Raw genomic sequence first — 144179 nt, forward strand, 5'->3', positions numbered from 1 at the left:
AAAAGACAAGACAACCAATAAAGTGCTGGGAAAAAGTATTTGCCCCTTTCAAACTATTTTTTTTGTTTTAGGATATTTTTCCAAACTTAAATGTGTCCAAATTGTCAAACCAATTTTCATATCTTACAAATAAAACCTGAATGAAAACAAAAATTCAGTTTTCAAATGGTTTAATTTACTAAAGCAAAAAAGCTATCCAAACCAAACTGAACTGATGTGAAAAAGTAACTTCCCCTTTAACCTAATAACTGGCTGTGCCACTCTTGGCAGCAACAGCTGTCATCAAGTGTCATAATTAGTAACAAGTCTTTCTATCACTTTGGAGGAACTTTGGCTCACTCTTCTTTGCAGAATTGTTTTAATCATGAAGGGCCTGTTTAAGTCCATACCACAGCATCCCAACCAGGTTTAGGGTCAGACTTTGACTAGGCCACTCAAAAACATTTGATGTACTTCTAACCATTGTGATGCTGCTAAACCCAAGTGTTTAACTTGAAAGATCAGAACTCATGGGTCCATCCTTTCCTGTAGGTCCTCCAGGTTATGAAGCAACAAATTAGCTCCAGACCATCACACTTACCACCATGTTTGATTTATGGTATGATGGTCTTTTCTGAAACGTGTAAGTTTTACACCACATGTAATCAGATTCTCATCTTCCAAAAAGTTCCACTTTGGACTCATCAGCCCACAGAATATTTTCCTTAAAGTTTTGAGGATTATCAAGGTGAATTTCGTTAATTTGACACTGTTATCCTGGTTCTCTAGAGTCCCAAACCCGCAGAAAAAAAAACCTTTGTATGCCTTTCTAGCTTGATAGATGTCAGTGACATTGTTCTTGACTTTCTGTAGATTGGGGTGTGATTTGTTGCTTTGTGAAATCTTTAGGCTTGCTCCGTGTTGTCGGATAGATTTGGCATTCATTTCTGTTTTTTCTGCTGTTCTACCAAAATATCAAGTGACAGAGGAGTTCAAAGCAAGCTTTATTTACTTTCTCCTTAGATGTAAACCAGGGGTCTTCAAAGTGTGGCCATTTGTGGCCGCCTTTTGTTTAGACGATTGATGCAGATGTATACATTTTTTTCACTGACATTGAAATCTTAAAACAGAATATGTTAAGAATACCACAAAGTATTCATTTTTGTTTAAATAATTATACTCTTTGTAATTTCATAGTAAACAGGACCACAAATATTTAGCGACTGGGTGCACCCAAATCTCCATTTAAATTATTTATTAAACTTGGCGGAATATAGCACATTTAGAAAAAAATATGAGGTTGAAATATGCTCTTATTGCTCAGAATAGACAAGAAAATAATAATAGGTCGACCCCTTCCAAAAATTTGCATTTACTCTAATAAGGTAACCCTACAAAACCCATTTTATGCTTTGGATCTGGAAGGAATCACAGATCTCTTGTCCCCAAAAAAAGAATATTTTTAAACTACAACATTGCATGTGTAATTTATTGTTGAGGAGTTTTGGGGCCCATGAGCACTTTTGACTTGATGATTTTGGCCCATGTGGAAAAAAGTCTGTTCACCACTGACACTAACGCTGTAACAGACCATGCAAAATACCTCAAAATCCAGCCAGACACATAGAGCATTTGATAAAATTTATTTCAAATCTGCAATTTGTGAGCGTTAAGAAACCTCTCCAGGAGCACACCGGAAACTGTAGCGAGGGAGTACTGGCTAGTGGCTGTAAAGCAGTCAACCTTTACAGAGACTGACCTTTTCAGTTCGGAACACAAAGTCCGAAAATCCAACAAATCCAGAATCCAGAGGCTTAGTGGGGAGACAGGCAGAGGTCATGCATAAAGAGTTAGAGATCAGGTAACTTATTTCGGGGCTCAGCAAGGCTCAGTGGTTGGGCCACAGAAACAGGGTTGATGTCGACAGATTAGAAGTTGTGTGGATGTCAGAGAAGGACAAAGATCATGGCACAGAAACATGGTTGTAAGAAGGACCATGAATTATATTTTGTCTTCACCAAAAGACAAAATCCCGAACGAATTCCCAACCTCAACATTTCTTACACAGTGCAGGTGTTGAAAATGAAGCTTCTTTCTAAATCTCCGTGGTCAGTACCTCACTGTACTGGTTATCCATCACCACTGTGTTCATCTTCATTACTCCACCTCTGAGTAAGTTCCTGCAGGTGGTCCATCCAGCCACCGATATTATGCCCAGGTGTGTAAATACGAAGATGCTGAGAGAAATGTCAGATTTATCGGGGGATAAAGGTTGCTACGGACAGATAGACACTTTGACAGATGTCACGGAGGCCATGTGCAGGTGTCAGGGTCAGGTGCGTATGCCTCATTATTACATCACTGTATACCTGTAATCTGAGCATCACTCATTCGCCCTTTTTCTGTGCCTTCTCTGTCCACACCTCTTTGCAGAAGGGCAGGAACTGTTCTGCAGACTGAAATGGGCACAGTGGGGCTGTCTGTTGTGCAGAGCGCGAAGATTTGAGGGGAACATAATCGCTAAGACATGTACGTGACAGGAACAACATGACGGCTGTAAATTTCTTCCAGCTTCTTGTTCATTAACGCAAAGCTTGTTGCGCCTCTCCTCTTTTCATCTCCTCTCAGATTTATTCATCATCTTCCCTTTTGGTGCCAGTCACGGTTTCATCACGGTCTCATCCACGTCTCCGTGCCGGATTTCAACACCGACTGACAGAAAAGTAATTTTCTCTCTCTTTTCTCAGGTTGTAATCCCGCTGCTCTATTGTCTGACACAGAGGCTGTCTGGCTTGTCAGAGCAGTTGAACCTTTGCAGGAATGCCGAAGCACCTTCAACTTTTACCTGCTGTTTGATTCCAGTGTCAAACTGTTTTTTTTTTGTTTGTACTGGTTTCAACATTCAAAGAAAGCAAAGCACGTCACACTGCAGTTTTCCACTGACCAAAACAGCATTGTTGGGTCTGGTGTCTCTCATCTTCCTCTTGTGTCATGTTTTTGGTTGAGGAAGGACCCAAATGCAGACAAACCAGAAAGTGATGATATTAATTAATAACATCAATGAATACAAAACATATAGAAACAAGGGACAAGGCAAGGAAACAAACCATGAGGAGGAGCAATGGAGCCAAATCTGGCAGAGCAACAAGACAATAGGAAGCATAAAGACAATCAGAATCAGACATACTTTAATAATCCCAGAGGGAAATTACATAGACAACGGAGCAAACCAATAATGAAAAATGAAAACCAAGAAGTTTATGCTGCATTCCAGTTGCCGTCAGAACTCAGAAATTCTGACTTTCAAGTTAGAAGAATCAGCTAAATGGGCCCCTAAAGTCGGACTTCCCACTTGGAAGTCAGATCAATCTTTTAAGGCTGTTGGATCTAATTAGGCAGCTCCTTGCATCAACAACAATAAGCTGTGATTTATTGTTGCTAGCGCATACTCTGGGCACGGGCTGCACACATACTCGGGTGGACTGTGTTCATGCTGTTAGCGGCGCACACTCTGCGCATTTTACCCTTTGGTAAAGTGCATGATTAACTAGCTGAGTACCTAGAGCTGTTTCTTTTCCATCAGGCTCCCACTTGTCAGTGAGAACAGAGAGGGACTGTGATGCCGTGCATCCTTGCGACCGCCTGCTGGGAGCAGCTCAGTGTATTAAGTTATATCAGTTCGATGTAAAGACTTCTAGCCTCTGAGAAGTTGTAAAAATGGAGCTCTGCACATTTCTGTATGTGTGGACGGTCCCTACACGGAGTGAACTACACCCGAGTATGTGGGGACCTTTACATGAATGCATTTCTAATTTAGACATTACAGTCAGGCAGTCTTGTAGACAGCTCAGGACTCCAATCAGGTAGTGACACATTGTACCGTAATGCTATTCATTGAGCTGTTGGTTGCAAACCAAAGTCATACTTACACATTTTAACATAAAATTCACCCGTAAGCACAACAGTAATCATATATAAGGCGCACCATCAATATTTGAGAAGATTTAAGGGTTTTAAGTGTGCCATATAGTCTGAAAAATCTGGTACAAATGAACTAAAATGGCAGCCACTAGAGAATATAAACACAAAGAGACCCAAAAACTCAAATACTCAAGAGAGTTTGGGTTCTTTTTTATCTGTAAATCCTAATCATCCCATTGACCAGAAATACAGAAATGTTTTAGTTTCTGAATTCAATTACAGAAAAAAAATTAACTTTTTTAATTAATGTGGTCGAGACGAACAAGAAAAGACTGCTAGCTTTAATTGCAGCAGAAGGCGTTTCTACAAAGAATTGACTCAGCGTACAGATAGTTTTGCAAGGCACTGCTGATGAGTAGAAACATGTTCTGCTTGTCGATATGATCACAGCGGCGGTGTGATCAAAACGAGGACAGACATTAGTCATCGTATTTTCACATTGGGCGCATTAAATGGTAAAGAAAACCTGTAAGATTTTTTTTAATAAACAGACCAAATTTTATGGTTTTACAAAGCTTAGTAATGTAACAGTTTATCCCAATTAGCCACTAAAGGAAGGTTGTGTAGACCGAGAGGCCAATGTTTCCAGCCTTTTCTCCTCCTTTTCATTCCATGTTGTGTCCTTCCTATCCTAAAGGGTCAAATCCTGGTTTTGTTTTTGTCATTTTTCAGCCCCTCGCTGCCTCTCCAGCCCTCTGCTGCACTCCATTCTTTCTCTCTCACTCCCCAAGCAGCAGGCTTTATTGTGGCTTCTGGTGTTTTGGTGGAATTATTCCTCTGTACCCCCTGGGATTTGGCAAATGACGGAATAAACCCATGGTAATTCCTCAGCGCTAACCACAAACATGCCGCTTTGGTCCCTGTTCGGAGCATGTGTGTGTGTGTGTGTGTGTGTGTGTGTGTGTGTGAGTGTCTTTAAACGTATACAGTTGTGTTTGCTCTTTGGAAAATAGTTCCCTGCTTCTCTCCATTACTCCCTCTAAAATCTAAATGGGTTTTATATGTGTAAAAGGTTACTATAGTTCAAGAAAACAGCAGAAACTGCTCACATTCTGCAGTATGACCTGCCAGAAGATGGTTTAGGTTTTTTTTTCTTTATCGCTAATCTGCTTAGTTGGACATTTTGAAAGAAAAAGTGTTGCTATTTGAGTTTTTATCAGCTACTGTTTCTGCCACCATTTACTGTGTTGCTTCCAATCCACATCTACACAGCTTATGGGTGCAGCTACAGGTACAAGTCATTGCTATGTTTCACCACAAGGTGTTGCATTTGGAGTTAAAATGCCAATTTAGGCATACTAAGATTGCTTCTGTTTTATGATTATGGAACTTTAGCTTGTGCATTTTGAGACTGAAGACTTTGTTGGGTTACGTTCTTAAAGGAACTCATAATCCAGTGTCTTCTGTGGAGGATGTAGGGCTGGGATAGTAAATTCGAGTCCTTGAGGTCCAGTGTCCTGCAACCTTTCTATGTGTCCCTGGTCCAACAAGCCTGTGTCAAATAATCAGGGCATTGGCAGGACTTTCGCTAACTCAGCAGTTTGATCCAGGGACACATCCAAGGCAGGACACAAGTCCTTGAGGACAGTAATATAAGACCCCTGATGTAGGGTCTGATAATGTGGGAAGGCGAGTCCATCAGGATGGCAGACGTTGCTTGGGTAGGTAAAAAACCTCCTGGCAGAAGAGCCAAGAGTGGACAAGGTTTGTCTCGAGTAGCTGAGGAATTTGGCTGTATTGGTTGACAAGTGATGTTTAGTGTCCCATGGAGTGTTGGTTTCAACCTTTAATACAGAGGGCAGGTGAGTGAGTCCAGAGAGAACCCAATCCAGGGATCACACTTTTCAGGTCTCTCTAGACGCTGGTAAAGCCCTTTTGTCTTAAGATCCAACCCTAGTTCCAGGAAGAGAAGTGTGACTTTCACCCTGGTTGTGGACCAGAACTGCTCAGAGTTGTCATGGCTGGTTCTCCAGTCCAGTCCAGTTGTATTGTGTAGTTGGAGAAGGTTTACGATTGTGTCTCTTGGGGTATATTGTGGGGTAGTACAGGTTACCAGGGTTGCTTTAAGAGCAGACTGGTCCTTGTGTACCTAAAGGATCAGCAGCACTGACATACACTCTCCATTACTCCCTCGGACGCTCTTTTCTCTGCTCCCTGCTTGCTTGCATTTTCCTCCCCTTTTTATCTCCTTTTTATCTCTTAACCAAAATTACAGAAAGTTGGATTTAGTTATTTTATTTTATTTAATTTCTGTGATTTATTTTTGATTTTGATTTTTTCCCCGTGTGGACTCTTTTAGTTTTCAGCTAATCCACACAAGATGCCTCTTTACAACAGCCCAGAGGAGGCAGTTCTCAGGAAAAATGCTCTTATGGAAAGACTTCAACATGAAGCGGATATGAAGGAGAACCACCCGATTCAAAGGATGCCTACCTTCACCACAATGGACTTTGACAAGCTTTTACAGAAGATAGCTGTTATGGAACTGAAAATCGACTCGAAGTGAATTATGATGTAAACGCCATGCATGGAAATGAAACAACCCTGCCTGTGATTCTGAATGGTGACCACCAGCCCAGCGACTCGGCGAACAAACAGTCCACGGAGGAAAATGAGAATCCCTGGATCACTCTGGGTGCAAGACCAAAGGATAAACGAACCCCGCACCCAGACAAAGAAAACTGGCCGAGACTACAGAGAGATGTCCCAAGACAAATGAAACAACAACGGGCTGTTCTCAAAACAAATGATAGGAGTAAACCTGCTGGAAATGCAGGAATTCCATTACGAAACAGATTCGCTCCGCTCCAAAATGTGACCAGGGAGGATCACGACAACACTCAGAGGTACGCCAACGATTTTCGTTCTAAGACATCACAGAAAAGACATGCCACAGGGCCAAGGACCCTGATATTATGCAATGGATCTGTAAGGGGGATTAAACATTTCTGTAACAAGAAAAACACAGAGGTGTTGATTTATAACCCTTCGAACTTTGGCCTGGTGTCTGAAATATCAGACAACCTTCAGAGGATCTTGAAAGAACGCCCGACCTTGGAAAAACTCATAATACAAGCTGAAGCCCTGGGCGACATCACCCGGATAAGAAAATCAGAAGTATTGAAAGAGGATTACATTCGTTTGTTGAACCTAGTTCATGGCCTTAATGTCAAGGTGTTTCTTAGCGGCCCTCACTCGCCCGTTTACTGTGGAGATGAGATTTTTTCCAGAATTCTGATGTTAAACAAATGGCTGGAAAAAACATGCAAACAAACAACTGTAACCTTCATAGACAACTTTATCATCTTCTGGGAAAGAAGACATCTGTTCAACAGAGATGGCTTCTCTCTAAATAGGTCAGGTGCAAAACGGCTGATTTCAAACATCTTCTATTCTGTGAACCATACGCCATCAGCTTTGTCCCAAAACAATGTACATCCAGTGCCTAAACAAAAGATAAGCCCAGTGCAGCCCGAACAAGCCAAGATAAACATGGCCAGAAAGATGACACAGAAAGAGGCTTTCTCAGAGCTACAGGAGGATTCATCCCAGATCTCAGCAGGACAACGAGAGGACCAAGAAAATCCATTGTCACGAACACCGGTCCGGACTACACCCGCCTCGCCTTCCTCTCCACAAAGCCCAGAGGTTCCTTTTCTGGAATTTTCTCCCAACATGAACAAAGTATTTAAGATTGGCCTACAGATGACATCCTCTCCATATAGCCACAGCTCTGTGACTAAACCAGCATCTTCCAAAGGCCGCAGAGCCCCAGATCCTCCTCTACGTATCACGGAACATGCCTGTCCTCAAGACCTTCAGATTACTTCGCTGTGATACACAGCGGGCCCTCGCTGCACGTTTATCAGACAAGACAGTTTTGAGAATCAGCTTGGGTCTTTTCCCGGGAATTACGGAATATCTGTGATGATTCGTGGCAGAAAAAAGAAAAACAAAAGGATAAACAGGAACAAATACTTCAAAGTCATTAACTGTCAGATGCAACCTGCCACAGAGACATCATCAACCACCAAATCATATAAACTAGGTTTATTAAACATTAGATCTCTGTCAGGAAAATCCCTTTTAATTAATGACTTTATTATTGACAACAATCTTGATGTTATGTTTTTAACAGAAACATGGTTACATGAATCTAATGAAGAAGTAATACTGCTGGAGTCAACACCTCCAAACTACAATTTCCTTTGTGAGAGCAGACAGCAAAGGAAAGGTGGAGGAGTGGCAACATTGTTTAATTATTCACTAAAGTGTGAATGAAGGTGTTTTTGGGAAAATTTGACTCTTTTGAACATTTGGCTCTCAAGGTAAAGAGCCCGGTACGAACTATGTTTCTGAATGTTTACAGGCCTCCTAAGTCCACATCAAACTTTTTTTAAGGATTTTAGTGACCTCTTGTCTGTGATATGTGTTGATTATGACTGTTTAATTATTGTTGGAGACTTCAACTTTCACGTTGACAACCCTGAAGACAGAAGTGCAAAAGAACTGTGTGACATACTTAGAAACTTTGGTTTAACTCAGAATGTTAAACAGCCAACACACAAGCAGGGGCATATTTTAGACTTAATCATCACTAAAGGTCTAAACATTTCACAGGTCAATGTAACTGATGTTGCCTTATCCGATCACTTCTCCGTTACCTTTGAATGTATCATTACCAGTGACTCATTTAGCCAAAGGGACATCGTAAGAAAACGCACCTTTAAGGACAATGCCACTGAAACTTTTATTCAAGCTTACTCTGCTACTTCAACCTTGGGCTGCAAATCAGTAGATGAGCTAGTAGATAACTTTCAGTCTAAAGTCTCAGACATCATTGACTGCATTGCTCCAGTTAAAGTGAAAGTTGTTTCCGGGAAGAAAAAATCTCCTTGGAGAAATGCTCCATCAGTTAGAAGTGAAAAGAGGGAATGTCGAAAAGCTGAACGCAGGTGGAGAAAGAATAGACTCCTGGTTCACTATGACATCTATAAAGAGAGACTTAACAGATATAACTTACAATTGAAAAATGCAAGAGAATCTTTCTTCTCTGAGATCATTAAGAAAAACATTAATAATGCTCGTGTCTTATTTTCCACAGTCGACAGGTTAACAAATCCTCCTGTGTCCGTGGCTTCAGAACTCCACTCCACCAGGGCCTGCAATGAATTTGCTAACTTCTTTACTGAAAAAATCCAAAAGATTAGAGGATCTGTTTGTACATCCATACTAAGTTCAGTACCAACGTTGTCTCCTACCAGAATTGATTTTGACCAAATGTCCCAATTCAGCCAAATAAACTCCAAAAGCTTAGAGCAGATAATTCAGCAGTTAAGTTCCTCCTCAAGCTGCCTTGATGTTCTCCCCGCAGCTTTCTTTAAAAAGTTTTACCTGTCATAGCGTCTGATTTGACTCAGATAATAAACGCGTCCCTTCTGTCAGGTGTTTTCCCCCAGTCCCTAAAAACAGCAATTATCAAACCACTGCTGAAAAAGAACAATTTAGACAAACTTCTACTCCAGAACTACAGGCCCATCTCAAACCTCCCCTTTATCAGTAAGATCATTGAAAAAGTTGTATTTCAACAATTAAACACCTTCTTAACTACGACCAGCCGCTTTGATGTTTTCCAGTCAGGTTTCCGTGCTCACCACAGTACAGAGACCGCCCTTATCAAGGTGTTTAATGACATCCATATAAATACAGACTGTGGAAGAACCACCGTGCTGGTTCTATTGGACCTCAGTGCAGCATTTGATACTGTCGATCACTCCATCCTGTTAGAACGCCTGGAGAACTGGGTCGGCCTTTCTGGTACAGCTCTCCACTGGTTTAAATCCTACTTAAAGGACAGGGACTTTTTTGTATCAGTAGGTAACTTTACATCAGAGATGACAAAAATCACATGTGGGGTTCCCCAAGGGTCCATCCTGGGTCCCCTCCTCTTCAATATCTACATGCTCCCTCTAGCCCAGATAATAAACAACAACATCAGCTAACATAACTATGCAGACGACACACAGCTCTACATCACTATGTCACCAGGTGACTATGAACCAGTTCAGGCACTGAATAAATACCTAGAAGAAATCAATGCATGGATGTTCCAAAATTTTCTCCAATTGAATAAAAACAAAACTGAAGTAATAATATTTGGACCAATAGAGGAAAGATCAAAAGTTAGCACACAGCTTCAGTCGCTTCAGCTAAAAACCACCAATCAGGCCCGAAATCTGGGAGTAGTAATGGACTCAGACCTGAACCTTCAAAAGCATCTAAAGACAATTACAAGGTCAGCTTTCTACCACCTGAAGAACATTTCTAGGATTAAAGGACTAATGTCTCAGCAGGATCTGGAAAAACTAATCCATGCGTTTATATTTAGTAGAATTGATCACTGCAACGGTGTTTTCACAGGTCTGCTTAAAAAGTGGATCAGACAGCTGCAGCTGATCCAGAACGCTGCTGCCTGCGTCCTCACTAAGACTAAGAAAGTAAAGCACATAACCCCAGTTCTAAAGTCCTTACACTGGCTCCCTGTATCTCAGAGAATAGACTTTAAAATACTTCTGTTAGTCTATAAATCCTTAAATGGCTTAGCACCTAAATACATCACAGACTTGTTATCAGTGTATCAACCATCCAGACCACTAAGGTCTTCTGGCTCCAGCCTACTCCACATACCTAGAACCAGAACTAAACATGGAGAAGCAGCATTTAGTTCCTATGCCCCGTTTATCTGGAACAAACTTCCAGAAAACTGTAAAAGTGCGGAAAGCCTGAGTTCTTTTAAATCAAGATTAAAAATAACCTGACAACAGCCAGATGTATGTATCGCTCCGCCTAGCTCCACTCACATACATCTGGGACACCGCCATAGGCATTGCCTTTACTGAAGGCTGGGCCTTATCAAAACTCCTTGCATATGATTGGATAAGCCACTTGTCTGTCATCTTTATCAACGTGCTATTTCAACCACTCACACCGAAGCTAACCCGTGACGCTGATGAGACCGACGCCGGAAAAAAAAACTTTTTTTTTTTTTTTTATGTGTTTGCGGCTCTAGTGCAGGGTTTCCCGCAGCGCTATCTTGGCGAGGCGGCCGCGGAAAACGTGTCGTCCACCCCCCCCCCCCCCCCCCCGCTCCGCGGAGAAAAAGTCATCCACCCCCACCCCCGCCCCCCCCCCGAGTCGGTCCGCCTCGCAAAAGCAAATCCATGCGGGAAACACTGTAGTGGCACACCTTTTATTGACAGTGAGCTGACAGGAAGAGGGGGAAGACAGGCGGCAAAGCGCCGCGGGTCGGAGTCGATCCCGGGCTGACCGCGTTGAGGACTAATAGGCCTCCCAATATGGTTAGCGCTAACCGCTAACCGCTCCGGGGCGCGTCCGCGTACGCGCCCCGGAAAACAAAACTTGCCAAATCCGGTCGGGAGAAGGGCGAAAACATGGTTTCCACCAACAAAAGCCTTCAGAGGCGTTCTCTGATGTTCTTTTAATGAAACAATATCAAATAGATTGGACAACACGGAAGAAATAGCAGCATCAATGCTAACGCTTGCTTCCTCGATGCGAGCCGCCATTGTTGTTGGAATCTCACGGTGGCGTCTCCACTACGTCACATCCATGAAACACCCGCCCTGCGTCCTGATTGGCCAGACCAAAAATTTGGTTGGGGAAATCATTTTCAATGAGCCGTGTCCCAGATGTATGTGAGTGGAGCTAGGCGGAGCGATACATGCAGATGGCTGTTGTCAGGTTAGATTAAAAACACATCTGTTTAAAATTGCCTCTGACTGTTCTAGTTAAACAGTTTTACTGTTTTTAATGTTTTTTTTTTTTGTTTGTTTTTTTTTTTTTTTTTGTTACTACATTCTATCCCTACTTGCTTTTATTCTATTTTCTATCTACATTTTATTATTTTGGTATATCTTAATCATGTAAAGCACTTTGTATTGTCTTGTACTGAATTGTGCTATATAAATAAATTTGCCTTGCCTTGCCTACACAGTTGGTCTCCACCAAGGCTGCCCCTCAGTATCGATCCGGTTCAATGTGTAGCTGTGAAGAGTAGGATGTCCAGTTGGGAAACCTTATGCTCTCATCTCTTCTTTTTGTATTTGATGTGGTTCACCTGGCATCTCCAGGCCATGACTTTTGGTGTTGCACTGGAACGTCTTTGTGATGAGAGTCAGCTCTTCCAAGTTTGAGGCCATGGTTCTCAACTTGCTTCTTCCAGGCAATGCGTCAGTCTCTTTGGTAACAGAGAGAAAGCATCTTGGTTTCACAATGATGAGTTATGGTTGTATGGTTGGGTTAGGGTTTTGTGTGCAATAATGGTGGAGTTGCTCTGAACTGTTCAAGAGAAATCAGAGATGGGCCAAAAAGCAAAGTTCCTGAATTATCAGTTTGTTTTTGTTCTGACCAGCAGCCATGGTCTTGAGAAAATGGATCACGGTTTTAGGAACGAGAACTTGGATACAAAAAGCTGCCTTAGAAACGGGATTAGGAGCCTTGTTATCCAGGAAAGAGCATAGAGTTAACACTGCTCCTCTACATCTAAAGGCGTTAAACAAGGTGGTTCAAGCATCTGATCAGGATATATATTCAGTCATGATCAGATTGAAATTTATTTGGATTATAGACCAAAAAATAATCAGATTGTACCGTTTGTATGAGCAAACAATCAATTAATGTGACTATAATGTGTGTGTATGCACCTGGCTTTTTTCAGAATAGAACCACTCTGACATGCGCAGTTATCAAATTCCCTTAAAAAACAGAAGAAGAACTTCTGTCTTTGCTGAACAACAACGAAATAGTAAACAAAGCAGTATTATATGAGTTTGTTTGTCTTCTGAACTTGCAAGATGTTCTACTTAATGTTGAGTCGTTACTGAATAAATAATTATTTTGAGCTCTTTTAATGTTAAGAACAGCAAGGTTGTATTGGGAGCCCAGACAGTTCCACTTCCCGACATATTTCCACCACTTTACTACGCGGAAATATGTCATTTTTATGTTGGGCGCACATGCACACTCGGGTCAGTTTGCCAGATTAAGAATAGCTTGATCCTGACAAGCGTTTACATGCACATTGATCAGCTATCAATCGGCATAACCCACCCCTCTCATTTGTAATACAATTTAATTCTGATTTAGCTAAATCCAATCACAATATTCCAATTGCCTTGTTGACATGATGCATTTTTATTCCAAATCGGCCCTTCCTTCTGATTATTTTTTTCTATGTAAATGTAGCTACTGCTATATGTGGCTTAAGATACATGCTGACATCGTATGGCTTTACATATCAAGGCAATAGAGAAGCTGTCGATTACTCATATAGTGCACACGGCCAGCTACTTGTTTAGACTACGGTAACCCAGATGAGACTACAGGCATCTCTACGTAATTATTTAACTCATTGTACTGACTTCTGACCTAAATCTAATGGGCCTTTAATGTAAAAAGTTATGTAGCTGGCAGTTATTTTATTCTTTAGTGTACAGTGTGCAGTAAGGGTTAGAGAAATCATCTTAGCCTGACTCCTCTGTCTTAACTTATTTACTATGCCATCCACAATAGTCTCTTTATGACACCCTGGGTCATCTGAGGTCTTGGTCTTCTCATCAGACCTTGAGCAGAACTCTTGTAATTGAGTATGATGAATACATTTGCTAGATTTGACCTGTATAAATACAGCACGGCCATTCAGTAAAACAATCTAGGTCATTTAGATGTAAACAGTAATGGAAGTCGGGGGAATTCAGCTGAGGGCACAAAACCATAAACACAAAAACCAAGCAGCTTCTTTTTCATGTGTGTTTATCTTGAGGCCAAATTCCCCATCGCTCCTGCAAAAGTGGGTTTGTAAAGTTTCTCTTCTATATCTTTCAATCAACATATCTGTAATAAAGAGAAAGTATGGGGTAAGATTACTGTCAATAAAAACGTATGTGTAGGTGTCTGAATTTGTAAAAGCCGATAAAAGTAAAAAAATTAAGATTTGTATTTGTTCCTTGTCAAATCATACGTACGAGTGACATCAGATGTTTCATCTGTGAGAATACAAGTTTAGAAGTTACAAATACAAGTTACAAAGATACAGCTTTGTATCAATACAAGTACAAATCACAAATTTGCGAGTATGAATCTACAACCCTTGATGAAACTGGCGCTAATGAGATGTGACATCAGATATTCATGTGAGAATAAAATTTTTGTTTTCTTCGTCTTCCTCTTGCTTAATGCTGGTTGGTAAAAAAAAAAAAAACTTTCAGGGGCATTACTGCCACTAACTGAAAGGTGTGTAACAGCTTCTTTAGAGGTTCTAGATTCGTACTCAATATTTTTGATTTGTAGCCGTAAATTTGTGATCCGTACTCATAAATTTGTGATTTGTACTTGTAATTTAATTCATACTCTTAAATGTGTTATTTGTGTAAGTTGTAACTTTGTAACGTATTCGTAACTTTTAAACTTATACTTTCACAGATCAAACATCTGATGAAACATTATGTCACATGTATGAGTTGACAAGGAACCAATACAAATGTTACATTTATTCACTTTTATTGATTTACATTTACAAATTCAGACACCTACACATATGTTTATATTGACAGTTATCTTACCCTAAAAGATAGCTTCTATTTATTACATTTCGACAAATCTCCCATTAGGACGAACTCAGCTGGTACAAAGCATCCTGTCTTACACAGCCGTGTGTGACCCCTCAACATAACCATCTTGCATAAATGCCCCCAAGCAAAACTGTGGGAACTTATTTATGACTTTACATGGAAGTTGTTAAGGTGTTGAAAGATCAGACATAGGGACAGACAGCATCTTCTCATGCTAAATAATACCAGATGTGCAAACTGTTACATGTGTGTGTCGGCAGTTAGATACAATAAACCTAGCTGTCGTCATGAGGCTTCTGGAAACACTAAATACGTGCTACAAAACATGTACGCAGTTAATAGTATGAGGACCTGTAATAAAACTATTAAATGCAAACTTTAAAAAAGAACAAAAAAATCAGAAATAAGTATAACCTGTCAATGGCTGATGACTAAAGTTGTGCACGTTTATGCATGAAGGTGACTGCAACAGTTATATTTTCCTCAAATAGAAATATTTGTTTTTTAGTTCAACCATACTGAATAAAGGCTATACCAAAACATTTAGAAAATATTTATTATGATCTAATTTTTTACCTAGTATTTTAATAGGGGCTTGAAGACTTGGAAGACCACTATTTCTGAAGGTGCGTCCACAACCAATCAGGAACTGGATTTGGCTGTGACATGGGGTGAAAGATTGCGGCGAAGATAAAGCAGTTTTCATTGAACAGGTAAGTAAGTGTAAGCGTCACTTTATAGCTCCATTGTTCTACTGTATTTCTGGCTTGTCGCACACTGTGCAAACAGCCAGCGATTATGTCAGGTGAGCGACAGGAAGTAAAAGTGGCTACATCGTGGCGCCATTCGTGTTCCACATGAACGCACATTAACAGGTTGCTGTTTGCTCCTGTAAATCTTGCTCATGCTCCAGAGTCTGTTATAGAGTACCTCAGGGCTTGGTGCTTGGGTCAATTCTCTTTGCCATATTGCAAAATTATGCGACATCTTTTTGTACATTGTTATGCTGATGACAGTCATTCATAAATCCTGATGAATCCAAACACTTAAATTACAACCATATTTTGGAGTTGGATGAACAGGGATGACCTTTATTTTCTGCCTTTAAATTATGGTCTCAGAACCAGAACATTCTAAAGAACAAGCTGCTTTTGCAGTCCCTTATCCTGACAGGAAATTATGTGGGCTACAGTAATAATGTAAAATAAAGCCTAGGTGCCCTCTATAACCCATCCATCCATCCATTTTCTTATTCTCTTAATCCCTCATGGGGTCGCGAGGGGTGCTGGTGCCTGTCTCCAGCATTTCAATGGGCGAGAGGCGGGATACACCCTGGATTGGTCGCCAGTCTATCGCAGGGCAACACAGAGACAGACAGGACAAACAACCATTCACAAACACACTCACACCTAAGGAGAATTTAGAGAGGCCAATTAACCTAACAATCATGCTTTTGGACTGTAGGAGGAAGCCAGAGTACCCCACACATGCACTGGGAGAACATGCAAACTCTATGCAGAAAGACCCAGGGTTGGATTTGAACTCTAAACCTTCTTGCTGCAAGGCACCAGTGCTACCCACTGTGTCACTGTGCAGCCCCCATCTGGAACCAGTCCTTTAAATTCCACATTAAACAGGTTTATAGTACATCCTTTTTTTTCTGTTCCAGAGAGAAAAATAAAATAAAAATAATTGTCCTTGCATTTGTCACTCCTTGACTGAAATATTGCAAGTGTCCATTGGCTTAGTTTCATTACACACTTTTGGCACATCACCAATTGGCATCATAATTTGATTTAGACTTTCTTGGTTATCTATGGTATTTTTTGGTATGAGTTATTTTGCCTATTTCTGTATAACTGAAAATGAAGGGGACCTGTCTTTTTTGATGAGCCTTAAATAACATTTGTCATGAAATTGGCTGTATATAAACAAACTAAAATTAATCAATTAAAATGTCTTTATAGATGTTATCATTTCTGATTTAGGACCAAAGTGCAGACCAATGCTCAGGAGCAGCAGGATGAGTCGAAGGCTTTGATAAAATTACAGGTTAAGAAAAACTCAGAGCACAAAAACCACAGGACCAGGAAGCAAACAAAAACACCCAATGACAAACAGAGACAACTGAGGGCTTAAATAGAGGCTGAAAACAGGTGCAGGTTAATGGCTAAACGAGGAGATGCAGGTGAAACGGATCTTCTTAATTGGCTCAGACTGGGAGAATAATTAACACGGGCAGACAGGGACAAACACAGGTCAGGGAACCACAGAAGATATCTAAATTTACAGAATAAATGAGTAATTAATTAAATAAACTAAAATGGCAACATTATGACACAAACAGCACATAAAAGAGCACCACAGTATTAAAAGCTAATTTGAATAAACAAGTCTTCAGATTTAAAATTGAATGGATCTGCAATAAAGCATTAATGGAGGGAAGCATAGTCTACATCCTGGAAGCAGCAAAATAATTATCATTCCACTGTTTGTACCTTGACCATGGTACTGCTAAAATGTGTATATTATTGCTTAATTGTCAGAGAAAAGTTTTTACTTTTGACCTCTTACCTTCTTCTCACTGGTTCCTTGGAATGAAGCAACAGGAGCTGAAGGTTTTTCCTGCACCTCACTGTGAAATGTAAAAATGCAAGAACAAACCAGTGAGCGAGTAACACAATCCTCAAAGTGTCCGTCTCTTGGGCTCCATTTGGATTGCTTGCAACTGAGACAAGCACGTTTTATCTTACAGTTTTACCATCTCTTTTGCTCTATGTTTTATATATATATATATATATATATATATATATATATATATATATATATATATATATAGATATATATATATATATATATATATATATAGAGAGAGAGAGAGAGAGAGAGAGAGAGAGAGAGATGGATATAAGTTTGGTTTAAATACCTATTTCTTACTGGAGCTATTGTTGACTGGGCAATGTTTCATTTAACAACATTTTGTGCATATTACTAAATTCATTTGCAGGAGTTAGAAGTTGGACTGTGTATAGCAACTAATTCAAGGAGGTCCCGACTGTCACCTCCTCAAATAAAGATTGAACATGCATGTTTGCTTTCCAAGTGTCCAAGCATGTGCACTGCATTGGTCGGCAGAATGGCTGCTGGTAACGTGAGCTCAGCAGGTGGGTATTGGAAATTTCATTAGTCTCTCCACTGTCTTTGACTGTGTACACCGCAGACTGAAAGATGCATCAGAGCTCTCACTTTAACATGAAAACGATCTTGGATATTGTCTAACCTGTGTTGTGAACTAAGGGACTGCCTTGCTAGCTCGGATAGACTAGGAGTGTGACCAAATGTCCTTTTTCCCTGCACACGTCCCCTTTTCTTCGGCATGTGGGTGACTGGTGGTCTACTAGTTAGGGAACCCAGTGTTTACATCCTGGAGAGGACGCAAAGGTCACTCAGGAAGTTCTTGCTGCAAGGGGACTGTTACCACAGCGGACACTACGTATTAAATCTGCAGCAGCCATCAGTTAGATTTGTGACTTTAAGGTGTTTTCCATGTTATTTCCTACTTTGAAGTCAGAATTGCCACCTTCAAAGAGAAACAGGAGCACACAGTAAGTCTATTTCTGTCTACCCACCACAACATGCCTTTTAACCACTTTTGGCACGTCAATCCTAAACCATGCTGTCTTGGTGACCTGCTGGAGGGTGCTGCACCCAGCGTCTGTCAGGGTTAAAGGTAGGGTGTGGCTCATTTCATCCTTTGATTATAAACCTAAAATACATTGTACAGTTCTTCCAAATGTAGAGTTGCAGATTATGTCCTAACCAAGTAATCTGTCCAAATTGTTACCAGGATGTGGTATTTTGGCTGGAATCTTAAAAAAAAAAAAAAAAGTATTTTCCTGATAAGTTCAAACAAGTCGCACCTGCTTGTCCTAATTGTTCTGTCCATTAACCTAATTTGCAGCCATTAAGTACAGATAAAAGGAATAATGCTTTAAACTAGGTCAGACAGTGAACTCAGATTTGATGATGCACAGATTACCTCAGTTGGATAATTTATTAAAGAAGTGCTGTCCAAATTGTGGTACACAGGCCAATGGCAGTGCTTGTAATATGTTTGGTGGCTCCTGCCTGCGGTTCAGAAATTGTACAAATGTGGCTCTCCACCAATGAGAGCTAATGCAGATAGACACTTTTTAGAATGAGATTTTCAATGACAATATCAGCTATCACACAGTTTTTATTTTATTTGCTGTGAATCTGTGCTTTCATATTAATATCATAGTGAGTAGGGCCAAGAATATCCTGTAACGTTTTATTCAAACACTGACTTGGGGCACACATATTAATACGTTTGACCCAGATGGCTTAGGAAACTGAACTCCTGTGTTTTATCCAGGAGAAGGTCCGAGACACTTTTCCTGACCCCCAATAAATAGTTCTGCTACTTTGTTTGATTAAATTATTGCATGTTCAGTTTTATTACTGAGCATGTTATAAGAAAACAATTCATTATACAATTACAATTTATCCTTACTTTATGATTTTGGCCCACAATGCAAACGGTTTGACACTCCTGTATTAAAGCCACAAAATGTCTTACTTTGTTCTCTACAGATGCTGAGCTGCTGCTGCTGGTGACAGTATCACTTCACCTAATTGCTAATTTAATCTGCTAATTTGGCCCTAAATCAATAAATATTTATATTCAGGTCTCTTAAGTGAGCATAATGAGTTATCTTAGGATTGCTGAAGAAAATGAGAAGCACTGTCTTTTTAAACTCTCTCTTTACTCTCAGTATGTATAGGAACTCTTTTACTTTAGGGCTGTAGTTATTTTTAATAGCTGATAAATGCAGGAGGGTCGAGTCCAATATTCTGTGTTTTAACCCCAAACTTTCCCTCCCATCACCATCACTATATCCTCCTGTAAGCTACAGGGCACATTTCCTTTCATGACTTAAATACATGTTGAAAACTGGTTCCTGAAGCACAATGGCAGCAATGCCATAATGCTAAATTCCAATTGTATCCCACTTATTTCTTTCTACTGAGGCCTTCCTCTTCTTCTCATAAACATGACCACAGTTTGCTTGTTGCGGATCTCACGCATGTTTAAAGTATACGCTGAGAGCAGCGGAGCTACAGTGAATGGCTAACCGCTAAGCTAACCGCTAAGCTAACCGCTAAGCTAACTGCTAAGCTAACCGAATACATACACGCTAGAAGCCTGGCTTAAACCAGAGGTAACCGGACTTTTGCTCAGTTCTTTCTGAAAATGTTTAGACACTTATCCAGTAGTCTTTGTCTGCGAGTCACCACAACTGACAAAGACTCCTGGATAAGTGTCTAAAAGTTTTCATAAAGAGCTGAGCAAAAGTGAAAAATGACAGGATTGGTTGGAATTTTTACAGCTCTCACAGAAATCTTATTTTTTAAGCTCCTATTTCTGAATACATATTGTATTAACTACTGCCAGGACATAAGGACCATTTCATCTAGTAGAACAAAAAGTGTTTCTGAACAGGATTTCCAAATATAGCTTTAATTAATCTGTGTTTTTTCCCTTCTTTGCCCATGATAGCTGAAGGACAGCTCAGAATAACCAAAGGGGGTAGGGTCCCCTGTATAAAAATGAATGTGAATAGTTTCTGCTCTGTCTATGATACACCATTTAAAAAAATTATCAAACTGCTTGAAAAATTAAAGAAAAATACTTGAAATGATCAATTTAATAACTGACTTAGACTTAGACAACTTTATTTGTCATTTTGTATGCACAGAGTGCGTACAGAACGGAATTTCGTTTCATACAGCTTGTAAATTGCAGTAAAATTAAATGACAGTATAAGGTGCAGCAGTGATTTAAAAATAAACAATTTAAATGTAGACAATGCAGGAGATGTCACAGTGTACAAGTGAGTATTTTTTTAAAAAAAACATTTGTATGTGCAGAATTGATTTGCAAGGGCATTTGTGCAAGAATGCATCTTATAATTTACAGTAGATTTAAAATACAGTATAAGGTGCAGCACGGAATTTAAAAGTAAAGCAACTGAAATGTAAACAATGCAGGAGAAAGTCACAGTGTACAGGTGAGTATTTATTTAAAAAAACATTTGTATGTACAGAATTTGAAGTTGAACTGGCCAATCAGTTTTGCTAGCAAATTGTTTTTATTGTTACGTGGTAAAACTCTAAGCCATAGCAATCTGTATTGTCCTGTAGTGAGAAGATTTCCAAACATGTTTGTGACTCCAGACCTTAATCCTTCGGTATGAACATGTTTTTAGTGACATTTGGCTAAAAGCTAAGTGCTGAGTTGTCTCTGGTGCCGTTTCTCCTCGTTGTCCCAGGTGAGCATCCACTGGTAATGACCATAAGCCCCTAGCAAAAGCACCAAATAAATTACGAAGCTGACCGTGATGGTGCCAAAGTATGTAGAAGGAAATGAGAAAAAGTGCTAGACAAAAAGAACCTCAGTACTGTTTTCCTGTGCACTCTTCACCTCTATGTGAAGGAGGGACAGAAAGTGAGATGGAGAAAGAGGAAAAACATGAATTGATAGAGGGAATGATTAGAGGTAAAGTGGAGGATGAATGGCAGAGTTTAACAAGCCTGCTGGGCTCTCGGCAGAACCAAAAGTGCCTCTGAGAGGGCAAAAATATGAATATTTGTGGGATGTTAAACACATTGACTTTATAGTTCCCATCCAGAGAGGAGAAAATAAAATATAGCTATTAGAAATTGAATGAAATGAGAAAGCTGAGCTAAATGAAGTTTGCGGTCGTGGATTGGCAATCTTTAGCCACTGGAAAAGGCAGATGTTGCTGTAAACACTGAGAATCCAAGACAGATCAAATAAAGCGAATTGTTTCTTTTTTTTTTTAAACCCTCCTTCTGCGAGGTCACAGAGAGGCTACAGAGTCTGAACCCGGCCACTGGATTCTAGCAGAGTTCCTGACCTTTCCGTGCCTGTAACACCAGCTACATGAACCCTCGTCACTACATTACAAACGCCCTCCACCAGACCATGAACTCCCCACGAGCCCATCAAGGACGCCCTTACGAGCCCCCGAGCGCTATTTAACCTAAGATTTCCCAGGCAGGCCCTCGACGCAGCACAATGGCTCCCCTGTCACCCAAACTGACACCAAAACCTCTCCGATCATTTGGCTGCACTCAGAGGAGCGGCCTTGAGGTTTTGGAGGCTCTGCTGTAACGGCGGGGTCGTGGGTTCAAACCCTGCAGTGGTCAGCCAATGAGACACGACCCTCCGTTTGACCTAGTGGATGCCTTTAACTCAATCTCTTCCCAAAGCAAACGCGAGTAATGTAATAAAACCAAATGCAATGAAGCTTGTAATGTAATAAGAGGCGAAAAATGCCAGAAAAGTCAAAATAAGACCACTTCTGTCAATATTGTGCGATTAATTTGTTGCTGATCAGCCCTTTTTTCCCCGCCACTATTTAATTTCATAAAATATTTACCCAGAATGTTAGTCTTTAAAGCCACTCGTTGAGTTTAACTCAAAATATGAATCAAAATTCTACAACAGAGAGACTTCTGAGGCAAAACTGTAAAGATCCTGATTCCGAACCCGAAGCCTGACCTTTGACGGCGGCTTCTGAAATGTGAAAAATGCAGCGGCGTCGGCAGCCAAATTGGCACGGCTCTCTCATTTCCTCAAAAATTGACTCTTTGGAGTCTTATACGGTTTGTGCAGGATGCTAATGATTTGTTTTAGCAGCGGGAGGTGCCCCGTGGAAGCAGGTTATGAATACCTCGCGGGCCCCTTACGCGGCATCTTACGAGGGTCTTCTGAACTGCTTGTGAACCCTGGGTCTCTTCCTACGCAGCCTAAAGTAAACAACACAGAGACTGCTGAATGACCCTCTTATTTAATAACCAGCATTAGTTTTGCTTGTTGCCTCCTGAGAAACGTACCTGTCTTATTTAAAAGGGAAGCAGACTTTTCATTAGCAGCACATTTGAAAAACGTGAACAGAAGTTGACCAAAGCACTGCACATGTCATATATCTGTAGAACTATATAATAATAATAAAAAATGCATTTAAAATCTAAAAAAAAAAACAACCTCATTAGACAAAGCAGTGGTATGTGTGTAGTGCTATTCATTCAGAGTGGAAGTAAAAGAAAAGGAAGTGACTAAATAAAGTACACCCTATTTAATTTCTAGGCTTTTAGATATTGTGCCATGATAAAAAGTGATCTTTATTTAAAATTTTTCATCATATTCAAACTTCAATCCAACTGTAAAAAAACACAAAGCGGATACAACAATGTTGCTTTAAACTGAACATGCTTACATAAAGCAGGAGAAATGGTACAGTGAAGACCTTGGTTATGGGATAGTTTATCTATTGATTATTGATGCTGTCCAATGATCTGAGAAGGGTTGTGAGGCAGTTTTAAAACAGTCTGAAGCCCTTCATTGTGCAGTGGAGAAACTGGAAAACTGGCATCACCAATAATCCCAGGAGTCTACATGCCAGCGAATTCGACCAAAGGTAAAAAAAAATCAAAAACCCAATAGCGCCATCACTGCCTCTTCATGCTTCGGTTAGGATGTTAAAAGCTAAAATCCGTGTCAAGATCCTAAGAAAAAGTGTGAAAAAGTGTGGCTTGATTGAAAGGGGCCAAAGGAAAAAGCCTCAGATATAAATGACAATATGACTTGGACCTGTAAGATGGATTTGAATGAACCAGACGACTTCTGGATGGTAAGCCAAGCCGAAGATGTTCTGCGACGATGCGCAGCAGGAACTTTTGGGGAAACATAACAAAGCAGTCAGTGCAAAAAGCTCAAACCAACTTTAATACTCAAGGTATTTTGGGATCAAATGTGAGAGCATCGGTCCAACAGCTAAACGGCGTCTCAAACTGGGTCACCGACAGGACAGTGGTCCTAAATAAAGCAGAATATCTGCCACAAAATGGCTTAAAAACAGCAGAGCTTCAGGCAAAGTCCAGATCTCTTCTTGATCGAAATGCTGTGGTGGGAAATTAAAAGAGCTGCACCGAAACAAATATCAAATAACAAATATTTTGTTATTCTGTTATTTACAAGACTGTAATGTTCACCTGCACTCCTGACTGTTACTATTGTAACAACTGTTTACATGCATCCTGCACTACTCACCTTGATTGAATATTGATTTGCACTGCTGACTGTTTATTCACAGTACCAATTGTTTACGTACTTTAACTGTAATATGCAATTACCTTCCACTGCACTTTAATTTAAATAGCTTCTGTCGAAAACTTTATTTATTCGTCTTATAGTAATAGCCACCTGTATATCATGCTCACAATTCTGCCTATAGTAATAGCCATCTGTACATATATTCATAGTACATGTAAACTCTGTTATAATAACAATCATCTGTATATTATGCTATTGTACATATCTCTAAAAACTCTATTCATAGTAATATCCACCTGTATATTATATTCGGTACATATCCAGCTGTAAATTAAGTTCACAATACTAGTTATCTATATATACATATCTGTACATATCTGTAAAACTCTATTTATAGTATTATCCACCAGTAAAGAGCTGTAAATTTAGTTCACAATACTAGTTATCTATATATTATACTCATAGGACAAATCTATCAGTAAAATTCTGTTTATAATAGTATCCATCTCTATATTTATTCAGTAATAACCCATGTCTTGTACTTATGGAACCATTGTTTATCCTGAACTTGCTGCCATTGCACTTCTGGTTAGACCTAAAGTGCATTTCGTTGCCTTGTACCTGTGTAATGACAATAAAGTTCTAAAATCTAATCTAATATCTACAAACGTCAATGAATTGAGATGTTCAATATTTTTCACAATGACGTCCAAGCTCTACTTAGCTCTACTTAGTTCTATTGGTTTGGTTGTTTATTTTGCACAAGTGAATCAGGACTTAAATCATTTTAGTATCTGGTAAAGCCAAGTATCAAACAAACACGTCCAACATTTATGGGTCCTAATTTTCTCTAGTTTATTATTGATGATCCTTGAACCAATGGTTGTTGACCAAACACACCAAACTATTATGGAACATGTATGAATTTTCTGTGACAGGCTGAACAAATAACAGCAACATTCCTAGATAGGTAAAAAATAACTGGTCCAGATCTTCAGACTGAGCCTCCATCCTGGTTCCAGATGTAATTTTCTTTTTACCTTGGGGGTTTAATTAATGTCCCATCCTCCCAGGCAGCAGCTCTGATTTTTCCCGTGTTAGTGACAGAAGCTGCCGCCATCTCCTCCAGCTCCTGTTTAATGCTCCCAGAGAGCCTTTTAAAGATGCTTTTAGCAACTCGTGAAGAGGGTGTAGTAGAGGATGTGAAGTCCATGTTAACAGTGGGAGACATGTTTTTTTCCCCCCCTTCCAGACCCAGACAGCCTGAAGATCAGGGGTCAGCGGCGTACTGTAACACGTGTTTCCCTGTGTTAGCCCCGCAGCCGCAGCCCGGTTTTGCTTTGTGCCAGTATTAGAGAGCTGCTTACAGTGAACACATCATTAAACCTCAATAAAAAGCTTTTATTCAGCCCAAACGCCTTTACAGCGCCTTTCACACCAGCCGCTGAAATAATTTAGTGTTTTTACATATGTGGTTCAGTTCAAACTCTCCACTGTGAGCATTCATTAAATTCATTCATCTAGACCAGAAAATCTTTTGAAGAGGGTTTTTTTTTTTTTTTTTTTTTTTTTTTACCTAAAAATGAGGAGACAGGTTAATTTTCATGCATGTGCCTGAAAATTTCCTGGGTGTTGAACTGAATTTTCACTGAAATGAACTGAATTGAATTATGACTGATTCATTTAAAGTTAGCTAAGTTGAACCGAACTGGTTCAGTCGGAAGTTCAGTTCAGTTCAGTTCAGTCACAACACCTCATCTCTCGGCACTTTAAAAAAGTCAATTTAATCGAGTTGTCTGTCTTGAGGACTTTGACGTAAAATGAGGAAAATTTTTGGTACTCGCTTTTTTTGGGGGTGGGGGGGTTAGGTTTAGGACCAAGGTGTCATTTAGGGTTAGGTCAGGGTTAGGCACAAATGGTGATGCTAAAATTAATAGAAGTCAATCTAAAGCGTCTATAGGGGCAGAAATAAAAACCTGTCCCTTCCCTCACTTAAACTTGACAATATAACTATCGTTTTATTTTAAACTTAATAAAAAAAATGAAATTTATCAATTACTTTTGTTTTTTTACCCTGAATTTGTTGTTGGTGGGCAGGATACACACCAGACATCAACAAGGCAAGCTGTAGCTAAATAGTCCTACGATTTCTCACAGACAGGTTAGTTAGTTAGTTAGTTTATTCCAAGCCATACAGCAGTTTGCCAGCTCCACTAATCTGGAGCTGGCAAATCTGCCCCCTTAGTTCCTTTAAATCCACATTAAAAATCCATTTCTTTAGAAGCACCTTTTGACTGTTTTATTTAAACTATTATCTCAAACATTAATTTCAGTCTGTAGTCCAACTTTTCTTTATTTGCACTTTCTTATCTGCTTTCTTTTTTTATGTTTTCATCATGTAAACCCCTCGCCTTGCCCATTAAAGATAACCACTAACCTCATAGGGATTTACAAATGATTGCCACTACACAGGTGCTTCAAATGCACTGTTTTATTTCAGACCCGTTTTGCTTTCTGACAAAAATAAAAACATCAAGCAGCTAGCTTCAGACGTTTGCGTTTCTGGCACTTTAAAATTCAATTTATGTGAGCAATGACAACAAGAAAGGATAACAGATGTAGACAAGCTGGTCAAGCGTCAGGTCACCAGTGCCGGCTGCTATTAAATAAACTACCTGGGTAATGGCGTCATGACCTACACATACATTCTTAAACTTTATTTAAAACAAAAAGAACTAGTTCATGACTGAGGTGTAGGCGGGGAACCACGAACATGAATTAATTCATTTTCATTAATTTAACCTGACAGATCTGAATTTAGAGCCAGTTCTTGTCAAGGCGGAACTGGCACAACACTGGACATGAAAAATGTTTAAAGTTTACCTCAGACACAGCTCTTAACCCTGGATCAAATATTGGATCTCCGTGTTTCCTGACGGTCCTTCACCTCCGACTGGAAAACTGCTCCCCCTTCATCTTGTGTGTTTAATTTGCTTATTTAAAAAAAAAATTTGCACGCTTTTGCTCTCTCTGTTGACCTGTTTCTCCATCACCCCTTCGTCGCACTTCGTTCCAGCTCCCTCTGTAATTATGGCAGAAAATAAACACCGCCTGGATGGGCCACATCAGTCAGGATCCACGCACAGGAAGGGGCGCACACATGCAAATTTACACATGTAATCACACTTTCTCACCCAAACACACAAGGTCATGAGGACTTTGGAGAGATCTGTGTGTTTTCAGCCGGTAACTTCAGCTCGGAGTATTTCTGAAGGAGAAATCCTTTCTGCTAAACAAAAAAAAGTGTTTATTTTTCCCCCTCACAGGCCTTTGATGGCCAACTGAATCCATATGCTTCTCAGTCCTGTAAACTCTTCTCCGCATTGTCAGATGAGTCCGCCGGTCCGGATCTTAATTTGAACTTGCTTACAAGCAAAGGGTTTACATGTTTAATCCTGAGTCCTTTAGATCCGGAGCGCCCAGAGCTTCAGAACCGGGCTTTCTATTTACTTTATCGGTGTGTGTTTCTGTGTTTTCATGGCTCTCTTTGTTTTAACGTTTGCTTTAATTTGCCTTTCCATATTTTTTGCTAATAGATCAAAAGCCTCCAGTGGGTCACGAGCTAAAATGTCTTATTCAACGGGACAGGAAAAGACGACTCCGGTTCGTCGTTGATCTTACGGTGTATGTCTTCGCCGACGGTCTGTTTGTGATTTTCTGTCTCGCTCTCATTTATTATGAAATCTGTGGAAAGTGCACAAACACCCACAAAAGTTGGGTCTCCGCTCCATCTTTACAGCCTGAGCAAGAGATCGCAAATGTTGTTTTGAAAACTGGAAAGAAAAATCATTTGGGTTGGTTTGTGGTGTTTCATCCGGTCCTCTTCATGTGTCTGGGTGTTGCGCCCACGCAGACACATGAAAAAGGATGCTGGGACTCCGGCGGACACGCTCAGCCGGCCTATTGAAGCTGTCCAACTAACGGACAATAAAAACAATGAGAACACAACAGAAGACTAGCTCGCTAATTTATTGTTTTAATCAGCATTAGAGTCCATTTTTTGTTTCCTTTTGCAATAAAAAGTCTCAATTTGTCATACATCTGTCTGGGGACGAGATGTCTGACTGCCGCAACTTTAAAAAACTTGTTTTTATTGCAACAAGAAGCTGCAAGACTTCGATATCGAAGCATGCCTGCTAATGAATGAGAGCTGAAGTTGCAGGAACCGAGGACACCCGCCTCTCTGTCCGTTGGCAAATGGAAACTTTGTTCTCATCAATCTGGAGTATTTTCCTCTCAGACATGATGGCTCTATGTAATTGTCAATAAAAGTGCCATTGTTTTTACCTATTAAATCATTCCACAAGTCACACAATCATCATTATTCTCACTCTGTGAATAATTTTTTTGCAGTATGTTCAGTTCAGGGTTGCTTCATTTGCTTTTCTTTTACCAGCAGAAGCCCTCTCAGAGCGATAATCATGTAAATGATGTATTAAAAAGGATTGAGGAGGGATTTTGGTGGAATCATCTGAGCAGTGTTGCTGTTCCCAAATCTAAGTAACCTTCATTCATCCCATTGTGATGGGTATTTAAAGTGCTTTGCAAACGTTTTTATGTCCAATGAATAGGGCCACACAATATTAGACAATCTCTCGTTAATAGTAAATATCGCAATAATAGTTGCCACATATGACTATTTTTCTTTCTCCTCTCTTTCTCATCCGTGTGTCCATAACTCTGTGACCTTGAGCATTTTGGGCGATGTCGTTTGTGTCCAGTGTAAACGTCTGCTGCAATGAAACTCTGTCCAACTCCTAAATATTACATCAGTTTGTAAAATGCAACTGTATGCGTTTCATATTCCCATATAAAAAAGGGATCTTTTTCTCCTGAGATAATATTTGATGTGAATAAACGCTACATGAGCAAACATTTATGAGACATAAATGCACTGAACCAAACACGCTTGTTTTTAGACCCGATTCACTTAATTTTATTCCAGTTCAGTCAATTTTACGACATATATATCAATTTTAAACGGTAAATCATACTGACTAACATGAACCAAGTAGAAAACATTACCGTCTAATAGACGCAAGATGGCGCTCTAGGCCTGTGAAGACAATATGCTGCTCTTGCACCTCTTAAAAATTAATTAAAACATTAACTTACAATCAACAAAGACTAAACACATGCACGTATGTTATTTTGCTGTTTCAGTCTGCATTCACGCAACGCTTCGCTGCGTGAATGCAGTTCAAAGGACCCAGACTGCGACAGAACGCTGTTATCGGGCTGTCCGTGAAGCTAACAACAGCTAGCGCTAGCTTACAGCTCTGTTGTGTGGGCAGTTTACAATTTCGCTGATGCACGTCAGCTTTATGTCGCTCTCAAATATCCGCATCGTACTGTTAGCTTAGTACGTAGCGCCGTTACGCTCACGGTCTAGTTTCAGCGTAAACACCTTTCAGCGTAACGGGCCGTTATGTAGAAATGCGCTGACGAGAACTTTCCGGGTTGGCATTGCTAGCTTGTTGTGCTAATTTACCCCATTCCTCCTCCCAGGGTATGTTCCATGTTATTCAGACGATTGTGGATGCAGATGTGTAATTGAATAAATTGACTTACCAGATTAAATGTCAGATTTTACTCTTGCAGTGTGAGAAACTGTCGCTTCATGCTTGCTCAGTATGAGGGATTGCTGCAAATCCATGTACATTGCAGACGACTCTCCCTGTGGCTCTACGCTTCTCCAGGAGTGAATGCTGCTTGTCGGGACTTTGATGCGATCAACTGGTTCCCTTATATAGGACATTTTTGACCAATCTGTATAATCTGACCCAATCTGTATAATATGATTGAATTCAACTTTGTAAAGTGCCTCGAGATGACATGTTTCATGAATTGGCGCTATATAAATAAAATTGAATTAAATTGAAATAAATGTCCAAATAAATGCAATTTTTAATCCGGTACGATTTATAGTCCAAAAAAATATGGGACTCTGATACCCCAAAATAAAGTTGGTCCACTAGTCCCCTAGTTTGTAAGCCAAACCCACCTGTGTGTCGTTTAACCAAGGGCGAATCCAGCGGTTCTGTGAAGGCCTCTGGGGTTTATTATAAAACATAAATGCGCAACCAGCATCATGAAGACCAAGGAACATACACGACAGGTCAGGGATATCAGCTACGTAGAGATTTTTTAAATTTAATTACATTGTTTTGCTACATAATCCATCTGACAGGAACACTAAAGACAAAAGGATCCAAACCAGTTAATCATGAAGAATCCAAACTAGTCAAAATGATCTGCACTAAAAGCATTTTCACTCAGTCCAAAACAATTCAGTGCAGCCAGACTAAGATTCAATTACATATAGTCCAAATATGAATCAGATTCAGGAGATCATAAAATGCAAGGAGTCAAAAAAAAAAATGGAGATATCCAACCACACCCACAGAAGAAGCAGCAAGAAAAACGGCTGGCTTTATACTACAAGAACTGATCGTTGATAAATGGGCAGGAGGTGTAATTAGACAATAAGGTCCCAGAGCAAGAGTGGGAAGTAAGGAGGGGATCTATTAAACACGCCAAGGATACGAAAACCAACATAGCCTTACACAAAAACTTAAAATCAAGGATATAAGACGTTTCTAAAACTGCCGCTATGGCCTTAATATCCCAAGATGGCAAATAAAACAAAAACAAACCAAGCTGAGCAGAGAAGGATTGTTTAAGTCAGAGACTTTATGAAAACCGCCCAGTATATGCCCCCAGGTCCACTCCTCCGATCCAAACAAGCATCCCAAACACTAAATGCAGGAAATTTAAAAAAGACGAGGGCAAGAGGACAGCGGGGACAGCGCACGGTCAGATGCAGGAAATGCCGTCTCTCCCTCTAACAAGTGCTGCTCATGCATTAAAGATGACACGGCCCCTAACTCTGCACAACAACTACGGGACAAAACCAAATGACGGCTGAGCAGCTTGAACTGAAAAAGGTTTTTTATTGATGCTCCCTGCGGTCTGTTTGTGGATGGTTTCTTTGGTTAGCAGAGCCTTCAGACTCTCTTCGGTCCTCACGGCTCCTACACCAGCGTTGCAGCACATCCTCAGCCTCCTCGCTCCTAATGACAAACGAAAAAAAAAACCCCAACAAAATCTACATAAAAGGCAGCGACATCAAAATGAGCTTAAACAAGCACCGCTGTGTCCTGCCTTGGCATTGGGATTCTGTCCACATGTTTCCATTTGATCCCCGTTATTGCAGTCACTGAAACACAAATCCCAGCGACATTCCCACAACCACATGACGGAGGCAGCCTCGGGGGTCAGGGAGCGGCTTGCCAGCTTGGATGCATGCATCGGCGTGCTTCTCTGTGCGTTTGCTCCGCAGCTCTGCCTGTGATTCGGTAGGTAGGCTGCAGCTCACTCCTCGGCCCGTGTGAACGCTCCGGGCCCCCTGGATGAGATGGGCCTCCTGGATAAGGTGTTTGAGGCTTCGGCTCTGAAGAGGATGAATAGAACCGGAACTCAGACCCGGCTGAGGATCGGGTTCTGAGTGTTTCTGTGTGAACCTAGCGTGGGCTAAAGGTCTTGGTCAGGGCGGTTTACGGTGTGTCTGTGACGCAGAGTCTTACCCAGTGACTCTGACACTGAATGGTAATGTGGTGGGGACAAAAATGGGCACAAGTCCATGTTTCTAAACACATGTCAAGCGTGTGAGAGCACAGACTCACTTAGCGTCTATACAGCGGTGCAGGGCACATCTGGGTCAATGACTGGGCCAAAGTCGCAAGACTAAAGCTGGATGGAAAGACAGTTCTCTCTCATGAATACAGTTTTATCAGCACTAAAGGAGGATTTTCTCTCTCCTGTTCCTCCCCTTGAGGAACAGGAATCTCACCCCAATGACATAGTTTTGTTAAAATTGCCATTTGCCATTAGGATTGCCTTTCACTGTTCTTGTTAAACTGTTTTACTGGAATATCATTAGTTTAAGTTTGTAGTCCAACTGTTTAGAATATTTGCTTTTAGTTTTTGTTTAAATTTATTCCAACTTGCTTTTATTCTGTTTTTATTTTCCCATATTTTAAGCACTTTGCATTGTCTTTGTACTGAAATGTGCTATACAAATAAATTTGCCTTGCCTTCCCTCTTAATCTCTAAATATGCTTAAAAGTTATATATATACATAACGCTTTCTGAGACATAGAAGCTGTAGAAAAGCAGATTTTCCTATTGTGAGGAAATAGCATCTTATTCACTCTTAAGCACTTATTAGACTGACCATTTTTCAGGACCATGAATATCTAAGACTGTAACATGGACATTTCTACAAGTTAGGAAGGACTTTTAGAGTTCAAACTGTGCATCTGTATAAGTTAACAGCAAACAGGCTTAAATCGGAGGCAACCAAACTTTCGCTCAGTTTTTCTGAAAACGTTAAACACCTATTCTGGCGTCTCGCATTGGCATGGACCCGGGTAACTGAGAAATCGTACAGGCATCTGTATAAGTTGTTCTTCGACCATCTGGAAGAAACCTGAAACAATCCCATTAAGTTTGCTATAAGGAAAACTGTGTACAATATTCAGGAACAACCCAGGAACCAGTTTTAACACAGTTTCCAACCAGCTTCACAGCTTCTAACCTAAGTGGAAACTGCTAAAAAACAAGAGCTACTAAATACAATTTACCTTTTGAATAAAAAAGGTTAAAGGGATGATGAACTTATTGAGTCGCTTAACCCACCTGAGTATATTGAACCAACTTTCAAGCACAGTGGTGACCGTATTATACAGAGGTCAAAGCTGCTGTGACACCTGGTATATCTCAGTGGAGTTTTAGGTGTAGTTAACTCTGCCGTCTGAACCTGATTTAATAATATTGTCCTCTGGCAAAACGTTTTAAAGTGAACTCTTAGATAGAGAGTTAGGGGTTAGGGTTTTCAGCTGTGTTTATAGTGAAAACACTCAAATGCACCCAGGACCAAAGGCAATCTAAGGGATTCTGGCAAATTACTCGAAATTACCAAAGAGCAAACTAAACACAATAGTTAATGAGTATTTAGTCAGCTGTTTAGGTAAAAATATCTGTCAATTATATTAGACCCTAAAAGGGGATATGGGTAATTGAAAATGCTTTCTACACACGGCCCACCTGAATAAATTGTGCACCCGAGGTTTGCTTTTGGATAACCTACTGTAATGGAAAACACTTGGTCAATAAAAGACAAAAATGCTTTAGCCCATATCCAGCTGTTGGAGAGGAGTTTTAATTCTGGTTGTGGCCTGCAAACCATCGTTCTGAGGGCCACAAATGGCCCACGACCCTTACTTTGGTCACCCCTGCTTCAGACCCTGGGTTGTTTTTGGAAAAGATTATGAAACTGCCCGACTTTGGCTTGTCTTCAACCACAAGGGGGGCACTGATCACAGACTGGATGGGGAGATTCATCTCTATATTTTAGTCAGTGCAGAAGAAGGTAGACGACAAAGTGATGCCAAAGAGTCAAATATGAAAATTTAGAGGCTGACAGAACCACCTTCATAAATCAGAACAAGCTTTAACTGGTAAATATGCATGTTTGTGGCAATTAAGAGGTTAAAACAAAAGTTAAAGAAAAACATAAGCCCATCATGACTCATCTGACAAAGTTTCTTGATTTGCTGATGGTACCCGCACTGCAAAAACGGATCTAAAAATAAGTAAAATGTTCTTAAAATTTGTGTTTTTGTCCTAGATTTGAGCAGATAAATAAGATTACCTGCCAATGGAATGAGTTTTCTGACCCCTAAAATAGGATAATTAGACATCCTGCACTTGAAATAAGACGATGGAGACGAGTTGTTCCTGTTTTAAGAGCAAAAGTCTTATTCCATTGGCAGATCATCTTATTTACCCGTTCAAATCAAGGACAAATACCCTCATTTTAAGAAAATATGACTTATTTTTACTTCCGTTTTTGCAGTGCGTCGCAAGTTATGATAAGAAGTGAACAAGTGGTCAAAACCGTATACCTTTGTCCTACTTTTATTGAAAACGTGTGAAGCTTTATTTAAACGATTATTCACTTGTTGTCATACGTCACAGTTATGGGGGATTAGGTCCGGGTCCATCTGAACGAACCGTCTCTGATTTTTGGTTTCCGACGTCGAACGTTATAATGCCCTGAAAGCCGAGACAGACACGGTCGGCTTGAAGAACACAATCGCTCTCATTAACTCATCTGCCTCTCCTTCGGTGTCTCGGCCCACTCCTCAACGATGTGATAAACGTCCACAGATGTGGGCGCTGCTGAGACGCTCCCACAGATGACTGGTAGCTGCCCGTTAATGTGTTGTGAAGCTTTATAATTGGTCCATTTATCTTCATGCTAATGTGCTGTGGTGGAGTCCATCGGACCTTCGCTGGGAGATGATTGGATTCTTATGTGGAGCTGGAGCATCCAGCGTTCGTTCCCACAAACACTGACATTAAATACACACACATGCACACCTTGGCATGCTGCTCAGTCTCAGAGGGGACGCTCTGATGGTTGCACAGCATTTCATCACTCTGTCTTCACCCTCCTCCTCCATCTCTGATGGTGTTTTGTCCCTTGGATGATCTCTTCATCAGTGAAGTTGTGCTGCTCTGAAAAAATTCAGTGCAGTTTTTAGTATATGGTATTTTATCCCCATGTAACAGCTAGGAGAAATTGTTCTGTTGTTGCTAGGTGGGTAAATACTCAGTCAAACCCTTTTCCAGTCATTTTAACGTCAAGATAAACTGAAAGTATTTCATCTACACAAGTAGTAGCCTACACTTGCAGTGAAAAATATATTTTCTTAATCTCACACTGAAAATGTCAGAGATATTTACATTTTCCGTTTAATTACGTTAATATTCCTGACAAAGGATTTTAACTCACGATGGGCAAGAAGTTAAACAAGGCAGAGACCTAGAGGCCTGTTTCCTCAAGCTGCTCTTCAAAACGGGAAAGACAAGAAAAAGTGGCATTCGTATATGGCAGGTGTTTCTTTTAAAGATCAACAAGGTAGCTGTTCATGAAAACTTGTCCATGTTTACAGCCGGACAATAAGCTTAACTGGAGCTGTGACTAACGAGGATGGAGACGGACGCAAGCAGGACGGTACGGGAGGTTAAATAGGAGCAGCAAAGATTCCTGGAGAACCGAAGCAGAGCTCAGCGTCTTGGGGTCAAGAAGTCACGATGACAACCATTAGAGACTATATAGACACCAGCTGGTGGTTTGGGAGTGATGCTTGTCTTTTCTGTCTTACCGTCACAAATGTCAACATGTGGAGTTATCTGAACTGTACTGGGATTTTAGCAGAAATTGTACGCCTTGGTCAGACGGTGTTGACATTGAGCTTCTCAACACTCAAGGGAGGTCTGGTGTGGTACACAGGATGAATGTGAGGAAAAGCCCCTCATGTCCGTGATGTTAAGGCGGTGGATCCATGATGCTGCAGGCCTGCGTCCAGGAACCTATGGAGCTATAACAGTGACGACTTGCAAAGACATCGAAAAAAGAGATTTGGCATTGAAAAATTAAAAAAACACTGAAAAGTCAAACATTGTTAGAAAGTAAAAACTTTTGGTGATATTCTCATTTTATGCTTCAGCTTTTTTCAATGATATATTGCCATCGGGGGCGGGGATAAATTTAAGGCCCCTTCATGGGGCCTCCGTTTTTCCAGGACTCCTCATCGTCTATCTGCTGTCACTGGTTTATCGCCATGTCACTACAATCATTAGCTGTATAAGCTAATGAAGATAATATTAATGAAAATAATACCATTTTTTGTGGTCAAGCAGCGGTACTTGACCAGAGCTTTCCATAATTTCACAGCAGGTAGATGATGAGTACTGAAAAAACGGAGGGCCTTCAGTTTAGCCCCGCCCCCGACGGTAAACCAGTGCCAGCTTGTAGTGACATCGTAGATGAAGAGCTCTGCAGTGTCAATGAAAACATCTGTCATTGAAAAAATGTACCATAAAATGAGAAAACAATCATAAGTTTTTATTTTCTAACAATGTTTGACTTTTCAATGTCTAATTTTTCAATGCCAAATCTCTTTTTCAATGTCGCTGCAAGCTGTCACTGAATCTCTGAGGCTTAATGTAAACCTCAGTTAGATATGAATCAACATGAATCATTGTTTTAGTGAGTGAAAAAGAACGGCTTGGAGACAAAACACCCACAATGGACAGCAGGAACATTACTGGAGCACTGGGAAAGTAAGCAAAGTACTGTAGCTCTAACAATACCGATAGCATGAAATAACCAGAGTGCTTAGAAAACAGCCAGAAAATAAGCAAAACAGTCCAAGAACAACCAGAACACTCAGAAAATAACTGGAGCACTCAGAGAATAAACTAACTTACTCTGAAGCTTTTTAAATTTGGATTCATCTTTCTTTAAAAAAGAAACAAACATGAAATTAGAGGCTTTTTCAGTTCTCCCTGAAACTATTTTTAATTAATATCATTGAATTTAATGAATTTTTTTAGACCTGCTTCAAACATGTTAACATGATTTTTTTTCTTTAATTATTAATTAATCATATTTTCCATGCTCTATATCACCACAAATTCAAGTTCAAAGTTCACAGAGGTTTAGCTCCAAACACAAATATCAAAGTCTAACTAAGCTATTGAATGGCTGCGGTACAAAACAACTCCTTGACAACAAAAAGGACTTTTCCACACGTTTAAACCTTCCTCCTCTCGGCTTGACAGTCGTTTTTCTTAACTGTACTTCTTGACAATAAAAGCTGTTTTTTTCTCTGTGTTTTAGTTTGGCAAAGAAAAGGATTCTTGTTGTGTAAATCTGCCCAGCAGAGTACATCCGCACCCTTGGGTGCCATCACCTCAGAGTCAATAGTCCACAAGCAAAACAACGAGATGACAAAGAATTTCCAGAATTTATGAGCCGACCCCCGGAGACAACTCAAGACCTTCACATATTCCTCATGTTAGGTCCCGATTTGCCTTCAGCCTCCAAATCTGTTTTGCAACACTAGATGTTCTTATTTTATTTTTTTCTCTTGTCCATCTGCCTCGTTTGGATGAAAATCATTTATTGTATCCACATCAAATTTTAACCAAGCTGTCAAAATGTTGAGGTTTACATTCCCAAAACAAAACAACCTAACGCACACCGGTTGCCAGAAATGCTCAGCACCTCGGAGGGATGATTTGTTTCAGATGTGAATCGGCGCAGACCAGACGGGACGTGCCCGGAACACCTCACCAGGGAGGCGTCCAGGAGGCATCCTGACCAGATGCCCGAGCCACCTCAACTGGCTCCTCTTGACGTGGAGGAGCAGCGGCTCTCCACCAGACGCCGCACCAATCCACCTGTCGATCTCCCGCTCCATCTTTCCCTCATTCGTGCATATCAATAAAATAGAAATCATATTGATCTATATTGATAATTAACATGTTCAAAACATATTTTAAGTGCAGCCCTGGAGATTTTATGCTGTTGTTTAGTTACCTATTTTTAGATACAGAACGCACACTGAATTCAAACTGAACCCTTTATTCACCCAACTTTTTACCAGAACTGCAAGTTTATAAAAAAAAAAGCCCAAAAAAACGTGTGCTCTAATGCTCCGCCCTCTAGTCAGAGGGCGGAGCTTGGTGACGGAGCTTTCCTGGAACTGTGTTATTGATTGGTTGGATGTAACGACTGTGATATTAACCTACATTATAGGCTAGAATGAAAAAGGAAGAAAAACTGTTATTCTTTTTAACTTTTTATTGACCCTTTTTTTCCATCATCAATATACGTCTATTAATCGATATATATCGTTATTGAATTATCGTCCAGCCCTAGTTGACAGAGCATCTCACAGTTTGCAAAGGAAGTAATAGTGGACAAAGAAGACAGTGCTCTTACCCTGGTGGTACAACTGATGGAGACATTAGGGCCACCATCAAGGTTCTGGCTGCCAAAGATGGACCTCAGCCAAGGGAGGATCACCACGCTGTGAAGAACTTCATGACAAAGACACCTGGTGGAAGGGGAATAACACTAAATTAAGCAGCATTTAAAAAATAAAAATACAAACCTGAAGCTTGTGTGTGTTTTTATTCAGCCTCCTTTCACAGTGATCACAGCTGTCTGGTTGTAAGTCTCTATGAGCTTTACACACCTGGACATTTTGCTCATTCTTCTCATCCTGCTCAACACTGTAAGAGTGGGTGTATGCTGGTGAAGATTCTCAGTCATCCAGGTCATGGTCATTCCAAAAAAAGTAAAAAACAAAGCAACTGAACATGCAAGAATGTTATCTAAGCCATTACAAGGCCTTTGTTTGGCAGCAGTATAAAGCTTGGTACTGCACATTACTCCAGACTTTTTGAATTGAGAAAGCTTCCTGGAGAGGAAGCGAAACTTCTTCAACTACGGAAAACAAGTCCAGTTACTTTGTTTTTTACTTTTTTTGAAAGAGTGGGTGTAGAACATCTGTGAAGCTAGCTTCTCCGGTTTGGGCCCAGATTCTGTATCCAAACACAGATTCAAACCTTATTTCACATAAATCCCCTGGCTGTACGTTTAGGGTCGTTGTGCTGCTGGAGCCTGAGCCTCCGCCACAGTCTGAAGCCTTTCTTCCAGGACCGCCGTGTGTTTAGCTCCATCCGTCCACTCGACCACCAGCTTCTCTGTGATGAAGAAACACATCACCACAGCATGATGCTGCCACCACCATGTGTCCATGATTTGCACAGACACATATATAAAATAACCCCAACCTAAGGGTTTATTTGTTGTGATTCACAAACTGTTAAGCTGAGGTAACTCGGTGAATACAAATTATAGCAATTTGTCCAAGATAGAAACAGGCAGTGCTTCTGGGACCCCACAAACTAACTAAATAGCTAAATCACAGAGCTACCTGTCGGTTTTCTGTTCTTCTATGTCTCTATCTGGAAGCGGAGACGGTCCCCCTCTTCTCTCCGTCACGCAACTCCCCCGACTCGCTTTCAGTCTGGGCCGAGGTCAGAAAGCACTTGGCCGGTCAACGCAGCCTCGGACGAGGCGGTAAAAACCTTTAAACAAACTGGGGGAGAGTCGAAATCTGGTCTGCATCTCACACACAGACACGTGTGTTTGCAGGAACGCGACGTTTCAAAGACAGAAACCCACAAACAGGTGTCTATGTCACTGACTTTGATCGAACAGGCAGATATGTGGAGGCACATTTTCAGAGAGTCACGCGGAATCAGATGTTCGTGGGCTGAACGGGACTCTCACAGCGGTCAGAGGCAAACATTTTGATGCAGGGTCCCGCAGATTATTGCTAACATATCTGTTTATTTACGCGCGGGGCTCCTCCACATGCGCTGATTCACATCAGGGCCGCAGCCCATCTGAGCCGTTTCATTGGACGTCATCGTCGGGGGGCCCCGCGGCCCCGCGCTTTATAAGACACATCCCCACATACAGTTCCACTTTGCTTATGACAAACATGTTCTCAGACGTACCGGATTTCAAAGGAAAATCACAAAGGAGCACAAGATAGGAGTACGTTCACGGGATTTTTCAGAGAATGTGCCGAGAGTTCAGGCATCAAACACTGAGATTTATGCACATAATATGAGTCTCTTATAGCAAGCTGATAGGGCGCATAAACGTGCACAAACTCTAAATTCAGTAAAACATTTTCTAAGGTGTGGCACAGGGTTGAGTTTTTTCATCAATCAGCATCATTTGTTTGGCTCATTTAACAATTAGAAGAACAGAAACAGGAACTTGAAGCAATATTAACATAAATGTGGTTCCTTGGTAGAAGCCTGGCCTTTTTGGTACCAGTTTACATGCTGGAGGCTTTAAACATCTGAAAAACCTGATCAAGAACCAGGGTGGCTGATTCTGTTCAAAGTAGTTTTTGTAAAAAAAAAAAAAAAGAAATAAAAAAGTCAGGTTATTTTCTTTTAGAGATGCAGGAAAACCTCAGATCAAGTGTGATTGTTAGCAGAAGTAGAGTAAAATGCAATGATCCCGTTTATTGATAGACGTAAAAGTCAGGAGACAAGGCGCCTGAATACAGCACCCTCTACAATTATTGGCACCACTGCTGTCAATATTACAGTCATGAACACCCCCTAATAGTGCAGCATGAGTTATTTTCATAATGCTTCAGTAGGTTGGAGCTTTGGTTCCTCCTTGGAGAACCTCTCTTGATTCTTGGGAGTTCTGGATCCTCTCTCCAGGATTTGTAAAGGATTAACAGCAGCTCTTAAAAATGTGCACACCTCTGCTAAAAGGCCATTTCTTATGACTAAAACAAATAACACATGGGTAAATGATTTATACCCTGTTTTTAAAATAAACAGGACAGTGGGTCCTGCTTATTCCCAGCATATGTGAAAATCAACATGCGGGTCATTTAATGGAAGGAAAACAAAAGAGGAACGGATAAGAGATGACTGTCATGATCTTGGCACTATTCCTGGTCTGGTTCACCATTTGACACATCGGTGCAGCTCCGCCCCGTTCTCATCAGCCTTCAACCAGATCCACCTGCACCTCTGACTGTATAACCAGCCCTCAGACCAGTCACTAGTGCCAGATTATTACGAGCCACCGATGAGTTTAATCCAGCATTCTGAATCCTGCCTGCCTTCCTGATTCTCTGAGCATGCCAAGCCCATCGGACATGACTATTTGTGCTATCTGGATCGCTGACCTGCTTCTGTGCCCTGACTCTGCCCCCGGATTCTGTTTTGGATTTTCTCTGGATCTCTGATCTCCTGGCTCTGACCCTGTATCTGCTCTCGGATTTCGGACTCTGGTTATTCCCCCTGACCATCCTGCCTGATTCTGCTATAACGGTTCCGACCCTGTGCCTGTTTTTCGACCACAGATTATCTGCCAGTCCCATAAGGAAGATCCGTCAAGTTTCCCTGTTCGGACTCTGGATCACATTGGGCTTCATCAGCGACGTCCCCCACCAACAGGAGCCTTCTCTTACCCTCTCAGCTGGTTTCCGGATCGTGAGAAGTGGTTCCTGTCCTAGACTCTAGTGATTCACCCTCAACCTGCAGCAGTTTACGTCACAATAAACCTTTTAAACGTAACTCTGTGTCCGGTTGAATATCGGGTTCACCTGCAGTATTCATTACAATGACGTCAAAGCCTGAACTATTTGGACAACTTTTGCAAAACAGATTGGGTAAAACCTGAGAAATCAAGACGCGGGATCCTGTTAGACTCCAACCAAAGAAAATGAAAAGGGGCATCACATAATGGTGTTAAGATAAGTTCACATGCAAGCAGGTTGTTGCAGCTTTTTATGCATATATGGTTTTACCCCTTAACAGAGTTGTTTGGTTTACACTTTGGTTGGCATTTTCTTAAATACACTGTCACAACATTTAAATAAACACATGTTTAAGAAAAGTAAAAACAAACAACAAGAGCAAAACCTTTCTGACATAGATCACCGTTGAAAGTTTTTTTTGAATTTTTTTTATTTAGAGAATATCACATTTAATGAAAAAACTTTAACCAATAGGTGTAAGAAAAACGTAACAAACTTTGCATTTAGCCTGAACATTTTCTCATTTCTGAAATAAATTTCAGCTGATGGAAGCTTGGCGACACAGCAAAGGTAGAATAATAACAGAATAATACGGCTGATCGGCCCATCTACTGATCTCCAACCAGCAAGGAAGAACGCATATCGCTTTCATCCAGACTCGTCTGTTGAGCTTCTTGATGTGTGCTTGACTTCGCTCAGCCTCTTCATGTGGCTGAACAAATATTCCTGCTCTCTGAGGTCTGACTGAAACTGCTCGTCAGTCTGGTTTTCAACCCAAAAAAAAAAAAAAAAAAGACCTGGATCAGATTTCCTCACCGACACCACCTCGGATTCACGTCCAACCAAATTACCGGGAGCTCCCTTTCTTCAGCCGTTGCAGCAGACGCACTGAGCAGCTTGGCCTCTTTTGGAAATCAGCCAATTCACAGAAGGCTGCGGCCATATTTCTGGTTCTGGTATTCTGTATCAACTCAAAGCTTGCGATGGGCTTGACGGTAACTCCTGTAACAGCTGCCCCTGTGTTTCTGCCCCGGTCTGACGTGGCGCTACAGGACCCTTGGTGACAGCCTGGAGGCATGGAGGAGACGGCAGGGCTGCGGTGCTCCAGCGTCTGGCTGAGAGACCTCCTGTCTGGGTCTCACTTCTACACCAGACCCCCACCCCCCACCCCCCACCCCTTTGCCTTTCACCCTCACCTAAATGCACACATACATATTGAGCACTCTTACCCTGCAGCCATGGGCCCCAAATAGTCCAGGTAACTCAGAGCTTGGTGGGGTTCAGCAAGTATGGAGAGCCAGCGTCTGAACGGGCTTCTTGGTGTCTCTTTGTTCCTTTTTATTTAAAAACTACTGCTTTATTTTATGTTTCTCCGGCTGTCTTGCTGTTTATGGAGAGGGCCTGGATTTTTGCATGGTTGTTTAAAGGCCCCAAAGAAGACATGAGCTAAATTACTATTACTATTACTAATTTTCAGAAAAAAATAAATATCACTCCATTGTAGAAATTAATCGAATTGTTGGCAGGATGCCCATTCTGCAGCAGAGAAGTATTGTAATTGATTATTGTAATGACTCATTTCCGACCAAATAATACACCCAGAACAGGGATCTATTTTTGTCAAGACGCACAGATAAAGCCCTTTTACTAATAAAGGACATAATTGGTCAACCGAATTCAAATACTCTTTTTCCTCTTTTTTAACACCTATTAACTAATTAATCAACAGCTTAAGTTTTAAAAAATCTCTAATGGCTATCAATATCCAAACACATTAAAACGGGGAGGGGATACATCCTTTGTATTGCCTCTGAATCACTTACCCTGACTGGCTTTTAAATATTTTTAGGCTGTACGATGTTAAATGTTTGCTTTTTTTATCTTTTATTTTATGTATTTTCTGTGTTTTTTATGCCTGTTTTTACTTTATAGCCCTTTGTGGTTTTGAACCGTTGGTCCATAAACAAACTTTTCTAACTCACTAGAACATCCGTGAACAAACATAGTGAAGACCAAGGCACACAGCAAACAGGTCAACGAGAAAAAAATTAGTGCAAGGTTAGGATATAAAACTAAATCCCAAGCTTTGTCAGAGCATTTAAAAGAGAGTCAGTCAAGTTTGAAGGAGCTGTAGAGCTCAACGGCTCAGGTGGGAGACTGTTGACATGAAAACTGTTAGTCTTGCATTGCACAGATCTGGCTTTTATGAAAGGGTGGCAAGAAGAAAGCCAGCAGTGAAAAAAAACACACAAACATCAAGTGTTCCCATTTACAATTTGCTGTTCAGCAGAGACGGCAAACTGCCAAACATGCATTGTGCAACAAAAACTAAGACTCTACATCACTCCGCCAACACCATCCTTGTGCTAAAACATGGTGGTGGCATCACCAAGCTGTGGGGACAAACTGTCTTTCAGCCATTTGTTGTTATGTTAAATTTTAATACATACTTTGTTAAATGAAATGCAACAGTAAAGTTTTTTAGAAAGTGTCTTGAAAATTATGATTTTGCAGCAATCCCTCATACCGAGCAAGCGTGAGGTGACAGTGGAGAGGAAAACTCCCCTTTAATGGGAAGAAAAAAACGTCTGATATGTCAGTTTTAACTGATAAACTAAGACCTCAGAAAGGTACCTGCTGCCAAGCTAACAATGAGGCTAACAGCAAAAGTGGAGACATTAACGGTGGAGACAACCCTTGCTCACATGAGGACTTAGTTGCACTTTCAAAAGATCTGGAAAATATTATCTGAAAATAAATTTTTTGCACTTAAATTGGAACAACTCATCTCAATCATCTTATTTCAATTGCTATATATCTAATTATCTTGTTTTGGGGTAAAAAATACTCATTCCATTGTCAGATAATCTTATTTGCCTATGTAAATCATGGACAAATATACTAATTTCAAGAAAATGTTACCACGCAAAGACAAACCACAAATCTAGAGCATTTATTCTCAACACAAAACAAACCTTTTTAAATCCCTCTATTCACGTGACAGCATTAAGGCTGACTTAACGTTTATGCAATGATTTAAAGTGCACAAAAAGTCATGCAAACTCTGATCAACTGGGGCTTTAATGTGACGTTAGCTGACAGTGTGGCACATTGCTGTGTGCCATCCGACTGCAAATATTTACATTTTACCTGAAACACGTTATTTCTTTCTCTACTATGCATACATACTGACTCGTACCATATCTGAACTGTGTGTAAATATACTGTTACTGCTGCCATAAAATATCAGTTAGCATTCGGCACAGTGTTGATCTGCTTTAAAATGCACAATAAAACATTAAATACTCACACACTCACACATACTTAATGATAAATCAGTCTTTTAAACACTGTACGGTTTTATAGGAGTTCAGACGTGTATGTGTGTGTGTATGCGTGTGTGTCCTGACACAGTAGCTGCCTTGTCTTTGCCCTGTAATGTTTACAACTCAGCTATAATCACACAGAATTATGTTAATTACACACCATTAAGCTCATAAAGCAACGCAACACACACACATGCTCTCTCTACTTGTGCAGTGGTGAATAAAATGTCTGGAGAGCCCAAAACACTGTTTAACACACCCAAAGGAGAAGCCTGCATAGGTATTTATTTGGAAACATTTGAAATTAGGGGGTTGAGAGCAACACCTGGAGCTGCAGGTCACCTTTGTTCAGGTTTTATCCACAAGAGGGAGCTGGACACCATTCAAGGATGTACAGGAAAATATGTTTTGTAATCATTTGAAGTGGAGAAAACATGTATTTGAAAGCTGGCAATAGGAGTTAATCAGTTGTCTGTTAAATGAATGATTTATTTTGAGTACAAAAGAAATATCATGATTCGTGTCTTGATGAATCAGTAAGAAGTTAGTAAGAAGTTAGGTAAATAACATATTTTGTACAACTCAATTTATTCATGTTGTGACGATTTACAGCACAAAATTCAGCAAGGCAATTATTTCAATTCAAGTCAGAGTCCAGTTAGAGGTGGCAGGTTCAAATATAAATGTACTCCACTTGAATCCAATTAAATCCAACCTTATTGTGTCGAATACAATAAAATTCACTCTGATTATGCAGAGCACAATCAGAAAGAGTTTGAATTAATCCAAGAATAATTCCAACGAACAACATAAATCTGGTCCAGGTGAATCAAATTCAGTTAAACGTAGAACCGTTCAATCCTATTACATTCAAATATACACATAAATGTAATTAATTTCAACAAAGAGCCGTTCTATCCATTTCTGGCCAAATATGATCAGAGCAATCGATTAAATTATTCCTATTATTGCAAATGTTCCTTTTTGCTAGAGCTCAAAGTTAGCCTCAGTTATCTCTATAGATGTGCTACTATAGGCTTGGGCTGATGGACTGGACTACTAAACAGCTTTCTACACTCTGCCACATTTTCCTACTACTCTCCATTGCAACATCTGCAATTATTGAAGAAATTAACTGTATGGTCTCCCTCTGTTTATCCTGAAATTACATCTGGCCTGATGTTCTGCACATATGTGACACAAAACATCCCCCTGGAGGGGCCCCATCGGTTGAGCTGTTGCTGAGGATAAAGGATATCCTTGACCCTGTCTTTGAATGAGCTATTGCTGTAATTAACTGTTAAATACTGTGGTTTTCATCAACTAGATTTCACTGCTGGATTAGACTTTATTTCCTAGATTAAGCCACTAAAATGTCATATATACTGCTTCCATTATCTTTTTACTTTTTCTTCAACATAGAAAGTATTCCTGGATCAGTATCTCTCTCGCAGCAGATTGCCGTTCAAACTGGGCCAAGTTCTGCTTCAGGTTTCTTCCAATGAAAGGCGATATCTGATACGTGCTCAGGTTATTGCTGCAAAGTCAGTTACTCAATGTAGACAGCTAGGTTTTGTTAGATAGAAAGCGTTTTATCAGTTGGAATATTACGCTGAAATTGACTGCATTTTCCAACCCATTTAGTTTATTTACTGACCAGTCTAATTCATTTTAATTACGTACACACCAATTAAATGCAATTCAGTATAAATTTATACAGACAAATTTATTACAATTCATTCTGAATATACATATATTTAGACCAATCAAATCACTTGAACTATATTTAGTTCAACTGAAAAAGAATCAAAGTTAAACCAATCATAATATAATAAAATTTATTTTTCAAAAACAGTTAAATATACATTATCTTTAGTAATTACAAGTCCTTACAAATACATACAGTCCAATTGAATGACATTCATATTCTGTGAACTTAAACAATTTTTGTATGTAGCTGTGACTTACAGTCTTTGTAAGGAAGAGCTACTTTAAACAGTAAAGTTTAAATCTATTTCCAAACTTTCCCACTAAATCATATCCGATACCTTAAAATAATTTGGCTTCATTCCAATTCAGTGCATTCTAAATTACTCAGGTCACAATCAAAAACAATCAGATTCTATAAAGATTTCTAATTATACTACGTAAAAAAAAAAAAAAAAAATCATTATGATAAAAGTCTATTAATTGCTTCAAATGGCTATAAGCCTCCACCAGCAAAGGGTTGAGAAGATACGGGACGAGATTGTAATTAAAAAAATTATTGTTTAGGATTGTAGTATTTATTGGCTCGTGTAATGATTCTGTCAGAGCCTGTATATAAAATCGCTGCCTGCAGTCATGGTGACGTCACTCCCTGCCTGCCAAGCTCTGCTCAGGTAATCAGGTCTGAGTAGTTACACCTGCGGTGGCTCCAAATGAGTGGAGTCGCTGCGCCTGGGAAGTCCACTATAAATTCCAGCTTCTCCCAGTGAGTAGCTGCCAGATTCTTGAAAGCCCTTTGGGTGAGTAAACCATCCAGCGTTCCTTGTTTGCCTGCCCGTTATTGACCTGTCTTGTTCCTGTGTGTTTGACCCAAGCCTGGACTATGGATTCCCCTTCTGTTTCTGCCCTGCACTCATACAACCAGAAGTGAATCATTCAGTCAGTGATACGGATCATCCGTATGGAGCCCTTGGATCCATTGATTAGAACCAGAGCAACCTCCTGGCTTCTGAAGAGGTTAGTGGCTTTTATTCAGTGTACACATCTCTACACTGAGTTGGTCTTGGCCACAACCTTGTTCTCTCCTCCACAGTGCTTCCTGAGTGTGCTCCAGTCAGTTCCTGTTCCAGCTACACAAGTTCATTCAATAAACCTTTTAAACGCATTTTTTGTGTCGGCTGAATTATCGGGTCTCCAGATTTGTGTGCATTACAGCTAGATCAGTGGTGTACAACCTGCAGCTCCAGCACCACAAGTGGCTCTTTGGCTCACTTGACATATTAAACCTGGGGTTCCCAAAGTGGTGCTCTGATGTGCCATCAAATCAGGTTCGTAATGAACTAAATATCATATATATTTATTAAGGATTCTCTGACAGGCATCTGTGATGATGTGTTTTTCTATCAGATAGCATTAACTATCAGAAGCATTAACAACAAAATAATTTGGCTGCAAAACACTTGGAGAAATACTCAAACATTTGTAGGACTGACCCACATGCACAACAAATCTATGCCTGGGGGGGTATTTAAAAACGCAAGAAGAGTTTCTCTGCCTTTTTCTATCTGCTGTTAAAATCTGCAATGTTAAGATGCCCCAGATGAGTGTTTTAAACCAGCATAAATAGATTAACAGTTTAAAAGGCTTCCATCTGTCAGTTTTCAGCAACTGTAAATAGAGACGGCCAGACCTGGGGACAGAGGCCTGAGCTGTTGAGGAGCCAACGTTACAGGATTACAACCTGATAAGGTCTACAGAGAGCCAGAATGTAATGACGGGGCATTACACTCTGCAGATAGCATTGACAAGTGTGAACAGGGACAAGCAGGAGGAGGAGGAGGAGGAAAAGAGTGGCTGAAATACAAGAGGACCATGAAGGGTCATTCACTGGTGAACTGGAGAGAAAGTCCAGATGGTCAGCAAGCTTTGTCAATTGGGTTCAAGTCAAGCATTGAGTGAAATCTGACAAGAATGCAACTTAATATTCATCAATATAATGTCAATATTTATATTTTATTAAATTAAAAGGACACTTTCTTTGTTTGCCCTCCCACCATATCATTAATTACAGTTGAGCTTGTAATCCCCAGGCGGGTTTATTTTCAAAGTCTTCAAATTTCATCTGATAGAGAAGGAAAATAAGGATTAGGGTGATGGCAAGGAGGCTTTCCATCCTCAAGGAATCGGAGCTCGGCTGTTTAATGTTGAAATGCATGGAGAAACATGTAAAAGGCTGGTCAGCAGTAGGCAGAAGGTTTTAATTGCTGGTATGTTTGATTTTGACACACATATATGGAGAGCGGTATGCATGTGAACTTTTCCCACTACATTGGAATTACTAAACTAAAAACTGTGACGGAAACAAGAAGAGATAAACAACTGAATAAGATTTAGCTGTAAGTGCATCCAGCAAGGCTCATTCTCCCTTTCCGCCTTCAAAGGAACGAGCTAAAGCAGCTCAGAAGATCCTGCTGTATGGGCACCCGGCAGCCCTCACTCATTCCTGGCTATAGAAAGTGTATCCACAGCCCGACATCCAGGGTTATTCAATCTGAACTAAGATTCCCCAAGGAGACAATATTCCCTCCCTTTTAAAGTCAACTAAAGAGCGGCTAACTGTCTGTGTTTCCCTCACAAGGGAAGCTGCTCCAGCGCTGTGCCTCACAGACGCATGCCGGAAAGCCAGAGATCAAAACTGGCACAATTACACCTCCCACAAGACACCCCAAGTTAAAGGAATGTTCCCCTTTTCTTTTTAATTACGTCTGAGGAAGGTGGCTGGCAAGGTTTCTATAAATGATGCAGGATCGTTGTTGAGTTGTTTGTGTATGTTTGAAAAGTGAACTGTGGAATATTTGTTTGAGCTTATTTTGTACAAGGTGATTACTGTCTGAAGGCTCATATCTGTGTCATCAATTTTTGATGAATACATTCACATCTACGGCAATTTGGATGTAATCTTTACTATTTTAATAAGGATTTGATTAATAATCAACCAAAATTAACTCAAGCACACCCAGTTTATGCAAGACAATGATCCAAAATACACCAGCATGACCACGTCTACATCTCCTATGGAAACAAGCAAAATAAAGGTTTTGGAGTGTCCTATATATTTATATATTTAAGGGAAAATGCATTCTTTTCTTAAATATATAAAATCTTTTTTTGAAAACAAATTTTTGTGTTTACCGGTACTCAGGTTGTCTTTGATCAGTGTTAATAAGTGCACCAACACAGCAAAAAATTGGAAGAAATCTTTATATTTTTATCTTGTTTACTTTTTACTTTTTTTTAGAAAGAAATCTGACAGATGATCTTTTAAAGCTGTGTGCTGTCAAATGGAGCTGTTTGAGAATAAACCTTTTTATTAACTAAGAATTGAAGAATGTAAACTCTGTTTCCAGCAGCCTATTTTCCAACTAGAAAAAAATAAAAATAAATGTTAAGCATACAAACAGATCATGTTCTATTTGATTTCTATTTTACTTGTTAAGAACGTAGAAAGAGGATCAACTGACTGAAATTATCTGAAAAACGTCAAACTGCAGCATTTGAGGCAGCTAATTCTATAACTCAACAATTTTCAATTCAGTGTTTAGATTTATGTTAAACTCTTGAACCTCTGTCATTGTTATTCTTTACATGATTTATGCCATATTTGTAGCCAGTGGCCGTTCTAGACCAAATTTACCAGGGGGGGGTTTATAGGACACAAAAACAAAAGAAACAACAAAACAGGGCATTATTTAATTGTTTAATAATATTAAGTGAGCCACTTGTGGCTCTAGAACTGCAGGTTTCAGACCCCTGATCTGGCAGATCAAAACTGTGATCCCAGCTCAACACGGCTGAAGCTAAACGTGAAACACCTTATTTCTTTAAATCCTTGTTAGAGTAAAATTGTATAGGTAAAAAATAAAATTGGTCAAAGAGACCAATCAGTTATGTGCATATAATCGTAAGAAATATTTAATGTTATGTCTTTAGTACGGGGGCCATAACAGGGACCAGGACCATTTCTACAGGGGCACTGGCCCCTGTTGGCCCCCGTCTAGAACCGCCCCTGTTTGTAGTGCAATGGGTTAGGGAAGTAACACAAATACAAATTACCTCAAGTGCTAGTGACAGCCAAGCAGCTCAGGCTTCCTACGTTATCAAAGTATAATTTGTGCAAATGATGATACACAATCTTAGACCTTCTAAACATAGTGTTCCTTTCTTTTGTACTTATAAAGCTGTATTAGTTGTTCAAAATACCTATAATGTGGAGTCAAGTGGAGGCCAGCAGACAGACAAACCATCTGTCTTTCTATTCATCTATTTCTTTGTCACTCTCAGGCTGTAAAGTTAAAACTGTTAAGGAAGCTATCCAAGACCAACACATAATCATCCCGGCTTACACATGTACAAGGAAAAACCAGGAGGAAAAGTTGTCTGCTCACATAGAAATCTACATTATTGCTTTCTTCTGAAAGGTTGTCAACTAATCAAACTACACACAGTGTTTAACTATATGGTCAATATGAGAAAACTAAAGTTTCTACATTAGTAAATGGGCATCTAAGGAATGTAAACACATTAACAAATCCTGCTCCTATGTCTTAAATAAATGTAAACTTGTACTTGTAAAGTTAAATGCTTAACTTTACAAATACAAGTATGACAGACACTTTCAAAACAGTAGTAGGTATTCAAAGGAGCTCCAACCCAGTGGCACCGGTTGAGGTATGTGCTTTACATACAGCATGTGTGGCAATTGTTGACATTGTTCTTTGTGAGATTTGGAAATTTTGTCCATTTAATGTCAGATATGTGGCAAGGTCTGAGGTTTCTTAAGAATTAAGAACTAAAAATCCCAAAGCTCACCTATTATGGCTGCCAATTGTGGCTGCAGTAAAAAGTATGTTCAAAATCTGAACAACTTCAAGAGATAAAACACGCACGTTCAGTACAAACGTAACGTAATATGTGTATTATAGGCATACAGGCATAGTGCAGATAGTCTTGTTTCGCTTTTGCTCTCATCCATCCTCTTTTCTCTTGTGGAAAACACAAACTATCCACTTGTCTTCTTATCTTTGAAAAGTTCAGCCTCCCAGGAGATGAACACAGTGAATGGACCAAGGTAAAAAGGACAAGACAAGTGAAGCTGTGTCATTCCTCCATTTCACTCTTCTTGAACAACAGGTCTCTTTTTGTCCAAATAAATGTTTATGCTCACATTGGTATGTGCAGGTATGTTCTAATACCATTTCTTTCCACTGATTTAGACTCGACACGTCCCTTCATACAAACCAGATCCCTGCCTCAGATGGACGGAGAGGCCCAGTCCGCAGCCTGGCATGTCCCTGGAGAGGTGCTCTGACCGGGGCAAGGCAAGAGAGGAACAGTGCTCTGTGTGTTGGGGGGGTGCAGGTTAACTTGGAGTTTCCCACTCCTCAGAAAGAATGGGAGAGAAAGGTGAAGAAGAGGACAGGGTAGTAAAGGAGAGCCTTATTTATAGTTTTAACAACACCTTTGTTATGCAAACCTCTATCTAAGTAATTCTCAAATCAACATGTAAAATCCTCCATTTATCCTCTGGATTATTGGATTATTCTCTTCAAGTAAAATTGTCCTCATTCAATTGTTGCTTTTGCTGCTATTGTCAGAAATAAAACATCTTAAAATACATCAGCAAGCTGTCTAACTATCTGCTTTAAGTTCACGTTTACTTTCAGGACTGCCACTGGTTTCAGGTATACGTTTATTTTTTTATCTATTAATCTATTTACTCTTGCGCAGAAATCGTATCACCTGTTAAGCCAGGTTGACCAGATTTTTTTTTTTACCTCATGTGTATTGTACGTGTTACACAACTATGACTCTAATATCAAAGCAATGACTTTAATCAATCTCATACAACGCTGTGTTTGTACGCGCTGATGAAGATTCACTCACCTCAGGATACTAGATCCTTGAAAGTAAAAGCAAACTGATGGCATGCCTTTGTAGTTAAGTTGACAATAATTAACTTAATCTGACCAATTGGGCAATCTCACAGAGCATTAAGCTATGCAAATACATATTGTTTCTCACAGAGTAAACAACTGTGGAGTCAAGTCCACTGTACCTATCCATACTTTGATCAGCTCTCGTCTTGTCTAGCAGAATGAATGCATGCTATGTTTAAGTGAAACTTTTCAAATCATTAAAATGAATTTATATTACACCAATTCAGAAATTATTGTCTCCTTAATGCATTTTACAAGACAAAAAAGATCTAGTAAAAATACAGCAATATATCTAAGTTACCAAACAATGCAGTCAGTTTCAGTTTATTTTGTAATTTGGTAATACGTTTTCTATCTAAGGAAACCCAACCTTGAGTCTGATTTTGCAGCAATCTCTCACACAGAATGAACGTGAGCCTCAGAATCTTGCAGCAATCTCTCATATTGAGCATGCATGTGGCAACAGTGGAAACCCAAGCCTGACTCAGTGTAAGTGGCCATCTGCTGCAAACAACTGGGTGTTTGAGAAGTAAGAGCAGATACACAAAAATCACAGAAGCACTGGTCCAGCATTACTTTCTATGTTAAAGAACAAGTGAAGGGTTAAATACTTTAGTGGTTTCATCTAAAATACAAACACGGCTAAACATACAAGCTGTGAGACACTTTTAAAATAAAAACAGAAAAAAAATACATAACAGAGTTATCAATACCACCTTCAACTGCTTCAATGTGGGAAACGGGAAACAGGATTTAACACAGAAATCCACAGCCAACTGTACCATCTACAGAAAAAGAAACATGAATATATTTGCAGCAATAGCTCAGCCGACTGCCCCCTCTAGGAATGTGTCACAGCTAAACAGAAACACGGGTCAGTTTTAGCTTTTATTCAGAGAAAGCTATCTATGGGCTGTCTTATGAGGTGACTTTTGACCTGTTATTTTCTAAATCTTTATCTAATTTATTGGGTAGTTTTCAAAACTTAGAAGCTACCTTCTGAAACTTGAGCAGCAAGTTCAGGAAAATAACTCGTAAACACAACAAAGGTAACATTTAATTTCAGGAAAAACTAATCAGTAAATTGACAAAGTATATAACAAGTTCTAGAAAAGTAACCTGTTGGTTCTAGCAAATAGCATGTAGGTTCTGGGAAAGTAGCGCATAACTTCTAGCAAACAATATTTAAGTACTGGCAAATTGTTTACTGTTTTCACCTCTGGAAAGTAAACTGGAAGTTCAGGCAAAAAGTATGTAAGATCTGGGAAAAGAACCTGTACGTTTGAGCAAATGGTATCTACATACCATTGTGTTCTCGGAAAGTAACTAGTACGGGAAAGTAAATATTCACCAGTCATCTCATAACAGAACCCGGTCCTCAGAAGTACCATGTGAGTTTCAGCTTCCTGTGAGCTGTATTGTCTGTTGCTACAGGGAGGGATAATACAAGTTTTATGGTTTTCCCTATCCATGAAATTATGAGCACATGAAACCAGGGAAAATTATTATTTAAGCAATTTTAGATATGTTCCTTTCTTCTCTTATTCTCTGTTACAGCTCCTTGTTAGATCAAGCAGGCCAACCTTTTACTGAACTCTCAGAAACCTGTTTCCCACTACCTGAGGGGGTGACTCTGTGTGTGTGTGTGTGTGTGTGTGTGTGTGTGTGTGTGTGTGTGTGTGTGTACTTGTACTTGCATCTAAGTGAGAACATATTTTTTGTATTTCACCACCAAATTGAGGACTTTGATGTAATGAGGACATTGGGGCAAGGGGTTAGGTTTAGGTTATGTATGTACTGGTAAAAGGTTAAAATGAAATAAATGGAAGTCAAGTAAATATTTTAAATAAGGATGTGTGTGTGTGTGTGTGTGTGTGTGTGTGTGTGTGTGTGTGTGTGTGTGTGTGTGTGTGTGTGTGTGTGTGTGTGTAGATGCCATGCCATAACACCAAGAGTCTTCCTGACCTCGTCTTGTGAAACCATGAGTGAATAGATGAGCGGAAGACAGAGCAGATGAAGAAGAGGGGATGATTGGCGTCAGCGGTCTGAGAGACTCGTCTTTCTCTGACAAACACACACACGCACACAAACACACACCTGGTCTCCAGCCTCAATTGAGCAACAGATAAACCTGCTCTTTCTCTTATCTGGTAAAAAGCGGAGGTAAAAGAAGAAGGGATTCTCTTACATCGAGGAGACAGTTTTTATCTCCTAACCGCCTCTCTCTAAGCCCCTCTCCTCCTTACGTCTCCCCATATCTCCCTCTATCTGCCTTTCTTTCTGCCGGCATTGTTCTTGGCCTCTCTGGTTACTGTTAAAAGGGCAAAAGAAAGGACAGAAATAAAAGGAGGGAAGGGAACCATGAAGGAGGACAAAGAGACCACTTAAAATGCCCAAAAGGAGCCTCTGTGTGGAAGCGTGTTAAACTCCCCTTCTGTCCACCTGTCTCTTTTTTCCCCCTTATAATGCTTGTCTGTCTCTCACTACACTCGCCCTCAGTCATCTGTGGTCTTTTTTTGCACCTACCCTTTATCTCTGACTTTTACACCCTTTAATCAACAAGGTTATTTCACTCATTTAAAATCTGAAGCATACACACAGTATTTATTATAAGAACTATTTATTAGTGACTTGCTCAGCTACTGACTTAAGTCTACATTTGCAACTATATTTTTAAGGTAGTTTAGAATGAAAACTTAATCAACTTAAGGTAAGTTAGATTGATTTTGAGTTAAAGACAAGAGATAGAGGAGACATGGGCCAGTGGGTATGTTTGTGGATTGAAAAGTATATCAACCCTGCCTGGTTAAAGACTGTCTGCTATAACCAGTGTGGCATACAAACTTAAGAGAGAGCGTTCATAAATGTTATTCTCTTTTAGCAACAAACTTCGGATGTGACATCAGGTCATTAGAGAGTTGACTGAAGCAAAGCAAATTTAGTTAGGCTTTAGCAAAAAAATAAAAACCTACACTGGACGAGCAACTTTTACCAGATTCCAGTGCGGATTTTGAAGCAGCGAAATGTCACGTAGATCAGAGAGAGGAAGCATTTTGGCTACAAAGTGTTCAACCTTAAAGTTTTGAGCAAGAACATAACAAGGATTAAATACGATTCATGATAATGTAAATAGCGAGGGTAAAGCAAACAGGGACGAGGCTAACGATCAGAGCATCAACTTGTAGTGATTTCAAAGTGACTTTGCCTGAAAGTCTCACTTGGCTGCCTCAGTTCAATTTTAAGATGTGTTCGGTTTCTGACATTAGCAGCATAGAAAACATTAGAATCAGGGAAGCTGCACTGCAAAATGGGGCATTTTAAGCAGAAAACAGGAACAGAACCATGTAAATATACTGGATGAGACCAAAACTGCAAATGCTGTGTGACACAGAAAGTTGCTCAGGATTGTTTAAGAATAAAAAAAGAGCACCTCGTTTTCTGTTTGTGTAAGTCAACTGTTTTTCTCTGTAATTAACTCAAAACAATGTGCCTTAATCTTTATTTTGCAAATAATTGCCATGCTTCTTGTGTGAAATTAATTGAATATACTTGGATGTGACCCTCAAAGACTTCAAACTTGTCTTGAGCTTGTCCTTAAAAAAATTAGTCTTGAAAAATGTCATTTTACCCCCAAGGACTAAACTTTTACATTTCCCTCAAGGACTTTAGATTCAACTCATACTTACCCCTCAAAGGCTTGATGCTTGATCTGGATTTGTTCCTCAGACACTTGAGATTTGAATTGGACATGCCCCTAAAAACCTGAGATTTGACTCAGACTTGACCCTTAAAGACTTGAGACCTGACTTTGACCCATCCCTCAAAGACTTGAATTGCTTCAAGTCTTCCCCTTAAAACTTGACTGTGTTGCGCTCATTTAGAAATTTCACTCTCTTGTTTTCTCAGTTCAGTGTGCCTTGCTCTTTGTTTAAAGATTTTCTTTTTTTTTTTTTTTAAGATATTTGGGACTTGACTTATTTCTGCCCCTCAAACACTTGAGACTTGACTTAGACTTGCTTCAGAAAGACTTGCTGTTGAAATGACCTGACTTTGACTTATTCCCCAAAGACTGACTCAACTTAGACTTTCCCATCAAACAACAGACTTGAATTGGACATAAAAAATACTTTTTTAACTTCTCCGCTGTATCATGAAACAACTATACTAAATCAAATGAGAAAAACCCCTGTATGAAAATGATGAACATCCATGAACTAAAAAGAACAGGTACTGTAAATTTAGCCCCTGAACTGCCGATTTGTCTAGAGGGCTAAGGCTATTGCTTCTTCGGGTAGTTTTGGTAAAATGCCTGAGCTACTTTGGCATATTCACAATGTTTATGACTGTCCAAATCATTCAGATTTTAGTTAGTGATTATCTTTCAGACTCAAGTATATAGCCAATAATGTCAGCTTTTGTGTGTCTGAGTGTGTTTGCTAAAGGTCCCCTGCCATGTACAGTAAAGGCAGCTCCCACAGCCACTAATGATCCCCTGAAGGCTCAGTGGTGCCAGTTAACACGAACACATGTCTGAGGTCACACACCCACCAACACACACAGCCTCTAAACGCCTTCAGGAGCACCGGAACAGCAATCCTGCTAATACGCATTCCAGCATACAGGAACACTACAAGCAGGTCAAAGGTTGGAGCCGTAGGCACCTTGTATAGATTTTTTAGAGCCATACACCTTTTTGCTTAGTTAATCTCACTTTTCTGCATGTTCCCACCCTCTTTCTTTCTAATTCTACACTGCTGTGTCTCTCTGTGTGTGCACACACACCCTCACACATGCATACCTGTTTAATAGGAGTGCGTTTGTTGTCAGCAGTGTGTCCAGGTCAGTGTTTTACAGCTCTTTTCCCATGGCTTTACTGTGACAGAGCAAGCCCGCAGGCTAAATGTAGTGGCTGCTGTGCCACTGTGCAAAAGCCATGGAAACTCATTACACCTCCCCGTTTGAGGACACAAAGGAATCTGGAGGAAGTTGGAGGAGCTCCGGACAACATGCCATGACAACACCTGTGTTTTTTAGTTTGTTTGGATATGCACAAATCTAAAAAGAAACAAGAAGCCCTAATTTATCATTCGACCCGTGCTGCAAAGGTTCAGTCAATCCTCAGGGCCTTTAGCAGCGAACCTGACAGCATGAGACATGTTCAATACCCAGCGTAATATAATCTGAGATCACTTAACCATCTGGTGAACTAAAACCAAATAAAGGTTTTTGCTGGAGGATCAAAGATGAAAAATGTTGTAACATCCCGTGTGGTCAATAAAATCATTCATAACCTAGCTCATGAATCCACCTTAATGATTCATTATTTTCTTATTAATGGGTTTTTAAAAATATTTATTTTTTGCTTTAGTCTGTTTACCATAAAAAAACGGCTGGAGGTCTGCACGTGGTAGCAAATATGCAGACCGCTGACATCACAGACATTTTAACCAGAGTATTAGCAACATTGGTGCTGGCAGTCGTTCATTCCTATAAAAGTTGTCTTGTTTGCAGATGTGCTTGCAAGTTAACCTTTTATTATTTCCTGCAGCAGAAGATGTCAGTGCTCTTCAGAGAACCAATAGACAGAATTACGCGAGTCTCCAAGAACGGTTATCAAAACTGCATTTACTTCATTTATACAACTGAAAGACATAAATATATCCTTATATCTAGATGAGGGGCAAAGGTTTATTCCCCGAAAAGCCCATCTCCATGACATCCTCTAAACTACATTCAATTGGAAATATAAGTAGAACATAGGAAAAAGAAGAGAGAACAAGCTACTTTTTATTCATAAACAGAAATTAATCAGAAAGTATATTTAGAGATACTATTTTTTAAATATTCTCTAAAATATTTTTCTTTTACCCAAATATCGATCAGATTTATGCCAACATCTAAAAAATAGATGAGATACACAATTACATCTAAAGAGTTCTTTTTACAACTACATATAAAATAATTCTCAGAACCTTTTGATATTTTACATACACCGATCAACAATTATTGTCTCAATTTTCACATGTTTCATTCTCAATACCTAATTAAAATACAGCAACACCTGGAAAAATTGTTTTCAGCTTAATTTCTCTTCAGCATTAGCATAAACTTTAGACCAAGCTTAGCGCGATGTCAGTGATATAGCCTATAGGCTGCTGGTGTTACGGTCAAAGTATATAAAGATCACTAATATGCATTTGTTGGTTGGGCATTGGCATGTGAAAGTTTACTATTTTGGTCTAAAGTTAAGTGGAAAGCCATCTAATTTCTCACACTACTGAGATTATTTCATTTGTACTGTTTACCAATTTTCATGACTTTGTTTGAAAGTGTAAACTGGCTGATTAGAAGAATGTCTCTCTTGACCTCCCTCAGGATAGGTCACTGAGTGGGTGATGCTGTACCCTCCCTCCCTCAGTCCTCTGGATGTCTGGCTGCCTTGGTGGGTAGTTGTCTGCACGGTAGGTTGGTGGCTCTAGGGGAGTCTCTCTTCATAATGCAAGGTGGTCTTTCTTCTAGGGACTTGTGTGGAAGTAGGGAGCCACCAGGAAGACTGGATTCTGGGCTTAGCCTGCAATGGGAGACATGACTGGGTGGGGTTCTTGGTGACCTGTGGCTGCCCCTGTGCCTCTCTGGCCTGGGGACGGCTGCTCTTGTGCTGCTTTGACGACCGACCTTTGTGTCGGGTGTCTGAATGCTCTGGGGTGGTGCCCTTTGTCTGTCTGCCTGGGGCTACTGCGGCCTCCAATGGCCATGTCTACCAGCCCCCTGGAACCCTTGTCTTGTCTCACCAGTGTAAGAAACTTGCACCTCTAGTTGAGGAGCTGACGATCACACACCTACTCAACAAGAACATAATCACTTTTAGACACACGCTTGTTTTAAATACTTACTCAGCACCATCGCTTTACTTCCATTCACTTCCATTTTATTATCAACCCTTTCTATGGCCTCATAGAAACCACAGAAACCTAACCATTACGAGTACATACTCAACCCCAAACCTAAAGCTAGTTGACACTTTAGTCCTAAACCTAACCCCTAGCCCAAAAGAAGTGAAGACCAAAATAAAAGTGATAGAAAAGCTATCTTGGTAGCTGGTTGCATTGCTGTAAGAGACAGAGTGGTAGAAGCAGAGACAGACAAGCACGCTGTCATCCCCCAACCTCGTCAGCCTTGCACCCCCACAGCCCCCTAGAACGGCTCTAGTTCCTTCAAACCATCATGACAAATCTTTATTTTTCATGAGGCTGGAAGTGTCCCCCGGATTTCAACAGCAACAGGAGCAACAGCTGCCACACAACCAAACATGGGTTTGTAACCTGGCCAGGGTAAAAAAAGTTACATAAGTGATGACTGAAGCGAAGTGAATTAATCTCCAGCAACAGGAATTTATATAGAGGTTCTGGTAGTCCACTTCCGCGTATCGGCGAGTGAACTAGCTAAATATTTAAGTCCAAACAAAATAATTAGCTTGCAAACTACATATTTAGTTTGACAATTAAATATTTAGTTTGGAAATTAAATATTTAGCTTGGAATATAAATATTTAATTTAGAGGTATAAATTTAGTGTACAGATTAGATATTTAGTTTGAAGCTATATATTTAGTTTGTTGATTAAATATTTAATTTGCACATTAAATATATAGCTGCAAATTAAATAATTAGTTTAGTAAACTAAATATTCAATTAGCATACTGAATATTTAGTTTGCAAAGTAAGTATTTAACCTGTTGACAAAATAGTTTAGAGTAAATGTTTTAGCTTGCTAACTAAATATTTGCAAGCTATATATTTAGTATGTTAATTACATTTATAGTTTGAAACTATGACATTTTATAAAGTTATGAATGACATGGTAAAAATATGACTTGGGAAAATGAACCCCAATCTTTTTCTTCTATGACAAGCTTAATAACCCTAAATATTGGTGGCAATTTTTCACTGTATAACTTTACAAATATCATCCCATAATATTTAACATATATAATGGGCATCAATGTTAATCATTTAGCAGTAAAAGCAAAATATAACTTTGTAATTACTTATGTGAAATTTTGCCTAATTCCATGTATAATATTGCTGCCATGTTTGAGACTGTGTATTAACATTTAAATTACAGTTTTATTAGCAAGTTTAAGTTAACTAATTAGTGTGTGGCAGAGACTCGTGCTGTTTTCATATAGATGTGTTATATGTTTAGCAAAGGTAATGTCTGCTAATATTAGTAAATTTTGTTTTTGTTAGCAGAATTAAATTTGATACTTGATACTAAAATTTACCATCAAACCTCTCCATTTACAATAAAGTATGGTTACAATAAAGTAAGTGCATTGTATAGGTTTGTGTAGGAGCAGTCTTTAGCTGGACTGCTAAATTGCCATAAAGTGAAGCTAACCCTAATGAAAATCACTATTTACCATGTAAAACAAAAGTATTTTCTTAAATAGCTGCTATGACCTTGGTATCCATATTGAATATATTTACTACAATGATAATTCCCCTTACAGTAAAGCAGTTTTTTTTATTGTAGATACTACTTTCAAATCAGAATAAAATTTTAGTACAATTGTAGAGTTTAGAGGTTTGCAGTTCATCTGTCACATGTTTCCAAAACCCCACAGAGGCTTTTAGTTTCATGCACATAAGTAGAAATGGAAAGGACCAGATCAAATGCTTGAAGCAGATGTGGTCGCCCTGGTTTCTACATGTTTAATATCCAAATCCTGGAATCCACAACAAACGATGATCTGCACCAAGCATGAGATAAAAAGCTTCTGACGACAATGTAACTGGCTGCCTTTCAACCCAGAAACTTAGAAACGTATCACTCCTCTGTGACAGTGAACCCTGTCTTTAATGTAATCTTTTTTTTATGGTCACATCATTATTTCCTTACAGATACCGCAAATATTAACTCTTATTTTTATGGATGTTGGCTGCTTCAGAATCAAGGTGGAAAGTCTTTGATATCAAATGGTTGGAACTTGTATCAAACACTGTAGGTCTATTACCAAGGCCTGCCACGTGCTTTTAAAATGATCAATGACAAAATTTATTGGGATCATTTCAATCTACTTTGCCAAAGCTCTGATCTCCTTTTAGTGGATGAAATAAAATATATCACAAGCTGCAGACTACCGTTGGACGGCTGCTCCTGGGATGTAAAGTTCATGATCGCTAGTCTGTCAGGAAAACTCTTCGCTTTAATATTGGAGTTTCAATTTTTTTTTAACTTGGAGTAATCTCTTTCACTGAATACTTCCAGCTGTCAACAGCCCCTTTAAATCCAAATGTATTTAAAAATCTCTATAATTGCATGTGCAGTTGGAAAAAAGGCGGAGCCCCAATACCACAGGTAGCAAAACGTGATGCCACCACCACCATGCTTCACGGTTAGTACAGTGTTCTTTATATTGACGCCGCCAAATATGCTTCTTCTGCTCATTGTGGTCAAAATGCTCCACCTTTGTCTCCTTTGAGCAGAAAACATTTCCCCTGAAGACATCTTGTTTGTGCCTGTAGGCAGCTTGAAATTTCAGTCAAGCTTGAAGGTGCTGATCTTGGAGCCGGAGCCATTGTTTCTTTGTTGGCAGATTCTCACTCTGTGTTGATCTCAAACCTGCTACACCGTGGAAACTGATACTGGTGCTGCACCAGCTTCCAGCTGACGGTCCGCTCCATCCATCCATCCATCCGTTTTCTAACATGTCGACCTTGTGGGGTTGCCAGGGGTGCTGGTGCCTATCTCCAGCTGTCAATGGGAGAGAGGCGGGGTACACCCTGAACAGGTCGCCAGTCTATCACAGGGCAACACTAAAGGCCCGTTTACACTACACGTTTTTAACCAAGCCGAGACCAGTCCGAGCTCGGTAACCGAGATAACTCTTGTGTGTAAATGGTCAGCAGACTGAACCGGACCGCGCTAAACATAACCGGACCGCGCTAACTGCAGACCAGTTCCTGAGCAGGTCTCGGCCTGGTTTTATTTTTTGGCACGGTTTTCTGATAAAGAGCGCATGAGCAGACCGCGTCATGCCCTTACAGTCAGCTGACTTCCGCGTTTTTTTCAGCGTGTCTGGCTGCAAGTCCCGATTCACACTCCATTCAGACAGATTTCAGACATTCATAATAATACTAGCTTCCTTACCGTGCCACACGGTTTCCAGTGATGATTCTGCTTAACAGCGCAATGAACCTTAGCGTCTGTCATTGTTTTCGCCGTCTGTAAACCCTTATTAGACGTTCGTTTGTCTCATCCACTTCCCAAAAAGCCAACTTTCTTAAGTAAATTCACCAATGGTTGCCTTTCTTTCCCTGACTCTCCGCAAACACCGAAATATCACAATATCAAGCATAACTTCCTGAATGCTACGGGCGCCGCTGTTTTGTTTTGCTGGTTCCGCCTTCAATCTCAGAGAGCGGTAGTACCGCAGATCGCCACTAGGAGGCGAGGAGCAACCAAGGAACCGAGATAAGCTTGGTGTGTAAACGGGTCGGCTTGTCTTGGGTAACTGATCCAAGCTCGGACTGGTCTCGGCATGGCTCGGTTTTTAGGTGTAGTGTAAACGGGTCTAAAGACAAACAGGACAAACAACCATTCACACACACACTCACACCTAAGGAGAATTTAGAGAGGCCAATTAACCTAACAGTCATGTTTTTGGACTGTGGGAGGAAGCCAGAGTACCCGGAGAGAACCCACACATGCACAGGGAGAACATGCAAACTTACAAAACAACGCAGAAAGAGCCAGGGCAAGGGTAGGACTTGAACCCAGGACCTTGTTGTTGCAAGGCAGCAGTGCTAATGAGTCAATGATAACTAAGGGACATTAGAAGCTGATGTCTCTCAAACATGAAAAGCTTCATCCAAGTGATTTCAACTCCATTTATAGTTTATGGACCATGCTTATAAACCTGGGTTGTTCTGGTGCAACATGCTAAGGGCAGTTGAACCATTGTTTTGGAAGTAGGAGCTCTAAAGATGCTCCTCGTATGACATAAAGACAGAGTTTTGAAGCAAGTGCAACTTCATGTAGGAGTTTCAATGTTTGATTTTGACGGCTCTGATGTTTTTTCTGTGGTAGCCGCCCCCAAATGGCCTGGCCAAATGACGCCGGTGTGTCATCACCTTTAGGAGAACTTTGTTTTTAACGCCGTGTTGGTGGTCCACGCTTCATTTTAGGACTTTTACATGCTTTTCCAAATCCAGAGCAAAAATACAGAGCGCAGTCTACATTTCATGCTAACAGAGAAATATGAGGTCGGAGGAAACAGATTCTTGGCACCTCAAGCTGCATTTAAACATGATAAACACCATTTGAGCCGCACTGCCCTATTTTTTTTTTACAGCATTTCACTTGAAATAGCCCTCCAGCTCGGTGTCACGAGAGAAACCTAATCAACTTTCGCTGGACGTGACCGTCCCGAGGAAGGACTTTCCAGCTTACAAAAAAAAACAAAAAAACATCTGATTGACTGGTTTTAACATCAAAACCGTAACGTTGCATGTGAGTCTACAACAAGGAGACAGAAGGAAAAGGAAAAATCTCAGCTCAGCTCCAGAGAAACTGATACAGAGCTACAGTAGAGGGTCTGAACATGTGCTGAAAGGTTATTGGGAGTTCTCAGACTGACTGGCCACAGCAGTAATAACGTGCTGATACATGTCTGTCTTTCATTTCTTACTCTTCAATATTTCTGAACAAACAACACAAAAAAATAACTGGCACACTGTGTTAAAATAAAACAAAGCAAAACAAAAATACTTTTCAAATCATTTAAGGTTAATCTCCAAAAGCTAGATATGAGAGAGTTAATTTTTTTTTTGCATCAGAAAAAAAAAAGCAAAATGATATTTGAGGAAGCATCTGTTCCACTCAATATCTGCTAAGGGTCTTTCCTTTAAGACGTTTCTTGGTCTCTGCATCGTCTCTGTGAAACAGATTGCGAGAGGCCACTGGCTCACGATTAAAAGGTACTCCCTGGCCGGACTTTAAGAAAGTCCAACAGAGGAGTCGATGACAGAGTGGCCCGAGCCATGAAAGGAAAGATAAAATTATTTGGACAGAAGAAGAAAGGAGAGGAGTCTGGATGGGGATTTATAATGGGGTAAATATGAGTACAGGTGAGCAGAAATCAGAGGAATAAAAGGTTTTCCCACATGATAGAGCAGAGATTCCCATCAACTAGTAGTTATTGCTGCGATTCTGTCTAGAAATGTTGGATAAAAACTAAAACTTTCCTTTATTAGTTTTTTTTTGTCACTATCCTCTAAGACAGGGGTCTTCAACTCGAGGTCTGATGTCCTGGAGCTTTTAGATGTGTCCCTGGTCCAACACACCTGAATCAAATGGTTGAATTACCTCCTTAATACGGAGTCATGGTCTGCATCCAAACATATAAATGGTAAGGACTCTTTAGCCAAAGCTGAAGTGCGTCAGCGGCCGCCATGATAAGTGCTGTCTGAATAGTGCAGTAAGTGGGGAAGGAGGTAGGAAAAGGATCCTGTATGTTTCCTATCATAGTTCCTTTATAGCCTAGGACCCTCGCGATGCCCCTTAGTGGCACTAAGGAGCAATAAGGAATCCCACAATCCTTTGCTTTACATGACATATAAGCACACTCCACCTAACGGAAATCAGATCAAAATGTCCAGAGACAAGAGAACGCGCTCTTTGTAGTTCATTTTTGGATGATTGTAGAGCTCTTACTGTTGACCTCATGAAAGGTCACAGGACAGGAGCTAGAAGCTATAATTAGAAGATTGTGGATGCAGAAAAGTTCTCCAGAGTTCTGCTAATGACCTGATGATTGGACTCAGGTGTGCAGAGACACACAAAAGTTTCATCACACTGAACCTCGAGGACTGGAGTTTAAGACTCCAAGATTGTTAAACAGGGACGTCTGCTCCTCCTTAGAACCATTGAGCCATTGAACCATTTCAGCAAAATAATGTTACACTGGATAGATTTAGACATTTTCTAAGATTTTTTTTTCAGTGGAAAACAAAACATGTACAGAAGTAATACAAATATTTTTTTTAAGACACTGATGCCTCAGTTTTTCGCTTCCTTACAAATCTATCTAAAATAAATGTAACTGAAGCCTTTTTTAGAAATAATTTTTAGTTTTTAAGTTGATCAGACTACATAGGAACTTTTAATGGGTTATTAGATAAGGCAGATGTTGTCGTCTTTGGATAGAGTCTAAAGAAACTGCTAATTCCAACACTTCATTTCGATGGCATTCAATTATATAAAAAATCTTGGTGTTTTTTTTTTTTTTGACAAAGACGTCATTTAAATCCCATATTAAACAGGTTTCCAGAGTTTCCTTTTTTCACCTCTGGAATATCGCCAAAATTAGAAACATTCTGTCCAGGGGTGATGCTGAAAAACTAGTCCATGCATGTGTTACTTCAAGGCTGGACTATTGTAATTCTTTACTATCAGGAAGTCCACAAAATGCAGTTCAAAGCCTTCAGCTGATCTAAAATGCTGCAGGGAGAGTTCTGAAGAAAATTAACAAGAGGGATCATATTTCTCCAATTTTAGCTTCCCTTCATTGGTTTCCTGTTAAATCAAGAATAGAATTTAAAATTCTCATAACGTATAAAGCCCTTAAAGATCAAGCTCCATCATATATCAGAGCTCTGATTGCTCAACAAAGGACTGGCATGTGGATCCCTGCTGATATTTCCATATTGGTGGTGGAGATTACGTAACAATGTCTTTGTCTTTATTTTAAAAAACATTTTAACACCACCATATAGGACTTCACATAGAGGTTCTTCAGTAACGTACCCCAGAACTGCTGGGCCCAGTAAGTCGTGGCTGATGGCCGTTCACACTGAGCCTGGTTCTGGTTCTGCTGCAGGTTTCTTCCTGTTAAAGGGGAGTTTTCCTCTCCACCATCGCTGCATGTATGTTTGGTACGAGGGATTGCTGCAAAGTCAACGACTCAATGCAATCAATGTAATCTGCAGGGTTTCCTTAGAAACCTTTGCACCAATATGTCTGCATGATTTGTTCGCATTGACTTTGGACATTGCCTTGAGATAGCATGTGTTGTGAAATGGTGCCATTTGACTTAATTTAATGTATTTTCCCCCCTTGTAATAAGTCTTTCTCTCCTCCTGTGCGGCTTAACTTGAAATTTAACTTTTTCTTTCCCTAGTGTGGTTTGGCATTTTTGAGGGTCTCCACTAAGAATGCCTCCCCAAAATTTTATTACGGTTACATAATGACGAAAAAAGCTCACGATTGAGTCTTGATTGTTGAAATAATTCACACACTGATTGCCTTCAGCAGAAATTGTATCGCCATAACAGAAAAAAACAAAACTTTGCAACATATTAAAGACTGCATGAGCAGAAGTTAAACAAAAATAGACCAATCTATTCTCTGGCACTGAACTGACTTTATGAAATTGTTGAATGTCTTGAATGACGTGTATTTTTGGAAACAGCAGCATGCTGGTGTGAAACATCTCTGAATCAGGTTAAAGGAAAGTGCAAAACTTTCAGGTTCCTCTCGGTCAACTTCCTTTTATTTACTAAATCGCTGTGATTTTTGGTGGCCTGTTCACCTTTATAATGGGGTTTCTTTTCTCTGATTCTTTACAGCACAGGTGTCAAACTCAAGGCCCGCGGGCCAAATCCGGCCCGTCAAGGTAGATTATCCGGCCCTCAAGAGCCAAAAAAAAGGCATATCATGTCATAAAGTAGAGGCATATATTCTTTTTAAGTGTATAAAGTGGCTAAAATGGTGCCTCCTGTAAGTGTAACTCACCCCAATATCAACTTTTTTTTGCAGATAAACTGTATAAACTGGGCCTAAGGTTGCTACTTTCATGGTACTGTGCATGTTTTATACTTCTATGTGAACTGGAATGAAATTATGAAATGAAAAGTATCGTCTATACACATGCAACCGGCCCTTTTAATGACTTCATGACGCCAAAGTGGCCCCACATAGAAATGAGTTTTACACCCCTGCTTTACAGGATGTCAACAAAGAGCTTCTACAATATCTGGCAACCATCCACTGGTAACATTTGGTGGCAAACCAGCTCTCTGAAAACTGCATGAAAGCCATTTTATTTGGCTCCATAAGCTCTAGGGAGACTTTCGGGGTAGGAATCAATAACAGAGGAGTTTGGACAGATTCCTGTTTCGTTTTAACATAAAAGGTATGTCCTTTTGAAAGCCGGCGCCTGTTTCTCTAATACGGCAACAAATACATTTCTGATTGAGATTAAAGTTTTCTCATCTGCAGGTCTAGTCTGAGGCTGGCGCCTCTTTATCAACATGGGACAGGAGCTCTTGATCAAACGGGGGGAATATTTTTCAGGGTCAAACTCCTGATCTCTGGGTGGATTTTCTTTCTTTTTCCTTTTTTGATTTCAGGTTTCCAGGACTTAAAGAATGGCGAGCTATCTGATTAGGCGTGACTGCTGATTACAGATTACAGCATATGGATTCAATGAAGCTTTGCTTCTCTTCTTTTATCAACATTGGGGCCTAATCAGTTTTATTCAGAGCACATGGCCACTTTATTTCATGTATTAACTCGGAGCCATTCAGGTTTTGCTTATTAAGCTTGAAAAGCATCAGATGCTGTTGATTAAATCTTTTTATAGAGAAAACTACAGACATACAATGAAAGATGTCTAGCAGAGTCGTGCTTAAAAGGAAACTTTGGATTTCTGTGCTGTTTCTTTCCTAAATATGTGATGATTCCCGTTTGCTGATGCTATGTTTGTGCTTTGGTGCGACCGCAGCTCTCCTGTCTTCTCCCTGCTCTATCGGTCTCAGCGCCTAAGTGCAGGGCACAGGTGAAGCAGGGAGGCAATCAGCAATGGCTGATTGCCTCCCTGCTTCACCTGTGCCCTGCACTTAGGCGCTTCACAGACACGACCTCCTCATCAGACGGTTGACAGTCTTGCGTCAGTAGCAGTCAAGCGCTTCCTTTCCCTGCTCTCCAGTGCTTAGTAGTCCCCCTACTCTGACGTCAGCACAACTCCTGCTATGAAGCACTGCAGGTTTTGTCATCAAGCCATCCCAGTCACCAGCCTGTTCTCTATTCCCACAGAGTTTGGCGTGACGTGTTGTTTCCTTGATCCTGTTTCAATAAACCTATTTTATTGTAACTTAGACTCCAGTGTTGTGGCTGAATTTCTGGGTCCTCTGTGTGACTCTTGGCTAAAATAAAATGAGTGTATTGTCAGAAAACATACCAGATAATTAGAGAACCCCATAATTCAACAATACACAAAGTTGTGCTTCAAAGGTTTATTTCTTAAAAAAACATTTTCTGTTTTTCAGACATCTTTCTTATTTACCATAGACCTGTTGATAACCGGCTAGCACAATGAGGATAGGACATTTTTTTATTTCCTGATCAAGTGAAACCAACCTTGCATTTAGTTTATTTTTTTAACATATTACACCAAAAGCATAATTTCACAACAGAAGTACATGTGCCATGTGGAGAGCACTCGTATATTTTCATTACACCCATGCTACACGGGGATCATTTCTATTCATATTCAATAAGTTTTAATGTTATAAAAAAGTCAGTTTGTTTCAGTAACCCAATTAATTAAGACAAACACATTTTATAGACTGATTACTCACAGAATGATGTTTTAAAACTCTTATTTCTGATAAAAAATTATGATTTTGTCTGTTTACATATAATGAAAACACAACATTTAAAATAAGGACTGATAAAAAATGTGTTCAATAATTGCTTAAAGGTTATTTTCAAACGGTACTTTTAATCTGACAAAGTCACATTGGCACCTATATTCTAATTTATTGAATATGACTAAAGTATTTTCCAAACAGTTAAAGAATGTAAGCAAACAGACTACTTTATCCAGCTACTCTATATAGTTTACAGAACAATAAGAGTAAAACTAAACTTATATGTTCACATTTTACTGTAAGAACTTCGCACGTTAAGGCATGCAATTAACATCGCCATGGTAACCAAATAGAAACTGAATGTGTGATAATCAGCAGCATCTCACACCTCTGATCCTTTTGGAAGAGTCGAGTCAGATTAAACTTTTCAATGGTTCGACAAGGGAAAAGCTGCAGCCTGTTGTCCTTATTAAAGCGTAATTTGCTCAATAAATAAGAACGAAAGCATCCGCACCGTGAATGGTGACATTCTGCTTAATAAAGAAGAACGAGCCACACATGGAAGCAGTCAATCCCGAAGCAGTCGGCAACTTCCCAACTTCCCCCCCAAAAAAACCCTCCTCTCTGGCTTCAGATGTCCAATATGGAGTCACAAATGACCCAGTGGTTGCCGGAGCCACCGGGATCATGTTCCTGAGCTTGTTTAGCTTCGGTCGGCCTTGCAGGCGCACGCTTGGATGAAGCGTCTGCAGTGACGGATCACTTGTTTAGTGTCCGCCATCCCGCCAAATAAACAGTGCGGCGGGGAGGAATAAGCTGTGGGCCTGGCTCTCGCCGGTGTTTGGGTCCAGTTGTTGTGACTCTCTTGTTTGAACAAACACAAAAATGTCTGCTCTGGTTTTCTACTTTTAATTTGAATCCAGCTTGGGGTTGAAACTCGCCCTACCTGTCAAATACCATGTAAACCTTCACATCAAAGGATGTTTGTTTGTTTTGATTTTTTTCTTTTCTACAGCAGTGACAGAGACAGACTACATAAATGCCAGGCTGCCTCAGTGGAGGTTTGTGATGCTATACAATTATTTCATTATAGTCTTGTTTAGAAAGTTCAGTCTGGGCAAAAAGATCTGACCGACAGACTGGCTTACACTTTGATTCCTCGCAGCCTGGAAGCCAAAAAACATCAAGAAGAGCTCATTTGACCAGAGAAACTATAAGAAAACGGAACAGATTTTTACTGTGTGATCATTCTGTGTTCCGGTGAATTTAGCACTTGCAATATTACGCTGTTCTGTAGCGATTTTCTTTGGAAATCAGCTTGTCTTATGTCATCATTTCACTGTATAACGTTTATATCCACAGGGAAATCCTTAAAAAGGAAAGGGAGGAAGAATAGCTTTTGAATTTATCTTTACTGTGCAACTGTTTTCATTTCTGAGTCATTTCCTGAAGGTCTGCGTTGGCTATACCTTTGTCTTAATCAGGATAAGATCTTGTAATGCCCCAACATTGAGCAAGAGAGGGAAAAAAAACCCTAATTTTGTAATAATCTGTAATTGCACAAGTTATGAACATTGAGCAAGCGCACCAAGTACAGATACAGGTACTTCTGACTGCACAAGTCCTTTTTAGTCAAATTTAATATTGTTTCCTACATTTTAATACCCTCGAGTTTGAAAATTACTTAAACAAAATAAGTTTTTAAACGATCATTCGTTTCACAAAGCAGCAGAACAATCCAAAAAGTTGACGCAACAGTGGCTTTCAAAGTATTTAGACCCGGAAATTGCAGTCGTGCCTCTAAATAAGAACGCAAATGAATATGGAAAACGTGTGGCAGACGTGTCAGCCAGCCGGCAACCCTGGCTTCCACTTACTCTTGGCTCCATGTGTTATGCTGTGAAATATTTGCTCAAAATGTTTCCGACTATCTAACAAATTCTAATATCCGACAAAGTTAAACGGAGAAGTAGTTTTAAAATAATTGCATTTATGATGGACTGGCTACTACTATAGCTACTGGAATCTGAATCTATAAGCAGGCACTGTGCAGACAAAAAATATATTTATATATATATATATATATATATATATATTCCTTTTTTTCAAGCTATTTGCCTGTTGGAAAGAGGACGGTCTTGCAAAGCCAGTGGATGACACAGTGTAACAGCACGCTGATTATAACAATCCCTGTCGTCAGCCAGGGTCGTTTAGAGCTGTGGTTTTGGATCTCATGACGGATATATTTACCTTCTGCTTCTAAACTTCTGAAAGATTATGAAAGCTTTATCGTTTGCACACAAACAGAAGCAAGCAGATGTGGGGTGGTGCGTTTGTGGTCCTCAAAAATGTGACTGTCCTCCCCCACCACCCCAGTTTGCCTTAATTTCCAGAGAAATGAGTCTCTCACAGGTCAGATCCTGTTGAAACCAAAAAAAAAAAAGGTGTAGATTTTAAACTTGACTGTAGCAGGCAGACGACTCATAATAAGTCATCACTCAATACTCAGCTTTACCATCACTGAGGCTAAACTATAAAAATAAAAAGCCGTACGCGTCAATATGCGAATGCCAACAGATGCCACGAATGTTTGAAAGCGGAAGCAATGACTGGCTCGGGCACATGAGAGCATCCTTGTTTCTGTGCTGGGAAAACACGGCTCACACGCTGAAGAGATTTCCCAAACTTTCAACTTGCATGTTGGGAAACTTTTGGGGGGGGGGAGAGAGAGCAACATCTGCCAAGCAGATTTCTATTGTTTCTTCATCGAACTTGTCTTTCATCCTTCGCTTGTTCTTTCCTCTGTTCATCTGAGGAACATCCAGATCTGGTTCATGGAAATGTCAGGGGGCGTGATGCCAACACTGGGAAACGTGCTACAGCAGCTCACTGCGCTGTGGTCCTAATTTACTCCCATGATTTATAGAGATTACATTTAAAGGTATTTAATACAAAATCCATCAATGTGCAGATGAAAACAAATATCACAGTTCTGATTTGACTGAGGAGATGGCATCTCTTTTGATCTTTTCACAGCGAGAATAATCTTTAAATCGAGTACAGAACTTTCTCCTAATTTCCCTGGAAGACTTTGGCTGCTTTCATTCACGTCGTAGGGAGAATCAGAGACAGGTTTAAAAATGTTTTATGGTGGTCAAGGCGTTGTCCTGACACCAGCATATGCTTATTAGGATATCAGTGCTACTGTTACTATATTTCTGTCAAGAGCTGTCACATGGCTAACCTGTTTACCGGAGACTGTTTTCAAATAAGGGAACTGAAAATCTGTGACTGAATCAATAAAATATTTAGATGGTAGAAGAATTATTGGCACCAAAGGTATCAAGTCATTTATTTAAATAATACATTTTTAGCATTGTTGCTTTTAGGCTACTAGTGATGGGTAATTTGATTCTTTTTAGTGACTCGTGTCTTTATGAGCCATCAAATTGACTGGAGTTTTTGAGTCACTGAGTCAGTTACCGACGATAGTGTAAGCGTAATACTATTTATTGTCCTCCAACAAATCGCACATTTTCAACATGTGAGTCTTTGTTTTAGAAATGGCAAAGGCATGCAAACAGTATGATGCATACGCTGAAGCTGTAATTTATCTACACAATAGAACAAGCTGAAAATGTATTAGCACAATGATTACCTGGATATCTTCTTTCTACACTGTCAGACTACAGGGGCAGAGGAGACTTCAGGAAACTAACTGGTTCTCCTGTCTGCAGAGAGCGCAAGAGTGCTGCTCCTGAGCTAAGCCAATAAATCACCGACTCGTCTCAACCCGAGCTGCACCAAGCTGAACCATTAACTCACTGATCCGCTCCTGCTCGAATTACGCAGTGTTTGGTTGGTTTTGTGGAGTCGGATTGCAGCTAGTAGCTATCTGTTTTGCTCACAGTTCAGAGCAGAAAGGTAACAGGGAGTTGAACTGAAATAACAAACCATAGGTTTAACCTTTCCCAGGGACCTGTTGTCTGGTCTGTTCTTTTCACTCAGCTAACTGTAGCATAAGTAAGAAGTTTATGTACCGGGTTAATCGCAGTGACAAATCGTTAGTCACAAGTCAGTAAAGTAACTCATAGGTTTTAAAAAGTCGTTTGGGACTCGCACATCACTCCAGGGTTCTATTAAGTTGTGATCTTAGAAAAAATCATGTGGAGAAGTAAAACCGACAGCCTCTTAGAGATCAGGTAATCGGTAAGCAAGATCAAGCTAAAACCCTTGCGAGGTCAGAATATCTATTCTGAGTCAAGCAAACAGCTGCCCAGAGAGGAGCTAACAGCTAAACAGAGTTAAGCTAACATCAAATCAGTAAAGCTAACAACTAATCAGGGTCGAGCTAACAGAGGAGCTACCAGCTAAACAGAGTCAAGCTAACATCAAACCAGTGAAGCTAACAACTAGTCAAGGTCAAGCTAATAGCTGCTCAGATTTGAGCTAACAGCTAAACAGAGTTAAGCTAACATCAAACCAGTAAAGCTAACAACTAGTCAAGGTCAAGCTAATAGCTGCTCAGATTTGAGCTAACAGCTAAACAGAGTTAAGCTAACATGAAATCAGTAAAGCTAACAACTAGTCAGGGTCAAGCTAACAGCTGCTTAAAGAGGAGCTAACAGCAAACAGAGTCAAGCTAACATCAAATCAGTAAAGCTAACAACTGTCAGGGTTTTGTTTACTGATGAACTCAGGACGCACACACGGGACTAAAAGTTTGAGTCTTTATTGAAGGAAGTATGCTGGGTGGTGAATGATGAAGACCGGAGGTTCAGGACTGCAGAAGGTCAGGGATGAATGTGATGGCAGGAGCTGACGGCCCGGAGACAGAGAGTCCACACTTGCAAGGTGCTGCTCGGCTAGCAGGCCTCATAGCACTCAGGTTAGCCGTTCATTGGAGACACCAGGGCACAGAGCTGAGCTTCACCAGGGCGGCTAGTCAGGTTAGCAGAACTTGAGAGACACCAGGGCACAGAGCTGAGCCTTTCCAGGATGGCTAGTCCAGTTAGCAGTTCTCTGGAGACACCAGGACACAGAGCAGAACCTCTCCAGGAACAAACAGTGAACAAACAGTCTTTAGAGTGACTGACAGGACTAACCTTAACAACAGGAGCAAAACAAAGCTTCCAGGGCAAAACGGGGACTGGCATGGAGAGGTGTGGAATGATGACGGCCCAGTGCTGAACTGAAGGCAGAGGGAGGTTTAAATAGAGCACTACACAGGTGGAACAAGGATCTGGCTAATTGACTGGTAAATGATAACAGGTGTGACTGACTGCTGAGGAGGTGAAGTGAAAAATGACAGAAAATAACTGATGACTGAAAACAATAAATAAAGTCAAACCTAACCCAAAAGAGATGAAAAAATGAAAATAACAGAAAAACAAAGCCAAACCAAAACTCAACCATGACAACAACTAATCAGGGTCAAGCTAACAGTTGCTCAAAGAGGAGCTAACAGCTAAACAAGGGGGGAGGGGAGTTAGATAGGTGACATCGATGCCGCAGAATTTCTGCCTGGGGTTGGTTTTGCCTAATTTGCAACGTCAACGGGACAGGGAAGGTCCATTTGACCCAGCTGTACTACTACGTCGGGACAGTGGCACGACCTGGTAAATATCTCTTGTTGCACTAAACTTTTTTGCTCCGTCATGATACACTGAAATCGGAGACATTTCTGGGGACATCTTTTGCCGGTGACGTCATCCAAAACGGGGACTGTCCCTGGAAATCAGGGACGTCTGGTCACCCTAGGCTAATAGCTGCTAAAAGACAAGCTGTTTTATTACCAAATTATCACTGGTTTTATCTGCTTGTTTACTTTATAATAATTTTTAATCATTTCATTGTATATGCTTTTAGATAGTGCTGTCTGTAACACAGCTGCTGCGAGCAGGTCTCTAATAGCTTTTGTTGCATAGTGCAATAATCAGGAAAAGAGGTTTTGTCCAAAAAAAAAAAACATTCAAAAACAAGCCCAAAAAAAAAAACACGGCACCTGCATCTCACAAATTTTTCAAGCGACTTTAGAGAAAACAACCCCAAAGACACATAAAACAATTAAACTTGGCAACAAAGGCTCGATGTAATCTGTTGGGTTTCCTTTTATAGATAACCAATCCATCTGTATCATCCGATTGAATTGACTTTGTAAAATGCCTGGAGAGGTCATGTGTTGTGAATTGTTGCTATATAAACAAAACTGAATTGAATTGAATTGAATTTAAAAGAAAAAAGAGAGAGCATTTAAAGAGACACAGTTTCTCTGAGTCTCAGTATTTAAACAAAAATTCAAGACAACAATGTAAATTTCAACTGCTGAACATAGAAGTAATAATTATTCTTGCCAACACTAAAATTACATTCTTAGGGTTATAATAATGGCCGTAAATTTATTATTGACCTAGAGTGATGCAAAATATTGAATAAACACCTACAACATTTACAGCCCAGAACGTTAAACATTTTTGCAGTTCTCCTGTTTACAGAGTAGCACAAGTTGATATTAGTGGGATAATTATTAGGTCTGTCTAGTTAGGTAAAGCTGACTGTACGCAAATAGATAAACCTGCCAGTCTTAGCCTGGAAGACACTTTTAAAACAGGGCTACTGTCGTATGGGTGATGGATTGTACTCATTTAGTTTCTGCGCTATTATTGCTCCTGTTTTTTTATTCAAAAAACTAAATGTCTTTCTTGTGAGCAATAAAACTAATTATAAGGAGACTTTTTTCAGCCAACTGACTGCCAGAGAGCAGCAACAGGTGGGGGAAGAGCAGCTTTGTCGATGCAACACTTTGTCTAGTGTCTCATTAAAATGATCATGAATTGTGGAAACAGCTGAGGGGAAATTATTTACCATTTTGAAACTGTAACTCGTTAGATATATAAGGTACGCCAAAGCCCGTGCCTACTTTCAGAACATTCATGAACAACCGTGAAGAGAAGAACGGCGATGTTGTTCTGGGAAGCCAAAATGACGGTAAATCCCTTTCATCTCCATCTTTTTCTCATAACTTTCATCAAAATGTTAGTGTCAGTTATACTCTCCTCCATCCTCATCCATAATTACTCCATCACATGGTGCTTATATTTGTTTCTGATGTGGAAAACAGGCCCTTTTCGCAGTAATGGTCGTCTCTTACCAGAATCAGACTGTGCTTTGTGGTCCTTTTGTGGTTTCTTGTTTGTCCATTTGCACAAAGTGAGAAAACGCAACAACAAAACATTAAAATCAAAGTCTATGCATACTAATGAATGCAATCCAGCTGTTGCGTTTCCACTCTCATCTGTTTAACATCCCTAAACGCAGTCTTGTTTCTGCTCTCGTTCTCTAATTCGGTAATTTCTTTCACCTTTATCACAACTTCTTGGCTCAACCTCTGAACCAAGGATCCCAAATAATAAATGAAATGAAACCTAATAACTTTGAATAAACAATAGATGAAACGAGATTGAAGTCTAACCAAGACCAAGATTTATTTCATAAAATTACCGCAGTGAGACAATGAAAGACGTTCCATAGATGTAAGCGTAAATGTGGACAAACAAAGCTCCTTCCGGAGCGGGAAGTAGAACATCTGGCCGAACAATAGACTAAATTCCAGCTCGTCTTTTACTTGTCGACTGGTGGGTGTGGACAAGTAGACGCACAGTTATTCGGATAATTTACTGGTAAGTATCGCCGAAATATTTGAAAGCAGACGAATGTTTCATCTACAAAGACGGGCTTCCAGCAGCTTGAGTGTTACCGCTGGCACCGATCTATGTTGCGAAAACATTGTGGCTCGAGAAATTAAATTCATTAGGTTTGCATAATGTGCTTCCTAAAAACTGACAGATAGATGCGAGTTTCGCATCTGTTTGTTTCTGTTCTGTGATGCAGTGGAAAGACAAATTACAATCTGCTAACTGTTGAAGAGACTTAAAATAGTCCCTTTTACTGCAACATACTGTCCAAAATGTCATTGAATCAGAATAAATGTTTAAATTTTATCTACTTTTTTACTTTCTTTTCTTTATGTTGTTTTTCAGTTAGGGGTTTCTTCCTCTCTGAGAGGCCTTTCGACCCATTTTGGTACAGGACTCTATACACTTTTTACACTGCGTATTGGTTTATGCAGACGTTTTGCACCAAAAAATAAATACAGTTTCTTACATATATTATCCTTATATAGCTCATTATTCTTAATAGGCATAATTTTGGTGATCCTAACTGAAATCAAGCAGAAAATGTTCAGTCTCAGTTAATGTCAGACGGTGGGGAAAAAAAGAATTTGTGTCTTTTTATAGCATATGTAAATATCTGGTTTTATCTGTAAATAGGCATGGAAGTTAGTTTGATCCTTTGTAGCCTTTCCGGATACTGTGGCTTCAGCTGAGGGACACAAATGAGCAAATCTCAGCAAAACCTGACTTGGACAGCTGAACTGCATTTGAGTTTCATCCAGTTAATTTATTTCTCATGACAGAAATACCTAAAACTGAATTATAAGTTACTTCATCAAAGTATTAGGCTAAATGTGTGCACAAAATTCTGCAGGCAGCCCATTGCATCTCTTTATGTTTTAGCTTTTTACCTTCTACATATGTTGGTGTTTTTTCAGTTGCCTTGTATCTATGCTCAGTTTAAGATCAGAGGTTTTAGCTCCACAATTATCAGGTCTAAATGAAACCTTTCGGTACTAGTGTAAATGTAAGACATAAAATTATATATTTTTTCTAGTGGAGCCACTATCATAACTATTGCTATGTCTGATTTCTTTGTGATTAAGCAAAGGAAAAATCAAATTTTTTGAGCCTCGCCTAAAGTTTTTTTCTACATAAACAGTGAAAAACACTATGAAAGTCCTTTTGAAAACCCAGGAGATATCTGCAGAAAAGAGGACTTAATCAGTTGAAGCATATTTGATCCACAATGGTTATAGTGGGCCATTGTACCAGGCGGAGCTGTCATTTTGGCACAATTCAGCCAAATGCGCCAACACTTTACTAAATGTGTTTTTCACCTCATAAAAGCAAATATGGTAGAATAAAAGGTCTGATTTCCATTAAAGGACTCCTTCTGCACAGAACTTTTGGTCACGATATCCATCTCATCAATTGTTTCCGGAGCAGTTCATAAAACGAACTGTGCGTAAAGCATGGAGGTCATAAAAGTGACCACCACTCCGTTACGCACGGACACTAGAGGTGGGCGATACCGGGAACTTTTAATTGATCTACCAAATAAATAGAGGGTCAGTATCACCGATATTGATACCAATACAGATACTTTCTTATATTTAAGCTTGATGTATCATTAAACCTTTTGGTGGTTTTGTGATTTTTACTTTATTATTACAATTGAATTATAATAATAATGTTCTGTTCATAGTGTTTCTTTCTAATCCACCTCTTATGCTATTATATCTTTCAATCATTATGTAATTTTGTCTGTGTTGTGTGCGCTTGCCTGTTGCCTTAATTCTATAAATTTCCCCGTCATGGGGACTAATAAAGGACTATCTAATGTTAGCTTATCTTAGCTAACATGTTTTAATGGGATATATTTACTGGCTTCTTTCAAGGTCTTAATTACACTTTCTCAGTGGGCTCCAGTAACATATGACATATAATATCTACTTTGAAAGTTGATATGAACTGCTGCTGAAGATGACCACTCTTCTCTACCGAGGTCAGAAACGCCTCTGTCAATGACGTCTGTATGTGGGTCGGTCGGGCCCCTCAGCATTTTCTTGCTAATGGTTTTTCATGTTGTTATATAAATTTGTGTTTCCACTGTGTTTAACTGTTTTTTTTTACAAACCATACAGCTTGCCGTTGTTTCATTTACGGCATTGAAATATAGCCAAATGGCGCTTCTTTTCCTCTACTCCATGTTTTTTTGCTTCGGTGGGCTCTCTCCCCGAGTCTGAGGAGCAGCAGCGCGGTTGTTTGTGTTTTGAGTGGAGAGAGAGCTGAGTGGGCGGGTCAGGCTGAGCCTGTAATGCTAATTGTCTGGCGCCACTGAGCCATGTGACGGTGCAAGCCGGTGACGAGAGGGGAGGAGCAGAAAGGGATTTTGGTGAATCTGCTGCAGTCGGTGCGTGCGGGAGAGAATAAAATGTATCGATCTTTTAAAAAAAAGAGTATTGTTCAATAGCAGTACGAGCATTGGTATCGATATTATCGATTCTAGAATCGTTCCGTCCACCTCTGACGGACACTGCGTCACCTGACAAGGTCGGAAAAAGACGCGCAGTAGGTTGTTGGAAAGGTATGGCTCTCTAGTTTCCAAGTGTACCAGCCATGAGGGGGTGATGCAAGAGCATATCTGTGTTTTGAAGCATTTTTCTGGAAGAGTCCATGTTTGATAGAACTTTAAAAGGCATCTTCTTTGTTGAAAGTGCAAAAAAAAGATAGTATTTGTAAAAAAAAAACAATGTTAGCCAGTTGTTTTAGAAACATTAAAGCCTCCTCCTTCGAGGAATTTAGTGAAAATAAATATAACCATGTTTTAACAACTTTAACAGAAGGCAAACAAATGTGCGTCCCCCTCTTAGCTCTGTACCGGGTTGGTCGAGCTTAAAATTAAGTCTGAAAGGCCTGGAACCCTAACTGTAGGTGTCTTACTATTAAAGTAAACATTTTCAAACTATTTTTTTAAATTATTTCATCTAAGCTGTTATTTTCAGACAGGACCGTAACATATTTTGCGGTGTGCTTCGTCACCGTGCGGGGAAAGACAGGAAGGTTTAGCTTCAACCGAGGTGAGAAAGGATGTGGCCTGTTTGAGTGGGAACAGGGGCAATTAGTGAACTTGAACCTTCGAGGTCACAGAAAGGGAGAGTTCAGCACCTCTTAGAAAGGCCACCACCTCAGTGTTTACTCAGCCAGGGACACACAAACAGGCCTAAACTCAAACAAGCGCACACCCAGACCGCAGCTTGCAGGTCAGAGTTCACAAGTTAACTAAGGGAACTAACAACAACCGCGGGGACGGAGGCAGGCGGAGAGGGGAGAGTAGTTTTCTAACCTGCATCTGGCCTCCAGATGGTTTGTGAGTCATCCTCGGGTTAGAGACACACTCAAGCAACGTACACCGCCATACACACACACTTTGGCTTCCCCCGCTGAGACCGGATCATTCCCAGGTTGGGTCGATCAGGGGCTAAACTTGACACCTGACTCTTTCTCTCTCGCTCCCGCTTACACACACACACACACATCTTTACATGTTCAGAGATAAAAAAAAAAAAAATACCTGAGCCATCCCAGAGCCGAGTGAAAGTTCACACAATGGTTGCTGTCTTTAACATAGAAGATCAGGTGATGTATGAGCAGAATATTTAAGCAACAATTTATACAGAAAAAGGTGAAAAGTGTGCATAATAGTAGTCCAGATTCAGATAGCTTTACTGCTTTTGAACTGATGATTTTACAGTGTTATTTCGGAAACAGGATTTTTGTAAGTAACCTGACTCTGTGCTTTCCTGCCAGTTCATGAACTCCTGCCTGTTATGATTAGATTGCAAAGATTCCCATTAACAAAGTGGGGCATCTTATCTCTGCTGGTGCCGCATCTGAAGCTGAAATCAGACCCGACGCTGCCGTGAAGGCTAAAACAAAACAAAACAAAACAATGCTCGTCCAACACATGTTTCATGTACAACGGACAACAATCTTTGGGCTTTCTGGGCATTTTTTAAGCTGACGTTTCGCGAAATATTTACACCGCAAAGAAAAAAGAAAAAGGCAACAGCTTGAAAAGTCAAACATATTTTTTTCATCAAGAGTATTTTAAATTTTTTTTGTATTCCTAAGCTGGGACCTTTAAAACATTCCTCCCTATCATACCATGCTAATAAAAATATTTTTCCCTTTAAGGTTTGTTTAATTTTTGCTCCTTTTGTGGTATTTAACCATTTAAAGCCTGATACAGGTAATTGTGAGGAAACTTCACAATTTGAAAAAAGAAAATCTTTTTGATTGCTTTAAAAAAAGGCTTTCAAATTCTCTTTGCATTGTAATTGATATGTTAAACAAAAAAAAAACATTTTCCTCATATTTTCTGCATTTTTATATAGGGTCTGTAAAATATATTTATTTGTTTGTTGTAAATTTTGTATCAAAAATGACACAGTTGGAGTTATAGGGCTACATGTTTCAGATAAAATTTTGATAGAAGACAAAGATATTCCGAGTAAATGCAAAAAGCTCTTTTCAGAAGTTCATTAAATTTGTTACATAGTACGAGCGTGGCATTCTGCATAAAAGACGGTGCCCACCAAAGCTAATAACGCCTAGCTACAACAGCTGCAATCTGCCAGGATCTCCAGGGGGTTGATTACTTATTGTAGCTCCCTGGGGATCCTGCAGCCTGTTTCTGTTTTGTACCTTCAGCATTGTTTCTCCTTAGGTCCTTGTTTCTGTGATTAGTTTAGCTTTCTGTTCGGTATTTATGTTCATAGTGCATTTTTGCATCGGTTGGATTCGGTTCCTACTTGCTTTTGTTCTTCATGATTTCAGTAGTTCTGTATTTTCTGGCTGTTCTTTCTTAGTTTAGTTAGGTTTTTCCCTCGTTTCTGGCCATTCTTCATGTTCCCTGTTAGATTCAGTTCTCCCTCTGCCCCTGCCAGCCCACTACTCTCCTTTCCTTCTACTAGCTTTCAGATAGCTCAGCCATACCAGTTGTCAGTTCTGTGATCATCTGTGCTCTCCTGCTCTGTTGCTGTGTGCCACGGCTCTGGTCTACACCAGAAAGACAAAACACAAAACATTGAAAAGAAAATTAAATGCAAATTAAACACAGACGATGGAAATTAACCGATTAACTAATTTTGAGAGACCAAAGATAAATCGAAACAAGGGAATGCAGTGTTTAGGTCTATAGAGTAAGTTCTGCTTTTAGTCTGTTTTACTCAAGGCGATAAACCCAAAGGCATGAAGACAAATTCTAAAAAAGAGGAACCCAAGGACTGAACTGTTGCGAACATCATTGCAAACTGGGAAGGTTTAGGACTTTTAATGATTTAGTTGTATAAACTGAGTATGACAAGAAATGTACAACAGAAACTGGTGGATTTATTAGTAACACTAATAAAAGCAAGAGAGTCAAAAGCTGTAGAGATGTTGATCAGATCTGTGTCTTGGGCACAAAATTATAACCTGACTCTAGCAATATGTATTTCGCTCCGCGTAGCTTCACTCACATCCATCTGGGACATCTCCCATTGAGAGTGATTTCTCCAACCAATTTTATTGTCTAGCCAATCAGGACGCAGGGCTGGAGTTTCATAGATGTGACGTAGTGGAGAAGCGACCGTGACGTGAGACAGACAGCAATGGCGGCTCGCATCGAGGAAGCAAGCGTTAACATTGATGCTGCTATTTCTTCCGTGTTGTCCAATCTACCTAATATTGTTTCATTAAAAGAACATCAGAGAACGCCTCTGAAGGCTTTTGTTGGTGGAAACGATGTTTTCGCCCTTCTCCCAACCGGATTTGGCAAGTTTTGTTTTATGAGCTACAATAAAACAAACATGGTTAGCGGTTAGCACGAACCATATCAGGAGGCCTTTAGTCCTCAACGCGGTCGGCCCGGGAAAGACTCCGACCCGCGGCGCTTTGCCGCCTGTCTTCCCCCTTCTTCCTGTCATCTCACTGTCAATAAAACGCGTGCCACTAGAGCCGCAAACACATTTAAAAAAAAAAAAGTTTTGTTTTTTCCTGCGTCGCTCTCACAGCATCACGGGTTAGCTTCGGTGTGAGTGGTTGAAATAGCATGTCGATAAAGATGACAGACAAGTGGCTTATCCAATCATATGCATTTTGATAAGGCCCAGCCTTCAAAAAAGGCCATTCCTATGGAGAGGTCCCAGATGGATGTGAGTGGAGCGAAATACATCTGGCTAGAGTCAGGTTAACAAAATTATGCCTATTAAAAAGATTCACAGGGCTCATAAATATGACGACACTTGTACACCTGTAACTAGTTCCAATATTTCTCAAATAATCCACAGATTAGACACTATTTTGAGTTATTACAGTTGTTTCTATTTCGGTCAACTTTCTTAGGAATTAAAGTAACTTCTATTGGATTTCATACAGGCTTTTGAGGGAGTGTGGATCATAAGCCAGATTTAGTGAATAACCCATCTCCTTGATAGAATAACATAAAAATACTATGATTCGTGCTGGTAAATCCTCCGCAGAAACAGTCAAGAACCAGTTCTAGCATCCGCTTTGTACCTATTGATGGATCAATTTTGGTAGACAAAAACAGATGCTACGTTCCATGGATAACGTCAAAGGGGAGGAACTAAACCGGAGCAAATTTTTAATTTGCACCAACTTTACCGAAGTCTTACTTCCCTCTGATGTAGAAACAGTATATGGGCTTTAAATGTGTGAAAGACCAGCTTCAGAGAGGTAGTTACTTCTGGGGGAAAAAACATTTGACTCTCAGTTACTTAAATATATAAATACCTCTAAATTTACATTTTCAAGCAATTCCCTTTCTGATGTACATCAAAGAACAAACTTCCCTTCAATAAACTTGTTACAAATAGAAGAACCTAGATCTAACGTCACCAAAGAAAATCTGAACAACCGCAAGCCAGTAGACTAAATATGGGAACGTTTATTGTGTATAAAGCAGATTTTTGCCAAATAAATCTGTGGCAAACAGGCAGATGAAATCAGTGAAGAACACAAAGCGGTGTTGAAATCCCTGCAGACACATTGCTTGCTCGGATATTTATGTCTGCTACAGTGGAAACCCAAATGCAAACAATTGGTTTCTGGGCACACAAAAGATGATACAGGTCACAGCCTTAAGTTGTTTTGCTTTTATGATGTCGGAGTGACCTCACAATAAATAAGATTGATGTTTGAGTCACAGCCATGCTTCAATTGATTAACAAAGAGAGGCAGAGCCACAGCTTCCCTCTGGACAAATGATACTGTTTGGTTTTGGCATTGTGAGAAAATCGTTTTACACCATAGTTGCATTTAAAATCAGCTGTTGCTGTAACTTGCTTTTTTTATGTGGTGCTTTCAACCAGAAATCCTTTTCGAAACATAAAGCATGTGAAATATTCTATTTATTCTGGATGAAATCAGAATAGATTACCACATTATGCACCATTAAAAGCGTTAACTGCTTCTCAATAAATGCTCACGCTTCCTTCTAGATGCTTCAAATTTGTCGACCACATCTGCCTTCATGTCACCAATGCATATCGGAGTAGCTCACTGCTATTAATTGCTTTGTGCTTGAAAAAGTCTTTTGAAGTTGTGAAACAAACGGTATAAACTAACAAAATGATTTACTGATTGAAGTTGTAAAACTGAAAGACAACCAGCTGTCATAATAGCTGTTGTTGCACACATAATTTTGTTCTCATTCATAAATTGTTGAAACCAGGGATGTTTAAGTGGATGTGTCCACGTTTTAGACACATCGTCCAAATCAGGGGCGTCTGGTTACCTTATATGAACCCTGAGTAGTCATTAGCTAGATTCTCTTTTGCTGTTAGCTTGTCTCTTTGTAACTGTAAGCATGATGTGTCGTAATTGCTAGCTCCCTGGTAACTTAACTCTAAGTATCTTGTAGCTAGTCTGTGAGTAGCTTTTACATTAATTTTGCTTTCAGGTTGTTTTCATCAGTGGAAATCTCCCAAGTTACAAGCTGGAGGTTTATTTTTAGCAATAAACTTCACAGTGAATATAGCTATCATACGTATTGCACAGTTTTAGCTTCAGTACCTTGCACTTTAAAGGAACAATAAGTGATTTTTCACCACTAGGTGGAGCTTAAAGGACTGTCTTTAGACCAAAACAAGATATGTATCAAGCCTCGCTTGTCTCTACCTCGCTCCAGCAACCTTTTTGCCTTTTCAGCCATAAGCTTATATAAGCCTATTTGCAAAGGCTAAAAACACAGCAACACAGCATCCCCTTTTGAGAGGAACATTTCTAGTGAAGAAGTAAGTAACTCATAACTTTATAATGCTGTTAGCAAGAGAACGTTTTGATCCGATGGGCGTGCTCTCCGCCAGTTTGTTCCTGGCAGTGGCATTTTATGGGCAGGGAGTGGGTAAGCCTTGAGTGGCAGCTATTCACATGCACATACGTATATGCGCCGGCCGACCCGGCTATGTAGACAAGAGATTGGAGAACAACACAGAGAGATAGTGTGTGTGATGTCATATCATAGCTAAAAAAGATACCTTTTGTTCTTCACAAAAACATTTTTTAGTTCTATCAAAAATAATAAAATTTTGCTTATTGTTCCTTTGTGCTCGTTGAGTCAGTTACACACAGTGTCCAATGGGACCTCTGTATATGCACATGTGAATAGAGCACAATGATGGCAAATCTCACAGATTGAAACAGGAATGTAATGAAATTAGATGTGACTTCACTTCCTTATCCAGATTCTAACTTCCAAGGTTTAACAGAGTAGCTAAGTAGCTAATGATAATTTCTCTGCTTCTTTGTTGAACTCACTCTGCTGTTTTACTATTGTTTAAAAGTAAGATATTGACTGGTTATAAGCACTCAGCACAACCAAATTTAACCCACCTTGAGAGGGTGAACTAAAGGCCAAAAGGTTGTGGCCCTCTCCTATGAATGTGTTGTTTGGCAGGTGAATCTGCAGGCGTCAACAATGAATCGGGACAGATAAAAGATGAGATAAAATCTGGAGATGTGACTCCAAGTTCACACAAGCACACAACAGCGATGGAGGGAAGTGATGGAGGTCACAACCTCTCTTATCTTCTCGGAACTTATGAAAACCGGAATGTTTTTGTTAGTTTGTTGTTGTTGCTGATCTTCTTGATCAACACACACACACACACACACGCATTAACAAGCAGACACATGCATGCGTGTGTATACCTGCAAACTGCTGTGTACGTATAAACATTGTGAGAAGTCGCACACGCACATTTGTGCTGTCTTGTGTTTTGACGACCACTATATTTTGAGTGCCAGGGAATGTGTGTTTTCCTTTATTTGGTTTTTGCAAGGTGGGTGGCTTTAAAGCAGACAGGGTATATATTTTTTTTTTCTTGCTTGAGTGTATATACTGATTTATGTACCAACAAGTGTGCTAGGTGAATAAATTGCAATAAAACAACAACAAAAAAACACTGTAGATCAAAGTACGAGAGAACTTTTGTGCTTGGTTAAGTCTCCTTTGGCCTCTGCCGGCCCTCTGTCTCCTGCCCGATTGCATTTCCATATGTCTGATAATGTGTGTGTGTGTTTCGGGTGTTGGTTCAAAGTCAGAAAAAAAAAACTCATTAGAAAAATATTCCACTAGAGTAGAGAAAACATTCTGTAGATTTATACACACTGCAGCCTGTATAATGCGGTACATAAGATTTACCATCATCAAGGGGAATCAAGAAGAAGAAACTTTTCACATTTGGAAAGAAAACCTCAGTTTTTAGCTCCATCATTAAATCTCCCCTCTGTCTTCCTCTGCCTTGATCTCATTTTTCTTCCTCTGTTCCTGTAAATTCTGCTGTTTTCTCTCCTCTCACCATCTGTTTTATAGGCTGTACTCGCCGTTAAATGTGGGGTTTTATTCCAGTGGGGTACGTGATCAGAACCGTTTGTTTGTCTGCAAGATTAAATGCAAAAATACCAGACCAAATTTATTGGAACTCTGTTGGAAAGTTGGAGCGCGGGCAAAGGAAGATCTCATTAAATTTTGCTCTGGCTCTTGACCACCTTCATTAACATCAATAACTATGGTGCTGGCCTGGCTGGAAGATTACAGCGCTCTGTTTCTCACCTTTTCTGTTTTCAGTGAGTGTAATGTGTTCCAAATCCATTATTGGCCTTTCACGATTTTATTTTCATACCTACTATGTTATTATTTGTCATATAACGGTTAAAATTTCAAGGTCAAGCTGTGTTAATGTTTGAGTAGTGTCAATACTTCTTACTAAAACAAGAATGACTACAGATAGGTAAATAAAAAGTCTTTCTATCAACTTTATATTTACCTATTTATGTATTATTTGTTATAAGAACGGCAATACTAAAGTTTGGAGAAAGCATTTGAAGCACCAAAGTATGAATATCTGTATATGAATGATGAAATAAAAGGTCACACTTTCTCAAGTAAAAGTGGTCATACCACCATTTTGTGCTAAGTTTAAATGGTGGTATGTGATTACTTCACAGTAGATCTTGTACCATTAGAAAGCACATTTATATTCCTTTTAAATGGTTATATGTATGTAAAGAAAATCCATTTGTCGGCGATGGGCATCTGAGTTTTGCCCATGACGACTTTGCCAAATCCTCTTTGCCAATGCAAAAAAAGCTTTTTCTGCCACTGTTACTGTTTCCTGGATTGCGTGACTGAGAGGCAGCATCTACCTCACTAGAAAAAACAAGCTTTGTATTCAGTGAAGGCAATATCAATGCAGAAATATATTGGGTTGAGATTCTGCAACAGGTGGCAATCCCATATCTTCACACTTAGACACAAAACCCTCGTAGATTTCAATGCTTGTCCTTACAAAACAGGGCTGTGGATAATTGAAGTATCATCGTAAATCGTTATTCATCAATGCAGAAAATGCAGGATTTTTGTCTAAATGGATCTTTTTAAAATATTTCTTCCATTTATGGATGAGGAGAATCTGCATAACTGTGATCTGTCCCACAGTTTGGGGGATATTGAGAGAAACTGCTGGTGATCACCGTTGCAGGTTGGACTCTGCAAGAGTTGTGTCCTAATTATGTTTGTGGTGTTCATGCAAATAATGTCAAGACTTAGATGTCATGGTTTGATAACCCCAGAGTTTAATTATGCATAAATGTAAATGATGTGGTTCAGATGGCATTTTTAGGCATTTACCTTCCTCGGACTGGCGTACTTCACAGTCGAATGTGAAGAACAGAGCTCAAGCGGAGGAGAATGGAGCAGGAGATATATAGAGATGTCAAGACTGTATCTGAAGTAGTAAGGCCATGGATTGATGTGACAGGTTAAAGAAGAACCTTAGCCAAAAAGCAAAACTTGTGATTTACAGGTCCATATGTCCCTCCTATCTAACCTTCCCTGCATGCTGAATTCTCTTGGTATATTTGTGCGTTCATAAACACATCTTGTACCGCTCCCACTTCAACCGTTTGAGACAGAACTAGAAACGGTTCGGGCCAATCAGGTTGCAGTATTGTGGTTTAGGGCGGGACATTCCGCTAGGACGAAAGCAAGAACAAAAAAGGTGGGACACCCCCTTAAATAGTGTACATATCAATGTCAAATCAAATGTGTTCATCTCTTGAAAAGGGATTTAATTGCTTTAAACAATATGAACACAGGGAAAAGGGACGTCTAAATCCCTAATTGGGATATAACACTTCTTATATCCACCTCTCAGTCTCTGACATCAGTCTGAGGAGGGTTTAGTCCACTCGTCACCTCCAGCTGTAACATGTTGGAGGGGTTTCCTGCATGTTCAGTCCATTTCTACTCGCGCACACCATCTCCATGAGATCTGTCAGGGGCAGTCCTGATTAGATGTGTTTCTTGTATTACTTGTTTTACCTATTCTTTTCACTTCCTGTTTTATTTTGTAATCATTTCCTGAACTTGTTTTAGGCAGCTTCACTTCCTCCCTGCAATCAGGATCTGCCACAGCCTAATGACAATCACCTGGTGTTTGTACTCCTCTTTTGTTTGTTAGACTATTTAATACTTACTGATGCAGCTTCCCTTTGCCAGTTCGTCTTTGTTCTTTGAGCCTAGCGTTCCAGCCTTTTGTCTACTTAGCTTTCTAGTGTTTTTTGACCTCAGCCTGAATTTGGACCTGGTTTGCCTCTGTTTTGGATACCTCTGCTTCTGCTGGATTTTTTGGTGTTTGACCCTGGACTGTATTAAAGGAACTTTGAGTTTGAACCCACTGTGTCAGGTTTTGCATTTGAGTCCTCTGTTCCTGAGCCATACGACAAGATCAGATTTCCCATTCCTTGATTCTCAGCCAATCCTTGGTGTATTTATCGACATGTTTTGGACAATGGTGAATTTGGTGGGTCCAGTTCGGTTCCAGGTTTAATTTCTTTTATATGTGGTCTCATATTGTCCCACCGATTCAAGGTAGAATTCATGCTAGATTTTTTTATGGTGCACTGGTCGGGTCCTTAAACAGGAAAACATCTGAAAATATGATCTTTCTAGATATATGCTTCACAGTTCGTGTGAGGCTATTATCCCAGAATGCTGTATTTGGATCACACCAAACATGTCTTATGTTATGCTCTAATTTTCCATTTATCTGATCAAAGAACATCATTTCAGAGCCCTCTTATTTTTAACTTGTCTCTGGCAAACTATAGTCTGGCCTCCATGTTTTTCCATAGAAAGCAACTCTTTCTTCCTTGCACATGTGTCATAAAAGTTAAACCTGTACAGTTTCTTTCGAACTGTACAGGTGTGCAGTTTCATATCAGCAGCAGAAAGCGTCCCATGGTGATATTTTAGGGATCTGGAGACTTCATTTAGCCTCTTATGGCCTGCTTTCAGGGTAAACTTGTTTGGACAGCCAGGCTTGTGTATGTTAGGAGCTTTACATATATATATATATATATATATGTATATATATATCTTCAACTAAAGACTGATTCCCACAAAGTAAAATGTTTAATTTCAAATTATTTTGGAACCTCTTTAGATTCCTTATTAGGCTCATAAGCTCCTACAATCTTCTTTCTACAGGGGTAATGACAGCTTTTAGCGTCTTTACTCTCACTTCTACAGTCGGCAGACCTAACTAAGTGTCTGAGGTCTAAAACTGGTTTTCATAATGTGCAGCTGATGTGAAAATTTGGGTGTAATGTCACAAATAACCCTGCCATCAGACTGTCCTACAGCAACAGTGTTTTAAGTAAAATGATTCTTCAAATCTGCTAAAGAGGATCTTTCTTGCCCACAGCCGGCAGCATCTACAACCACAGCTTGAAGTAACTCGCTTAATATGAGTTGTAACAATTAATTTCCATTTGAAATTAATAAAGCATTTAATTGAATTGATTCCAATATGATATATTCCTCACCGTATGCACCGTAAACATTGCCGTTTATGTCCAAATACATTAGAAAAACACACAGGTGTCCTATTTTTTTTTTTTTTACCACCAGTGTGTTTTGTTTAGCTTGCTGTGGGGGGGCTGCATCCAAAAAAAGGCCTAAAAGGCATATTCTCCATTTTATTACACTGAGAATAAACATTTAGCAGTTTCTCTATAAATACCTAAGCCCCATTCCTCCATCTTTTTTCCAATTTGCGTGTGAGGAGACTTGTTACTTAACGCCTGTGCTGTTTAGATGAACCTCATTAAAAGAGTAAAAACACATTCCTCTGGCTTTTATTGCGCTGTTTCATACTTGCAAAGGCATAAACACACATACGATTGTTTCTGGTATTTACGGCCTAATTCTCTTTTTTTTTTTTTGTTATTTACTCATCAGTGATCATGTCCATGTGCTTGTAAAGCAAAACTTTTGATGAAACGTATTCACACGTTGTGCACGGACATACAGCTGCCAGCCTGGGCTTGTACCGCGGCTTCAGCACCGACACTTTCAAAAGCTGCCTCGCTTCGCCAAGTCATCTCCGCTCAAGAAAAACACGCAGGTGGGCGAAAACGTTCCCGAATGCCTTTCCTGCAAATGTGAGCAGGGAGTCTTGCCAGTTGAGGAGCAATACCAGTTGTTTTCAGGTGAGGTAAGGGAACGGTCAGAGCCGAGCCGTTTGATTTCAGCTGGAGGCCACATTGACCCGCTGGATTAAACGCAGCAGAGAGAAGCGAGTTCAGAAGCACGAGCTTTTCGTTCTGGAAAGGAAAACAGCTGATTTCTTTTTCAGAATCACGTTTATTACAAGCAGTTGGGCTGTTTTTTTTTTTTTTTTTAAAGAACTGAAGTTGGCATTTGGTCATTTCTGCGTCTCCCCAGAGTTGGACAGAGCTCAGAGCTTATTATGAAGTGTGTCAGAGACAAAAGTTCAAATGTCGACTCTGTGTATCGCCGTGATTTACAGTAACTGTTTCCATCTGATGTGGCTCTCTGAAAGGTCTGAGCAAGTTACAGTTAGCTCTGCTTCTTTTACAATAGGCGTTATAGTGGAGAAAAACACTACGATGAAAACAGATTCGTTTGATCAGCAAATTAATTTGAACCACCTAAAATGCAACTTTACAAGGTGTGCACTCAAAGATTTGCTGTGTGAAATGTGGCCTATAGTGGTGGGGTGGCCAAATCACAGTGTCAGTGGCACAGGAGTTAGGGAGTACATCCTGCAGTTGGTGGGTTGCTGGTTGGATCCCATGCTCTGACCGTCTCAGTTGTTGTGTCCTTGGGCAAGACACTTCACCCGGATTGCCGGTCAGAAGGTCTGGTGGCACCGATGCATGGCAGCCTCGCCTCTGTCAGTCTGCCCCAGGGCAGCTGTGGCTTCTAACTTAGCTCACCACCGACAGGGTGTTAATGTTTGTTTCACTGACTGTAGAGTAAAGCTTTTTGGGGTCGTCGGACTAATTATAGCACTTTACAAGTTCAATATATTTAAAGTTAAAGGAGCTAAAAGCAAATAAGTAAATAAATCACAAAATTAAAGGAGCACAGCATAAGATCCATGATTTATGCAGGCATCTGCCCCCTCTGGAGACGTGCTGAAATGACACCAGTGCGGGAGAAGAGGAAGAGCGTCTGAGCTTCGTCAGTAAACTTTTTTTGTTTAGAGACGTGATGTCTTCTGTGGTAAGAAAGCTAAAATTAACTAAATGCATCAATTTCGGCGGAGAGTCAACAAAGCCAGATGAACGAGAGCTTGCAGTAGGGTTGTGCATCTGTCGTATCGTTTTATCGCTATCGTGAAAAATTTCTTAGCATGACAACAATTTGGATTTATTTTGACAACGATGAATTCCAAATAGTGATCTGAAAACCCCCTAAACTGCCAGTATTGTTATTTTTGCTATTTTCTCTACTGTTTGCTTTTTGTGAGCATCAATAAATACCAATAAATTCTAAAATATAATTAAATGCATTTACTGTGCACAGTTTAGTGATAAAAATCAGACTTCTTTATGTAACTAGAGTCCAGGTGAAACATATTTAGAATTTTGCTTTAATATGTTACATTTTTAAATGTTTTTTTTTTAAGGGCAGTATTTGTGCTTGTTGGGCTATAACTGACATGCCATTGCAGCCACAAAGTTACCTGAAAAAGACTGTATATAGTCTTTTATCATCACTTTTATCGTTACCACTATATATCATGATAAAATTTAAAGTCCATATCACCCACCCCTAGCTTGCAGTGCGTCACACCCTAGCATACAGCCACAGGATTCGGCCCGAATCCCTCTTTCATGAACTGACTTATCCAGCCTATAGAGACTACTACAGTAAATAAAGGAAAACTAATTTTACACATCGCACAATTGTAAGGGCATGTATGGAAACGAAAACGCACATAATTTAACTTAAAAAAAACTTGCACTACGCACCTTTGAGCTACTTAATTTTGTTGGAGGGAAAAATATTTTGAAACAAATGTTTACTTTTAGTTTCAAGGCAATTCTACCAAATAAGAAAGCAATGCATGTGGACTTACGAATCAATCTCAAAAACATGTTCACTCAGTTTTCTGGCATCTAGCAAATAGAAACGATTTTAATAATACTAACTTCCGTAAAACTGGAAAGTTTAGTTTGATTTAATGGCAGGCAGACAGGGAGAAAGAAATTAACATTTCAGTTTATAGATTCCATGTAACTATTTATTTTTGAATGTAGCTGTTAGATTAAGGTAAGTGAAGCAGACTTTGAAAAGGCCAAATTTCAGAGCACTGACAGTGTTTCCAAAGAGTCTGTTTTAACATGGTGGCTCTGTGTGAGTAAAAAGAAAATGTGATTAAAAAAAAAACTCCCAAAAGACCTGTGTTACGTCAGCAAGACTGCAGAAGAAGACGTTTAACACATGGAACTTTATGCCTGTTCTGAATCTTTGTAAATTTGCTCAAATTGGTTTTGTATATAAGTAGATGGAGACTTTGCTGCAAATCCTGGGTATGAAATTGGATAATGACATAATGTGCTTTTTCCTGCCCAGTCCTTATGAGAGACTTAACCGAAATGTTCTCTTAAATATCAGCACTGTCTCACACAGTGTCTGCTGACTCTGGACTTTTTTGTTCCTCTATTGAATAATTACAAGGCTGTCCTTTAGAAAAACACCATCATCACAGGTAATTGTTGCGTGTTTAGTTTTAAGTCAAAGTTTAAAATTATACAATGGGGATTAAAGATTATCACCTCAGTTTTGAAATCATTGAAATATTTCAAATTTCAGTTTAGGTTTATCTTTATTTACATGCCCATGTGCAGGACATTAAAGGAGCTCCAGCTGTCTTTTGACCTTTTGATCAAATGTATCACAAACCAGATGGATCTTCCACGCAATTTTCCAATTTATTAACGAGCTTCGTATTCCAGAATAAAACTGCTGCCAACATGTGATGAGTTTAAGGTCTTAAGTGCGCTCATCGTGTGCAAAGGGCTGTCTGCTTTTTACCAAGAGAAAGAGAAGATGACACTGTGGGTTCGTCTGAAGAACATCCATGGTCACATCGTATTAGAAATGTTCCAGAGATGTTCCACACACCCACATGCATGGCAATTGCAGTAAAATACACGTCTCTTTGTGATGTATGCACATTGTAGTAGGAAAAAAACATTTAAGAGTAAAAAATGGAAGGAAAGCACAAACACATGCACACATTGTACGGAAAGGTAATGTAACATTATATATCTGTGAAATCTCAGTGGTCAGACCATCTATTATTAAACTATATCTGAGGCCACAAAGACACCAGGGTGGAGACAGTAATGTAATCCGCCGGAGCTGAAGAGCACAACTCAAGGTTGAGTTTGGTATCTGGTAAAACTATCATAAAAGGCAGCTTTATTTAGTCCAAAGAAGATGAGAAAACAATAGCTGTCCACATTTTATCTAACCCAACCCAGAGCTCACACTGACTACAGTGCGGGTTACAGTTCTGATCCGGTTCCGGTTTGCCACAAACCCCGGCTCACACTGCTGGGGAAACAGCAGCCAGATGCGATCCGGCTGCGGAAATGGCGCTGGCAAGAACAGAAGTTCACGTGGTTCTGGGTTTGAATCCCTACCACTCTGGGTCCATGAGCCTGACCCCTAGTTCCAGAATCTGGGCTGCATAGTGGCAGCTTACTGCACCCTAATGGATGGGTTAAATGCAGAAAGTATCTTTGCAATGACAAATAAAGATAAAAAATTATAAATAATTAATAATAACCACACATGTTGGTGGGGGGTGTCTCAGTAAACACAGCACTTTTAAAGTCAAACGTGTATTTATATAAAATCGGCTGTGCAAAATACTGTACGAATTCCAGTATCGACAAAAATGATTATCCTGCGTCATTGATGATTTCTCTTTCTGACTAAACAAAAACTGGTTCCAAACTGTTTTAAACCTCAGAAGCACAGGTTGATCCAGGAATCCTTTTAATGTCACATAGAAATGGCAGATGATCTGCCCCCCTGGATGATGTCACAGCTAAGATAACACCAGACCAGGTGTACCTACTATGAAGAGAAAAAAGACAGAGAACAAAAAGCTAAAAGTTGGAATAACAACAAATAATGCAAATTGGAGAACAGTAGGAGAACTCAGCAGAGTGAGAGAAATATACCCTGATGTCCTCCAGTAGCCTACGCCTATAGCAGCATAACTATAGAGGTAGCTCAGGGTAACCTAAATCACTCTAACTATAAGTTTTGTCAAAAAGGAAAGTTTTAAGCTTAGTCTTAAAAGTAGGCAGGGTGTCTGCCTCACGGACCTAATGCTAAGGTTAGCATTAGATAGCCTAGCCTAGTGTAGTTTAAAACCCTCCAGAGATACCGGCACACAAGCAACCAATGTAACTGCTATTGGAAAAGCAACATAAGAGTGAATAACACTAAACAAATTTTCACTGTATTCAAACACTGCTACATCAAATATAATGTCAAATAATTAACAAAAAGGGAGATAATATGCTAATGTTAGCTAACTATGAATAAATCTTGCTGAATGTTAATTGTAGCTAATATTATTATTGGCTAAACCCATCTTCGGTTACTGCTAAAATCTTCTATAAGTTCTAAAGTTTTATGTTTTGTGCTGTTTTACTGCACCAAAAACAACACCTACTGCTGCCTTTTTCAGCAGTTAACATTATAGCAATAAAGGTTTATTCACAATAAAACACCAACTATGTAGGCAGAAATGTTTATAGCCACATAATATAGCAAATGTAGTTTCTGTATCTCTCCTGACCTGTTTTACTTGTGTCCTAGCTGGCATTTGGAAATAGCTACAATAGCCCACTGGAAAGTTAAAGACTTTTTACTTTTAAATAAATAATAACGATCCATCTCCTCTGGGCATATTTATTGACCTTGAAGTATCCTATTTAAGCTAGTTTCCCATCCAAACTGTGGCCATAAAATGTTTGCTACCTAAAAAAATTACAGTCATGGATCACAGTTTAGGGAATGTTCTGGTGTTTGATGAGGTGTATGAGATGATCTATGGAGCCCATGTCCATTATTTGGGTGTCTCTGTTCTCTCATGTCATCCGTAGATGACTTATGCGCAAATATTTTCAAAATCTCAGAATGTTCCTTTGAGGTTATGGAGTGAAAAATGCCACCATTACAATGCTTTATACTGTGAAAGAGGGTTTTTATTGATAGGTCAGGGTTGGGATTAGGTGAGAAGTAACTATAATCCTGATGGGGGTGTCCTTACATAAAAGCCTCCTCACAGAGATTGTAAAGAAAGCGAGTTCTGAGTCTGTGAGTTAAAGAGGCGATAACTGTCAGACTTTACGCTGTGCTCATTTGAGCAGAGGTCAGGCTGAGGTAAGGATGACATTGTTAGCGCAACCTTCGCAACACACAGAACACGTCTGTCCATGAGCGCACAGTCCGAGTCAAGGGTCACGCCGAGGTAAAAAGGTAAAGATTCAGTTTTTAGTGGGAGCCCAGAGACCCGTAAATCCACACACAGCAGGGGGAAACGAGCGTACTCCTCAGGCACACGCTACTATCTGCAGAATAACGAAACAAAATCGTCTTATGTGTATGAAGTAGAGGATTTTACACATTTCAAAATGTGAATGCTTTAACAAAATATTCTATAAAAAAGTGACTTAAAAAGTGTGAAACTGATCTGAACAGTGGTGACCAGATGTATGATTCTTTGCCCGTTATCTCAGCCAATCACTTGGTAGCAACTGAAACCCTTTAGACGTACATAGATAGATAGATAGATAGATAGATAGATAGATAGATAGATAGATAGATAGATAGATAGATAGATAGATTTATTTGTCATTTTGTATGCACAAAGTGCATATACAGAACAAAATTTCGTTTGCATACAGCTTAAAAAATCACAGTAAATTGAGTCACTTTCACCACTAGATGTGGTGAAAGTGACTTGTTGCAGGTCAAACGGAGCACCAGAACGGAGAAAAAAAAAAAAGAGAAAGATTGAGGGACTAAATGGAGCATAGGCGCTGGTGTCAGATGAGCTGGAATGAGTACTTCACAAACTTTTGACCTGCTGTGATTTTCATGCTCAACCGTTTCTCAGGTTTACAGATGACTGTCTGAACAAGAGCAACTTCCCAAAAAAGCAGCAATTCTGTTGAGAAAAATGTCCTGGCATGGATCCATCCTGCCTTGTGTTAACACATCAGGCTCATGATGGTAAAGGGGACATTTGTTAGACACACTTTGTGCCACTATAGCCTAACCGAACATTGTTTCTGACCCAGTTGACCCGTCTTTTGATGGCTCTCTTCAGCTGGATTCCACAAAGCCTCAACGGTCACCAGATCAGGGGAACCTTTGGGATTTACAACATGGATGTGCCGGAGACAGACCTGAAATGGCAGCTGTGATACTTACATGTCATTTTGGACCAAACGCTCTCAGGGATAATTTAAACAAATGGTTGAATATACGACAAAAATAATTAAGGGAGTTATAAAGGCAAAAGGGGCTATGTCATTCCAAAAAAAAGTAAAAAACAAAGCAACTGGACTTGTTTTTCGTAGTTGAAGACGTTTCGCTTCCTCTTCGGGAAGCTTTCTCAATTCAAAAAGTCTGAAGTAATGACCATGACCTGGATGACTGAGTATCTTCACCAGCAAAAGGGGATATGACACGGTACTAGTAAGAGTGAAGAGATTGGGAATGCTCCAGGCCAGACAAGGCCTACAGCCTTCCAAAATTCAACTACAAAATGTGCGTTCTCTTCTCTCCTGACATCCATGCATCCATTTTCTTACACGGTTATCCCTCGTGGGGTCGCGAGGGGTGCTGATGCCTATCGTCAGCTGTCAATGGGCCAGAGTACATCCAGTCTATCGCAGGGCAACACAGAGACAGACAGGACAAACAACCATTCTTCTCTCCGGACATCTTTGTAAATTTCAGGTCAGGTCGGCTGTGAGTTTACGTCATGCCATGCAAAGGATTGCAGGATTCCTTATAGCTCCGTAGCCCCGGTAAGGGACCTCGCAAGGTTCCTGTGCTCAATTAGTCGTGGGAGGGAGCATACAGGCTCCTTTTCCTACGCTCCAGCACTTATCATGGCGACCGCTGACACACTTCCACTTTGGCTAAAGATTCCTTACCTGATAAGGGTATTTGTATGGACCCTATGCTTTTGGATCTACCAGGAGGTACTTTGAACCGGGGAAAAGGATGTCTGTGTTTTCTGGACCTGTCAGCTCCACAACCCAACCACAGATAGAAAGACCACAGTTAAAGAATGGACACTGTGACTTTTTTGCCAATCATCGTTTTTGTTTCAGCGGTTCAACCAATAGCACCTGTCCTGATGCTGAACCGGACAGTGAAAAGTTGAGCTGTTGCAGAAGGATTTCTTCCCTGCTAATATTTTCCTGGCTTTCCCTCCATAAGATATTACCTAACGTCACTGATGTTCACACCTCTCACCTACTTTTTAAACAACCTACCTGTCTGACAGCGGAACATGTCTGCAGTTCTGGTGTTTGGTTAGCGCGTAGGCTGGGAGATAATTACAGAGAAACCAGACTCTGGACAGCCTGAACTTGCAAAGGGCAATGCTGGGGTCCGTGCGAGGTGGCGAGGTCTTACCACATTTAAAAGGTTGTAAATGTAAAATACCGAGGATGAGGATGTGTGTGTGTGTGTGTCGGTTCTGCTCAGTAAGAGGTTATCCAAACAAACCACTGCAATGTCAACTTACGTTCCAACAATTCCTCTCTGCTTTATTGGCTGACTTCACCGAGGAACTCACAGGTCAGCGCACTCTGGCACTGTGTTAAAGTGTGTCTGTGTGAGAAAGAAAAGGGAAACGGATAAAAGAGACGTCCCCGGTATTCCATTTCAGTGTGTTGTTTAGGAGAACAACCGTGTTTGTCTAGTACTCGCTTTGTAACCCTGCATGTAGTGTAAAAAATAAGCACGTAGCTACGTGGTGAGAGCGAGGAGGGAAAAGGAGAAGGGTCAGCTGAAAAGCCCGGGCTGTGGGTGGATGTGTGCATGACACCGAGGTATTCCCAGAATCCAATAAGACCTTTTGCTCTCCAACACATGAGAAGGTGATAACTGCTCAGAATGTGAGAATATATTGGAGAGGAGAGGATCGTGAACTGGGAGAGAAACCCAGCGGATGTTTCCTGAGTGGTCTGTGCGACCTTCCAACAACCACAGCGGAAGAGGAGGAACACAGTCCAACATGAAAGTGAGATGAAGTAATAATATGGTGAAAAAAAATGCATTTTATTGTTTTTTTTTTTTAAGGATTTCTGTAAGCAATTTAAAGAATCACCAAGATTTATTTTTCCTGAAACAAAATGAGGCCTAAATCATCCATCCGTTTTCTAACATGTCTATCCCTTGTGGGGTGGTGAGGGGTGCCCAGGGCAAGGGTAGGACTCGAACCCAGGACCTTTTTGCTCCAAGGTAACAGTGCTACCCACTGCGGTACCCCGGCCTAAATCATATTAGGTATAAATTAGGAGTTTTATATTGTCCAAATTACTATTTACAAAACTGGAAATTCAATTCAATTAAATTTTCAATTCAATTTTATTTATTTAGCGCCAATTCATGACACATGTCATCTCGAGGCACTTTACAAAGTCAAATTCAATCAGATTATACAGATTGGTCATAAATTTCCCATATAAGGGAACCAGTTGATTGCTTCAAAGTCCCGACAAGCAGCATTCACTCCTGGAGAAGCGTAGGGCCACAGGGAGAGTCGTCTGCATTGTCCATGGCTTTGCAGCAATCCCTCATACTGAGCAAGCATGAAGCAACAGTGGAAAGAAAAACCACCCATTAGCGGGAAGGAAAAACCTCCAGCAGAACCAGAACCAGCCTCAGTATGAACGGTCATCTGCCTCGACCGACTGGGGGTTGACCAGTCGGTCAACCAACAGCATAAAATGGCCAGGGCCATTTTTGATAATTATCGATATCGATCAATATGATTTCTATTTTATCGATACGCTTTTTTTCTATATTGTCAAGCCTTACTCAGCAGCAAGTAATGGTTGCTAAATCAACATTGACCACACATGCTGGTGCTCCCCCAAAGCCTCCCCACCCCACGTTTCAGTAGTGCCGACCCAACTTAAGACATTAAAGGACTGATTGGTGGATATTGATAAACATAATTATAGTTTAGACTGCAAGATCTCATTTTCAGGAGAGAGCTGTTTGGTGCGGACATACTACTTCTTTTTTTTTTACAATCAGTGTTCAAGGCCCAGGGTTCAGCTCTGTGTTAAATTACAGGAGAGCGAAAATGACGAGGGCAAGGTTGGGCCGCTGGGCTGGTTCAGGGGTGAGCTGAGGTGTGCAGACGAAGGGATGGGGGGTGTTTAGGGTTACAGCAGGCAGTGTGTGCCTTTGTGTGAGGCAGGTGAGAAATCTGGGTAAAAGGAGAGGTAACAAGGGGAAGTTCAGTTTTTACAGGAGGGGATTTTGGTTTAACAGGGGTGGAGAGTTTGAAGGGATGGGGCAGCAGGGTCAGAAGTTACTGGAAGACTGCAGTTTCATGAGGAAAAATAAGGCTAAAACCAAGAAAAGCCTATACTAGTGTGGGAATACAGCTTAAGAAATAATAAAGCTGTATTTAAAGTCTTACCTGGCGCCAAAAGTACTGGGGAAAAAAATGTTTCCTGCAGATCAGTTTTGATGGAAGAAAAAGGGATAAAAACACCCTGTTCATATTACAGATCTTAAATCGGCTGATGGAGCATGATTGTTGCATCGCAGTAAAACCCGATCTGGGTTGAACTTTGTCGCCGTCGGTGTTGGCAGCAGCACCCCGAGCGTGGTTTCACCGAGATGACCAGGGAGGCCCTGTTTTTATAGGAAGGTTGTGAGCGACAAATAAAACGTGGGTTTCACTGCGGCTCTGCAGAACACAAACGCTTTACACCAAGGAATGATGCTAGCAAACAGAAAAACGCTACACATAATTCCAGAATTACAAGCAAATGTTTTTGATTTACACCTAAGAAATTGGAGCGAAAAACAAAATGAATTGTTTAATTTATTCATTTTATATTGTAGAAACTGCAACACAACAACTCAAATAATCTTTAACCACATGGATTTGCTTGCAGTTTTGTTACAATAAAACAAAGTAATGAAAATGGGCTAATATAGTACATTACTGAGACAAATAACACGAGCTATCAGTCCTACAGTAATGCTGGTTAAGGTTATCACTTAAAACATATCGTGTTTTATTATTAGGTATAGGTACTCATACACGCACATCTTGGAAACAGAGGTCTCAGTCAACATATCAATATCATAACAAATATTTAAAAATGCAGCTTCACACAACTTTTACCACCTCTATATGACTGTTGGGACATTTAATACACCCATCTGTCCCACATCTTTACATTATATACACTTTTACTCAACTTTGCACATATATCTTTGACATTATCCATTTTTCTATTTTTCTATACATCTGCCCTCCAGATGCAGTAGTGGCAGTAAGCAAAAGTGCATTATGGCAGTTTATTTTCCACAAAATCCAACAATGTAACAGATGATATTTCACTAACATCACCAGCTCGGCTGCAGAGCATAAACCTCCTCAGTTTAGGGTTTCAGTCACTACATAGCAATCATAAACGTCCGTCTTTTTGTAGGCTGATTACGTCACACAAATGCAACAAGTGCTGCCCAAATTCGAAGCCTTCTCCGAATGTGTCCTTCTTTTCCCCGGATTTGGAGGATGTGTCCGCTGTATCCTTCATGGCCGGTCGTATCCCATGATTCGTTGCAGGTCAGAGCGGACTGTTCAAGGTGAAGTGGTAATGAAGTGGTAAGAGATTGGCAACAAATTGTGATTTAAGTTTGATATATTTAACTTTCTCTGACACAAAATTTATTTTTAAGATGTTATTAGGCAAGAATGTAGAAGTAAAACTCAGAAACTGCTCAGTTTCCAGAACTCCGATGATTGGCCAAATGGCGCAGAGAGCTACACCCCAAGGAGAATATTTAAGTAACCAATTAGAAACCAGCATGACGTCACAGGGAAGCCAAAAGGTTGCGAGCATACAGGCACACTCATCTGTCCGGCGTTCTTCAGCATTGGCACGTTAAAATTAGGAGGCCCACACAGAAAAATAACTCTGAACGAACCCAAAACCCCTCAATCCACATTGAGCTGGAACAGCTGGTGAAGGCTAGACCGTCCGATTTTACAGCTCTTCACATCCGACCATCGTTTTCGCTGTAGCCTCTGAAGAGCCTGGCCTACGTAGATCAGGTCCCTCAAAGGATGCAGCCCCTGAATTTGGATTCAAAGAAACTTCGCTAAGAACTCTCATTTGTGTCATAATACCGACCCCTCCTGGTAAAATACTGACACACTGAGTGAACAACTGGTGATGAATAACCAGATACCATATATTTTTAACTAGAATCAACCAATTTGCAAACTCTAACCCCCAAAATATACACAGATGACTGTCTAGTCACTGTTGAAGCAGAGACACTGTCAGAAGTGTCTTACCTGGGCTAAGGAGAAAAATAGTTGTTGTTTAGTTGTCAAAATGTAAACCTCTGACTTTATTTGGTGATCAAGGTCCCATAGTCTAGGGAAAAACTGGAGAGGCTCAGCATCCATGGTGAAGTCCAGTAAACTTGGCATGTGTGGGCACTGGGGTGGGAATGTGTGAATGTAACTGTCTACCTGGTTTTGTGTTTTTTTGTTTTTTGTTAGCCGTTCATTGTAGCTCCGCTGCTCTCACTGTAGACTTTGAACATGGCTGAGAGTCACAAGAAGTGAACCGTGTTCCTGTTTATGAGAAGAAGAGGGAAGGCCTCAGTGGAAAGAAATAAGACCTGAGTAGATTTAGGAGATTTTTGTCACGCAACCCTCCTGAAGAGTGGAAGAACAGGTAAGATGGTCTCGCACATGCGCAGTTATTCAAAAAGGAGACTTTAGGGAATGTCCGGGACAATCACAGACCCTAGCTTTAAGTTCTTAATGCTACACTGCCAGAAGAAGACCAGTAAAGTCCACATAGATGCAGTAATACATGCAAAAGGAGACCCAACCAAGTATCGACTTCGTGGAAACAAACATACTTTTCCCGTGTAAAATGTCCATTTTTTATTGATCTTATGTAATATTCTAACACTGAATTCTGGGTTTTCATTATCTGTAAGCCAAAAACATCGAAATTACAAGAGATAGAGGTCTGAAATATTTCAGTCTATATTTGCAATGAATGTAAATAATTGAAAGTCTCAATTTCAGAAATTATATTGTGCTTTTTGATGATATGCACATTTCTGTAGATGTACCTGTATAACACAAAGAACATCACCAGCCATTTGTAACTAAAAACCTCCAGCTCTGGTTATCTTGGAGGATTTGCCTTCCTGTTAAAGGGGAGTTTTCCTCTCCACTGTCGCTTCATGCATGCTCAGTATGAGGGATTGCTGCAAAGCCATCAACAATGCTTTGCAGTGAATGCTGCTTGTCAAGACTTGATGCAATTTGCTGGGTTTCCTTAGATCGGAAACTTTTTTACTAATCTGTATAATATGATTGAACTTGCCTTGAGATGACATGTGTTGTGAATTTATGAATAAAATTTAATTGAACTGAATTAATCAGGTTTTCTGACAGTTGCAATATTTAAAGCATGAACATGTCATATATAAATATTTATATATGACATGTTTAGAGAATGCTGATTTTCTTTCAAGGTGTCTTAAAACCTCTGCCTGGTCGATTCTTCACCCTCAGTGGGATCCCGGTACTAACTTAAGGAACCACGGCCCTAACTCCCATAGTTGTTTTTTAACTCTGACCACCTTTTAGTCCTTTTTTTTTTTTTTTGCTCTGCTAATCCATTGCTCAGTTTTCTTTCTCCGGGCTGTTCTCCCCCCTCTGCAGCTCCAGGGGGTTAGGTAGACTGCTGACATTTTTGTGGCTGTCCTCATATTATTTTGGGACCGTTGGAGTTCTACTGACGCGGTTCATCAGCGTTACACCGGCTACCCTTTTAGCTGCCTGTGCATGTTTCTGTGGCCCTGACCTTGCTTGTGAGTGAACGACGCTTGGAAGCAAACCGAGGAATTTCAGCCTCTAAGATTTCTATATTTCTGGCTCACGCACACAAACAGTAAACGCGCACGAGGAGCACGAGTAGTAGGATGCTACCACATACGTTTACACAAGCATTCAAACATCCATCACACACACAATTTAAAACACGTAGTCCTTGCAAACTGACCGACGCTTGGCAGCGAGCGCCCTCCTGGAACGCTTGTTCGCCTGCTGTAAGGCTTTCCCAAGTTTCTGAAGACATTGTTATGATCATACTGGAACAATTTAAGCACCGTTATACACACTCTGGGTCATGCAGGAAAGATTGTACCAAACTGAGCCAGCTTAGCCCTCTTATGCTTTGATATAAAGTGTTCCCCTACTGCTTAACCTCCTCTGTGAATGCATACACTGCTGGTGTGAGTTGCAGGAGAGCAACAAGTTGGAACAAAAAACAAAAAATGTTGGATCTTAAATTCACTTTCCTACTTTCATTCATGTGTTTATGCTTTATAAATTGACCCGGTCATCCTCAGAGTCACGTTACAGACAGTGAAACCATAAGGCCTACGGAGTCTGAAGATCTGCAAGTTCATAAACATTCAGGGAAAAATACATAATTTAATAATCCTAAAACCCTCACTGTTAAAACTTTTTCAGTCTGCTTCATACTTTTATTGAATTTTGTTAACCTTTTACCTTAATATTACAAAGACCATGTAATAATTACAAAACCTACAGATATCTAAATTTAACAGGAACCTCCATGCATCCACAAAAAACCAACATCATTTACAGCATTCTCTTTTTTTGTAATTAAAAAAAGTCATGAGAAAAAGATTATGCAATGGCAATATTTATCTTGACCTGTTCAATTGAAAGGTATTTACTAATATATATATATATATATATATATATATATATATGTGTGTGTGTGTGTGTGTATATCAGCTGTAAACCTGATCAAAGACGTATTTTTATTCATGACATAATGGGCAGGGTGCGTTGTAGCGATTGGACAAGCGAATGTTTAGAACTCAGCACTTGGTTCAGTACAACCAAAATCACATAAATTCAGTCATTTGTTGTGTTTATGCACTTCAATGTTTGCCTACTGAGAATTTTAGCGTGTCTTTACGAGTCTTGTAGTTGCGCATAACAAGCTGAAGCGTGAGCAGCAAACAATACGGAGTTATCAGCGAATGCGCTTGGGCAGCAGTCACATGGAAAACAGGAATGCCAAAAGATTCTGACCGATGCAGAATCTCTCAATATAATTATTGTCTTCATCACCTGTGCCAACACATTAGCGTCCATGAAGTCTCAGAAGGGATAAGTGTCACATTCTGGCTCAAACATATTGGTTGAATGCCTTGTAGCTGGAATTTGTTCCTTACTTGATCTTTGTTGTTTTATACTATATCTGAGTTGTTTATCCCCGGGCAAAAAGTCCATCTGACTTGATGAAAAGGGTTCTGAGTCTATGTTGGAGTCTTTCTAAAGTCAATCCTTCAGCAAAGTCTGTGCAAATTGTCAGTTTTCCGAATCATGGCAGCAGCAAAGAGGCTTAAATCGGAGGAAACCAAGCTTTCACTAAAAAAAATGAGTGAAAGCTCCACTTTCAGCCTGTTTGCTGTCCTTCAGCATAGTGCATACTAAAGCCAACAAATCAACGTGAAACTTGCTTCTTTGTGTCCACAACAGTCGTTGCTACTAGTCCTTATGGCCCCTAGTGACAGCTAACCAAATAGTTTTTGTGTTTTTTTTATGTATTTATGAATGAATTGGAAATTCATGCTTTTTATCCTGTTGTATTTTATTATAATTATAATCCCACCCTGGGCCTGTTGCATTTAAATTGTAACTCCTTAATCCAAAGTTGTTGAAAGTGTGGAAACTTTCTCAGATTCAAGGCTTTTTCAAACAAGCTGGTTTTATTACCCATGTTTTCTGCTCTCATTTTAATTTAATGGTAAATAGGAACACAAGCCTCCAGTGACTTTAACCCAAAAGCAGATTTGGACTTAGCTGAATACAGCAAATGTTTTCCAAGTGGCTTTACTACACGTTCTGTTCTTGTTGCTAAAAATAATGGAAAGAAACTATCTGGACCATCAAAATAGAAACCAATTAACCCAACATTTTTAGGACATTGCATTATTTTCTATTGTTAAGGCCAGTTTAGAGAGAGCCTGTTGATGTTTTGGATCTACAACAATACATTACAAGAAAAACAGACCACTTTGTCAGCTTTACAAAATTGTGTGTTTCATTTTGTTGCTATGTAAAGTTTAAAAAATCTGCGGATAGGCACCAGCCACCCAGGGACCCAGTCATCCAACCAAGTTACTGGTTGGATGACTTAGACTTAGACAACTTTATTTGTCATTTTGTATGCACAGAGTGCGTACAGAACGAAATTTTGTTGCATACAGTTTGTAAATTGCAGTAAAATTAAGTTATAGTATAAGGTGCAGCAGTGATTCAAAAGTAAACAATTTAAATGTAGACAATGCAGGAGAAGTCACAGTGTACAGGTGAGTATTTTTAAAACCATTTGTATGTGCAGAATTGATTGTGCAGAGGGCATTTGTGCAAGAATACAGCTTGTAAATTACAGTAAATTGTAATTACAGTGTGAGATGCAGCAGTGATTTAAAAGTAAACAATTTAAGTGTAAACAATACAGGAAAAAGTCACAGTGTACAGGGGAGTATTTAAAAAAATTTTGTATGTATAGAATTTGATTTGTGCAAAGGGCATTTAGAAACTATCGGCAGCATTTGTAATGCTGGATGGAGATGCAATGATGCAAAATGTGCAGATATGCGAATGTTGTGCAGAGTTTATGGGTTATAGTTCAGCAGTTCAGCAGCAGTTCAACAGTCTGATGGCAACAGGGAAAAAGCTTTTGCAAAACCTGGTGGACCTGCAGCGCATGCTGCAGAACCTCTTCCCAGAGGGCAGCAGGGAGAACAGTCTATGGTGGGGGTGTGAGGGGTCCCTGATGATGTTACGGGTTCAGGACACAGCGCTGAGATGAAATGTCCTTGATGGAGGGGAGAGGAGCCCCGATGATCCCTTCTGCTGTCCTCACCACTCTCCTCATGTTCTTCCAGTCGGAGGCACTGCAGCCTCCACACCACACAGAGAGACAGCTGGTCAGAATGCTCTCTATGGTGCTTCTGTAGAAGGTCGTGAGGATGGGCGGGGGCAGGCGGGCTCTCTTCATCCTCCACAGGAAGTACAGTCGCTTCTGTGCCCTCTTCACCAGTGACATGGTGTTCACAGACCAGCTGAGGTTCTCCGTGATGAGCACCCCGAGGAACTTGGTGCTGCTAACCACCTCCACAGCTGAGCTGTTGATGAAGAGTGGAGCGTGGTGAGGCTGGTTCTTTCTGAAGTCGACGATGATCTCCTTCGTCTTCTCCACGTTCAGGATCAGGCCGTTGTCTCTGCACCAGCCCACCAGCTGCTCCACCTCCTCTTTGTAGTCCTGGTCGTTGTCGTCTCTGATCAGGCCCACCACCGTTGTGTCGTCTGCAAACTTCATGATGTGATTGTGATTGTGGATGGACAATACAATTTTGTGGCCTGTGAGTTCTTTCAACTTGATGATTTTGGACTCTGCGGCAAACCTTTTGGACGTCATTGCCTTAATCATTCTGTCTTTGTTTTAAAATAATAAGAACGAATGAATCCTAGGTTCTGATTGCCCTTTGAATGTGACTCACATTACAATCCCTTATTTTTCTATCACCCATCCTTTGGAACGCCTCAGCAGGTTTCTGCTCCACGTCAAACCATCCATTTCTCCTTCCTGAAAATTCCAGTCAGGGAAGTATTTATATGTCCTTCTCGTGTCTGGGCCGTCCTGAACTACTGTTGTTGATGGCAACAGGAGCTTTCTGAGTGGCACGGATGACAGGGTTTCCTTCCCACATGATGAAGGGAGGGGAAAAAAGAAACAAAAAGCAAATTAATGAGGCAGAAAATGGCAGTGAAATTGGTAGACACAGTAACGGTGTGATGGTAACCAAGGCAGTTAATTTTTTTTTTTACTAATGTTTCTTCCTCTGGCTTTGCATCACCTCCATCTCTCATATAATCTGTGATGATAGATGAGTGTAGTGAACTTCTAAAAACCCTTTTGTCTCCAACAGAGCTTAAACTTTAGTCTTCACTGTTTCATAAAAAAAAAAAATCTGGGCTTCTGCATCACAGACACTCGCTTATGTCTATTTACTGCCAGATGTTTTGAAAGACATGTGTTTTGGATTATCAAATGACTTCCTGACTGTGTCACAATAGCAAAGAAACTGTTCTAGTTGCAGAAATACCAAAGCAGACCATTAATAGCAGTAGTTACTATAATTCTAAAGCCTATTTTGTAGATTTATTGGTGTATTTGTTGTTTGCATGTACTGTGTGGTCGAGAACATCCAGTTCTTCGAGGCTGTATTTCCAAAGCTGCTTTCCTTAGTTTTTACTTTTGTCTTGTTTCAGGTTTCTGTCATACTAATTGAAAAATCCACATTGTATATCTTTCATTCAACAGAAATAATTTCTGTCTTCATGACAACGTGGGATTGTTAGGACAATAAAAAAGAGGGTCTAGAATTAGAGAAAACCTAATGGACCTCATCTATAGTACAAACAACACTTAGCAGTGGCAATACAGTAACACTTCTCTGACAATAGCAATAAAAATATCATAAATGCTGGGAGGGGAAACTTCTAACCAAGGTGTGATGGACAGGAGTCACTCCTGAACTCCCTTTGCAACGGCTTTTTAATTGCTGGACCAGATTAATTTTACTGTCGATACTGTTTTTTAAAATGGTATTCTTGTGTCTCTACCCTACCGGTTCCTTCTTTCTCTTTTGCATGCTTGAGACTTGATCACAGATGTATTTAAGAGTAAAACCCAGATGTCCATCGTCCACGGGACACTCTTTATCTCCTTCTGAGTTCTGGGTCATGCCACAGGCTCTCATAGCGCTGAGACGTGCCCTCAAAACATCCAAACTCAGATTACTAACACTGAGCTCCACTTTTTCACAGAGGTTGCTTAATTCAGATGTTTGCTCATTAAAATCTCACGACCTTAAGTGAGGGTCCACATGTGGGAGCACAAATAACTTGAGAACTTACATGCCCACATGACCGCAGAGGAGTCCTAATCACTCTATCAGAACATTGATTGTGAACAATGTTTAAGCCCCAAGATACTTAAATTTATCTCAGACAGAGATTGACCCCCAATGAAGGAAGCAATACATTTTTCTCTGGCTGACCTGAGGTTCTCAAAACAGACATCTCCCTGAACCCCAAAAATAGAATCATGATAAGTGGCACAATGTTTAATGTGAACTGTGAACAGGCTTCCCTTTGTGCTGAGTATGTCCGAACACTTATCTTCAGGATTTTCTAGTAGAGAGCAGAATTCATAACCTGACTCTCGCCAGATGGACGTCATTCCGCCGAGCTCCACGCAGCTCCACACATCCATCTGTAATTGCTGCCATTAGGAGGGAATCCAATACCACAGAAAATCGACGAGCCAATCAGAATTGCCGGGATTTTCGTAGATGTGACGTATCAGAGAAACGCCTGCTTGGATTCAGACAACAACGGTGGTTCGCAGCGAGGAAGCAAGCGGTAACATTGATGCTGGTTTATCACTTTTGTCCAATCTAACAAATATTAATTCTTTAAAAGAACTTTAGAGAACGGCTTTGAAGGTATTTGTTAGTTAGTTTTTTTTTTTCGCCCATCGGGTTACAGAATTCATGGATTCATCCACTACAGCGAGTTATCAAGGTCCGTAAAAAGCAAAGAAATCTGCACCAGACCATCACACGATCGCCATCACGTTTGACCCTCGGAACGATCTTCTTTTAAAGAAATGTTAGTTTTGTGTCAGGCATAAACAGACATGCATCCTCCAGAAGGTTGTCTCTTTTGTCTCCTCAGAGAATGGGAGAGAGCTGTATGAGGTTCCCTCATCCTTCAAACGCTTCAACAACATCCTGGTCCCCAAGAAACGCACAGCGACAGGGTTAAAAGACCCTAAGCCTGTAGCCCTGACGTCTCTGGTTAGAAAATCCATTGAGCGTCCACGGTTTGGCAGAGGATGCAATCATTTAAATCAATGTAATGTTTGTATGTTGAATGGGAGACCGACCTTTGTGTTCCTCTGGGTAAGCAGAGATTTTGGTCTCAGAGAAAGTTTGCCCAATCTCTCTCCTAATGTAAAATCATGAAATTAACCTTAACTAAAGGTCAGGGAGATCACCAGTGTCTTGAATGATGCTTTTTGTTCTTATCATTCTCGATAAGTCATCTGTAAGCATCTGGAGTACTTTTGGTTGGTTAGCCTCTCATGGAAAGGTTTGCCACTCTCCCATGTTGCCACTGTGATTCACTGCAGTCTAAAAGCCTTTAAATGTTTTAATCCTTTCCAAACTAATAGACTCTATTTCTCACATACTTTTGAATTTCTTTAATCTGGAGCCTGGTGTGTTGCAACAAATAAAAGGTCAGCCACGGCAAAAAGAGCTCGCTCAAACACAGACATCCTCCAAAAAATGGTAAATACTTTTTTAGAACAAAGTTCAGGAGAGAAGAAAACCGCAGAGACTTTTTCTGAATCAGGAGAACAAGTTTTCCTGAATTCTTGCCAACGGGAGATTGACTGACTGGACGTGTATGAATACATTTGACAACCAGTTGCTGTCAACACCCAAAAAGATTGAGAGGTGGCTTCAAAATACAAAAATACTGGCAAACATGTGATTTAATGGAGTTATCTGGGGTAGATGTAAGAAATTAAAACAAACATACTTTTGAAAACTTTTTTCTGTCTGCAGTTTTGGGTTTTGTTTTCACACAGGTTTTGGCGTTTACTCGAATAAACTCGAAGCATTTTTTAAATGAAGACTTTCTTTTTAAAATGGGAAATTCACGAGATCCTTCGTTTTGCGCATAAAATGAAAGGAAAACACTTTTAAATAATTTACAAAACTACTCTGTCCTGCTGAATCCCAGCCACTTGTAATGTTTGGGACTCTTGATTAACAGTAAATCAACAGAACTCTTACGCTGTTGATTTGCAATTCACTTTACAATTACACACTGTTGAGTTTATAAGTATGGTTAGAATGGAAAAGAGTGACATTCAAATAAATCAAAACGGAAAATGAGGAATTTGGGAATGTAATAAAACAGATGTTATCCAGCACTACACACCCAGCGGCAATTTCCTCCTCAATATGCTGACGAAGCACCTTGTTGAAGGAGCCCTTTGACGGCCATTTAGCACCATTTTGGTGAGCCTCATCTGTGCAAACTGATTACTTAAAGATGGGAATGTCAGCGTGTGTGTTATCTGTGCTTTACTCGTATGAAACGCTCACCTTCTAGGACACCTGTCTGCTTCCAACATCGGCATCCACAGTCCCGTCTCGGTCGCCGCCTGCCTGCCTGATCTCAAAAGGCCAAAGTCTGAAAACCCTTAGAGAATGCACCATCACCACCATGATGGCCACTAGTTTCACATCAAACCAGATTCCTCCTGAGTCAGCAAAACTCTCCTCAGTGCCATCTACAACTCCTCAGCCCTTTAGATAAACTCTTTCTTTGCAGGCGCCTCCGTCCAGCAGCTGTTAGACTCTATAACCGTCACTAGTGCTGCTATTATTTGCACAGGCTTACTATACTCGTGTAAAAAAAACCCGCAAACATTCAGACGCATTATTTGCATTTTCATCACCAAGAATAGAAACGCAGACAATCTAGAAAATGATAACACTCAGTTGCACATTTTTATGACTTAGACTTAGACAGCTTTATTTGTCATCCTGCATGCACAGAGTGCGTACAGAACGAAATTAAATTTTCATACAGCTTGGAAAATCACGGTAAAATGCAGTAAATCTCTCTTATGAATCTGGGTCTGGTACTTCTTTTTTTGTTTTTATTATAGTTTACTTTTGTGTGAAGCTGCAGGCTTCCATTTGCCTTTAACGTTGCTTCTGGTATACCCGCATATCCCTACTGGAGAACATTTAAGGATATTTATCCTATATTCTCTCCTATTATACTCCATTTTTGCACAAATTCAGCTTCCATCAATCTGCATCAATTCCTCTCCTCCTCAGACGCCGCCTACCGAAGAAACACAATTTTTTTTTTGCCTAAACCGGAATAAGTTTGAGCTAAATAAAAATTTTTTCCCTTCTGAGCTTTGTCTGATAATAAAACATGCTCAAGCTGCAAAATTTGAAAATTTGAAAAAAGACAAACTTTAATTCCTGGAACCTCCTTGAGCTTTTTTTTGAACAAAGATATTAAAGTAAACTTGACGTGAAAACCCAGCTGAGACTGGAAAGACATCAATGCATTTGCAAGATAAAGGCGAAACATTCAACAGGCGTGGCGTGGTGCATAAAGACCCTTCCGCACTTCAAATGCCTCGACAAAAACCTCTCAAAACAGGGATTTTCTTGACACGTAATCCGCCTTTCAGAGAACCGTCAGGTTTAAACGCTTCGGCTCTCTAATACAGAGCACCTGGTCATCGTCAAACCCAGTTTGGAGCGCCCAGCAACGTTTCCTCTGACAATACGAAGGCAGAGCCGGCCAACCTATAAAGATCCCCTCTGCCAGCAAAGAGCTGAACCCAGGATCTGTTTCTGTCTTTAGTCGACTCGTTAGTAAAGGCCTGCCTTTATGATCTGTTTATGACTGAAATACAGATAGGAGACGCGATCCAGACCGGACACACGAGGCAAATGTCTTGTTGGAAGAAAGGTGTGCGCATTTTTTGGAGGACGCGTGTCGGACATCGGGCGCTCCGCTTCCGAGAGCTGGATGGTCAGTGGAGACGGATCCTGAGCCTGTGGAGTGATAATTAGAGAGAACATTGGCTATATATCCCCAATTCTGCTTCCCTTCAATAAATATCATCCAGCAGCCTGTCAGGATGAGAACCAGAGTAAAGAGCAGATAATTACATATCAAAGAATTAAAACCAAATGAAAGTATGTGACCTCCTCATGCAGACTCCTGTCTGCTTTCTGTTTGTGTCTGTGCAAAACTTTTCATGTTCGACTTGGTTTCATTTCCCGTAACTGCCTTTGCTCCCTCCCTCTCTGCCTCTGTCTCTCTCAAACCTCTGGCTCGAAGCTCATCGCCCTGCTGCTGCTGCAGAACACACACATGCACAGACGCCCGTGTCAGGAAAAAGAACAAAAAAAAAAAAGGCACAACCGAGCACACGATCAAGGCCTGAACCGGCTCCACTGGCCTCTATTCAGGGTCCAGGATGTCTTCGACACCTCAAACTGGCAGGTTTTTCGCTCGGTTACGGAGCAGAAATCACAACTAAATAATAAAGAGAGAAACGAGGCCAAGGCTTGGCTCAACAGCAGGAAGAGGGAAAATTAAAAAAGAGGTTGAGCGATAAAGACAAGAGGCAGAGATTTGAGGCTAAGAGTTGGAAAAAAACAGGGGCCCGAGTCAGAAAGCAATGAATGATAAAAAATTTCAGACGGGAAACACGTCAAGCCAAAGTTTATTTTAAAACAATAGTCTAAACCGTCAGATAAATAAACAGTAAAAATATAAATGTAGAACAAAAACAAGTAAAATCAGTAGATTATCAGTTTTATATTTAAAATATTTCACAAAAAAAAGATATTTTATATCAGCTATCCAAAAAAATATATACCAGAATTTTGGCTAATTCTGGTATATTTATATTGGATATATTCACTCATTCGTTGTTTATGCACCTAATCTTGGCAAATAAAGCTTATTCATTATGTATGATGACTGTTAAATAAGTAGCAGCAAAAGCAGCAATCATTCAGCTGAATAATCTCAGGTTGCCACAAGGAAACATGGGAGCAAAGATTGAATATTGAAATTAAATCAAATGACTAATTTAACTGTTCACTTTAGCAACAAGTTTCCTGCAGCATTACTTTTCCTTCTCATTACTTTTTCTGTTAAATTTTATTGAACAATTGTGGAAAAAATATTCACTCCTGCTCTGAATTTTCAACATTTCATCATAAAATTCTTGCATTTTAACTCGGATGTGTGCAGTTAAAAAAAAAAAAAGTCTCCTTGAATGGAGGGAATTTAATCCGCTGCGATTTAGTCCACAGAGAGAAAACTGGATCTGGTCAAAGTTAGAATCACCAATTCATATCTAGACAATAAAAACCTGTTTTGTGTATCCCTAGTAATAAAATATAAAATTTTCATCCATTGTATGTTTTATGCTCACCTATATCGGTCCATCCCAATGCACAGAGACAGAAACATAGTCACGGACTTAACGCCAGCGTAGAATTGCCACCTAACCTGGCCAGCCAGATTCATCATGTGTACTAAAAGTTGGTTTTAGCCAATCACGGTATCAAATTAAAACGTAAGTTGCAACTGCTATGACAAACCAGCAGAAGGTAATCCAGTCAAGGCACGTCTTGCTGTTCTACTAACAAAGAGGAATTGGTGGATTCTTACCAAACAGATGCGATAGCAGCAGCTACTTACATTTCAATTGTTTACTTTTAATCACTGCTGCACTTTATACTGTAATTTACTGTAATTTACCAGCTGTATGCAACGAAATTTCGCTCTGTGCGCACTCTGCGCATACAAAATCACAAATAAAGTTGTCTAAGTCTAAGTCGCTACTCCTGCGCTGCCATGTTTGTGTTGGTTCGGCTGTGGGCTCAACCGCCCTTGCTTTTGTCGCAGTGATATGTCCCGCCTTAAACTACAATACTGCAACGTGATTGGCCCAAACCGTTTTTGGTTCGGACACAAACGGTTGAAGTCGGAGCGGTACAAGATGGATTCACGTGTGTTTGTGAACGCAAATACCGCGAGAACTCAATTTGCTGGCAAAGATAACCCATGGGTACCCTGGGAGACCCCCCATCCCCCCCCCCACACACACACACACAGAGCCTGCAGGCTGCCCTAATTTGATAATAAACATCAAATATTAGCCATAAAACATGATCTAACAGATGTTTCCCTTGACTTGCCTTAAAACCAATTTGGACTCGGCTGTAAAATAAGTGCAAAGGAAGCAGTTTTATATTTGACGCCGTTCGTTTCTTGTTGAGTTAGTCCACATACCTTGCTTCTCCTTGCTCGTTGGCTTCTGCCAGGTTTTCTGACAGGGTTTGCTTTGGTGAGCCTTGGCTCATGTACGACTGAGTGAGTCGGTCCAGACTGGCCGGACCAAATCAAACACCTTCAGTAAAGGGGAAACAAAGCCTGCCGTAGGGCTCCGTCAGGTCTGGAGTGGCTCGGCGGGTCGGCCGTTCCAGGTTCTCACTCGCCGGGACCACAGGATGGTTTCTGAGTGACCGTCAGGCCAACTCACTGGTGGTCCAGCTGGAGGTGAAAGATTGTTTTAATTTGCCTTAAATTCATCAAACTGAAAAGATTTTTACTCAAAGACTGTTATGAAATAAAACAGAAACCAGATTATGGTTTGATGACTAAATGAGGGATATATATATATATATATATATATATATATATATATATATATATATATATATATATATATATATTTCTTTTACTCATGTCTGGCCACTAGCACAAGGATAAAGTCAAAAATTGAAAGAAAGAAGGATGCATTGAGTGGTATTTCTTTTGGAAATTTTAACATCACTAATGCACATCGCTCCATGTTAATATTTTCTTTAGACCTTTTTGTAAATAAAAGAAAAAACAAACAAAGGGTTGTAGTCCTTTGATTTAAGGCTTATTATAAACTAGATTTGGCTCAAGTTTACTTTATGTATAAGGATGTAAATGCAAAAACGTTTCTTGTGATGTAATAAAAAGTTTTAACTGAATCTGTTAAACTGTGCCTACAACAGACACGAGGAAGCAGTTGAGGCGATGAATATGTCTGATTGATACTACAGGTCAATGTTCAAACTACTAACTGGTTGGAGATGATGGAAAACCAGCGGTAGTCTAAGCAACCTGTCTTTACAACCAAGTCTCTGACCACCAACTCAATGAGATGAGGCTACAAGTTAAGACACACTCAATAAAACTGGAAAATAACAGATTGGAAAAATGTTGCAATGTCCGACGAGTCTCCTGACTCCACCCTCAGCATTGAGAAGGTCGGCTTACAAATGAAAACATTGATCTTCCCTGCCTTGTATCAATGACTCATGGTTTTGGTTCAATGGTGTTGGGTATATTTTCTTAGCACACGATGGATGCTTAAGGATCAGGATGTCACAAAGCTCAAATCATTGATGAACCCGATATTCAGCCGGACACAGAGTTACATTTCTTTAAAAGGTTTATTGAAGGGGATGAGTCTTGGTAACCTGACTCTCGCCAGATTGATATCCCTCCGCCTAGCTTCACTCACATCCATCTGGGACCTCTACCATAGAGAGTGATTTCTCCAACCAATTTTATTGTCCAGCCAATCAGGACGCAGGGCTGGAGTTTCATAGATGTGACGTAGAGGAGAAGCAACCGTGACGTGAGACTGTTTTGATAGCAATGGCGGCTCGCATCGAGGAAGCAAGCGTTAACATTGATGCTGCCATTTCTTCCGTGTTGTCCAATCTACCTAATATTGTTTCATTAAAAGAACATCAGAGAACGGCTCTAAAGGCTTTTGTTGGTGGAAACGATGTTTTCACCCTTCTCCCGACCGGATTTGGCAAGTTTTGTTTCCGTAGCGGTTAGCGGTTAGCGTGAACCATGTTAGGAGGGAACATGGTTTGACTCCGACCTGCGGCGCTTTGCCACCTGTCTTTTCCCCCTTCTTACTGTCAGCTCACTGTCAATAAAACGCGTTCCACTTGAGCCGCAAACACATTAATTTTTTTTTTTTTTTTTCCTGTGTCGCTCTCACAGCGTCACGGGTTAGCTTCGGTGTGAGTGGTTGAAATAGCACGTCGATAAAGATGACAGACAAGTGGCTTATCCAATCATATGCAAGGATTTTTGATAAGGCCCAGCCTTCAAAAAAGGCAATTCCTATGGAGAGGTCCCAGATGGATGTAAGTGGAGCTAGGCGGAGTGAAATACATCTGGCTAGAGTCAGGTTAGAGTCTTGGCAGGTGAGGCAGACAAGCAGAACCAGACTTGAACAGATGAGTTATGGCTGATGGTGCAGGCAGGCTGGGATGATCAGGAGAACAGAGGATGCTCGTAGATAAAGACCACAACAGGCAGAGTAAGGGGCAATAAATCACAGAGAGAACAGGCAGAACTGCAGACACAGGCAACTTTTATCAGAAGAGTCCAGCTGGCTGAGCACACAGGAACTGGTAGAGACAGGGCACATTACACTGGACAAGAAGAGAAGAGACATTCTGGCAGGAATGGACAGAGAAACAGGTGAGCAGAGTTAGAAGTGATTACTGGCAGCAGGTGGAGCTGATGTGGGCTAATTGACTGGTGGCTGAGCTGATTGGATAGTGGCTGAGAGGTGACAGGCTGATGGGAAAAATCTAGAAAAGTCTAAAGCAAAACAAACAAAAACCTAAAGAATGACAACTAGGTCTTGAACGTGATGCTGGGTCTCCCTGTTTTTCCATATACTCCACAGTCACCAGACCTGAATCTAACAGAGAACCACTGAGACGCAGCTGAACAGGAGAAGTGCATCATGGGAGATGTGCATCTGACAAATCTGCAGCGACTGCCATCACACAACTGCTTCTGCCAGGTTATCTTCCGTATCATTGAAAAAGCTCCTAATATTAAATTTCCACCACTCACTTTGTTCTTCGTTGTTCCTTCCTTTCCTTTTGTCGCCATCTGTCCTCCAGTTGACTCGTCTCTCATTAAATCTGTTGAGAGACCGGTAAAACTAGCTTGCCTTTCACAAAACTCCCCAGCGTCCACATTTAAAGTACAGACAAACTCAGAACACTGAATGCAACAGACACATAAAACACAAAAAATAAGGAAATGCATGCCTCAAATGAACAGGTGAATGAAAATGCACGTTTGTTAGAAATCTGTGCTCACCGACGTTGCGTAATAGTCTTTAAATTAATATTTAAGCATTTTCAAATAATACCCTCAAAAAAGTAAATGCAGATCATATGGGAGTTTATTTTGTTTATTTTGTTTTCTTTTACACTTTCGGTATTTCAGAAGTTAATTTTTTTATTGATTAATGGAACAACTGAATTACCAGGAAACATTGAAAACATGGAACAAAAAAAAGCAGGTATATTATTTTCTGGAGTACAAGCAAAGTAGGAGAATTAGGTGAACTAACATAAACTATGATCTGAATTGTAGACTTTGTAACTGCTTAACTGTATTAATCACAATTCCTAGAGAATTAGCAAGACTTAGCTAAACATTTTAACTTGTGGGGCTCCTCGAGGATCCGTGTTTGGACCCTTGGTTTTAATTCACTAAAAATCTGGAGTCAGAATATCCTGAGGAATGTAAGAAAGTGTTGGGTTTTTGCATTTTCTATACTATTTCACCCTAAGTATCTGAAAATCATCCTCATGGAAACATCTGATCTTGTGTTTTTTTTCTTAGGATGACACAATATTGTGGCACAGTATATAATTGTGCCACAATTAACTGGGACTGTGCCAATTAGAACCAATTACTATTCAACCTAGTGAGCAAATACTGAAACTCAGACTCATTCCTTAAAGTGCTTTGATCTACATCTGCGCTTACAGAAAGTCTTTATATAAACATGAATGCATATGTGAATCTTTACAGACATATAATTATGACCTTGGTGGTCACATAGAGGCCAATTATGACATTAGATCAGAGTTTTGAATTTTCAGACAATTCCAGGTAATTTTCTTCACCCGTCGAATTCAAGCAACTTCAACCTTGTCGCTTCATGACATCCATGCATGATCTTCTTTTCTTCAAAGGGGCTTTTGCTCGCCACAAAATACTGAATAATTTCCATGCATATTTTGGCATTTAGTCGCAGTTCAAAAACATTTTAGCTTATGAGCTTGTCTCTGAGAAGAGCACCACTTTCTTGCCTCCTAATGCACGTCTGCAGTCTTGCTGCACAGAAACTCACATCTGACTTGAATGAAGGCACTTTTTGCGGTATAGGAGAGAAACGTTAAAACAACATAGGCCGCCCAGCGATGGATTGCATGAAAGAAAACTAAACAGAAAAAGAATAAAAAGGACATCTGTTATTTTTTATGTACCATAGTTATTTCTTTATGCTTGTTCTTCAGCCTTTTTGTCATCAGCATATTTATTCCAGCTCCCATCAAGCCACAACATGTTTGGAAACAAATCACCTCAACATTTTTTTTGATTTTTTTTTTTTTTTGGGACGTTTACACATCCAAAACAAATGAGAACTGGACAGCCTTCATAACATCCATCCATCCCGTGTCTTTAGTCCTCCCTGGTTACGACAGAATGTTCTGAAAAGATACTGACTCCTGTGCGCCGGCCAGCGCCTGCATCTGTTTCATGTTCAGCCTCTCAGCATGTGTGCGTGTCCCTGCAGCGACCCGGCACTTGGCCTCGTCGCTCTCCAGCAGTTTGTCCCCACTTGCTGAGCTGCTCTTGGATTCTCTGTCTACACAAATGCAGAAAAGATGAAGAGGTTTTTTTTTTTGTTTTTTTTTTCCAGTTGAGACTGAACAGATTGTGTCTGCAGTTGCCAGTTAATTAAGCTACAGTAAATGTAGCTCTTCTGATTCCAGAGCTGTTTAAGTACATTCTCATCATTCTGTTGCTAATATAACCCACTTTTTTTTACTTGTATCCAATGAGGATTCTCAACGTGTCTGTTAAAGACATTATAAGCCATTATAAGTCATTTTTAAGAGATTTGAATTATTAATTTTTTTGGTAGGATCAAGTACAGTACCTACAGTGTCTTAAATATTTTCAGTTTGGAGAACAGGAGATAGATTTTAATAATAATACATTTTATTTAAAAGGTGCCTTTCTGGACACTCAAGGTCAACGTAATAAAAATAGATAAAAACACATCAATGTCAAAAACATAATCGAAAAACACAGAATAAAGACAGTCTTAAACAGATTTTTAACTGATTTGTCAAGCCAACATCAACTCAGACTACAGCAAATGGCAACTCAGAGCTAAGATAAATGGTGACTTAGGCTGAAACGGTCATCCGTCATCCATTTTCTATACCTGCTTATCCACGCAGGGCGGTTACACTGCAAAAATAGACCTAAAACTAAGAATTTCTTTCTTGAAATTAAACTTTTTTTCCTTGATTTGACCAGGTAAATAAGATGATTTGCCAATGGAATAAGATTTTTGCACTTAAAATAGGAACAACTCATCTTCATCATCTTATTTCACGTGCAGTATATCTAATTATCTTATTTTAGGGGTATAAATACTCCTTCCATTGGCAAATAATCGTATTTACCAGTTCAAATCAAGGGCAAATACATTCATTTCAAGAAAATGTTACATATTTTTAGTTCTCTTTTTGCAGTGTAAGCGGTAAGGGTGTCCATTGTCTCCAGCAGTCAATGGACAAGAGGCAGGGTACACCCTAGATAGGTTGCCAGTCTATCACAGGATAAAATAAAGACACAGGACAAGCAAACATGCACACAAACACTCTCACTATAGGCAATTTAGAGGAACCAAACAACAGTCATGATTTTCAACTGTGGGAGGAAGCCAGGGTACCCGAGGAGAACCTGCATCCACACATAGGGAGGACGAGCAAACTCCATGCAGAAACACCCCAAGTAGAACCAGAAACCGGCCCGCTTGAACTACCAGCAACTCAGAGTTAGGTTTACGGCAGCTCAGTCAATTAAAGGCATTTCATTTTAATTCATATTCATATTGAAGCTAGTAGTGACTCAGGGCCAAGATCTTGACTCTCTGTCAAGATAACCAGTTGAGAAGCATTTTAAAGACACAACCATCACCTCAGTTCGCATGTGTGAAGTCAGTGCCTCATTATTTGTCAGAGACTGTGATGAGTCGGACCCTACAAGTAATATTTTCTTGAAATGAGTGTGTTTGCACTAAAATTGAGCAGGTAAATAAGGTTATTTGTCAATGGATTAAGAATTTTGACCCTTAAAATAAGATAATTTGATGAACTAAGAGAATGTAGGTGAGTTGTTCCTATTTTAAGATCAAAAATCTTTGTCCATTGGCAGATCATTTAAACCTGCCTCTCAAATCAAGGACAAATGCACTTATTTCACGAAAATGTTGCTTACTTTTAGATCCCATTTTGCAGTGTAAAACTCCATTTTGCCGTGTACGTACAGACGCAAAGACAAAAACAGGGTTTTCTCAAATCTCAACTCTGACCATGGTTTTCTCAAATAATTGTTTTTAGTAATGTAAAACCTAATTTCCTTGTGGATGAAAGGCCAAAATGCATAAAAATGTATTCGCCTACATCCCTATGTTCTCACCGTGGATAGGGAGGAACGATGGTCTGAGAGGGGCGTAAACACTGCAAAAACAGAATTCAAAACAAGTTAAAATTTTCTTGAAATCAGTGTATTTGTCCTTTATTTGAGCAGGTAAATAAGATTATCTGCCAATGTAATGAGTATTTTTACCCCTAAAATAAGATATTGAGGTATAATGCACTTGAAATAAGTTGATGCAAATGAGTTGTTCCTATTTTAAGTCTTAAAATCTTATTCCATTGGCAGATTATATTATTTACCTGCTCAAATAAAGTACAAATACACTAATTTCAAGAAAATTGTAACTTGTTTTTAGTTCTGTTTTTGCAGTGAAGTTCATGTTCAAGTAACTTTATGTATCCGTTAGGAACTTCAAGTGTAAACCAGTGGCAGAAAAGAAAGACACAATGCCAATCATCAGTCACACAGACATTAGACACTAAATATACCATACATATTATTCAGTTAGGTGTCTAATTGAGGTTAGTACAAAGCTGGACATTGGTCTCTTTGTCCTGAATGACTGAATACTGTACCTGCGGCCTGAGGGGAGGGGTCTGTACTGACTATGGAGCGTGTGAGTGCTGTCAGCAGCTACCTGCAGACCTTTTCATTTGACTCTTCTGTCGTAGATGTGTGAGAGTGGTTCCTGTTCTTGACCAATATTTATACTGCTGAGTTTGATGACCTTATTGAGTGAGTTACGATGGATGGTGTTGAGTAACCCAAACCAAGCTGTTATGCTAAACGCCATGATTGATTGAAGGAAACATCTGTAGAAAGCAGACAAAACTGACTGGCCAGGCTGACGTTTGCAGAGTTTTCTGAGGAAATAGAGACATTGCCGGTACTAAAAGAAGAGGTGCTCACTGTTAAGTTGGAATGTAAGTTCATGATCAATTATCGTACAAAGATATGTGTATGAATGGACTTGTTCTATAGGGTAGTTCAAGCGTGACGTCCCGCGTGACGTCAGCGCTACATCCGGGTCCCGCGGGTAGGCAAAAAACAGAGCTGTTCTCGTCTACTACATGACAAAACGGGTGATTTAGAGCGTACTTTTAGTTCGTTTATTTTTGGAATCTAAGCAATGCCTACGACTTGTTGTGCTCCCGGTTGCACAGAGAGGCATTCCAAATCGTTGGATGTACGTTTCTGTAGTTTACCGAAGGAGGAAGGACGAAGAAAGACATGGATATTTTCAATGAAAAGAGCACAGGCAGACACTCTCCGGCCCGTGTAGCCACCTCCCCTCCGCCTGTTCATGCGCGCTAGTACTTCTGTGTTTACGCTGCAATGTCGCCGACACCGCCACCCATTTTAACAAGACAAAAACACCAAAATAATCCGTAGTGAGTGATGTTTTTTTAACCTACCGGGCGGGTCTTCCTCTCTGCTGAGACGCACGCGGTCTGTGTCCGACGCCGCTTTGTGCTTTTACACAAACATGTCTTAACATCCATCCATTTTCTGACCGCTTAATCCCTCACGGCGTTGCGGGCGTTGCTGGAGTCTTTTTCCTGATATAAAATAATTGTAGCCGTCCAGTGGTTTCATGGCTTTCGTGCTCTCTGTCTGTACTGGCCTGCGTGTTTATAAAGCAGCTGTGTCGCGGTACGGAGCACTTGGTCAGCATTTCACAGACTCGCTCCGTCCCTTCAGGCTTTTGCTGTGTGGATCTGGCAATCTGATACCATCAACCATCAACTTACTCCTAAAACGATCTTGTGATACGTTAAAAAAACAGCACGTGGAGAACTCGTCAGTTTCTCTGTTTGCGTCCGCCATTGTGTTCGCCTTTTGCCAACCAGTTTGGCGCGCATGCGCGAAAAACCCGCATCAAAACAATAACAATGAACTACCCTATTGCCTCGTTGTTGATGTGAAGTGTGGTGGTGCTCCTCTGAAATCTATAACCAGTTCAGTAGTTTTGGATAGAAGCCATTTTTGTAAAGAGAAACCAGCCGTCGTTAAACAGGGTTGGAGGACTGCGGGTCCAATTGTCCCCCTCTTAAAGTGCTGTTATTGTGAACATGACTCGGCCCTGTGGGAACTATCAGTGGCTATCAGAGCACAAACGATCGTCTGTTAGGCTGATAGTCTTCTTTTGCATATGAGCAACTGGTTTTGGTCGTCACCATTAAACTTGTTGAGCAGCTATGCGAAGGTACTGCTTATGAGACTGAGTTTACCTGAAACTGAAGAAATTTCGTGCTTTGTATAATCAGACCAGGAACAATTACAACAAGGTGATCAGAGCAGCCAAGTGATGATACAGTGAGAAGTTAAAATGTGACTTCTCATCTAATGATCCTGCCTCAGTCTGGATGACTTTGAAAAACATTACAAGCTATAGGAGCTCACTGTGATGACCCCCTGACTGGCTGAGGATCTCTACAGCTTCTCCTGTAGGTTTAGAAGCCAGCCATTAACACACCCCACTCAGAATAGGGTTAATATTCTCTGTTTTGGGAGTACCTGTTAAAAGACAACAGCAGCGTCTTGAACCAGCTGTAGATGAGAGAGCAAAGACTGATTCACTCCAACATAAAGTCCATCACAGTAATCCAGGCTGAATGATATAAAAGTATGGATCAATGTTTCAAGGAGTTGTGTTGACAGAAAGAATTTAAATTTTGCCTTAAGTGATGAAAACATGATCTAACAACTGCTCTGATCTGACCATCTAATTTAAAATCAGCTTAAAACCCAAATCAGGGACACTTGGTTTAAAATATGCTGTCAGAGGTCCCAGATCAACAGTACCAGGGTCACAGGAGCGACTTGGTCCAAACAGAATTACCTCAGTTTTCTTTTTGTTAAAATTAAAAAGTTCAGGGCTAGCCGAGCTTTAATGCCTTCCAGACAGTCCAGCAGGGCCTTCACCGAGAAGCCGTCACCCTGCTCCAGGGACAGAAAGAGCTGACAATCATCAGCATAGAAATGGAAAGTAATTCTATATCTCCTGAGGATGGACCAAAGTGTGGGCAAATCATATTGCCGTGATTTCTGTGGTCAGTCTGGAAAAGTGATGAAGTATTTGATGGCTCCTCATCTTCAGATCTCTCCAGGTGAAATAGAACGTTGTGCAGCTTAACTTCTCTTGTAGTGCTGATGCAAGAACAATTTGATCCTTAGACTTCTTCCCTATACTCAGATTAATGCAAAGTATATTAAAAACAAGGCTGCTTATTGTACCTTAATATCAAGGGGTATGTTTAAAGAAATACACATTCTTTATCCTTTGAAGTCTTCTTGTTTCTACAGATGACCTATATTTATAAAGCAAGAATCCATTTAGTACACAGTCTCCTTAAAAATAAATTTGTGAAATTGGCTGCAAGCCTCAAAGATACAATGAAATGATCAACAGCGAGAAGAAACCAACAAACAGAAGGAAAACCTAGAAATGTTCCCCTAATTTGATCTTTTCCTGAGACGATTCAGCATGCAGCGTGGGAATCCTGGTGTTTTTGTTTTTTACCATTTGATATGTTCGTCTTTAAGCTTCTTTTTCTAATAATGGTATTATAAACTGAAACAGACAGAGAAAAACGTTTTTTCACACAAGTGCAAAAGTGACTGAGAAAAAAACTCCGGCTAATAAAAGTAAAAAAAATAAATAAATAAAAGTTTGGTGTGAAAGAAAAACCCTGAGTTTGGAGTTCTTGTCATCACCTTCTGAGAGGTTTGGACTCCTAAAATAGGCCCACACTAACATGGGATACAGAAAAGTGCTTAGTAAGGGCTAAATTCTCCTTAACTCAAAGATGATTGAAGGGTGCAGAGAGACAGAGAGGGAAAAGAAAAAATGGGGTGAAACAGTTTAGACAGACATCGGTGACTCGTAAATCCTGATGAATAAAAAATAGACAAAACAAACACATTCACAATGATGCTGTTAAGGTACTGTAGGTTTTTACTTCTGTGCTGTCATGTTTTTGTGAATATATCTGGATTAACAGCACAGCGAAAAATAAAAAACCTACAGTGGGAACTAAAAATGCATCCCAGGTTTGTTCAGATACTTAAAACCCCATATTTAAAAGAAAAACACAAACAGTCAGCTTATACATTTTCCTGGGATCTGTGAGTTTAATGATTGTGTACAGTTGCCATCTGAATGATAATGTATAATCATTCTAAATGCACTGTCTGTGCAGAGGCATGCCGATCGAGGATAAGGGGAGATCGAGGAGTGATCCCTGAGGTACACCCCAACCACAAGAGCAGCCATTTGTGTGCACGATAATTGTGCAATAAATTAGAGCTACAGGATGTAATTGGCTCTAAACAAATTAAAATCCAGATTGCCCTAACTGCACTCAGTGGTAGGTAATTTATCACTTTAACAAGTGTGGTCTCCATACCACGCCTTTTGCCAAAACCAGAATGGAACCTGCTGAATTTCTATTATCATTCATCCAAATCACTCCAGACTTTATCCGGATGTTCATAAAGGTCAACCTGGAGGTTGGGCCTAAGGCGACGTTTTTCAATCACTGTCCGTTCCCTACATCTTTTTACATCTGCCCCTGCTTCAGCACACCTGATTTCAATGGATTTCTGCTTAACTGGCTTTTGCTGAACTGCAGTCATCTGAATCAGGTGTGTTAGAGCTGGCAAACCTCTAAAACCTGCAGGGCAGCGTGCGTTTAGCGCCAAGGAATGAAAACCACTGGTGCAAAGTGTCCAAATTAGTTTGAACACAGATTAACTAATCATTACAAAAAAGTATATTTGTATTGGTGGTGTGTGGAGTTCCTGGGCCAGGAAAAGATGGCTGGATTCATCACTCGCAAACCAGGAATGTCTGTAGTAAATTTTGCGGGAATGCGTCTAATAGTTGGGGATAAACGAACAAACCCACATTTGATAGCAAAACTAAAAACGTACTCATCTTTCATTTATAAACCTCATAGGCTCTATGACTGATGGTATTTCTTCCTTGGAGCTCTTCTGTTTCCAATAAATATTGGACCGAGACGGCCGTCTGTGGTAGCATTTTTTTTGCAAATATATATATAAAAAAAAGACCTTGTAAATGCTTGGATACTATGAGGCTAAATTGTTGGGTAAATAATTGCTGGGAAACTATACATAAACATTTAAATAGAAAGTTGAGATAAACCAAGGAAAAAAAAAAGGAGGAAAGAATGTCAAGAGTGATGGTTATTTGGGGAATGCTTGATCGTGTGAAAAAAAAAAGGTCCAAATTGTTTCAGTTACGGGAATCCTACTGACAATCTCTCTTGGATACGACTGACTGCTGACCAGTTAATTTGAGAATCCCAACCACACCACCGAGAAAACGAATGAGTGTGGGACCCAAAGTGTTTGGCCACAATGGAAAGAACATCTTTTTTTTTTCTCATCTTCTTTTGGAAGTTATTATGGATTCTTCTTTGTGTGTGTGTAGAGAGCGAGAGAGAAAGAAAGAAAAGCATTCCTTGGATGCTATCCCATCTAAAAATAAGTGAACCAGTCAAAGATATCAAAGTGCTTTCCAAATATGATGGGAGGTGTCCTGTAGTTTCAGCGTGTGCAAAGGTAAACCAGGAAGCCAAATTACACCAGCACTTACTGGAACTGGGGCCACCTAAAAGCGGGTCAGCCCATACGCTCTCAGCCTGTAAATAGTGGGTAAGAAAAGAAGGAATATTAAAGGCACACAAATGCTTCTGTTGAAACCTTTGGCCAATGTATCACTGAATCACCACATGCACACCAGACTTAGTGAGTTAGAAAGGAGAGCAAAATGATGGGGGGAAGATCCTGAAGGAAATTTACTTAAAAGAATAAGCAACAATGAAAAATTCTGGGAACAACTGATAATAATTTCTCCCTTTTTTCACCCTTTCATTAAACACTTTACATTCAGTTTATTTATACCACACCAATTCATACAATTCACCAGTGTTGTATAAAGTACTGAAATCTCAGAGTCATGTAAAAGTATAGGTACCTCTACAAAATATGACTTTGGTGAAAGTCCAAGTCACTGAATGAAATGTTACTTGAGTTAAAGTCCTAAAGTATCTAAAATGTCTTGTACTTAAGTATGAAAATTACTGTAAAAATAGATTTACTCAAGTAATGTAATGAAAAGTTTAAGTAAAAAGTAAAACAAGGTAAATGCAGATTGAATGACATTGTTTATATTTTGGTCAACTTCGAAGGTCAAATTCACTTAAAATAATATAAACAACCAAGTGCAGGAGAAATTTAGACCAAGTTTAGACATAAAATACAACCTTTCAGTTTTCCTTCTTCAAGTAAGGTCAGTGCTATAAACTTCAAAACTGTACACGACCAAGTGCAGGCAAAGGGGGTGTATACTAAGAACCTACGGGAAGTGGTTAAGCTGCTAATAGATACACCTGTAACGTTATCAGAAGGTGGGGTCAAAACACTTGCGTGTCTCTCTCTCTCTCTCAATCTCGCTTTTTTTTGTACTGAGTAACTAAACCAAACGTTGAAAATGTATTGGAGTAAAAGTAGGCAATTGAGTTCATAAATATAGTGAAGTAAAAGTGATATTTATCAAAAAATGTTGTACTCGAGGCAAGTATAAAGTACTCCTTAATATACTTAAGTACAGTAATGAAGTATTTTTACTTCGTTACTATACAACACTGCAATTCACAACAAAGTTGTCTGATAATACAGAGAGACTTAAAAACAATTGCATACACTCCATATTAATCCTAGTTATCAACCAATGCAGTCATATCCAGTTTATTTTTGAAATTGGTTAAAAAGTACTCTAAGGAAACCCATCGCAGCTTGAGATGATCCAGGTCCTAGAGGCTTGTTCCTGCCTCAAAAGCAGGAGTTTACCAAAACTTGCCTCTATTATTTTCTCTCTGAGCCTCAAAGTAAGGTAGTCGTGTAACAGTGAAGAGAAGAGTTGGTGAGTATGTTCGAAGCGGCGGGCAGTGAGTGTCCGAATGCTTGCGTACCCTGATTTAGGTAGATTTAGGTAAAACGTAGAACTTGCTGAAGCTCAAACCCAGCGCAGGAATCGGGAGAGTTTTGAGTGCTTTTGAACAGAAACAGCTGTTACCAGATGGCACCAGACAAGATGGCCATTTCCAACTAGTATTTTCTGGATTTACAAAGAATGGCCAGAGAAAGTAAATATCCATGGAGCAATAGTTGTTTGGAAATGAGATTGGCCAGACTGTCGAGATGTTTGAAAGACAGAATTTGCTTCAATAATCAGAATTAAAATCAACTTTGATTACCAAGTTGGTTTGGCCAACAGGGAATTTGACTTTAGTTCCACTTGGCTCTCAGTGAACACATTAAGTGAAAAGTACAAAAAAAAAGGAAAATAAAAATGTTTTTCTTCTAAATATGTGTACATACTAGCAGGAAAACATGGTTGAAATAAGCACGGTATCAATCTTGGTAATCTGGTTTTCATGAACGGTCATCTGTAGCGCCGTCCTGAAGTTAAAAGTTTGAACAGTTTGCATTCACACAGGATTCACATCATAGATGTAAAGCCATTAAAATTGTTAGCAATTGTGTGATGCTTTCATGTCGCTGTAGACTAAGTGTCTTAGGAATGTTTCCAACATTGTTTTGGACCTATACTACAAAGAATTAAAACACCTTTTTTTACAATCTCTACGTTGGGAAAATTACAGATATATAGAACAATGGGACCAAAGCATAATTTAATCACTTCACATTTTTATAACTGAGTCTCAGGTGTAATGGCTGTAGACATAAGGATGAGCCCTGTTTATTTAACTCTCCATCAGGAAGTACCAGTGGGTAATCCTATAGCACGCTTTCAGATTCATCCACCTTTTCTCATTTTCCATGCTACCTGAGTCTGAGTTTACACAGGAACTGAGCCTAAACGGCTGGGTCAGATCCAGTGCTCCGGTACAGTTCAGATTCAAGTTAATGTGTTTTACTTTTCTTTTCTTTTTTTTTGACAAAACGGAACCTTCCTGAATGAACCTAGACTTTTCATGTGTCTTATGTTGCCTTTGGATATGATATATTGTCTGTCTTTATTTTGACTCTTTCTTCCAGCCGTCCACACACATTCCTTACTGTTCCGGTAATGTGTAACTACTATGTATGCTATTCTCTGTCCATGTGTGGGTTTTTTGTTTCTGAAAGAAAAACACAAATTTGGAGGAGCTTTTGGATCTCCTAGCTCATTCTTCATAATGTGTGTCTTATGCTGAATGTTTCTTTGTTGTTGTCCCGTTGTCAGTCAAATTAATTTGTGCAATCCAAAACATCAGCTGAAAACATTTTTGATGTGTAGTGTCCTGCATCTGGACACAGGAGGTTTCAGATCTAAAACTCAGCAAAAAGAAAAGCTAACCAACCCTACAATAAGGATCCTGTTGTGATCACAAGGGTATATCTGATCTAAATCAGTCCAGTAATCCTATAGTTTACCTCTGGTAAGACTCCTGTTCATAGTCTTTTTTTAATTCATTTCATATGGTTGTAATTTAATTTTAACCATGAGACTTCAACTTAATATGAAATGCTCAGTTCTTCATGAACTTTTTTGCAGCCAGTTTCAAATAGATTTGCTGCCACTTTGTAACTCCAGCTGTCATCCTTCCAGACTGTGGTTTTGGAAAATTATCATATATTTATTTGACTGGAAAGCTCACGTAACAAAAAAAAAATAACTATGCTAAATAACTTTTAAAGGTCCTCTGGTGAAGCATATCCAGAAGATTGTTGTAGTTTATGGAGTCATTTTTAGAATTCAGATCAATTCAGTTTTATTTATGTAGCGCCAGTTCACAACACGTCATCTCAAGGCACTTTACAAAGTCAAATTCAATCAAATAATACAATTTGGACAAAAAGTTTCCAATCTAAGGAAACCCAATAGATTGCATTGAGTCTTGACAAGCAGCATTCACTCCTCCTGAAGAAGCATAGAGCCACAGTGGACAGTCGTCTGCATTGTCCATGGCTTTGCAGCAATCCCTCATACTCAGCATGCATGAAGCAACAGTAGAGAGGAAAACTCCCCTTTAACAGAAAGGAAAAACCTCCGGCAGAACCAGAACCAGACTCAGTATGAACGGTCATCTGCCTCGACCACCTGGGGGTTAGAGAAGACAGAGCAGAGACACAAAAAACACACATTGATCCAGGAATCCTTTCTATGATATATGGTAATAGTGGGTGATCTGTCTCCCCTGGATGATGTCACAGCTAACAGAACACCAGACCAGGCGTACCTTCGATGAAGAAAAAAATGACAGAGAACAAAAAGTTAAAAGTTGAAATAACAACAAACAATGCAAATTGGAGAACAGAAGGAGAACTCAGCAGAGTGAGAAAAATAGACCCCGATGTCCTCCAGCAGCCTAAGCCTATAGCAGCATAACTATAGAGATAGCTCAGGGTAACATGAGCCACTCTAACTATAAGTTTAGTCAAAAAGGAACGTTTTAAGATTAGTCTTAAAAGTAGACAGGGTGTCAGCCTCACGGACCAAAACTGGGAGTTGGTTCCACAGGAGAGGAGCCTGATAGCTAAAGGATCTGCCTCCAATTCTACTTTTAGAGACTCTAGGAACCACCAGCAGACCTGCAGTCTGAGAGCGAAGTGCTCTGTTAGGAACATAGGAACATACGGGGTAATCAAGAGTTGGTTCCTTAAGTAAAGGTTAAATAACAGCTACTTTACAAGCCTGCGGTACATATCCCTATACTAAGGCTAGATTAATCATGTCTAAATGTTGTGCTTGAAAAAACACAGCTCTAAATTAACCCAAGGAGCCAGCTTCCTGTGAATAATCACCTTCTTTTTTAAGAGGGCTACGCCGTTTTATGCAAAACGCAACAAGGAAGTGACACCGTCAACAAAAGCATCAATTTATGAATAGGAAGAAACAACAATATTGCCATCTGCTGGGCATTTCTGTGATACTGAGGAAATGAAAAGGGGGACAGACTCTTTAAAGTTTGATACAGCATTATCTGATAAAGATCTACTATCATTCATTGTTAGTGGTCCCACGCACTTATTTTAAAACTAGAGGGGATCGCTCATTCCAGGAAGTGGCTCCGAGGCTGTGGAATGTTTTTCCTCTCTCTTTACGTTGTTTGAACTCTGTTGCTTCTTTTAAAAAGCAACTAAAGACACTGCTATTCAAGCAGGCTTTTGATTAGACATGTGGGTTTTATGGTTTCGTTTGTATGTTTTTCCATTTTGTTTTAAAATGCTGTTTAGTATTGCTGTATACTGTTTTTTTGTATTTGTATTTTACTGTGAAGCACTTTGTGATTTTTATCTGAGAAAAGTGCTATATAAATACATTTTACTTACTTACTATAATGAAGCCTTCTTTTGGGGGTGGAGAACTCAGTTAAATTGAACTCAAAGGTTATTAAAATTTTTCTTACTGTAACTGTTACTTTTGTATTAAATTCACTTACATATTTTATTCTTTTAAGTTCACTCTCTCTAGCTTGTAATTTTGACATTAATTAGCTAGAGGCTTGACTCTGAGTAGCTTTCATCAAACCTTGACTCAGTTTAGTAGCAGTTAGCATGAAGTTTGACTACCTGTTTGCCTGACCGTCATTTTCAACTCTACTGCTAGCTCCAGTCAGCCTAACTGCTACTTGACCTATGTAGGTTTCTTTTTGACTGCATGTGGTTTTGAATAATTATAGACATTTTTCTCCCTTTTCTTTAGAAAAGTCAGTTAAAGGTCAATAGTAACAGCAGCTGGGGGTTATCCCAAAACCTCAGTGTTTTTGTGTTCATATGCAGCTGAAGCTTTTGCTCCTTAATGTATACTGTGATACATTCATGATCCTGTTGGAAGGTGCATCTCTGCTCTGATTGTTAGCGTAGGACATTGGTCAAATTTCAGATAGACTGGTTGGTAACACGATTAAAGCCTCCTGGGTGAGAACATACACATAATGTGCATGCACTATTGTTATTTCACGCTGTAAAAATGAGCTTAACTGAACACACCGTTCTTTTTCCTCGCTTATGTCCGTGTATGCTGACACACATATCAAGCTGCAAGTGATAAATTAGTGGTTTTCTATGAATAGCGAACTGAATAACAGAGCTGACCAAAAGCACGCAGGTTCCTTGACACCCACGGAACAAAAAAGCGTGTGTTTTTCTTCAGCTCGGTGAGACAGATGTTGGCCGAAAAGAAAAATCACCTTCGACAAACGGAGACGAGTAGCCATCTGTTTGAGCGTGCTTGCGTGGCTTGAAATATGAAAAAGGATGGTGTGTATTTCCATCTGTGAGTCCTTCTTGTCATATCAGGGTGTGTGAGTGTTCGTGTCGCAGTAACAGTAGCCGGGAGCATGTTCCGTAGAGTTTATGAACAAAGAAATCATCATTATAATCATGTTGTTTGTCAGCATTCCTCCATGGGTGTGTATGTACTTACGCTGTCATGGAATTGGCCCAATTTGAGAGTATCTTCCTTGAACTAAGTGATACAACTGCTGGCCCAAAGTCACTACCTCTGCCACCAAAAAAAGAGTGTAAGATAGCTCTATGAGAATAAGTGTGTACATGTTAGAGCTCATTATGTGGGACAAATAATTCATAGGATGTATGAATTCAGACTGAGTGTGTGTAGGTGTTTAGTAATGGCGATGCAATTAAAGTAGTGAAGAGTAAAATATGGGTAAAATATAACTGATAAGCTCAAGTACATTTAATAATGACAAAAAAAAAATATATATATATATACATATATATATATGTATATATACAGTGTATGTATATATATATATATATATATATATATATATATATATATATATATATATATATATATACAGTGTGTATATATATATATGTATATACACTATATATATATACACTATATATATATATATATATATATATATATATATATATATATATATATATATATATATAAGAGAGAGAGAGAGAGAGAATAAACTCAACAGATAAACTCTCTTGGGAAAGTATTTTGTGAGGCTGTTCAGTTGTAGTTTCGCGTTAGGATCTCTGCGAAGCATCTGGCGACCTTTGGCTGGCTGACTGAATCAGCTGGAGAGTCCAAGTCATTTGGAAGAATAACAGAAACATCTTCATTTTCTGTCAAAAACCTCTTTCTGAGCCGGCCAACTTTAGCTCCATGTAAACATTGTCCAGCTTTACACTGTTCCTGCTCTTGGCTGTTATTTTAATTATAATGAATCATAGCTTGTGTTAGAATTCCCCCCTGTTCCTACGAAGGTTGTTTTAAGTATGTGTTAATCCCAGCTGTAATCATTTGCAGGGTTTTTTAAGCCTCTGCTAGCTGGACAACACGCTTGGACCTGGTCAGCTTCTGACCTCCATGCTATAAACGGTAATAAGGAATTTTGGCTACACTTGGCATTTCCCACAATGCTGTTTTTAAGATTTGAATTTTATATAATCACATTGCTGAGCATCCAGACGTGACTAGAGAGTAGTTGTTTTGCTCCTGCCAAAACTATTATGACATAAATCTTTATCCACAGGCCAAAAAAGATAAATAGAAAAATAAAATCACGGCCAGAGCGGAAAATGCCTGAAATGGTCACTGGGTTTCTGCTGTTTTGGTGAAGGAGGTCTACAGTACTGAAAACGCTTAAACTGGTTTATAAAGGTGATACAGTATAGAACTTTTGTTTCCATGCCTGTTATCTTGATTTGGTTTATTTAGGCTTTTGTTTGGCCTTCCAGTTTAAAAACTGTGCATTTTTCTTCGTCTATTAATTTGTGGTACTGTAAGCAAAACATCTGCATTCCCCAGATCATAATTTGGCAAGATCATTTTTGTGCCTATCCTTTCTCTGTATTGTCATGTGTTAAACTGTCCAGGGCCTCCATTGTGTTCTCCATCTCCTGCCCATTTTACGTTTTTCTCCTTATTTGGAAAACAAATCTCTAGATTTGAACAGTTATTGTCCTGATGATGGACATAGGGGGCGCTACAGGTTAGTCAGAAAAGGCACCAGAGAGAATCACAAAAGCTTAAACGTGGGGTCTGGGTGATGAAGTCCTTGCTCTGGATTAAGTAAGCAGCTTTTATATGTGTCTCTGCTTCGACATACCTGAGTCAAACAACCAGGTCATTAGCAGGACTCTGGAGAACTTGACTGCATACAGAGGAGGTAATTCAGCCGTTTGATTTAAGTGTGTTGGACCGGGGACACATTTAATGGTTCCAGGACACTGGACCTTGAGGACCAGAATTTAAGACCCCTGATGTAGAGCATGTTATTTTGAGGTGTAGTAAATATGGTTATGAGAGGAGTATAATGCGTGATAGGATGTATGAATTCAGACGGGGATGGAAGTCGGAAAGAATATTGGGTTTTAATGTAAAAAAAAGTGAATGGTGAAAAGTGTTATTTGTATTTCTAGAAGATATAGATTTGGTTCAAGTTATAGATATAGATTTAGTCCACACTTTTTTTTCTTCTATTCTTTAGAATTTAACCCCTGAGATCACACAATACGGCACAGAAGGTGGTGATATGCACCAGTTTGTGATTCACCATTGAAATCAGAGAAGAAGAAGTCCTTACTCCAGGAAAAAGCTGCATGAAGTAGGTTTACTTGATGACTGCACAAACACTGCTTTATGAACACTTGTGAATTGAGCAGAATTTGAGCTGTGGAGGCACTGGGGAAGTCAGAGGTCTGCAAACTGAGGTGGAATCCTAAAGTCTGAACTGAGATCCAGTTGGTTTGGGTTTACTTAGGCAAACTTTCTAGAAGACGTGAGGCAAGACAAGGAGCTACAACAAGTCAGGCAATGGATCAGGATTAAATTAAATTATTCAGTTTTATTTATATAGTGCCAATTCTCAACACATGTCATCTCAAGGCCCTTTACAATCAAATCATACAGACTGGTTAAAAAGTTTCCTATAAAAGGAAACCCAGCAGATTGCATCAAGTCTTGACAAGGAGCATTCGCTTGTCAAGACTTGGACAGTCGTCTGCATTGTTGATGGCTTTGGAGCAATCCCTCATACTGAACATGCATGAAGCGACAGTGGAGAGGAAAACTCCCCTTTAACAGGGAGGAAAACCTCCACCAGAACCAGGCTCAGTATGAACGCTCATCTGCCTCAACCCACTGGGGCTTAGAGAAGACATAGCAGAGACACAGAAAGCACAGAAGCTCACATGTATCCAGGAATCTTTTCTATTTTATATAGTAATGGCAGATGATCTGCTCTCCCACCCATCAAATGAAAGTTCCCAAGGTTCCCAAAACCGAGCACAGCATTTGGTATTTTATCTTGGCAAAAGAGCGGCAGTCCACAAACATGGAAGCCAGTAAGAGAAGTAGACCAGAAATAGACCAGAATACAACATCATAGACCTGTCCTGTGGAAGTAAAGATTCACAACAACACTCCATTTAGAAACAGCATATTAGGCTATGTTCATACCGCAGGTCTTGGTGCTCAATTCAGATTTTTTGCTGAAATCAGATGTTTTTGAGGTGGCCGTTCATACTGCTATTAAATGCAAGCGTGATCATACTGATCTGAATGGTTCAAGACCGCAAAGTGACCCTCATGCGCAGATCACTGAAAGACACGTCACAGAGTAGCGCGCTGTTTACAGAAGTTATGGTTAATGTAACTGGTTGTGTTCAATAAAGTTTTGTTTAAAAAATAAAAAAAAAATCGAAAAAATTTAAAAAATGCAGATACCTGCTGGCGTCTCTCATTGTCAGAAATCTGCTGAGAGATGGGAGCCGACAATATTAAGATGACATCATAGCGAAATGAAGTAAGGTACAAAGAAAGCAGCACAGCTATTAACGGTCTTTTATGGAGCGCTAATTGCTACTACTGTGTGTGAATGTGTAGTGAGAGACAGGAGAGTGACGGGAAAGATGGATAAAATGCCACATGACCGTTCAGACGGTGGACACTTTGAAAACAAATCCGATACGAATCCGAATTAGCACCACACATGGAAGTTCGGATATTTTGGGGGTAAATAGATCGGTAAAAGACGGATATGGTCACATATGGGCAAAAAGATCGAATTTGGGTCACATTTCTCTGCAGTGTTATCGTAGCCTGAGATTGTTGTGACTGGCTGGCTGTTGTCCCGATTTGAACCACTAGGTGTCAGCATTACTTATTGCTCCTTTAAAGGTATACTATGCAACCGGGGTTGATTTTCCAGCGAGACTCCCCCCAGAGGGTGAAAGTAAAAGTGCACTGTCGTAAAGATGCTCAGCTGTTCTGGTTTCTTCGTCAAGCCAGGCGCGGTTGTTTTGAGCTTAGCAGACAGGCGAACGCAACGAAAAGTCAGAAAAACGGCAGTACAAACAATGACTAACACAGTGAAGGTATGAACATCAGGGTTTCCCGCAGCGCTATCTTGGCGAGGCGGCCGCGGCTACCACCTCGTCAACACTAAAAAAATAAAAATAAAATAAATAATAATAATAATAATAAAAAAAATATGCTTGCATGTTTATTTGACGTTAACACGCGGTTCTTTGTTGTTTGGTCTCGTGCAAGACCGACTCTCGCGGTCTTGCAAGAGACTTCTGAGCCTGTGTGTGCGGGCCGTGAGCTCTTGCAATTGCAAGTGCGGTATTTCCCCTACAGACCACCAGGCCAGCCTAGAAAACCTTTGTTTGACCTGAAATGACTCATTTAATCATCCAAAACGGTATGGAACACATTAATTAACTGAAAAATGTTGCATAGTATGCCTTTAAATATGAGTTGTATGAGCTGTCCTTTTAATTTTAAGCAGTCAAGCCAATGACTACTCAGTAAAGTAATACATAACAATTTAGACAAGCCAAAAAGCCACTTCTGCTGAATCATTCATGCAAATTTCTTCAGACAGCTGAACGATTAAATAACATTTTGTATTTTTTTGCTCCTCTGTTTTGAACTGAAACAGGGAAGAAAGTTATTTTTTTCTGCCCCCTGTGCTTGGAAATGCTTCAAAGAGTGTTTTTTAAATCATAAACTGTTACTGTTTTAAGCTTTATACTGTTACTGTATATGTATTTTTTCTATAATTGCTCCCACTTTACATATTTGAATACTTTTTTGCTATTTTTGTCTGCCTGTCTGTTCACTATGACGTATACTGCAGCCAGGTTACCCTTGTGAAAGAGGTCTTGATCTCAGTTGGTCATTAATCTGGTTAAAAAAAGTGATCCACAATTAGCTGAATATGTTGGCCTAAATATGGTGTAATCTTCCTATTGACTTAAAAATTGCTGTTTGCGAAACTTAAAAACAAATTTTTATTACTACATAGTCATCAATTTCAACACGCTCTGGTTCAGTCTGAAAAGGTTTACTGCTACTCATTGCTGTTTTGGCTAAACGGAGCAAAAGGACTTAGTTTACGTCATTTACCCAGAATGCATTGCAACGTAAACAACATGCCGATGTCCGTGCGACAATACTTTACTAAAATGTATAAAAACTAAACATTTTACAGTATTTTTACTGTAGTGTTTGCACATCTAAAATAGATGTTCCTCAAATAAAGTCTATTGTTGCAACTAAACATGGATCTCTTTAAATAAAGTTAATAAGAAAGAATTCTGTCTTGTTAAATCATGTTTTTAGGTTTAGATTCAGAAGGTAGGAGATAAAGTACAACGATTGAAAGCAGCCAGCTCTGACCCTTCAGTGTCCTTCTTATTCACATGGACAAATCATTAGAGCAAGTTTTTCATTGCTTTGTCTCAGCCTGCCAATAGTTTGCTTTCAACTGAAGCCAGGGGTATAAACTTTCAGATGTACAATGGTAACGGGATGTTGCATTTGTATTTGTCAATGAAATGAATCACGAGTCAAAGTGCAGTGAAGCCAGAGGGTGACATGTCATTACTGTGACATTTATTTGTGCTTTTAGGCCATATTTTACTCTCACTCTTGCTTTGCCACAGCCTCAGATGGACAGACCATCAGAGATGAGGAAACATCTTCATATCAGTCTTTTATGGCGCTCCTCTTCCCTGCCAGGAGTTTCAGCTAAACTCGAACCAAGGTCCCAGTGCGCGTCGTCTGGATTTTCTCCAGCAGCATGGTTTCCACCGCGGGGCCAAATCAGTCCTAACCAGGAGCTTAGCTTACCATTTATCACAAGCTGTTCCCTCCATAACAACATTTCAGGGATTCTCTTCGCTTCTGTTTGCCAAATCAAACATGTTTGCCAGTTTCACTGCAGCTTTTAGGAACTGACAGAAGACAATAAGCTTCATGGCGTCCGTCCTGCCAGAACTCCCTGTCTCTGAGCTGTCTGGCAACTATCCGATCGATTTTTTTTTTTTTTCCCCCATTTGTGGCTCTAATTTTCGAATATGATTTGGCTAATGTTGTTTTCTGCGATTATTATAATTTATAAACTTGAATACATAAACTAAGCACATGCAGGAAGAAAAAAAAAACAAGGCACAAAAGTGAACTTGATGTAGCTTTTTAATCTTGCTGCGGTATTTTTCTACAAGTCCATCCATTCATCCTCCTAGCAATCGTTGTGCAAGGTTGGGTAGTGGAGCTAACAGGTCCAAGAAAACTCAGGGCCAAATGAAACTCTTGAGGTCCTTCCAGGGGATCCCAAGGGGATTAATTTCTTAAAAATGTAGACCTTAAAAAGAACTCCCAACATGACAGACTTGGCCATCCAACTAAGCTCATCCTGAAAGCACGTGGCACCTCTTTGCCAAGCCACCGCAGTTATCACAGTAAGCTAACTCTGTTTTATTCACCATACATGCTCGGTTCAAACAAGAATCTGCTTTGTCCGTTTAGCTGAATCTGTCTGTAATCGGTCCCCAAAGTGTCATTGTGATCGTTAGCTGGAGATAACATCCTGTGCTTTATTGTTTTGGTGCAGCTGTAAATAAAAAGCCAAGAGTTTAAAAGGCTATCCAGTTCTATACAGCCCAACCGTGCCTAACTGTCTGTTCTTTCCTTCCCAGCTGCTTAGCCGAAAATGGCTAACAATGTCCAGGAGCAAAAAAAAAAAAAAAAAACAGCACCTGAGCCTCACAACACGTCTATTTTTTTTATGGTTTATTCGTCTTGAAAAAGGAGACAATAGTAATCCTCGTCGTGCTTTCAGTGTTCTGGAACGGTTATGACCCACGGCAGCTCCTACAAGTCCGTCTCCAACAAAAACCACTATTAAGGCCAGCTAGCATACCTAAGATTGATGAAGAAAATAATTTAGTTTAAGGCTTAAAGTACTCAGAGAGGGAAACAGAATACCTCTTAGTAGACAAGCTCAGCCTAGTGACCACAGACAAGAATTTCTGATTGTCTTATTTTTTTTTTTCCCCCCCAAGACCAAATCATTTTTAACTTGCAGATCCTGTCCAGGAAACACAGAATTTAGCTAATTTTATGTTTTTATATTACAGAAAAGCTTTTCTCAGATTGTTGTAATTCGTTATAAAGAGGTTCGGTCATAATATAATTTGTTGGTATTTATTTTCACATGTCTTTGTCACCAATGTGTGTCACATAAGAGTTAGAGGCACACTGCAAAAATGGATCTAAAAATAAGTAAAATGTTCTTAAAGTTAGTGTAATTGTCCTTGATTTGAGCAGGTAAATAAGATGATTTGCCAATGGAATAAGATTTTTGCACTTAAATTAGGAACAACTCATCTCCATCATCTTATTTCAAGTGCAGGATGTCTAATTATCTTATTTTAGGGGTTAAAATACTCATTCCATTGGCAGATGATCTTATTTACCTGCTCAAATCAAGGACAAATACACTAACTTTAAGAACATTTTACTTATTTTTACATCCATTTTTGCAGTGCACATGTCTGCCTAAGAGCCTCCCATCCCAATGATGCTTTCCATTATTTTCCGCTCTTTCTTTGAGCAGTTTGGGAATATATGTCAATATACTTTGAATATATTGTCAATCTATTGCTGTCTTTTCAATAACGGACAAGTTTAACTAACTCTCTGGCATTCTAGGCAATTTCGTAGCTATCTTCCTCAAGAGGGTTGGCCAACCCATGGTTAAAGAGCGCCAACCAAGCAGACAGTTTCTTTATTTGCTTTGCTAGAACAATTAATCCAGTAATAAGCTAATGAAAAACAACTCTTTTGTATCTTTAGTGCAAAAAAATAAATAAAAATTTTGAACATGAAGCCTGAATTAACACCTTCCGGTCGCCTTAATCGTCTCCTCAACGGTAAAGCTCATGGTTCTACCCGCTCCCTTGGATCGCACTGGATCTTTGAGTGCTACGCATACTTTCATGGCAATAAACTCCCATTCAAAAGGTGATCCTAAACATTAAATGGTAATAAAACACGATAACTCACTGGCTCTGACGCTGCCACCCCGGGAGAGGATGGCAGAAGAGATCAAACTCTCCACAGCAGAGTTATGGAAGATATGCAGCAAACAGTGAAGGACCTAAGCTTCCTCAAAAAGAACAGCCTGCTCTGTCCCTTCTTGTTCAAAATAACACCAAGATATTAACGCTCCTCCACCACCCACTTCTTCTCTGATGATCCAAAGTTATGGAACACACTGCCAGCTCATGTTAGCGGCTGTGTAACGTACATACGTTTTAAATTCTCCTTGAAACATTGGTGGAAAACTAACCAGACATGTGTTCACAGGTAAATTGATCTGTTTCCATGGGGCCTGTTAACCTAATTTTATTGTGATTTTATGTTATTGGCATCTTCTCTGTTTGTGTCCACTCTGTTCTCTCCTGTAGTGTCTTGTTTAATGTTCACTGTTCTTACCTGCCTTAGGACAGCGGATGCAAATTATCTGTTGTGCTAATTCTGGCATATTTACATTGATGCTTTATGGTGACATGTTGATGAATGTGCATTGTCCTAATTCAAAAAAAATCCAAATAGTTAAATAGCGGTGACTCAAAGATAGACTAGGTCCACTGGAAACTGTAATCTTGAAAGTGGTGGAATCGTGACTTGTGAGAGCCCTGTTCTAGTTGGCAAACCCAAGCATTATTGCTTCCTTTTTCACCCTAACACGTCTTTTTTTTTAGGAAGCCTGGAGAGCTATTAATGAAGACCACTTTAGATGACAGAGTCCTGCTAGTCCTGCATAAACAACGAGGATCAGGACATCTAAGCACATCGTTTCGCTCCGCGTACGCTTACAGACACGATATCGCATGCCTCTCATCTGCACCCTTGTCCATTAGGGCCTCGTTTGTTTTATCAACCGTTGGGAAAAGGTTGGAAAATCCTTCCGGTCTGCAACCGACTCCTTCGACCACAGCAGGATGAATGACACTATTACCCTTTGAAACGACAGATCGCTGGAAGGGCAGCCAAAAGTCAGACGTCTTTGTTTACTTTGTGTTTATACAGTGACGTGTCAGAGTGCCTCACAGCCAGCCCATAGAAGACCTGTAATCTGCTCTCTCTCTCTCTCTCTCTCTCTCTCTCTCTCTCTCTCTCTCTCTCTCTCTCTCTCTCTCTCTCTCTCTCTCTCTCTCTCTCTCTCTCTCTCTCTGCGGCAAAAGCTACAGCAAAAGGTCAGAGAAGTCACACACACACGCGGACTAACGTGTGGTTTAACCTCACATTAACCCCGTTTCTATCCCATAATAGACCCCGACAGAGTAACATTTGTGCTGTCATAGTAACAAGGAAAACTCACCAGGATGTTTAGCTGTGGTTTAAATTACCGCAGGACTGTATACGTGTGCGTGCGTGCGCGCGCGCGTTGACGAGCTCGAAGGGAAATCAGCCGTAGTAGACGGGGTGACTAAGCTGAGGTTTACATGTTCGTGTTTGTGTTTGACAGAGTCACGGCTTGTTCATTTCTCCGCTGGAATACACAGAAACACAAAGAAATAATAAACACTTCCAGGAGAACAAGAAAAGAGCCCGCCCTGCAGGTTTTAATCATCCTGCGGAAACCCGCTGTTAATTCGGCAATACTAAACACAAGAGGAAGACGGCACAGGGCGTCTTTTGAAGTCCCGGCTTGCCTGGAGCTCCCAACTGGCCCGATCCACATCGGGAATCTTATTTCCAGAATGATTTATTCAAGCTGTGCATCGGAAACATTTTTTACTCTTCATTTCAATGGGATACGTGCCATAAAAGCTCAGCTGTTTATAAAATTCAGTTTTTAAAAACCTCCATTATTCCGTATCCCATTCCAGCACTTCCATTTGCAGAAGTTCGGATCAGACAAAGAAGAAGAAATATCCCTGGAATATAAGGACAAAAATTATTTGATTAAACCAATGAAACTCATTGAAACAGGAAAATAACACTCTAACAGAAAGCAAAATTCAGCTCTTTACCAGTGCATCACATCCTGGAGTCCTGCAAACTGTTTTAAATTACATTCTGGACAACAGAAACCCTCCCGTGATCAACTGGTGAAGATAACCAATTCAACTCAACCCTAAAACACTACCGTGGACATTCTCCTCAAACTAAAGCTTTTACTCTGCAAAATCCCAACAGTTGGTGATGGTGATGATGAAATGGTAAACAGGGAAACAGGGACCAAAAACACAGCGAGGCTGACTAGAAAAGGGTTGATAGACAGGGGACCGAACAATAGCTATGTTTACATGCACAAAATTGCATGATCGGATTGAAATGTATTTGGATGAAGAAACAAAAAATAATCGTGCTGTACCGTTTATGGGCACACAATCATTTAAGGCTGCTGGAGGACATCAGGGTCTATTTCTCTCACTCTGCTGTGTTCTCCTTTTAACTTTTTGTTCTCTCTCTCTTTTCTCTTCATAGAAGGTACACCTGGTCTGGCGTTCTGTTAGCTGTGACATCATCCAGGGAAGACAGATCTTCTTCCATTACCATATAAAATAGAAAGTACTCCTGGATCAATGTGTGCTTCTGTGCTTTCTGTGTCTCTGCTCTGTCTTCTCTAAGCCCCAGTCGGTCGAGGCAGATGACCGTTCACACTGAGCCTGGTTCTGTTTTTCTCCCTGTTAAAGGGGAGTTTTTCTTTCCACTGTCGCTTCATGCATGCTCAGTATGAGGGATTGCTGCAAAGCCATCAACAATGCAGACGACTGTCCACTGTGGCTCTACGCTCTTTCAGGAGGAGTGAATGCTGCTTGGAGAGACTTGATGCAACCTGCTGGGTTTCCTTAGATAGGAAACTTTTTGACCAATCAGGCTGGAGGATCTGATTGAATTAGACTTTGTAAAGTACCTTAAGATGACATGTGTTGTGAATTGCCACTATTTAAATAAAACTGAATTGACTTTTATACTCTTTAAGATCGAAAGTGATGTTTTTCACACGTTATGTCTTAGCTAAAAACATACATGATGCAATGCTTTGAATGAAAGGTAAGATGACTGAAGTCGGCATAATAATTTGTGAAACTGCAGGTAAAACCAAGGCTCCTGGATAAAAAGGTCATCTCTCTATGTGAGGTTTTGAATATGAGTGAAGTGGAAATAGTTCATCTCTGCAGTTTGATTATGGTCCATCCCTCATTTTTCCACTCAAATCTTAAAAGTGCTTCCAGTCTTTTTCCCTCAATCATTTTCCAATTTCTTCTTTGAGTTGTTTTGTCTTTTATTTTCTTTCATCTTGTTCCTGGAATGTCCTCCATCCGGCTCCTGCCCATCTGCTGTTGCCCAATTTTTTCCTGTTTTAGCTCAGCACTCATCTTTTCCTCCCCTCTTTCCATCCTCTAACCTTGCTCTCCTCGCCTCCTTGCACCGCTATCCTCCCGTCGTTCAGATTATTTCGAAAATCCCTGACCATCGTAACCTCAGACAGACCACAGGCATCATTGAGCGACATTCATGGAAATCCATCGAGGAAAAATAACATTTAGGAGTTCCCAATGTTCCTGGTAAATCATAAATAATTCTCAAATGCTGTTCTCCTGGAGCTCCCTCAGTCATCGAGATGTTTCCTGACAGAGAAAGATGGCAGTTCTTTTTTTTTCTCTCCAAAACAGGTTTGAGACTCTGCGGTCGGTGCGTTGGAGGGCGTAATCATTCTGGTGCAGCGGGTCAGTGTGTCACTTAGTCCAGACAGGAAAAATTGATGTGGTCACTCTGTGGATCATTGAGGAAGCAGAAGAATGCTGAGAAGCGGTCAAAAACAAACACACAAACCCAGTTTCTACTCACCATGTGCAGCCAAAGTCAAGAGCATTTATAAAACGGGTGATCATATGACAGACTATGGAGATAATTAATGAACTAATTAATTGCCAAAGGAAGGCTTCACGCAGTTCATGTTGAAGCATTTTAGCAGTGACGCAAACATTCTTGTATTTAGCCAATTTTGCATCGTCAGTTTTTACGCTGACAAATTACAGGTTTTGTTTGGATCGTTGTGCCGACAGATGAGCTTTATTGCAATAGGATTTATTAAGCTGCCTTATAAAAGAAAACTTTTTTTCCATTGATCAAATTGATCTGCTTACTTCACTTGAGTATGGTCAATAAAACTGGGGGGACAGAACGAAATCTT

This window comes from Fundulus heteroclitus, chromosome 14 (genome assembly GCF_011125445.2).
Source record: "Fundulus heteroclitus isolate FHET01 chromosome 14, MU-UCD_Fhet_4.1, whole genome shotgun sequence".
NCBI classification, from domain to species: Eukaryota; Metazoa; Chordata; class Actinopteri; order Cyprinodontiformes; family Fundulidae; genus Fundulus; species Fundulus heteroclitus.